General features: G+C 45.0%; 2 protein-coding genes across 14 annotated transcripts; both read right to left on the minus strand.

Moving 5' to 3' along the window:
- Positions 1-19720: 19720 nt before the first annotated feature.
- Positions 19721-50126, minus strand: Zfp777 (zinc finger protein 777). Of its 5 annotated transcripts, XM_063286612.1 has the most exons (7): positions 45448-45582; positions 45094-45148; positions 41321-42178; positions 39472-39598; positions 35288-35401; positions 24076-24327; positions 19721-21323 (listed from the first exon to the last, which is right to left on the minus strand). In XM_063286612.1, exons 3-7 carry the CDS (start codon positions 42161-42163, stop codon positions 20146-20148), a joined length of 2514 nt encoding a protein of 837 aa, XP_063142682.1. In that variant the 5' UTR covers positions 42164-42178; positions 45094-45148; positions 45448-45582; the 3' UTR covers positions 19721-20145. The 5 variants fall into 5 exon arrangements, with proteins under 5 accessions (XP_063142682.1, XP_063142683.1, NP_001102818.2 ...); XM_063286613.1 differs by lacking the exons at positions 45094-45148; positions 45448-45582 and adding an exon at positions 46145-50126; NM_001109348.2 differs by lacking the exon at positions 45094-45148 and having other exon boundaries at positions 45448-45964.
- Positions 50127-58350: 8224 nt separating this feature from the next.
- Positions 58351-82646, minus strand: Zfp746 (zinc finger protein 746). 9 transcript variants are annotated; one of them, XM_006236419.5, is made up of 7 exons: positions 81960-82646; positions 79044-79343; positions 78833-78914; positions 77918-78031; positions 63130-63321; positions 62401-62526; positions 58351-60945 (listed from the first exon to the last, which is right to left on the minus strand). In XM_006236419.5, the coding sequence occupies exons 1-7, from the start codon at positions 81981-81983 to the stop codon at positions 59834-59836; spliced, it is 1950 nt and encodes a 649-aa protein (XP_006236481.1). In that variant the 5' UTR covers positions 81984-82646; the 3' UTR covers positions 58351-59833. The 9 variants fall into 9 exon arrangements, with proteins under 9 accessions (XP_006236481.1, NP_001094322.1, XP_038963475.1 ...); NM_001100852.1 differs by having other exon boundaries at positions 58351-60948; positions 81960-82238; XM_039107547.2 differs by lacking the exon at positions 81960-82646 and adding an exon at positions 81241-81925.
- Between the last annotated feature and the right edge of the window lie 19763 nt (positions 82647-102409).

The raw sequence follows: 102409 nt of genomic DNA on the forward strand, positions 1-102409 counted from the left end.
GTCAGTACTGTCAGGGGATGTGGAGTGTGGAGTACGAACACCTCTGATTCTATACTGTAACCTTTTTCTTTTTCTCTTTTCCTAGGGGCAAAACAGGGGCCAGAAAGGTCCTGACCTCACCCTCCCTGTCTGAGTGCAGGATCGAGCTTCCCAGCTCCTCTGTTGTCCCTCATACCCGGTTGCTCTCCATTCTTCCACACACAGCTTCTGTGAGGGTTTAAGGACTGGGATGTGCCTGTTTCATTGGATTGCCTCCCTTAGTCTTCACATCATGAGAATGGCTGTGCTCCTAACTTACAGCTGAGAGGGATCAAGTCTCACACTAGGACCAAAATCTGTGATTGTACTGTAAAAAGTCTTTCTAAAATACAGTCTGGGGCTCAGAACTTAGCTCATGGTAGGCCTTTCACCTAGCATGCACAAGGTCCTGGGTTTGATACACAGTAGCGGAGGTGGGAGGAGAGAATTCCTGAGTGTAAATCTCTTAATGAATAATTTTTAATATAATGTAATAATATAATGTAAACAGTGAATTAATCAGGCAGCTGAATTCCTTTACCTTATGCAATTCTCCAATAACTGCACAGAAAAATTAAGATTTATTTAAAACTGCACCGTAATAGCTGAGCAGTTAAATGGTCTACCTTTACCTCCTATGCTAATCTGGCTACCCCCCAGCCCCATCCAACGATGCTTGCATATTATTATTGATCTGGTTCTTCAAGCTCATTCTTTATGGCTCCAATTCCTCCAAACATCAAGCTCATCCGAATCTCCCTGTGTCCCTCTCTCCTTGTGTCCCTCTGTCCCTCTCTTACCCTCTCCTCTCTTTCCTGTCTGGTGGACATCCCACCTTATTCTCTATTCTGCCCAGCCATTGGGTGATCAGCATTTATTGATAAGGCAGAGAATAAATTGTAAGAACTATTTAAACAAACTTGAGCCAGGAGATTCTTGGTATAAATTCTGTGTTCAGATTGAAACAAGATTTGAGAGCAGAGAAATCAGCATTCGAATAACTGAAGGCTAAACTTTACACCTTGTACAAAACATTATCCTTACACAAATCCCCTCTGGTTATAAAGAGACCCTCCCTGTTGTCTTGTAGGCAGATAATACTTAACGCCTGGAATCCCAGCTCTTGGGAGGTAGGGGCAGGAGGATTCAAGGTGATCCTCAGCCATCCTGTGAATTCATGACTAGTCTGGGATAAATGACAACAATAAAAACAAATCAAAACAAAAGCCCCATATAGGCTCTTCTCAGTGGGGATAGGGAGAACTGCCAATCAATCTTCTTTCTTTCTCTAAGCAGATTGAGTTCCATTTGAATTAAACACCTTGGTTGCTCACAGATGCACATACCTGGGTCATTTCTGCACACCCTGCACACTGGCTGTCTCACTTTCTCAGGCTGACAATTATCTCTAAGTGCCTAAGGATTACCTTAGGTTCTGAGAGTAGGCCCTAGTTTTATTTCTTTCCTCATGACAAAATACTTGGATAAAACATTAACAGGAAAGGGTTCACTTAGCTTAACATTCCACACTGTGGCCCATCATTTGGAGGAGGTCAGCTTACTTCTCTACTCCTCTACAATTTAGACTCCAAACTGAGGAAATGGCGCCACCCACTTTCAGACTGTGTCTTCCCACACCAATGAACATAATCGAGATAATCCCTCATAGATATACCCCCCCCCCAGGCCAACCTTGATTTAGACAATATCTCATTGTCAGGATGAGAAACTCTCATATCTGTGCTACTAGAGTATCCCATAGTATCTACCCATGTGATACTCGAGTGTGTCAGGTTGACGATTAAAATTAATCACAGGGGCTGGCAAGTCTGCTCAGCAGTTACTGCCAGAGAGCACTTACTGCCCTCACAGAGGGTCTGAGTCCAGTTCTCAGCACCTACGTCAAGAGGCTCACAAACACCTGTAACTCCAATTCCAGGGGATCCAACGCCCTCTGACTTCTGTTGGTACCTGCACACATGTGGTGCACACAAACTCATGCAGGCTCAACTTACATACACATAATAAATAAATCTAAAACAAACAAACAAACACCCAAGAGCATCGGCCATTTAAAATCTAAACGAGAATTGGGAAACATTTCTGCCTTGTAGCTCAGGCAGGTGATGAACTCATGAGGCACTTGCCTTAGGCTCGAAAGGCTGGGATTACAGGTGTGTGGCACATTTGTAAATTTTGAAAATTGTTCGAGGCAATGGGGATTAAACACAGGGGCTGCGTCAGCACACTACTACTGAGCTTAATCCCCAGATTTCTTTGTTCTTTGGGACAGGATCTTGTTGTGGGGTATCCACCAGAGAAGTCTGCTCAGACAGGGGTTTAAGCAAATAGTCTTTTATTAGCTGAGCACCTACAACACCGTGTGTTGGAGATCCCAGTGTAGCACTTTTTCAGGGTGAGCTTTTGAGCATAAAAACCACGTCCTGGGTTGACACACTTCAGTTAACAAGAACAGTTGGCAGAACTACAGGAGCCAACAAGCAAGGTTAGCACAGTTAGGGACTTCCCAGAACTAAGGACTTTGATGGATTAGGCTTTAGTTTTAGTTTTGGCAGGTGGCATTGTCGACATGCTGATTTTACAGCTCAAGTGGCACTTCTATTATGGAGTCAGTTGTGCTAAGGTTTGGCTTGTTATAGTCTCACTAAGTTGCCTAATCAGGGTTTGAACAGTGTAATTAGCCTGAACCACCATGCCCAGCTTTAAACACTTAACATTTTTTAGTATTATCATTTCTGAGTGTGTGATGAAGAGGGATGTGCGACATCATGCATACGTAGGTTATAGGTCAACTGTGGCATTAGCTCTATTCTTCTTCTGCAAGTTCCTGGGCCAAACTCAGTATTATGCTTGTTGCGGCAAGCACTGTACCCACTAAAACATTCTGTTGGCCCCATAACCAACTTTAAATTGTGCCTTTTAAAACATTTATTTTTTTGAGACAGGTCTCATTGTGCTGTTCTGGCTGTCCTGGAACTCCTCGTTCTGTAGATCAGGTTGGCCTCGACTCATAGAGATCTGTCTGCTTCTACCTCCTGAGTGCTGGGATTAAAGGTGTGTGCCACCACGCCCAGCTAAGTTGTATTTTTAAAACATAAACACTGGATTCACAAAGTTCACATTCCAAAGAAACATATCAAGCACTAAAGATTCTCCTCTGGTTGGTTCATAAACCTGGTTTCTGAGCCCACATGTGATGGTTAGTTTAAACTGTTAACTTGCTACGACTTTGGATCACAAGGAAGAGTCTCAATGAGGGACTGTTCACTGGATTGACATATAGGTCTATGGGGGTGTCTTACAAGTTAACTGATGTGAGAAGATCCAGCCCACTGGAGGCGGCGCCAATTCCTAGGCAGTGGTTCTGATCTGTGTAAGAGTAGAGCTGACCACAAACAAACAAGAGACAGAGCAAGCTTTCATTTCTCTGTTCTTGACTGAGAACATGATGTCAGTTGCAGTAAGATTTCTGGAATTTTCGTTTCTTTAAAAAACCCATATATAAGAATATGTTTTCATTTTAACCCCTGGTATGGGGAGATGGGGCTGCCTGGCAGCAGCTGAGTATGCTTTGCCTCATGCTCTAGCAGAGGAGTGATTTCACCAGCTGTAGATAGTTTCTGTAATTGTGCAAGGTTTGGAATTCTGGGAACTTTTCAGGGGGTATATATGAATGCTAGGGCCCCAGAGGTGGTGGGAGGTTGTTTCTGGTTTGTTGGTAGTCGGGTTCAAAGAAGAAATAAGCATAAAGAAATTAGATTCAGAGATCTCTCTTTCTCTCCCCTCTATCATTCTCTCCTATCTAATGATATGGGGTGAAACTGGAGGTGCGAAGGTACAGGGTGGGAAAATGAAGAACCCATAAAGTAGCAAAGGCCAGCCACAGTCAATATGTGTCTTAAGCTCCTCACCATGATGGACTAACTGTAACCTAGAATTATGAGCTTAAATAAAAATTTCAAACCCTTTTGTCCTTTTTGCCCAGGAATGAAGCTAGAACAGCAAGTTAACTTCCTTTGTGTTCTTCCAAAGGTGGGTTATTATCAAACAATCCCCCCTTTTCCATAAGCATGAATGTCAGAACACACACACACACAGACACAGACACACACAGACACACACAGACACAGACACACACACACACACACAAGCACGCACACATGCACAGACTGTACTGCATTTCCTTACTTTCTAATTTAATTTATTATTAATTTAGGTTTTTTTCAAGTGTAGACCTGGCTCTCCTGGAACTCACTCTGTGGACCAGGATGGCCTCAAACTTGGAGATCCAACTGCCTCTGCCTCCTGAGTCCTGGGATTAAAGTTGTGTGCCACCATCCAGCATATCCTATTTAATTTTATCTCAACAGTACTGTATGTGAGCAACCACCCACTCCCCAGATAAGGGATGTAATTCCCAATGCCTTGATGTTATCAAAAGAGAAAGATGTCATCATTTCTCCCGGTTTCAGGAGCTTTGCTGGGAGAGGACATCACTGGAGAACCCAGTAGGGCACAGAAACACCTATGCTAACTAAGGGGGTGGCTACACTTACATTTGAACCATAGATCTTTATGTCTGCCCTCAGATGATCTACTCCTAAACTGCACCTGAAAAGCCACTGCCTGAGCACATCTCACTTTAATAGCTATGTCTAAGATACACGCAGGACTATGCCTATGACTTTTCTTGCTTTGTATGTGTGTGTGTGTGTGTGTGTGTGTGTGTGTGTGTGTGTCTATGTGTGTACACCTTTTTTTTTTTTTTCAGAGCTGGGGACCGAACCCAGGGCCTTGCGCTTGCTAGGCAAGCGCTCTACCACTGAGCTAAATCCCCAACCCCAACAAAAGATATTTTATAGATTTATTTATCCCTGCATGAGTTTATATGTACTGGGTGTGGTAGTGTGTGGAGAGTCTGTGAAGACCAGAGTGGGTCAGAATTGAACAGTTGTGGCATTATCCTGAGGTCAGCTGTCCTTCCTGTTGCTGCTTCACAACCAACTAACGCTTCCTTCTTGTCCGTTTTTGACCAGTGCCTCCCTCTGTGAAGAGGTTGCCTGAGGATCAGAGATGCCACCTAGCCTAGTACCTTGAGAGGGCTCAACAGACAATGGATGTTTAATGTGAAATTTATTGTTTGGTTGGTTTTTGCTGTTTCGAAACAGGGTCTATACAGCACTGGCATCCTGGAGCACACTGTGTGGCCATGCCTGCCTTGAACTGGTCTTTATACCTCAGAGCTAGGATTACAGGCTACACCACGAAACCTGGCTAAACTGAGCTCTTTATTTTATTTTATTTCATTATTTTTTGAGGGCATGTGAGCTAATTTGTCCTTGTATGAACTGTGGTTTCACACAGATGAAAATGGAAAAGGCACGAAATGGCACACAGCAATTTAAGACTCCAATCTGTCACGTAGTCTCCACGTTACCCATTTCTTATACAGCCTAAGCCTTGAACAGGAAGTGCTTCCTTAGCCTCCCAGGGTTTAGTTTATCCTGAGGCTTGTATACAAATAGCTACATAGACTGAGACATAAATGCCCACGCCTCAAATTTCATATAAGATTTATTTATTTTATGTATATGAATACACTATAGCTGTCTTCAGACACACCAGAAGAGGGCATCAGTTCTCATTACAGATGGTTGTGAGCCATGTGGTTGCTGGGAACTGAACTCAGGACCTCTGGAAGAGCAGTCAGTGCTCTTAACTGTTGAGCCATTTCTCCAGCCCCAAACTTAACTTCCCTGACAGGGAATTGAACCCAGGCAGTAGCAGTGAGAGTGCTGAATCCTAACCACTAGACCACCAGGGAAATTTCATACATTGTTAAGGCAAAATAATTTTAGAAATAAATACGAATGAAACTGAAAGTGGTAATTTGCACCTATAATCCCAGCCTTCAGAAGACTGAGGCAGGGAGGATCACCATAAGCTTGAGGCCAGCTATAGTGCAATAATCTGTCTCAAAATTAAACCAGAATCATATCTCTCTAGACTCTCAAGTTAACAGCCATTCGGTGACACTGTTTATGCTAGATCTGACAGGCTGTGCTCGAGATACTTATGAGGCTGCCAAGCGTATGACCACCCCATTGACCCCAGTACTCCTCTAACAATATAGCCAGCTCTTGTCCTTCTGCTATCACAGGTGTTAAAGTACCCTGGAGTGAAGCCGAGCACGCAGACACTCTAAAGCACCGAGTATCTATAAGTAGCTCTTGATTATAAAGCGGCCAGTCAAGCAATCCCCAGCATGCTTGCATGGAAATCATCAACGCTGCAGGACTGATGGATTGCTGGAGTAGTTTGTATGCCTGTAGTCCCAGCACTTGAAATGTGGCAACAGAAGCATCCGGAGTTTAAAGTCATCCCTAACTGCACAGTGAATTTGAGGTCAGCCTGGATTACGTGACAGCCTGTCTCAAACAAAACAAACAAAAAGCAAGCAAGCAAACATACAAACAAACAACCCTGAAAACAAAAGTTAAGAGAACCCAGGTTTAATTCCCAGCACCCATGTGGTGGCTCACAACTGTCTGTGACTCTAGTCCCTTGAAATCTGACACAGGCATGTGGTTCACATACATGTAGGCAGATACCTACATACATATAAAAGAAGTAGGGTTACAGGCATGCCCCCCCCCCACAGAGAGAGAGAGAGAGAGAGAGAGAGAGAGAGAGAGAGAGAGGCACAGAGAAATATAAGACATAGAAGAAAGAGAAAAAAAGAGTATTCATAAACTCTGAAGAGACAATTCCTTTGAGCTCTGTCTGAAAGAGGCTCCAGGTTGCCTGGCACCATGGGGGCAGTGGCGACATTCAAGGATGGGAGATTTGGCTTTTCTGGAGTCTAAGCCTCAGACCCCCAGGAGTGGGGTTTGCCTCTGCTTCTCTCTGCTCTACGTCCATTCCAGCTGCAAGTCCATTCTCCTGAGAGTCACCAGCAAGTGCTGCAGCTTCAGGAGCTGCACAGCCCTCTTCTCCTATGGGGAGCACGAGTCACAGTGGCAGCAGGGACAGTTATACTGTCAGGTTGGTTGCACTGGCATCAGTAATGAGAATGTTGGTTTCCTTGAAGACACAGAAATAATAATGCGTTTTCATTTAAATCCCGGGTGTGGGATATGGGGCTGCTTCAGACTGTCCACAGCAGCTGACTATGATTCGCCTCATACTCTGGCAGAGGCATGATTTTGCTAGCTGCAGATAGTTCCTGCTAGTGTGTGAAGTTTGGAATTCTGGGAACTTGTCAAAGGGTATATAAATGTTAAAACCCTGATAGCTAGGTTGTTGTTGGTTACAGTTTGTTAAGTAGTTGTGCACCAAGAAACAAGAAATTAGACATCCTGATGGCCATAGACTGCAGCCCCTCACCTCGTCTCTGGAGGAGTCCTATGGTGTCACCCCAGCCTTCACCATATGCTTCACCTTCTCCGTCCTTCTAATCACAGACATCTTAATCAACTTATCTCCTGGTTAATTCCCCCATCCCACAGCTGCCACGTTTTAGAAATGTCACTACCTCAGGGAATTCTTGGAACCACTCATTTGAGAGTAATGTCTTGGCCTTGTTCTGGACTCACAGCACCTACCACAGTTATAACTAAGGTGACGTTGAATGACTATGGTGTGTTCACTAGAAGCCTCTCCTCAAGGGTGGGAACCAGGAAGACTGCATGAAGTTTATTGACTCAAACTTGCCCCAAGGAACTCAACGCCCCTAAACAGAAGGAAGTAGTTTAACAATGACATCACCCCCTTCCCCTTCTATCCTTTTTTCTCTCCTATCTAATGTTAGGGGTTTGAAAGGGTGGAAGAAAAGGGGTATAGAAGGGTAGAAGAAAGAAGGACCCACAAAGTAGCAAAAGACTGGTTACAGGCATCTATTCAGGACATCAAGCTCACCTTTTGTCTAAGGTGAAAACCTCAAAGCACAATCAGCACTTAAGAGGATTATGTGAGGCCATTTTGGTCAGGGTGAGAGCTCCAGTTCACATGCACTGCCTCCCCCACCCCCGGGGGATGGTGACAGTCAGATTAGGACCTCCTGATGACAGGGCCAGTACCTCTGAGACCTCCCTGATGAGTGTCTGCAGTGGGCTTCACATCTAAACTCATTACCTCTGTCCTGTCCTATTGAAACAGGCTTCCCATGTCAGCCCTCATGCATCTCAGCCATGTTGAGTTACTGATTCAATAAACCTCATGCAGTCTTCCTGGTTCCCACCCTTGAGGAGAGGCTTCTAGTGGGGAAAGCACAGGTAAATACACCATAGTCATTCGACGTCACCTTAGTTATAACTGTGGTAGGTGTTGTGAGCCCAGAACAAGGCCAAGACATTACTCTCAAATGAGTGGTTCCAAGAATTCCCTGAGGTAGTGACATTTCTAAAATGTGGCAGCTGTGGGATGGGGGAATTAACCAGGAGATAAGTTGATTAAGATGTCTGTGATTGGGGTTGGGGATTTAGCTCAGTGGTAGAGTGCTTGCCTAGCAAGCGCAAGGCCCTGGGTTCAGTCCCCAGCTCCGAAAAAAAAGAAAAGGAAAAAAAAAAAGATGTCTGTGATTAGAAGGATGGAGATGGTGAAGACTGGGGTGACACCATAGGACTCCTCCAGAGATGAGGTGAGGGGCTGCAGTCTGAGGCCATACTGTAAAAGAGGAGCCTTCAATTCACTATGGCTCTTGTCCTTCTAATGAGAGAGAACTGGAGTCAGGAAATAGCCACATGAGGTGAGACAAGCCTGATGTAGAATAGAAAGATAGAAAAAAAAAAAAAATGAAGCAACGTGGGAAGGGGAAGGGGGCCCTGCCGGCCCTGTGGCTGAGTGTGACAAGAATCTCACAGGTGCTGTAATTCTAGCACTTAGAAGGCTGAAGCAGGACCATCACATTTAAGGTTACCCCTACCACCCTGGGTACAAAAAACATTTTAATTACACACACACACACACACACACACACACACACACACACACACACACACACACACGACAGAGTCTTACTGTGTAGTCCTGGAACTCCCCGTGTCACAGCCTGGACCTCACAGAGATTCTCCTTCCTACCTCTGTCTCCACAGTGCTAGGATTAACGGAATGAGCTACACACCTGGTTAAAGAGAACATTTTATAAACAAAGTTATGAGGTGTGTTTATATCCTGACTTCCTTGTGACCCGGGTATGATTTAGAATTCCTTGGGGTGGGAGAGCTCTTGTAGAGGCCTGGAGTCAGTACACAGAGGCTCAGGAGCTGTCTTTAACTCCAGTTCTGGGGGACCTCCCCATCCCTCTGGAAGAGCACCAGATGTGTTTCCAGCCCTGGTTCATGCGGTGCTTGTGGAGACAGGGTCTCATGTTGCCCAGATTCACCTCAAATTAGCTGTGTAGCTGAGGATGAATCTGAATTCCTGGTCCACCAAGTGCTGGAATTACAAGCATGGGGTACACTCCAGTTTCTCTCTCTCCTACTGTTAACATCTGTGTTCAAATTACATTAAACCCTGTTCTTCAAGAACTCTGATCTTACTTCACCCTGACTTGTCCTGAGATTATTTTCCTCTTCTGAGATTCTTTGGTTCTGAGACAGGGTCTCATGAAACACAAGTTGGCCTTCATCTACCTATGCAGATGAGGATGACTTTGAACCCCTGATTCTGGTGCCTCCATATCCCAAGAGCTTGGATTACCGGTTTCACCTCTGGGACCAGCTCTTGACATAAGTCAATGATCTCAGCTCTATCTTACTCTTCAGGCTCCTACAGTAGTGCAGAGGGCAAAGAGTGCTGATCTACACAGACAAGCACAGGAGCCAGGAAAGTTAAACTCTCAGCCCCCTTCATAGGAAAGAGATGTTTAACCTGTCTTCCTCCTGGAATGCTGAGAATGGATGTAGTTTATAGCCTGTTGATCCTTTGCCATCTGGTGAGTCGGGTTCTGCATGTGCGTATCTCCCAGAGTTTATGTTTTACTTCTCCCAGACCCCTTTTCCCTGAAACCTTGAATATTACTTCTAGGCCATAAAACTCACCCTTGTGAGAGATGTCATTTGTACTTTAAAGTGACTTCTATGCTCTCTTAGGGCCAAATTCTGATTTCCACGGGGGTTGTATTCATCTCAGTCATTCTCCTTAGAGAATTCACCCTAGACCCTTACTTTGGGTTTTATCGCTTCCACAAGAACGGATCTTAAGGACGAAGCCACAACTACTTTGTAAAGAGCTTCCTTGAAATATGTCTTAAGCATTGTGGTACTCACCGGGCTGAGTTGATATCTGAAAACTTTCCCCAAAATTGTGCTATGCTTTAGAGCAACATTAAAGGAGCTGATGTCAGACTCCAAGAAGTCTTGACCTACTTGAATCAGGCTAAACTGTGTTTGATTTTTACCATCACTGTGATAATTTCCCTGCCCGCAGTGTCTCCTGGTGAAGCTGGTGAGTCTACAAGCCAAGTAACCATCAGAAGTTAAGAGACAGGCAGAGAGCAGATTCATTGCCAAGGTCTCTGTACCTAAACTGGGTCCTTTTCCCTTCTAGGAATTGTGGAGCCAATATAAAGACTGAGTAGTGAGACGTTTGTTATTATCCAAGAATAGGAGGCGTGGGAGGAAAATCCATAGTCAACTCTTGGTGTCTAGGAAGTTACAAAGTAAAGGAAATGGGGACAGGTGGGCTCATATAAGAGAGCAGGAGCAGACTTTTTGAGAATGGGAAATTTACAGAGAATTCTGACGCCTCTCTCTCTCCCACCTCATCCTTCTCGGTGGTTCTTTCTAGATATAGCTGTGGAAACTGTTAATCGTTATGGCAACAGTGGTGTGTTCTTCAACATGCAAACGGGATTGATGATGAAGTCACAGGGTGTCTAGTGGTCATTCTGTCAAGCATCTTAAATAGTAGGTCCTGATGGCTCACCTAAGGAGAGATTTCTGGCTTACAAGCATCCTGTCTTCAAAGATAAGAATGGGGCACAGTGGAAGCTCAATTGGGCACAGAGGCAGTACTCAGGCTAACACATCCAGGAAGGACCTATCTGTCCCACAGTGAACTTAAACTTTCCTCCATGATTGTGAGAGAATCAGTGAGTGTGGTGATCCAGCACTGGGAAGACTGAGGCAGGAGGATGTTGAAAATGTGAGGTCATCTGCATAGTAAGTTGTAGACCAGCCAGGGCCATATAGTAAGGCCTTCTTCTCAAAAGACAGAGTCTGGAGGATGGCTGACTGGTTAAGAGGACCAGGATTCAGTTCCCAGTCCCCACACCATGTCTCATAAGGTGCGTCCATAACTCCAGCTCCAAGGGACCCCATGCCTTGTTTTGACCTTTGTGGTGAACATGTAAAACACTCATACACATAAAATAAAATAAAAATTCAAAACCAAACTGCAGCTCAGGTCCCAGCACTCACATCAGGCAGCTTCCAACCAACAATGGAGCGGGTGTCTCTGGCCTTGGGAGCTGCACTTATGTGCACACACCCATGCTCAGAGGCACATACACATTAAAAAACAAAAAACCCAAAAACCATAAACCTTAAAGGACCGTAAACTCATTCATTCCTTTCTCCTCACTTTTGGTTTTCTTCTCTGCAATTGCTTTGAGCAGTGGGTTGGGAGTCTCTTATCTATTATCACCTGCAAATCCCTGAGGCCAAGCCTTGGTGTTTGCACAACAATTTGCTTGGAGATTAGGAGAAAGAACCCGCAGCACAAGCCCCAGGGAACAAGGCCATGCTGCCCCGAGGGTGCAGGGCAAAGAGAACGCGAACGGTGAGGAATCGCTGCAATGGAAGGGCACGCCGTGGCAGGCGAGGCTGGGACTGGCCTTTCAGGGGCCAGCCACCCTTGGGCGTGGCGCGGGGGACTCGGCGCGCGGAAACAGTCTGCGCCACCACCACCGAGAGGCCCCCCCTTCCCATTCCTAGAGCGGCCACCAGCAGCCAGGTGGGCGCCGGCCTCCGAGGCCTTTTCGGTGCTGGCCGCCAGGGGGCAGCACAACGGCCAGCGCGGCCCGACGTGGCGGGGCCTGCAGGAACTTATGTAGTGTGCCTGGTCTACAGAGGCCAGGGAGATGCTGGAAGGAAGGATGTTTGGAATTTACACCATTAAAATTGGTTTAAACGTATAAACAAATGTCGATTTATATTTATTGAAAATATAGAACCCTAAAAATTCTGTTTGGGGATTAGAAAATAGGATGGCTTTCTGGAGTCTTGGTTCATTGTCTCTCTGCCACACTTGTGTTCGGGATTTGAGAGGTTTCTATAAAAGAAACCTTGGGGTAGAAGTGATGGGCCCTCCTGGGGGTGGGGTTCTCCGGGACTCTGGAGGGCTTGCCCCCTCTGGAAGGGGTTAGATGAGGGGGATGGAAGATCTCGCCCAGGGTCAGAGCTTCTGTTCGCGCCACAATGGTCAGACAGCTAAATCAGGTTTCTAAAACAAGGGCCCCAGAACCTGGCGTATTTTGGATTCCAACAGTTTATGCCCAGTTAAAAAGGTGGAGTGGGGTCCTTGGGGTATGGAGACACAGCACACCATCTTCCTTGGGTCTTGCTTTCAGCCTGCCTACCTTTGGATTCCTTGTCAGACTCTAATTACCTTTCTCTCACACACCAGGCATATCCATTTGGAGGGTTTAGCAGGGGCCTGGAGACTCTACCTAGTATGTGGGCTAAATATGAGAGGCAATATTAGAGTGAATACATATTAAAAGATAGTTCCATTTAAAAGTTTTAGGTTTTTTTTGTTTTGTTTTTTGTTTTTTTGTTTTTTGTTTACTGAGGCAAAATTTTGCTATAGCCCTGGCTGGCCTCCAATCACCTATACAGTGCATGCCGGCCTCAGCCTCCTGAACACTGACATCACTGTACCACCACACATGGCTCTGAATTGGGATTGTCTATAATTAAGGAAGTATTTCTGACTGGGAAGGTTGTATCGAATGGTGATCTTGAGTACTTAGGAGGAAGAGGCAGGGTTCTGTAAGTTTGAGACTAGCCTAGTCTACATAGCAAGTTCCAGACCAGTCAGGGCTACCTAGTCTCTCTCTCTCTCTCTCTCTCTCTCTCTCTCTCTCTCTCTCTCTCTCTCTCTCTCTCTCTCTGTGTGTGTGTGTGTGTGTGTAGTATATATTCCTGCAAGGTCAAGTTTTTATCATTGTTGACCTGTAGCGTATATATCCATGAGATTGATAAGGCTGGGTGTCAGACTCCAGAGCAAGTGCAAAACAAGTAAAAACTACCCCATTTGTGGGGAAATTAAACACACGATGGCCATGAAGTGCTGCCCCCAGGAAGTACCAGCAATCCCAGGACAGCACAACCCTTCCAGGAGGCTTACAAGTTATGACGCAAGGTCCCTGAATCTTCCCTGGAAAAGGGAAGTGGAAGCATGTGCTGTGATTATAATGTACCCGTTAAGGACATCTGTAATTATAATGTATCCTTTAGGGACATCTGTGCTGTCATTTCCAAAGCCTTCCAGGAATTCCTGGTAAGTTTTGGCTTCTGAGATTTTCCTGGTGAGTTCATAGGGACTTACCATCTCCCGATAAGAATATCTGCCAAGTGTACGAAACCGTAAAGGAAATTGAAGTTAAGAAACTTCGCTCTATCCAAGAGTGAGGTAACCATAGCAAGTGTCACTGAATAAATTAAACATCCGGAGCTTGTTTTGAAACTGGGAAATGTTAAGGAAAGGCACGAGTACTTGGTCAGAACCTTCGGTTTGAAGCAAGCTTCTCCCTTAGTAGTCCCCTCACAGAAGCCCAGGCAGCAGTGGCCAGCAGGAAGGATGCCATGGAAATGAATCTATTTGAACAAGGGAGTTAGAGCTGAAAACAAAAGTTCTGGGATACTGACAGAGTGTGGAAAATTTGAGCTGCAGATTTGCTAATCTTCATGTAGTTGATAAAGCTTTGTGTCTTGAAACTGGTTGTTCCAGCACTTGGAGGACGAGGCAGATGGTTATCCTTCCATGCATAGTTCTTCACCGACCTGTGTCCGTGAGATCCTGTCTTTAAAAGGGACAGGGGCAACAGGCTTTTCCTAGTGACACAGTTCATGCTGACATCACAGGTATGGAATGGCTACAAGTCCTCATGCTAGATGGTAGCTAGTGCACACTTCTTCATGATTAGGGATGAAATTAATTAGCAGAAAACAAGTCGTTTGCTCATTTAAAAGTTTCCTCAGTAAGGAACGCCCACTTGGTCCTGTCACACACAGACACATTGAGCACATCAGAGACCCTTGGACAGTGGCAAAATGAGAACATTTTCTTAGCCTAAGGATCTGGGTCTGACCCCAGCCCTTAGATTTTAGAATTTATAAACATAGTTTATGTGCAGGAAATCAAATCATGGAAGTCTGTAATTTTGAATTGCCTTTCATGGAACAATGTCATAGTTTCAGTTGTGTGTGAGTGTGTGTGTGTGTGTGTGTGTGTGTGTACACCATGGTGGAGGACAGAGGACAGCCCTCTAGAGCAGGGTTTGTTTTGTACTTCGAGTTTGGTTGTCAGTCTTCCTGTTGAGAACTATTCCCACCTGATTCGTTTGCTTTTTTTAAAGTTAGCTTAAATCCAGTCAATTTTAATTCTTTGAGAGCATAGTTTTAGTAGTTATATATCTTGTCAATAAATAACAGGTTGAATGTTGGCCTTAAAATGATTCTGATCCAGGTCTAGTGGCATCTGTAATCCTAGTTACTCTGGAGGCTGTCAGGAATGACATAATTTCAAAGTTTGGTTGTGTTAGTTTAGTATCTGTTCTTATTCATGTTGGGAGGGATGGTAGCACTCTCCTGCAGCAGGCAAGGTGAGTGACCCTGCAGCAGGCAAGGTGAGTGACCCTGCAGCAGGCAAGGTGCCTTTTCCCCTTTTTCCCTACTGCTGATCTGATCACTGCACAAAGGGCTTTTTAGATGACAACCTCAGACAGAACCTCAGGAGGTGGCCTCTCGATCACCTCAGTGCACAGTGTAGCTCACGTCACCACAGCCATTATTTTGTCAAACATGCAAACTGGCACTCTTCTCAGAGTCCTGTTTCAGTGAGTGGGCAGCACCTACTAGATCTTGGTTAGGGAGAAACACACTGACTGTCCCAGTGTTGTGACGGGGTGGACGATGTCCACGTTTACCTGAGGTGTCCATGAGAGGGTCAGAGCTGCAGTTTTGCCTTCTTTAATTAAATACCATCTGAATTGAAATGGGGAGGCATGACAGGAAATTTTTTGGGTCCACTTAGATTAAATTTTGGCCATGTGAGTTTGATGGCTTAACTTCATCTGGTAGAAGGGACAGGGATATCAAATTCATAGCTTGTCATGGGATAAAACAGAAGCCTGCTTTGCACAATACCTGGTAATAGTAAGAGTCAATGAATTACTCATTATTATCATCATCCTTGATAAAACACTGAGTGATAATTTCAGACCAGAAGTTTTTATGTAAGGTCACTATCAGTAATATTAGGTTAAATTCTTTTTCTTTCTCCCTTCCTTCCTTCCTTTTCTTTTTTGATTCTGTGAGCCTGCAACTGTCTCCTTTGTTAGAAAGAGTTAAAATGTATGTGTTTACTACAACATTTCAAGGAATCCAACTAGAAGTGATCAATTCAAGATTGATTTTGAAGAAATTTTAATTTAAAGGCTCCCATCATGAGGAGCAAGATGATTCTGCAGCCAAATCATTTCCCAGAAGGCTGATGCAGAGGCCTGGGACTGACTCAGCGTTGCCCTGGTAACAGGAGGGCCTACAGTGTTTCAGTCCCTGATCCCTTAATCTGAAGAGCTGCCACAGGGCACAGCAAGAAAGGTCTTCCCTGGGCACCTGGCTGTTGAAACCTGCTCTCTGGAAGAAAAGAGAAAAATCGAAGATACGACTTTTTTTTTTTTTTTTTTTTTTTTTTTGACAGCGATACCTGGGTAAAAAGTTCTCCCTGAAGGTCCAGGCTTCTCTGGATCTCAAAGGTTCAGCTTAGAGAAATGAAGCCCAAAATCTGCTCCCAGATTCCAAGTTGGTTTCATTTCCCTATGGAGCCCACAACATAGTAAGTTATATGATGCTGTATATCCAAGAGCCTTAAAGGCCCCAAACCCAAGCCCTGCTGTAAATGCTCCCCCTGCTCCCTACACAGCCTCTCAGATGACTGAAAGAACACCCCCTTGGTTGCTTACTTGATGTCTCTTGCTAGGAAGTGCTGTCTTGCCTCGAGAGTTTTCTGGGTGGATCCGTCCGCAGGACACTCAGCATCCTGATACATGCAGCCTATCCCCCTAATGGATTCCCTTTCCCTCAATTTCATTTTCAGTTAAAAAATATCTGGGGTAACGGGGATAGTTATCTTTCCAACAACCTCTGGATCCCAGGAAAAGAACACAACCAAACATGGGTTTGGGGGCTTAAGACTTGAGTTCATCTGGACTGTAACTAGGCACGGGTGGTTCAGGCTTTAATCCCAGCACCTGGAAGACAGAGGCAGGTGGATATCTACCAGTTCCAGGCCACTCTGGCCTACACACAAAGTTCCAGACCAGACAGAGCTATACAGTGACACTCTGGCAAACAAAAACCAAACCAAACCAAGAAAATACACACACACACACACACACACACACACACACACACACACACACACACACAGAGTCATGAGTTTGTGACAAGCCTGGTTAAGAGTAAGATCCTGTTTCAAAACACTAAAACCAGAAAAATAACCAAAAAATCCTGGAATCCTGGTTCCCCATTTCCTTCTTGTGACTCTGGGCTACAAAAATTCTCTACGCCTCAAATTCTTCATTTGCAGTAGATGTGGGCTGGAGAGACAGCTCAGTGGTTATGAGCATTGTTTGATTTCCACATGCTGGCTTATAACCTTCAGTACTCCAGTCCCAGATGATTCACACTCTCATGTGGTACACAGACATACATGCAGGCAAACAGTCCTGCACTAAAGATAAAGGAAAAAAAACAAGTGGATGTAACATAGCCTGAGAGCCTGAAGTCACAGTGCGGGAGTTTCTCTATCTGGTACCCATCCACATGGGGCAAAAACTCCAGGCAACGTAGAAATCTGAAAGTCTGTCTTGCTAATTACATTAAGGGCATCCCAGGAAATCAGGATGGAAAAAGCTCGCTCTGGGAAACTCAGACAGGTGGGCTTCAGCCCGCAGGAACTAGATGTGGCTGAGAGGCCAGTTTTGACTGTTACTGTCACAACAGGAGCACAAAGCAGCTGCTTGGTTGGACTTAAATGTCCTCTCTTCACAAGTGAAAGTGTTCTGCCTCAGCAAGCGATTTCCCCACAGGCCTTCTTGCCTCAGGAACTGACTTCTCTAAAACTGCCATGACTCTCCTTTCAAAACACAGAATTCCCTTCTCAGTGTGAGACAGCACAGGCCTGATGACCTTTGCTCTTTACCAAGCCAACCTCCGTCTCCCAGCTTTACCAAGTTACAACACCTTTGCTTAAGTTAAGATGAACGAATCAGTAAGCTTTTGAGTTCTTAGTAAGACCACAAAGTCTGCACTAGGTATTTTTCTTTCTTTGTTATTTAAGCCTCAGGACGATGTAACTTGACCTTGACTTAATTTAACAGATAAGGAAATGGATGTTAACTAAGGTGAAAAGCCCTAGGCTTTGACAGGATTTGGTTGAACTCCTTAAAAACAAAACAAAACAAACAAAACCCCCCAAAACTAAGTTTCCTCAGAAGGAAGACTCTTAAACCTCCTTTCTACTTGCTGTATGTTTCAGTAACTTTGTGGTTATGAAAAGAATGCTCTTAACTTGGATTCTACATTGAACTTCATGCACAGTCTACACTTAGATAAATAAAGATCTTAGGTGACTATCAAACACCTCCAAGAGACCTTAGTCTCTCTTTGGAGCTTCAGATAGCCTGGTGTCCAGAGGAACTATTTCCTCTGCTCTCCTTTGACCCCTCACCCACTTCTGCCACTTGTAACCCCTTCCTATGGTACTCAGCTGGCTCTCCCAGCTATCTGACACCCCCTCCCCCATCCAATCTGCTCTGTGTTGTCCGCTGACATCATGTCCCTCACCTGTTCAAGTGGCAATGATTTCTTATACAATGTCTAGTTAAATTCCACGGTCTTAAAGCCTTGGATCAAAGATCTGCTTTGTATTCCTGGTCCACTGCAAGCCAGTGCCTAGACTTTTTTCCTACAAAGCCTTCTCAGGCTTAGTGGACTTCATCACAGGAGACTTCCTGTCACCTGTTAGTTCTTAAGGACAGCCTACTTATAAGTCCTTATAAAGAAATTCTCCCCATTCAACAGATTCAGCTGATTGTGCCACTGGATGGGGAGCCTTTGCTCCAACTCCTGCCGGGCAGTCTACTTTCTGACCCACACTTGGTGTTTGCTGCACACTGATGTAATACCCAGGCCGGTACCTGCCCTAGGTTTCTGCCTGGTTCTAGGGCCTGGCCACTTCCTTTCTTGGGGAGATCTCTGCTATCCTACCATCATTCTGGACATGTGCAAATAAAAGCAAAATTATATCTTTGTGCCTCAGTTTATCTTGTTTTTATTTTTACATATAAAGAGACATGACTTATAGTCACCTTAAAACCCACATTGGGTCACCTTTCCCTCCAAAAGCCCCTTGAAGCTCCCATTAAATAGTTTGTCACTTGCTATGTCTAGCTTCAACAGGCTCTCCTCTTCAGCCAGTATCTTTCTTCCATAAGCCTAGCTTCTAGTAGGCTGAGCTGGACTCAGCCCACTGTCCCTTCTGATGACTAAAATCTTCTCTGGCTACCTCCAGGCCCAAAGTATGTGAACGCAAACAGCTCATGGTCAGTATGATATGCTTGCAGTTCCTTTTGGAGATGGAGCAGAAGTGGGACAGGAAATACACAAATCATTACAACTGCGTCCAATACATCTTCTCAGCACCTTCAAATAGAGAAACGTGTCCTGGACTGGAGCGCTGGCTCTGTACTTAAGAGCTCTGTGGTTACCTTCTTGCAAGAGGAATAGAATTTAATTCTTAGCACCTATTTTGGGTAGTTCACAACTGCCAAAGAGTACCTCTGCCGTCCGTGTACTCGTGTACGTGTACACACACACACACACACACACACACACACACACACACGATTAAAAATAAAGGAAGAGGAGGAGGAAAAGGAAGAGAAGGAAAAGGAAGAGGAAGAGGAGGAAGAAGGGGAGGAGGAGGAGGAAGGGGGGGTTGGAGGAGGCTGTCCTGATGGTGCTATTTGTGGCTATTCCATAGACCATACTAGAGGCTCCCTCACTCTTCTACTCCACTCCTGTCAGAGGCTTTCCAAACTACCAGGAAAGGACAGGCCCCGTGGAATCCCCCAGATTTTGCCATAGGACTATCTTTTCTGATCATTCTCAACTTGACCATCACTTTCTCCCTGATCACTCTGGTCAATTGGGACCTATTACCCACTGAGATACCACAGTCCAGGTAGACTTCCCCAGATTCTCTCCTTCAAGTTGGTCAGCGTCCCTCCTTTAAATTTTATAGTCAGCAGCACCAATTTTCCTCCATCCAGCAGACAATGAGTTTGAGAAAAGATTGGTTGTCTGTCAACTGATATTGGGCACATGTACCTTGGGCCACTTCAGCCCCTCCCCTTACAAACCAAACAAGAACAGCAAACAGGAAACACTCGTCTTTTAAAAATTACTCTATTATTATCAAATAGAACCACAGTATCCAAAAGGTAATTAGAAAGTTCTATTCCCGACTAAATGGCCCTGCATCGCGCCTGCGAGTGGCTGGCAGCCAAATCACTGCCCCCGTGCAGATTGTTTTCATCCATTTTATTGTCAAGGAAATTAACAGCCTGAAGGGGTTCCCCAGGCCCAAGCGCTCCCCCCAGGGGCCCTGGGGAAGCAGGCAACAAGCGACCTGGTTTCACTACCCCGTCCTGGGGAGAAGGGACGGGAGAGGAGAAGGGTTCACAGCAGAAGGGCTTGGGGCGCCCCGCTCCCGCCCACTGAGCTCAGTCTGGGGGCAGCCGAGGTACCTGTCCCAGGGGCCTTAGACCCTTGCACCTGGCTGCGCATCTGGCCGGGGCAGGGGCGGGGCGCATGCTCACTCGCCCGTGTGGGTCCGCAGGTGGTACTTGAGGGACTGTTTGTAGCGGAAGCACTTAGCACAGTGCGTGCAGGGGTAGGGCCGCTCGCCCGTGTGCGCTCGCTGGTGCTCCAGCAGGTGGTGCTTCTGTGTGAAGCGCTTGCCACACTCAGCGCAGTGGTAGGGCCGCTCACCCGTATGGATGCGCCGGTGCTCCAGCAGGTGGTGCTTGCGGATGAAGCTCTTGCCGCACTCAGGGCAGGCGTGCGGCCGTTCGCGCGAGTGCACGCGGCAGTGGTTAGTGAGCTTAGATTTCTCACTGAAGCTCTTCTCACACTCCGGGCACTTGAAGGGCCGTTCACCGGTATGAGTCCGCTGGTGGCGCAGCAGATGCGACGGGCGGCTGAAGCTCTTGCCGCACAGGCTGCAAATGAAGGAGACTTCGTGCTTGCCAGCATGCACGCGCTGGTGGATCACCAGGCTGATATGCAAACGGAAGCTCTTCTTGCATTCTGGGCATGTGTAGGGCCTCTCGCCCGTGTGTGTGATCTGATGCTTGGTCAGGCTTGACTTGTGGCTGAAGCTGCTGTCACACTCTGGGCACTTGTAGGGCTTGGGGCCTCCACCACTGCCTGAGCTAGGCGATTTGGGACGCGGCTTGAGCGAGTGCTTGGGATTGAAGGCTGATCCGCGCTCAGGGGAGGCGTAGCCGCTGCGTACTCGGTGGATGCGCTGGTGCAGCGTGAGTTGCTGCTTGTGGCGGAAGCTGATCTCACACTCGGCACACTCATAGGGCCCCTCCTTAATGTGGTTACGCTGGTGGATGATGAGGTTAATCTTCAGCCGAAAGCTTTTGCCACACTCCATGCAAGTGAAGGGCCGCTCACCACGCCGGTTTCGCTGCTGCTGGCTGGAGTTCCCACGGTTCTCACCCAGATGCCGCTCACCATGCCCATGCCCATGTGTATGCCCATGAATGCTGGGTGCCAGCCTCTTCACTGCTGGGTTGCCTAATTGCAGGGGTGGGGGGCTTTCCTCGCCCTCGGGGGACATCTCCCCAGGGAGGGGAGTCTGGTACATACTGGCCTCGTACCTCCCAGACAGCTGCCCAAGGGATTGCAAGTGCTGTGGCAGCTCATCCTCCTCTTCCTCTTCCTCATCCTCTTCCTGCTCCTCTGTCTTTATCACGATCCCCTCTGCTCCAAGGTTAAAAAGAAAGCATTTAGCTATTGTCTAGAACACCCATATCCTGGATAAGTTCAACATGGCTTCAACCTCACCAACACACTTTGTGCTATACAAGTTCACACACACGTAGACACATGTATTTGTCCACTTTCCTCCTTTCAGGAAATCGAGTTTCCTGTCCCATGATTCCTACCATCAGACAACAACATGAAACCCAGAGCTTCACAGGGTTCTTGGAAAAGAAGAAGGGGTAACGGCTTCTCAGCCTCCTGGCAGTCATAATGGTAAGCTGCTGGAGGACTAGTCTCCAGTGGGGAACCAGCCTCAGGAACTACTACTCCCTGCCTGAGCTTGCCCTTTTCAAGGACTCAGATTTGTGAGCCAGTGAAGCCCTTGGAGCGCCTGGGGCTGAGTACCTGCCAGTGGTTACAGCGTGTACTGCGGACCTGACCTCTTCTCCCTCTGCATGGCTCTGCCTCCTGAGCCCAGCCGGGGTTTTCTCATGGTGCCTTCATTCACCCACCGCTATCATTTCTTCCCTACTACTTCTCAGTCCTTGTCTTCTTTTGTGATCCTGACCTGTGAGTGACATTCAACACCAACTGAGCTTCTCTTTAGGGACATTAGTCTCTGTCTTCTGTGGCGACTTGGAATGTGAGGCAGGTCTCATTGTGCAGCCAGGAACAAGGTGCTTTTAAAACACCAGCCTTAGGCCTGGTGACCTTCAGAGTGCAGTACCTACCACAGATGCATGACTGGTGGATTCCCTTTACCTCCAAGCCCCACTTGTCCCCACGGACCTAAAGAATGCCAAGTTCTACAGGGCCCCTGAGAACCTAAGCAACTTCTAACTCATTTGAATTTCTTCAGGTGATTTTTAGTCAGTCATCTGGAATTTCCTAACCAGTGTTAATTGGAGCTCTTTTGTTTTGTTTTTGAGACAGGGTCTCTGTGTAGCCCTGGCTGACATTGCTGGTCTCTGCCTTGAGTGCTGGGATTAAAGGTATGGGCCACCAAGCTGAGATATTTTTTGGTTTTTGAGAATTAAAACATTCTTCCCTTCCCTTTCCTCTCTCCAAGCTCTCCTTGCTGTCTTTCAAATTAATGGCTTCCTTTGAAGTTGCAATTACATACATATACATGTGTGTCTGTGTGAATATTCCTAAATGTAACCTACTCAGTCTGTAAAATATTACTTGTATATATGTTTTTAGGACTGACCATTTGGTATATCAGATTTTTAAAAATTATCTTTCAATTGTGAATCGTGTGTGGCTCTGTGTGTGTGCATACATATGTATATATACACACACAAATGCAGGAGGCCATGGTGGCCAGAGCTGTCAGATCATCTTGGAGCTGGAGTTACATATGCTGGGAACTAAATTCTGTCCTCTACAAGAATAGTGTGTTCTCTTAACCATCGAGCCACATCTCCAGCCATTTTTTTGATTTCTAATGAGATCTTTTCTAAAGCATTTTAACCTGTCCTCTTAACCTGAGCTGGAAGAGGACAAAGTCAAGCAAGTATGGCCACATTTCACCACTGGGGTATCTAAGCCCAGAAACCAAAGGATGTTTCTAAGTAAAGTAACAGGTCACAGGCCATCTGGTTTGCCTTCACTGACAGGCAAAGTAAAGGAAGCAATGCCTGTGGTATAATGGGGCTCATGTTTTTGTTCAGAGGTGTGTGTGTGTGTGTGTGTGTGTGTGTGTGTGTGTGTGTGTGTGTGTGTGTTTTAGAGACTGAGTTTTTCTGCAGTTCTGGCTGTCCTATGTAGATCAGGCTGGCCTCAAACTCAAGAGAGCCACCTGCCTCTTCCTCCCAAGTGCTGGGATTAAAGGGCTTGGGCCACCATGTCCTGTCTTGTTCAGTGTTTTGCGTTTGTTTTTGGTGACTCCTCTGGCACACGTACTGTAGAACTTCTAAAGCAATGGATCTCCCCTTTGGGAGTCAAACCACCCTTTCACAAAGGTTGCCTAAAATTATCAGAAAACATAGATATTTACATTAGGATACATAACAGTGGCAAATTTACAGTTGTGAAGTAGCCACAAAAATATTTTATGGTCGAAGTCATCACAACCTGAAGAACTGTATTAGAGGGTGCCATATTAGGAAGGTTGAGAAACCTGCTCTAGCGTGTAAACTGCGGTGCTCAGTGGGCAGCACAGGTGTGCTGTGTGAGCCGCAGTCGCACCTGGCCGCTGCGCTCTCATCTGAATGTAAGCATTAGATCCTGATCACTTGACCACGGTTGCCATGAGGTTTTTATTAATTGAAAACATACCGGGGCTGGGGATTTAGCTCAGTGGTAGAGCGCTTGCCTAGCAAGCGCAAGGCCCTGGGTTCGGTCCTCAGCTCCAAAAAAAAAAAAAAAAAAAAAGAAAGAAAGAAACATGCTTTTCTTGCAGGGGGTTAGCACACACTTAATCCCAGCACCCAGGAGGCTAGCTTGGGCTACTTAGGTAGACTTTTTTCTCAAAATCGACACCCCCCCCCCCCCAAACAAAGCAAAACGGAAGTAGCAAACTCCAAACTCATAATGGTGCTGGGATGAATGGCAAGGAAGCTGGAGCTCTGCCACTACCTGTATGACCTTGGACATGTTTCTGACCTCATTTGCTTTGAATTCTTGTTTGAGCCAATCTTGAGCAGAACAACTTCTTTGCTAGGTAGGAGATGCTAATACATTCTCAATTTATTAGGACCACGTCCTAGGAGCCGGCCCTCAGCAGCCCCACCCACCCAGAACTTACCCGTGCAGTTTCTCTGCTGCACCAGCATCTGCTTGAGCTCACTGAACTCACTGGAGCCTTCAGTGGACTCCTCTAGCACGTTCTCTTGGTCCTGCATGTCCAGGTCTGGCTGCTCTCCACAGGGGTCACCCAGCTCTGAGTCCTGAAAGCCGTGTTCCTCCACTTGTCCCATCAGCGGCTCTGGTGTCTCCAGACCTTCTGAGCCCTCATCGTTGGTCTGCACCTCGATCTTAATCACGATGCCATCATGTGCTGAGGGAAGGTGAGGACACACAGAGCAGTCATGGCACATCCCCAGGTTTCTACAGTCCTAGCATTTACATTCCAACTGGTCTTTTTTTAAAAAGAGACCCTAAAAAATACAATAGAGTTAATGGTGAGCAGAAAGAATTTTCTGGACACGTTGTAGTCTTGAATGCTAATACAAATTAGAGTCAAATTACAATAGATTAAAACTTTATTCTCTACAAATTGTTTAGAAAATCATTTTACTTTCCAAGTCAGGCAGCCAAAACCCAGTTTTCCTTGTTGGTCTATTCACATACCAAAGACCATAAAAAGGTGAGCTGTCTCCTCACTCTGGCCTGTTTCTGAGAGGCACACTTGCAGGAGGCCCTTCACCTAGACCACATTATCGTCCAGCACACTGCACGACTGTGAGCGGGGTGTTTAGCTTTTGTCGGTTAGATAGAACACCGTTAGATACACGGCTGTAACATTCGAATTTACTTGTTCCAGTCTATAGACCAACTTCAGATGGGCTTTATAGATACAGCATCATTCTATGCAAACAGCGATATGACACATTTGCTCTTCTGTGCCACCTATTTTCTCTAACAATTAGCTTTCTCCTCTCACTTCTCCTTCAGGCCCATGAAGATAGCTCCAGTATTAACCAAAATTGCATCCATGATTATACAGACAATTCACATCAGCTTATATACATTTATTTTTCCTTGGGTCACTGTTGGGGTAAAATAAAACAGCCTCTTTTCCTCCTCTGTGATCAAACATAGAAATTCCTTTATGCTGATTTCCTATGGTGCTAACCACTCTTTAAAATGATGCAAATGTCACACACTCTGGCTCATGCTATAATTTATTAAATTATTCCCAAATGGAAAAACCTTCGGGGGATTGGGGATTTAGCTCAGTGGTAGAGCGCTTGCCTAGCAAGCAAGCGCAAGGCCCTGGGTTCGGTCCCCAGCTCCAAAAAAAAAAAAAAAAAAAAAAAAAAAAAAGAAAAGAATGAAAAGAAAAACCTTCAGGTTCTTATCTTTTGCTACAGTAAACAATACTACAACATTTGCTTACACCCCCAATAATAAAAGCGTTGCATTTCCATGAGTCGCTTAGCAATGTGACCACAGAATCCAAAAGTTAAGTATTTTTAATTTTGGTGGATGTTACCAGATTGCTTCTCAATGGCTATGACAGCTCATCCTTCCACTAGGGGATCCTTTCCCCACACCCCTGACAACAATGAATGAATATGCTCATTTTTTTCAACGAATATAAAAAGTGGCAACTTATTTAGATTTTGATTCTATTCTTTTGTTTTGTTTTTGTTGTTTAAAACAAGGTATTGTGTAGCCCTGGCTGGCCTGGAATTCAGAGATCTGCCTGCCTCTGCCTCTGCCTCATGGGTGCTAGGATTACAGGCATGTACCAACAGGCTTGGCTAATGCTATTTCTTGGAGAGGGTAGTTTGAATATAATTTCCCTTATCTATTGGTCCTTTAGAAGGATTTTTGTGTAGTGAGTGCCACCTATTTTTTTTTTCCCCTAGAGATAAGCTTGCCCTTGGGACCCATCAAGAGTATAGGTCACCTTTGGCTGCATGTGCTCCTCAGCACTGGGCTGTCTCTCTAACTCCTATTTTTCACTTTTGAGAGAGGCTCCTGTTAAATTTTCCATGCTGTCTTTGAACTCACTCCAATGTAGTCAGGTCTTAAATTTGTGACCTCAGCCTCCCACACTACCAGTCCTGGTGGTCTGGGTACATTTTGAGTATTTTCTAAAGGTTCACATGCCACCTTTAACACCCCCTGAGACAGAGGGGTGTTAAAGACAGCTAGACCGGGGCCATGGCTCTTGTGAAGGCAGAGATGCTGGCTTAGTCATGACTTTTTCTTCCTCTCATCCTCAGGATACATCTGCCACACTATGATGTGGCTGGGGCTTCTAAGAGTAATGAGGTGATGGCCACAGGCTCTTGGAAGGCAGAACTGTAAGCTTCACAGACTTGCTTTCTTGTCTAGCTTCAAGGGCTTACTCTGCAGCTCAGGCTAGGCTGGAACTCAGGGTAAAGCCCAGGCTGACCTCGAACTTTGATTTTCTTTACCTTTATCTCCCAAGTAATGGGAATATAGGGGCATATTACAAATGCACAACTATTTCCTGTATAAATTACTCCTCCAATCCTCCTTCCTTCAACCTATATCCATTCGTGTTGCTTGTTTTTACCCTGCAAGTCCTATGGGTTGTGCCTTCAAGCCTATATTAAATTATTACATCCTCCCAGAAACATGACTTCCCTAATTGAATAAACTCCTGAAAGTATTTTACATATTATTCCCTAAAGCAAAATTTAAAAACTATGGTCTCTCTGGACCTTTGTGAATAAACATTTAGGCAAACTGGTCACCATTGTGACCCTTGGGATGCTGGGACAGAGGGATGTTACTAGTTTGAGACCAGCCTGGGATACAATAAGGTGGCCTAAAAAAGTTACAACAAAATGTGATTTGTGGAGTAAATATTGAGATAGAAATAAGCTATTCCCTCAAAACCTAATGTCACCAATGGAATCTAAGATCCCCAGAAGTTTTAAATCCATCATTAATTGCTTTAAAAGTGCTCAGATACTGGGTTCGGTCCCCAGCTCCGAAAAATAGAAAAGAAAAAAAAAAAAGAAAGAAAAAAAAGTGCTCAGATAATTCCTCTTCGACAGCTGGGCTCGAATCCCTTTCCTCTCCGAGCCTCTGTTCCCAATCCCACTTTACCCACAGATTGCTATCCTAACAGTTATCCTAACATTTTCACCCTTAGAAGCCTTTTGCTGATTACCTCATCAGCCACAAAAATGCCACTATAAATTGAAAGATAATATTGCCTTCATTTCTAATAACCACAAGATTGTGCATGTTCACTTCTTCCTGGCTGAAGTTATCCTCAGTGATGACTATTCAGAATGATAAACAGCCATCTAATATGGAAAACAAGAAACGCTGGAAATGAATCTCTTCTAAGGACAGGTAAGCTCACTTCGTAGAGAATGAACACAAACTCTTACTACAGGACAGATCAGAGTCAGGCCTGCTCTGTCCTTTGCTTTTCACAGATGCAGGCCCTGTGGAACTCCATTTACAGCAGCATGTGGGTAGGCTGGAGTGTGTGCAGTTAGGAAACACCACTTGATTCTTTGAATTTACCCTGAATTACATGCTACAAAAATCATGTGGTTAACATAGTATCACGAATTGTTCTTAATGACCCATTGGCTGACAGCTGAACTATATTCTTTTAATTTTGTTGAAAGCAAAATATTGGAAAAATCCTAACTTGCAATAGGACTGCCATACAGGTCCAAGGTCCTCTGCCAGTCTGGATGATCTAGGTGGTGACCCAGAGGTTTACACCTCAGAGATCTCCCATGTAAGACTGGTAAGACAGGAGGTGCCTTCTCATCTTTTGTGGTCCTTGGGATGGAACCTGGGATCTCATGAAAGTCAGACACGTGTATCACTAAGCTGTGCTCCCAGCCCACGCTTTACTTTTTAATTTTTGAGACATACACCTTATGTGTAAATAATGAAATCTTATTAGTTTTGTACTAGAGAAAAGCCAGGGTGTGTACATTTTACAACTGACTGAGCTGAGGAACAGCTGTCTGCAGACCTTTGAGGCCTCACATACCCTTGTGAGGGGCTGGGTGGTCAGTCACACAAACCATTAAATGTTCTAGGTCCATATCAACTATGAGCTTTTGCTATTAAATTTTTTGCTATGTAGCCCAGGCTGACCACCTTGAACTTCAGGTTCTCTTGCCACAGGATCACAAGTGCTGGGATTACAGGTCTGTGCTGCTATGCCAATATTTTGTTATTTTATCACAGCTGTCCATTTGCATGCTCTTGTGTGGACACAACCTGAGGGACAATTAGCTGAGTCAGGTTTAGAAGGTGGGACATCTGGAAAAGAGACAGGAACTCTGGGAGAGTTAGGCTCAGGGAGATTTGCCACTGAGACTTGGAGGGAGTTAGATGTACGGAACTGAGGAGAGGTAACTAACCAGCCACATGGTATACACAGAACAGTATGAATGGATTAATATAAATTGAAAGCTAGTTGGGGAGCAAGCCTAGCTCAAGATCCTAAGGCCATTCATAAATAAGTAAGCACCACGCCATTACTCAGGAACTGGGATGGGACAGGAAAAGACCAAACAGCTGCATCACTGAATCTGAGGACCCGGGGGACACACACATGTCACTGTACCTATTTGTGACTGCTTCTCAATCTCTGTAGTCACTTTTTATAAAAACTGTTATGAAATGGGAAAACAATCCTTTGGGCTGATTTTTAATATATAAAGGATTACTTGTTAATGGAGCTTATGCAGTGTTATATTTGAAGAAACTTAGTTAAAATATTCTTTGTTTAGTATTTTTTTGTTCCCTAGGGCAAAAACTTTATATTTCAAATATTTTGGGGTGTTTTTGGGGGGAGGTTAGGATTAAGTCTAGAGACTTTTGTGTTTGAGTACTGATCTGTAACCTCAGCCCTCTTTATTTTGAGACAGGATCTCTCTGGAATCCTGGTTATCCTGGAATTCACTATGTAAACCAGGCTGGACTTGAACTCACAGAAATCTGTCTGCCAGCTTTCCAGGCACTGTGATTAAAGGTGTGAACCATGGAACCCTGCTCCTTGTTTTTACTTTTTTAAAAAAAGATTTATTTATTTCACATATAGGAGTACACTGCAGCTGTCTTCAGACACACTGGAAGAGGGCATCAGATCCCATTACAGATGGTTGTGAGCCATCATGTGGTTGCTGGGAATTGAACTCAGGACCTCTGGAAGAGCAGTCAGTGCTCTTAACTGCTGAGTCATCTCTCCAAACCCCTCTTTTTACTTTTGAGATAGCAACTAAGTTGTCTAGTCTGGCCTTGAGCTCCAATTTCCTCATTTTCCTAATTAACTTCTAACAGTTTTTAGTAAGCTCACAGGCCTAAGAACACAGCCTTATGTTCATAGTATTTACTGAGTAAAATGCCTCAATATTTCTGTAGTTGATGTGAAACCCAGATAACATAAAATGACTGATTAATCTCAATTCATTAAAAACTTAAAATAATTATAACACAAGTATTAATACTATATATAAAAGTATTCACAAAATTAAGAAAATCTCTTTTATAGATATGACAGATAAGAGATAATACTTTTGGTTTTGTTTTTCGAGAGAGAGGTCTAATTATGTAGTCCAGCCTAGACCTCACAGAGCTCTGTTTACCTCAGTCTTCCACTGCTGGGATAGGTGTGCACCACCATGCCTAGCATGTCACTAATATTTAAAGAACCGACACACCCAGCACAGCCTTTATAGCTTAGCATAGTAGCAGTCGGGAGAGCTAGAGGAGGTAGGATAAGGAGTTCAAGGTCAGCCTGGGGGCTATAACAGAATAAGACACAAAGGTGAGACTTCATGCATGAGTACTACTCTTCTGTTTATACTTGTGGTTCTTTTTTTTTTTTTTTTTGTTCTTTTTTTTTCGGAGCTGGGGACCGAACCCAGGGCCTTGCGCTTCCTAGGCAAGTGCTCTACCACTGAGCTAAATCCCCAACCCCTATACTGGTGCTTCTTAAGCTGTGGGTCGTGACCTCTTTGGAGTTGAATGACCCTTTCACAGAGGTTGCATATCAGATAGCTATATTACAATTCATAACAGTATCAAAATTACAGTTATGGAGCAGCAAGAAAATAATTTTATGGTTGGAGGTCACCATAACATGAGAAACTGTATTAAAGGGTTGCAGCATTAGGAAGATTGAGAACCACTGGTTCATACCCATAGCTCCTACAAGTTACACAAAGCTAAAAACCAATTATTGGCCAGGGTGTATGGCATTATTTTCACATTTAGATAAAGGTAAATAGACTGGGGTAGTAGTTGAAGGGCATTTGCCAATATCTAAGTAAATGTTTGTATGTGTATATCCTTTGATCTAGAAAATCCATTTCTGAAAGTTTTAGATCATTGCAGGGATCTATCTACTTATAAGGGTCTTTACTGATGCACTAAAATTGTGAGCCCTGAAGAAAGAACATCTTGTGTTTTGTACAGATGCACCACCTATCCCAATTAAAAAGTCTATCGACAAAGGGGTTGGGGATTTAGCTCAGTGGTAGAGTGCTTGACTAGCAAGCACAAGGCCCTGGGTTTGGTCCTCAGCTCCGAGGGGGGCGACGGGGGACAAAAAAGTCTATCGACTATGGCTTAGACAGGAAATAGAAGGTGGGACACACAGGAGGTAGAAAGAGTGAAAGAGTTCTGGGATAGAGCACGTCTCAAGCAATCCACCTAGGAATACGTGAAATGGACGCATGGCACCTGAGCGTAGATAATCAGACACATGGCAGACTGTAGGTTAACATAAATGGAATATTTTAAGCTATATCTAGTCAGAGAAGAGCCTAGCTAGATGGCCAATGTATTTGTAAATATATTTTGAGTCTGCATCTTATTTCTGGGAGCATGGGGCTAGGAGGAAGAACAGGACATAACTTCAACAGAGCCCCCTAAATGTCTATCAACAGGAGAGTGCTTCTGTATTATCTGAGCTTGTTTTATAGTAGAATGCATTCATTGTAATTTACAATGTATATGTAAGCATATTTATAGAAAACTGGAAAAAAATAAAAAGGTTACTCTTAAGATTTTATTATTATCACCCCACCCCAATCTACCTTTTCCTTAAGACAGGGTTTCAGGTAGCCCAGGCTGGCCTCAAACTCACTCTATAGCCAGGGATTCCAAAGCTTCATGTTTCTCAACCTCCCGTCTCCTAAACACACACCTGTATGTGATTAGACAGGCCATCCCCCTCACCAGCCACTAGGTCCTCATGATGCAGAACCATGGAGGACAGTTAACATTGGTAGCTGGCTCTCTCTTTAGATACGATCATCTTTGCCATTGCCTGGCTCACTGTTTTGTTTTGTTTTGGTTTTTTTTTTGGTTCTTTTTTTCGGAGCTGGGGACCGAACCCAGGGCCTTGTGCTTCCTAGGCAAGCGCTCTACCACTGAGCTAAATCCCCAACCCCGCCTGGCTCACTGTTAATGGTCACACATCAGTTCCAAATTCTCCTCAGTTACCACGGCTGTCTAGTTCTATTATTAAAGCACTCACACATGTGGTATTTATTTAGTTTCACCTACTTGTAAAAATTCTAGAACCTTCTGGTGTATCCAGGATGCTTCACAGCTTCCCACTCTGTTTTCAGTTCTCCCGTCTCCTCCTTTCTTTTTTCTTTTGTTTGTTAGGTAGTGGCAGGAGGACCTGAGTTTGAAGCCAGCCTGGTAGACAGTGAGTTCTAGGACAGCCTAGACTACATAAAGAAACCTTATTTCAAACAAAACAAAACAAACAAATAAAAAGGGGGGGTGGTGCTTGTTCTTACAGAGGACTTGGATTCAATTCCCAGCACCCATATGGTGGCTCCAACTGTCACTAACTCCAGTTCCAGTGGATCCAGTGTCCTTTTCTGAACTCCATGGACACCAGGCATGTATGTGCACAAACTTACAGTCAAGCAAAATACGCATACACACAAAATAAAATGTGAGTTTTAAAATTGAGCTGGGGTAGAGAGACCATCTTATTGTTTGTATGAATGTGGTACCTGTTAATAATAAATCTGATGGCCTATTGCTTAGGCAGAAGATAGGGGGTGGGACATCTAGGAGGCAGAAAGGATTCTATGGGAGGCCCAGGCAGGAGATTCACTGGGGGAAGATGTGAAGAGATGGCAACATGGTACAGGTATAACCAGTCACATGATGGAATGGAGATTAGAATAAATGCCATTGTTTAAGTTATGATCTAGTCAGAGAAGAGCCTTGCTATATGGACTACATGTCTGTAAATATATTTTGAGACTGAGGGTTATTTCTGGGCATATGGGGCTAGGAGGAAGAACTAGACTAACTTCTACAGGCCAGGGAGATGGTTAAATGGTTAAAGTGTTTGCTATGTAAGCAACCACTTGGATTCCCAGAACCTGTGCAAATGCTGGTTGGGTATAATGGCCCACGTGTAATCTCAGTGCAAGGAAGGCAGGGACAGGGATATCTAGACTAGGCATATCAGCAAGCTCTGGGTTCAACAGAAAGACCCTGCCTCAATATATAACGTGGAGAACAATTGAGGCGGATTCTTGATGTCACACACAGACATAGGAATTTGCACACACACTACACTCACATACATAAAACCTTAATTAAAATAAAACAAGACTTGGGTTCCTTCTGCTCGACAGATTGCACATCCCCAAATCCTCCAGTTTGCTCTTCACAGACAGTCAGTTCCTCTTTACACCACTAACACTTGACGTCCCAATGACAACCGTCTCTAGTTCAGAGCTCTGCTTGTAAGCTCTGGGCTTTATTCAGCAGCTTCCTCCTTAGTGTCTCGCTGGGATCCCAACCCACATGAGTTCACAGGGCCATTTTTACTCTCCCTCTTCATCTAAGCCTCAAGTCCGTCTTACTTGAGGCTAGGAATCACCCTTCGCTCCCTCCACTCCCTTAACTCACATCCACCAGTCATTAAGTTTTTCTGGTTCAACAGCCAGTCCATATCTCGCAAGTAGCCACTGCTCCCACTGGGCTGTGCCAAGGACTCAAAGTATTGCTGTCTACTAGTTTCCAGTGTCTTCCCTTCAATCAGTTCTTCAAGGATCGAAGAACCTATTTGATATTTAGGTCTCTACTAAAATTTCCATGTTTCAAGATCCATCTTCTTTAATAAATGGTTTTACTCTATTTTTATTCTGTGTATGTGTGTGTGAGCTTTCATGTGTGCAAGCTACCATCATATGCATGTTGAGGCCAGAGGGCATGTTGGTGTTGGCTCTCTCCTCCTATCATGTGCACCCTGGGGACTGAACTCAGCCGCTCATGCTTGGCAGCAAGCACCTTTACCTGTTGTGTCACCTTGCCAGTCTGTATAATGCCCTTTCTGACCCCAAGCTCAGCAGGGTCTTCTGTGCTTTGTCTTGCAATCTGGCTGCTTGTCACAGCTTTATTACAGGAAGTGACTGGTTTTCTGTTTCGTTAAGACTTATTTTGCTTATGTGTACATCTGTGTGCATATAGATGATGTGCACATGTCCTATTCATGAAGATGCTTGGGGAGGTCACACGGCAGTGGATCCTAGAACTGTAATATCAGGTAGTTGTGAACTGCCTGATGTGGGTGCTGGTAAGTCATCTCTCCAGGCCAGTGACTGTTTTCATAGAGTACAGATGTGGTTGCTAACAGTGGTCTTCTCCACTGCAGGAAATAAGCCCTAGTGTGAGCAAGAACCTCTTGGGAAACCAGCTACTGACATAGTGCCTTGATATATAAAGCATCTGATGAATTAAATAATAAAGAAACAAGTAAATCTATGGCATAAAAATCCTTCATAATGTGACATCAGAGGTGACAGAGTACACCATATAATATATACATAGTATGTGTTAAACTATATTTTAGATTCTGTTCAATGTTACAGACTCTGAAAGGACATTATTAGGTCAAATATATTGCTTTAAAATATTTAAAACATATATATGAGAACACACATTTTTGCCATGGCTTCTGGCTTGTGTACACAGGGGAAGGGAACAAATGGATGACAACCACTCTGAGTATTTTCAGTCATGTGTTAATATCTGAATTCTCTTTGGGTCTCTTAGGGATCCAAAGCTCTGAGTGCATTTACTGAGGCGATTCATTAAAACTGTCACTCTTGGCATATGTGGAACTAGGACAGTTCTCAGTTTTCTAGATGCCCTGCTTGGTATTGCACTTCTGGGTCTGGTTCAGGGTCGCCTCTACCACCTTCTTGCTAGGGAAAGACACTGGACAGATTACTCCACTATGTGGAAGGCTGATGCCTACTGTCTAAGGTAGCAGTTGCTTGGCTAAGTACTCCACGGCACAGTAGTCGTCTCATGTTACCTGCCCTCCCGACTGATGTCACCTCCAGGGGCTGGAAGGGATGAGTGCAGCAAGCGACACAGTTCAGCAACATCAGGAAGTTTCTCTGAGGCCACTGCCTCTGCAGAAGCTCAGGCCATGGGCACATATATGCCAGACTAAACCCAGCTCAGCACAAAGTGGGCTTGGCCATTTGCTTTTTACTTTCAACCCTTTCAAGCACAGCCCCTGGACATCAAAACTAGCTGGAGCAGCAGCCATATTTCAGGCTTTTGGCCAATTCTCACCTTAACCCTCCCTGCCTCTGAGTTAAATCATAACATCTGTCTGTTGGGGTCTTCAATTGAGCTCCCCAACAGGATTATCTCCTTTCTGCAATCAACAGGATCCCAAATGATGCACTATTACTCCTGATTATTACATATGCCCACCAAGGACAAAGGCACATTTCCACTCAAAAAGGGGGCAAGTGATGCAAGTCCAAAGGAAAATCCCCAAGTCGAGCCTACAAAACTGATGCACCAAGACAGCACTCACAGTGAATGTATGCAGGCTACTGCTCCAACCACTGTGTGAGGAGGACACTGGCTGTAGCTGTGTTTACTGAACCACTGTGACATGTCAATCTCCATGCCTGTTCTCTCTTCTGCAGGAACATGGCCCTTGTATGGGAAATCTAGGAGCTAAGAGCATAACACAAAAATGCACTCTGAGTTTCTTCCTGCAAAAAGGATGATAAGAATGGATCATGTCAACAAAAACAGAAAGGAAACAAAAAAACTGCAAGACAATGAACTTTATGCATTCTCACTTATCAGCTACCTGGGCTACTGGAGACTGTGGGACACTAACCACCTGCAGGCCTCCTTCCTGCAGGGCTTGATACTGTATCACCCTTTCAGGTCCTCTCTGGACCTCAGCAGTGCTCCATACTGGAGCTGCCTGAATACTGAAAGGCCCAGGATGCAGGGCCCTGGGTCACCCATCTGCTACTCACCAGCACTGGGATCCGTGGGCGTCTCGCCCTCCTCAGAGTCCTCTTGCTCCTGCATGGCTGGCCTCTCGCCACGCTCCATCTGTGACATCAGGTCTGGTTTGGATATTGCATAGTCTGGGCAGAAGGGAAGAAAGAAAATATTCTGTGTCCGAGGGAGCACTGTATGCTGTAAGGTATCACCTGTAGGGACATGGCCCAGAATACCCCCTTTGCTGGGGGACAGGCTATGCTGGCAAAGAAATGGGCAAGTTTTCAACCTCTTTTTCCTGGGCCCTTTAAGTGTGTGTCTCATGCTGCTGGCAGACACTGAAACTTGCACAGGATCATGACAGTTGAAATTATATGAAGTAAAAACTTAACCCTGATAAAGTGTAAACTTTATAAAACAAAATACAGATAAGAGTTCCTTATATTAAAAAGGGTTGCCAAGCATGACGACTCATGCCTGCAATGTCAGCATTTGGGAGGTAGAAAGAGAACTTCTGTGAATCCAGTGCCAATTTGGGCCACAGACTGAGATCCTGTTCCAAAAACCAAGAGTTCAGATGTGGTGGCACACACCCTTATCTCAGCACTGGGGAAGCAGAGGTAGGCAGAGCTCTGTAAGTTCAAGATTAGGTTGGGCTGCTTAGTAACTTTGTGGCTGGCCAAGGCTACAAGTGAGACACTGTCTCAAAATAAAATAAAATAAAATTAAAATTAAAAACAGAAAAAAAAAGAAAAAAGAAACGAGCAGACATGAGGCTTAGTGACAAAGTATGTGTTTAACATGTATGGGACCCTAGGTTCAGGTCCTTATACTCCTCAGAACGTTTATAGTTATTTTGAAATAAAAAGAGGAGGAAGTATTAGAAACACACATACATATGCATCATATATGTAAATGTTAATATTCATAACTATATAAAACAACCCTCATAATTAGTAGAAAATCAGAGCAAAAGATGAGTAGATAATTTGTAGGGACAGACAAATGACTAGTAATTATATAACACAGATGCACAAGTTTATTAATCACCCCAGAAATACACTCGAATAAAGATAGTACCATTTCTTTCATCTATCGAAAGGACAAATATTTGCTTAGATTAAGTACTCAGGGTGTAGAAAGATCAGGAGTTCAAGGTCAGCACATTTGAGGCCAGGCTGGGTTACATGATCTTGTCTCAGAAAAACAAAATAAAACAAACACAAAGATATTAAGACAGAATAAACTGGGCATGGAGGGATGGTATCCGCATGTACAAGCAGACGAGACTGGTTCAGCTGCTTAGGAGACCCCACAGTGTGCATCCTCTATTCCACAACCTACTTGGTATCTGTCGTATCAGACACTAGGTCACTGCACACATACGTAAGGCTGTTTACCACAACATTCTGCAGCGAAAGAGACAGAAGCACTCACGGATCAGCAGCAGTGCAGTCAAAAGCCAGAGTTCAGGGGGTCAAAGAAAGGCCAGGGGTTAAGAACACTTGTTTTTCTGGTACATAACCTGGATTAGGTTCCCAGCATCCACATGATGGCTCACAAATACCTGTAACTCCAGTTCCAGGGGACCCAGCATCTTCTTCTGGTCTCCATGGGCACCAGGCATGCACATGACACACATGTCATACATGGAACATTAAAACAACAAAAACCAAAACGTTTGCCTGGATACTGAACTTTCTTTCCAAGGATTGTGGCCTATAGGTGCTGATAAAGGTCCCCTGGTCTATCATGCGGTACTGTAAGTGAATGGTTGCCTTTGGGTAAACTCCACACTGCATGTATAACAACAGGACATACACCGTGTGTATGTTTATACATGTACAGAACATGAGCGAGGCTCCTGGTGGCTTCCTCTATGGGGTGGCACTCTGTGAGGTATCACGGGTGAGTGCATAGGAGTCGCTCTTTATTATGTTATTATAAATTGCTAGGTTTTCATAATTGCATATGTATTTAAAAAGCATGTATTTCTAAAAAGTAATGCTAGCCCATGGAAAGTTCTATCTAAAATTAATTATTCTTGCCTGAATCAATTATTTTTAAAATATTACGTTTTTAACTTAATTTTTTGGAGATTTTACTTCTACTTTATGTCTAAAGGCATTTAGCCTACATGTCTGTCTGTCCACCACGTGTATGGTGCTTACAGAGGCAAGAACAGTATAACAGATCCTTTAGAACTGAAGTTACAAATGGTTGTGAGCCACCAATGGATGCTGAGAACCAAATATAGGTAGGTCCTCTAGAAGAGCGGCCTGTGCTTTTAAATGTTGAGCTCGCTCTCTTTCTAGTCAGACCCTTACTTATTTTTACCTTACATGCCCAACAGTGCACTCAACATTTAAACCTTTCTCTCTCTCACTTGTGTGTTCGCGGGTTTAGGGAGAGGATGTGCAGGTGTGCTCACCTGTGCACATACATGGAAGGCAGAGGCTTTATCTTTTACTTGCCTCCATATTGTGAGATAGGATCTCTCACTGAGCCTGACGTTGTTTTGACTTGACTGGCTAGACAGTAAAAAGACAGTAAAGCCCCAGGCATCTGCTTGTCTCCACACCCCCGGCACTGCATGCATACACACACACACACACACACACACACACACACACACACACACACACACACACACACACACACACACACACACGGAGGTGTCTGGCTTTTATGTGAGTGGTGGTGAGCTGAACTTAGGTTTCCTGTGCTTGCACAACAAACTTTTTATCTGCTGACTCATCTCACCAGTCCCCTCAGATTTTTCTTTTGTCTATGTAAAAAAATTCTATATGCAAGAGAAAAGGATACCTGAGGGAAGAAAGTCCAACTTCCTAGTTTTCTGTCCTTTCATGTTTTCAATGAAAAGAAGAATTGATAGACACTGGCATAGACAGATTTTGGTGAGACCAGGACTTCCTGATGGGGACCAGGATCCTGGGGCCACAGGCCTAAGTGATAGCGTTCAGTTGTATGAGTAAGAAAGCTAGATCTGTAATCTTGTCATCAGTCCCTCAGTACATGTCACTCCTGGGAAGCATTTCACACCCTCCTGGCACACAATAGATCCTCAGTACATTTGTTTCCTTCTAGTCTTTTCCCGTCTTCAATGACAGTTTGCTAGACAAATGACTGTTTTAAGCAGGGTGCATGGGAAAATGCTGATGGCGAGAGGCCACCACAGTCTAGCCTGCTCTTTCTCTGCTGCCCCAAGCAGTAGTGTGGAGTCTTCATGGACAGACTGTGCCTGCTTGTGCCATACTGACATACAAGGGGACACAAGAGGCTTTTGTCTGTATTTGTGTTAAGTCTTTTTAAAAGAAAAAATTTATTTTAAATTACATGTATATGTATGTTGTGATTCCAGAAGAGATTCAGATCCTCTGGAGCTGAAGTTACAGGTGGTGGTAGGCGACCTGATGTCTATGCTGGGAACTTTTAACCACTGAGCAATCTCTAGCCTGTCTGTGGCATTCTTTAAGATTCTGTCTGTAGGGCTGGGAAGATAGCTCAGATGGTAAAGTGCCTGCCCGGTAAGAATAAGAACAAGGGTTTGATTCCCAGCACTCATGTAAATTTGGATGTAGTGCCAGTTTGTGACCCTAATGCTGAAGGGATGGGGACAGAGAGGGAGGGAGGCAGGCAGGCCCCACAAGCACTCTGACTAGGCAGTCTAATCATCGTAAAAACTAATGAGGAGAGCAAAGGAAGCTGAAGTTTGACACTGACCTCTGGCTTCCACATGCACACATGCATACGCTCCAGTATACATGTACACACAAAACAAGTAAAATTCTGTTTGAAGCCAGGGAGGTAGTGCATGTGTATGATCTCAACATTCAGGACGTGGAGGCAGCAGAATTCTGAATTCAAGGCCAGCCTTACTCAACTGTAAGACCCTGTTAAAACCATCTGCTGGGCAAGATAGTGCATGCTTATAGTCCAGCACTAGGGAGGTAGACACTGGAGGAGACTAGTAAGTTTGAGGCCAGCCTGGTCTACACATCAAGTTCCAGGCCAGTCAGGGCAGTCCTATCTCAAAACAAAATAACACATACACACAAACCCAAACAAGTGCCATACCCCAAACAACCAAATAAAACCAAAGCCAAACAAATATTTGCCTTTCCCCCTGCAAGAGCTTCTGTTCACATTTCCTACACACAGGCCTCGCACCCACGTCACGGTCCTTTGCTCTTACCCATAGAGACCAGAGACTCATAGTTGCCCCTCATTACATTCTTGTAGAGCTCCTTTTGCCACTCAGAGAGATTTCCCCATTCCTGCTCAGAGAAATGGACGGCGACATCATCAAATGTGACAGGAACCTGAAACCAAACAACTGGGTCAGGAAAGACCAAACTGATATCACCGTAGATGGCCAAACCCCACTCCCTCTGTTTAGGACTAGAGAGGGAAACCTTCCTCCCCTGCACTTGCTCAGGGCTGTGTGCTGTACGGAGCTTTAACAACACCCTGCTGAAAACTGGCCACATCCCTGGCCAAGGAGTGGAGGACTCATCTTGCCTGGATCCTTCCACTAACTTTAAAACATAGAGCACCAGGAACACCAGGAAACCTGCTGAAAATGTAGACTCTTGGGCCTCATCCTGGACCTTCAGAGATCAGTAAGCCTTTAGTGAGATCCTAGAGTTCTAATGTACAACAGCTTTCAAGAAGAAATGGCTTACAGACTCAGTCTGTTTGTTACAAAAAGAAAACTGGTCTGCACTCATGTTCCTTTAGAACCTTCTAGAAAATAAGATTAAAGCCTATTTCTTAGCTCCTTAAGGATACTTCCTGAAATCAATTTTACTGAAATTAAGGATTTATAAGTAAACTGACAAAAAGACTAAACAGAACAAAACCTAAGAGTTAAACTATATTTTTCTCCCTGTCCAGCCTGATGGCAAACAATTAAGCACTGCTCATAGATACAATTGTCCCTTAGTACCTGCAAGGAGTTGGTTCCAGAACCCTCAGGATACCAGAGTTGGCAGATGCTGAAGTGTGTGTGTGTGTGTGTGTGTGTGTGTGTGTGTGTGTGTGTATGTATGTGTATATATATATATCTATATATATATATGCACAATATTTGCATAAAACCTATAAAAAGCTCCAGCACTTTAAGACATCCAATGATGCTAAGCAATTCTGCCCAAGGTGAATACTGGGTGTGGTTGAAATCTATATTCAGGGCTAGGAAAAGTGTTCATGTTCAGTGCACATATAATTTTCTTTTTTCCAGTGTTGTGAGAATTTTAGTTTCTTAAAAAAAAAAAAACACAGAAATAGGAGTGTGTTTTCATTTTAATCCTAGGTGTGGGATATGTGGCTGCTTCGGATTGTCCACAGCAGCTGACTATGATTTGCCAGACTGCGTGAAGTCTGAAATTCTGGAAACCTTTCATAGGGTTTGTAAATGCCAGCTCCGAGGGGCGGGGTGGGTTGTTGGTTGCTGTTGGTTTCAGTTTGTTAAAAAATAGTCTTGTAAAGAAGAAACAAGAATTAGCTATCCTGGTAGTGAAGATCAGACTTGCCCCAAGGAGCTCAACAATCCAAATCAGCAGGAAGTAGTCTAACGAGAACATCGCCCTCTCCCTCTATCCTTTTCTCTCGCCTGTCTAGGGTTTGGGTTGAAAGGGTGGAGAAGGGTAGAAGAATAAAGAACCCACAAATGCTGGCCACAATATTAACCAGAGTGGCCAGAAACCACCAGCAGAATCAGTGTGGAGGGCAGACTGACAGGACATGCTCTCTGTCAGCCCTCACAGACCTCTCTCTGCATCCTATCTCAGGCTCTGGGAAGGGCTTTACTCACCCATCTCTGAATGGACTTTTCTACCAGTTTGTGCTTTTACCAACAGGGAAATAATTTGCTTTTAGTGTGCCTCATTCTTGGTGAAGCAATACTGGAAGGCAAGGACACTTGCTCCTTGTTTTTCCTTTTCCAACCATCACTTTCCCTTTCTTTCAACCGAACTAAATCTCTAAGCCATAGTCCCCTGCAGATGGGAAGCCTTGGGAAGCCCCCAATGGAATGGGTGTACCTTGGGAACTTCTCCGTTGCTGCCTGGGGGTAGCCGCAGGATCCAGAAATTTCTGTTTTTTAGCAGATTCTCCATGTTCTCCAGGCGCCGCTGCAGCAGCCCATACTCCTGCAGCAGGGTCCCCAGTACAACCCACTTACTCTCCAGATGATTTGCGAACTCCACAGCTGTTCTCTCACAGTCTGCTATCTTCTTCTCATTTGTCCCTGTCCTGCTCTCCAGAGTCAGTAGTCGCATGGCCTGGGCCTCCAGTTTCCTCTCCACTGCTTGTACTGCAGCCCACACGGCCAAGCGAGTGATCTCTGCGGTGGGCAGTGGCTGTTCCTTCTGGGCTGCAGAAGAGGTATGGAAGGGAGTGTCCTTTTGTAAAGTGGGACTCTGGAGCAAGGGGTCCATGTCGGTCTCGGGAACTGTGGGTGACAGAGTCAGCGAGTCTTTCTCAGGAGCTTCAGGAGAGTGGAGTGGAGCGTCCTGATGGTGGGTGGAGTGGGAGAGGAAGGGGATCCCTTGACCAGCAGCTGAAGGAGGGGAGTGAGTTTCTTCCTGGGAAGCCAGGGATACCTGGTGAGGTGTGTCTTGCTCCGAAGTGGCAGGACACAGGAGTGAAGGTCCTTTCTGGAGAACATGTGACATCTGGCCGGATGTCTCTTGCTTAGGAGGACTGTCAGTCTGGGGCAGGGCAGCTTGCTGGGGAGCAGTGGGAGACAAAGGAGAAATTTCTTTGGGGGGAAGGATGCAAGACGAGAACACAGTTTCTCTAGGGAGCCGGGCAGGGGCCTGATGCACAGACTCTTCGTGTGGAATTCTGGAGAATGACAGAGGTGATGAGCGGTCGTCCTCCATGTCCAGCTGCTGGACCTGTGTTAAGGAGAGAAGGAAAGACAGGATTGAAGGTCACAGTGTCCAGATGGCAAAAGAAACCTAAGAGACAAGCATTCACACTAAAAGGTTCTCAGTGTTTGAAGCAATAAGACACAGTCCAAAAGAGTAGATCTCTTCCAAAAGTGGCACTGATCTAGACATCAATGCTATTAGGAACACCACATAGAAAATGGCTATGCTACCTTCTGTTTTCTACAGAGCCATCTTTCCCCTACATGTTCCAAAAGTGATGAAGAGCATACAGGAAGTGAAGGGTACTGGGAAGAAATGAGAACACTCTGCTGTTGGCTCCGTCAATGCCCACTGCTACCCCATATACTTGAGCCTGCCCATCTGACTATGCCTTCATCTGGGAAAGGCTGCAGAGGCCACATGGACCTGTGGTATTGCAACTGGCTTTTGTTACAAGTGATGGACAGTGAGACATGATGAGGGCTAACGCAGGAGCCCAGGTTTCCTAGGTAGATGGTCCACTGGGGCAGGGGTACACTGCTGGGCTGGGCTCCCATATTGTGGTTCTTGAGGGAGGGAACAGGAAGAAAAGGCCTGTGGTGGCTGAAGCCATGAGACATTAAACTAGTTTTGAGTATGACAAGAACGTTGGGGACTGAAACAGAAGATGCATTTTCTTTTGGCACTCTGGTTCCCATCTCGCCATAACCATGTTAAAATCTTAAACCACCAGGGAGGTGAAGCCCAGTTCAGTTACCTAGCCATTCAATACCTTTACTGGATCTGAGCGGAATTTTTCCATGACAATTTTTGTTCTTTTCTTCATAATATTCCTTCAAGGAATCTGTTCAGTTTCTATGCTCCCTATGAGTGTTCTGTAAGGAAGGTAATTAAAACTTATGTTCTTCACTTGAAAATTAGCATATCCCTTATGTACAGTCTTAGAGTGTGTGCTCAGTAAATGCCTGTTGAATGAGTCAGCCAATAAGTTAAAAAAATTATCAAGAGAGTAATGAGGGTCCTTTTGCCATCTATCAGAGACTTATCTAAATCCACTTCATACCTTCCATAGCTGTCTTTCTTAGTTTGCTCATTGGTTCACATACAGGTGACTCAGTAAAGCAGCATCCTACTTTTAAGCCAAAGACTGGGGATCTTGAGACCTTGTCTACTAAAGATCTTTGAAAAAGCCAAACCTCTGTTATATGGGAGCTCATCAGCAGAATAAATATTTAGGATTTATTATGTGCCATAAACTGTGTTAAGCATTTTAAAAGACTATCTCATTTAAACCTTACAAAATCTGATGAAACAGGTACTACTGGAATTATTATCCACATTTAGCCTACAAAAACACTGAAAATAGGAGAGGCTATATCTACCTTGCCTCAGGTAACACAGACTCCAGAGACTGTAAGTGACCTCTAGGCCTCAATTATAGACAGAGGCAGCTGATAGGTTTGAGTCCTGAGTCAAAGGCTTGGTGATTAAACGGACCTATGAGAGACTTACTATAATAAGCAGTCATGCTGGGATGAGGGCCCTATCCCTTAAAGATATACTGTTTATTGTGGTGTCAAGAACCCCCTAGGAAGCCTAATGCAAGTGATGAGGTCTCAAAATACATAACAGATGAGAGATTCTGCAAACCTTGAAAGAGTTCAAAGACCCCTAACTCTCAACCCTTCTCTGTTAGGTTGGTAGCAGACTAGACAGCTCCCTTAGGTGGAAGCCTCACATCACACAGCTAAAGGAGCCAACACAATAGGCATATTAAGACAGTCTGCCTGAGGGAGGACTAGGGTATTTGCCTGCAATTAGTAGGGAGAGGGGAAAATACCTGGAGGGCAGGTTAGGTGTCAGAGTAACACAGGGCTTTACCTCAAACAAGGAAAAAAGCCAGCAGGGCAAGACATCTTTATTAACCACCTGAACCAGAGCTCAAAAGAAAATGGTATTTTTTTCCCCCTCCATTTAGGGATTTGGAATACGGGAAAGGGGTGAGGGGTCACAATGTATGCTCCCTCCCCACTACCTAAGTCCTGATACAATGTCATCAGTTTCCAGCAAACCTGTGGCTTGATCTTACCCTCAAACAAACATATCTAAATCGAATAAGCTCAAATTCTCAAGCTGCTGCTAGCTGCTAGCAGGAGAGGAACGTTAGAATTCCTCTGCGCCACATTTCACAGCTTCTACCTGTCTTTTTCCTCCCAGCCCTTGTGTGGTTAGTGAATAGGAGCTCCAGGATCCATGCTACCATACTAGAAACATGCATAACGACACACATCTGACTTTTTTTTTTTAACAAAAGCTGTGCCATTTTCTTACATGACCCAGGATGGTTCACTCAGAATTACATGCCATGAAACGATGTTGAAGACTTAAGCCCAGAGGTAGGAATGTTAGAAAAAAAAAAACAACCCCTTCATTTTATTTCCCAGGAGTTTTGTTATAGTTATTTTAAGAACTGTGAGGCTTTTAGAAAGCCATCTATCCCATCTCTTCCAGTATACATGGAAACAGGCTCAAAGGCACGGACTCCCATGCAGCAAACCTGCCTAGCACAGCCAGGGTGCCTCAGAGAGCATGTTTGGTGGAAGGGCATTTAATTATTGAATGGCCCTCGGAAGAGGCACATCAACCTCCTAGCCTCTCACTCGCCAGACCCCATTTAATCGTACCCCAAGTTTGACTCGGGGTGCTCCTGACGCAGAGGCTATGGATCACACCGTTAACCACGCCGGAGTCGCTGGGCTGGGCGCTGCCCGGCCTTCCCCTCCTCCCCCGACGGGCCGTAGCCCGTGCTCGGTCAGCTCAGGCTGCCCACCCCGGTGAAGCCGCCGCCAGCGCCGCCCCTCCCCGTCCAGGCCCGCAGCACGCTGGGCAGGCCTCTATGGGGCTGCGGGCACCCAGCCCGGGCCGACTCGCTACGTGACCTTGGGGCAGGCAGAGCAGGTCGCCGCCGGGTGTCCGTGCCTCAGTGTCTCCGCTCTGCGAAATGGGAGAGCCGCGTCAGCACCGCGCCCAGGCCGGGAGCTGTTCCGCGGGGCCGAGCTCTGCGGAAAACGTGCCGCCGGCCACCCCGACGGACGCAGCGCCGGCTCCGCAGCCAGGGAGCGAGCGCGCCGCCCGCGCCCCACCTCGGGCCGCGTGTCCGGGAGCCGTGCGGCCGCGCAGCCTCGCACGGACGGCCGCCGCTCCCGCCCGCCCCGGCCGGCCTCCCCCCCAGGGGGCGCGCGAGCCCGCCAGGGCGCCCCCTCCCCGCTAACGTCGCCGCGCCCGGCCCTTACCGAGACCCCAGGCCGGGCCGCCGAGCCCGGAGCACGCAGGCAGTCCCCGGGGCCCCGAGGCCGCGCGTCCGTGCGCGCGCGGGCTGCCCTCCCCGGAGCCGGGGCCGCCTCGGCCATGGCCCCGCGCCGCCCGGCCCGCGCCGCGCGAGTCCCCGCCGCCGCCGCCGCCGCCGCCGCGCGCAGCCCCACGCAGGCCCGGCGCCGTGGGCGGGCTGGCAGTGCGGCGCGGCCTGGCCTCACCCGAGCTGCGCGACCGTCGGGCCCCGGCCTGCTCGGGGCTGCGCTCGGCGGGCGGGCGCGGGCGGCGGTGGCGGCGTCGGAGCGCGGCTGTGCGGGCTGCGCCCCGGCGGCGAGCTGGGCCCCAGCGTTCTGAGGTCGCCCCCGGCGCGCTCGCCCGCCCCGAGCGGCCGACGCTGCGACCCCGGCTGCGGCCCGGGTCCCAGCTGCGAGCTGCGCGGCCGTCCCGGCGCCTCTTCAGCAGGGGAGCTACACCGCAGCTGCCATGTTGCTACAAACTGCATCCTGGGAGGCATGTCCCTCTCAGGCGTTTCAAGAGGAGCGCTCAGAGGCTCGTCGGAGGCGGCCGGAACCCAGACAGCTCCATCTACAGCCGGTAGGAGCGAACAGTGAGGCGCGGGCCGCCGCGGCGCCGGACACGCCCTGAGCCCGTCGCGGCTCCCGGTCCCTCGCGGCTCACCTGGCGTCTTGGCGGCCCGGCGCCCTCGGGCCAGGCCGCGGCGGGCGGCGGCGGCGGCGGCGGCGGCGGAGGCGGCGGAGCGGAATCCGGGGCGCGCGGCCCGCGCGGCGCGCTGGGTCTGGAGGCGGGCCGATGGGCTCCGACAGCCTTCCGCCCGCGGCCGCCTGCGCGTCTCAAACCCAGGACCCGGTCGTTGGCTTTCAAAACCTGCGCTCACAAAGGGATCGGAGAGAGCCGTCACACCAGAGAAAGCCGGAGTTCATGTGACCAGCGCAGTGCAGCCCGGGTTCCAGGGACGCGGGCTGTGGATCCAAGGGGAGCGAGGGGTGGGGGTGGGAGTGCTTTGTGAAAAGCCTCAGTGTTGTTTTCGGCCAGAAAGGACAGAATTCCTGGAATCTTTGAGGGCACGCTTTGGAAGGGGCTAGACGGGCTGCTTAGGAGGAAACTGAGGCCGAGCCGGGAGTGGCTTGCTGATCCCAAGTTGCAGTTTCCACCCCCTCGTACACAGTACTCTTTCCAACCATGAGAGATGACCCTCTTTCCTGGACAGGTTCAGTGAAACGCACGTTTACTGAATGTGGAGGAACTGGCAAGATTTGGGAACGTAATGAAAAAAAGAAAAAAAAAAAAAAGTGTGAGCAGGTGCCCTGGTTACAGTTAGGGATGAACGAAGCCCAACTGGATCCTAGAAGAGAAGACAATAATTTTTTCACTCCATGGAACCCGTGGATGTCTAGGTTGGAGTTTGACTTAGAAGGCAACTGGGCAAGATGCAGCTCTCAGTAAAAAGAGAGACCAGGCCAGGGCCATCCCACTTATCCATGAAGTGTCACCCACCCCCATATGTCTATGCTTATCATGTGTGCATACACAGGCAGTGCACACTACTGGCTTCCTTGTTCTTGAAATTTTATGTATATCTGTATTTTTTTTCAGCCCATGTCCTGTTGCAATTTCTTTTGTTTTGTTTTTGTTTTCTTGGTGGATCATGGTTATTTTGAGATACAGTATGTGTCTATCTACCTGGTCTATTCATTTTAACCCCTATATAACATTTCCTTATCCTTTGGGGGAAATGAAAGCAAACGTGCTATACATCACAGACATACATTGTGCTGTTCACCAGCTGTGGAACAGTGGTAGGAGTACCTTCACCTTTCCCAGACTTTCTACTGCTCACTAAAGGTGGTGCCCACAAACCCTTACCACCATGCATGACTTCCTGTTTTCAGGTCCCAGCCACCGTTTCCTGAGAAGGGACTTGGAAAGTTTGTCAGAGAGTTGAATGAGAAATGTGACTCTATGTTAATGTTGCCATCATTAAAGAAGTCGGTTGCTTTTTAAAACTTGCAGCGCTGACTTTAGTTTTCTCACTTGCTCTGTTGGATGGTTTTTCTCCCATTAGTTTATAGTGTTTTATAAAAAATACACTCTGGTTATTAATCCCACCGAACATTTAATGTAACAACTGATTTATTTGATTCAGTTTCAATTATTTATTTATTTAATGCCTTACTGAGACTGGAGATTGAACCAGGGCTTCTCGCAGACCAGCCGTACAGCTCTACCACTGAGCTACATCCGCAGCCCTTATTTCATTTACATTATTTGTTTATTTGTTTATTATTTGTGTGTGGGATGGGGGCGTGGCCATCCATATGCTATGAGTACCTGTAGAGATCAGAGGGCAACTTTAAGGTTCTCCCCTTTCAACATGTGAATTTCTGAGATTAAACTCTTGGTGTATACAGTATGGCATTTCAACATTTCAGTGTCTATACAACATAGAGAAGGAAAACTGGCTTATTCATTAGTTCAAACCTTTACCATTTCTTAGTGTTTGAGTTACCCAAGATCCTCTAGGCTAAGACGTCAAGTGTGCTAGGCAAGCACTTCACTACTGAGCACCCCCAGCCCTCTGCGGACTGTTTTGAAATATCCAGTAAACTACAGCCACAGTTTACTCTGTTTTGCTGTAAGAATTCTAAGAGGATTCTACTTAATCTTCCACCTTATGAACCATTTTCTACCTCTTAAGGATGTTCAAAGATCTTTCTCTCTCATGGTCTGACCATTTAGTAGGGTTCCTCATGTTATGGTGACCACCAACCATAAAATTATTTTTTGTTGCTAAGTCATGACTGTAGTTAGTTTTGCTACTGTTACGGATCATAATGTACATATCTGTTTTCTGTGAAACTTAGGTGACCCCTGTGAAAGGTCATTTAACCTCCAGAGGGGTCAGGACCCACAGGTTGAGAACCGCTGCTAGAAATTCAGCAGCTCTGTGGAACATTTTCTTGATTGATGATTGATGTGGGAGAGCCCAGCCCATTGTGGGTGGTGCCATTTTTAGGCAGGTGGTCCTCGGTTGCATAAGAAAACAAATTGACTCTAGCCTTCTTGCTCCCTCCTCCCCCCCTCTCAACTCTTCCCCCTCTCCATGTTCATGGCTGGCCTCTAGTCCCCCTCCCTCCCTCTGCTTTTCTTTGTCTCTACTAACCTCTCAACTCCCCTCCCTATGCCCTGAATAAACTATTCTATACGAAGGAAGGAAGGAAGGAAGGAAGGAAGGAAGGAAGGAAGGAAGGAAGGAAGAAAAAACAAATTGGGCAAGCAAGTAAGCAGAAGTTTGCTTCAATTCTCACCTCCAGGTTCCTACCTTGAGTTCCTGCCCTGGCTTCCTTTCATTAGGTGCTGTTATGTGGTATAAGCCCAATAAACCCTTTCATTCCCAGGTTTCTTTTGGTCATGGTGTTTATCACAGCAGTAAAAAGCAAACTAGGGCCATCTTGCTATGTAGCCCACACCCTGGTGTCAAACCCAACACCTTTCTCCCCGAGTGCTATGATTTATAGGTATGCCACTGTCACAGCTACCACACACCGACCCAGCTACATTTCCCCCTGCTTCCTCTGGCTTTTGTAATCCTGACTGTCCTGAAACTCACTCTGTAGACCAGGTTGGCCTCCAGCCAGTAGTTCTGCCTGCCTCTGCCTCCCAAGCACTGGACTAAGGGAGTGCACCACATCCAGCAGTATGCCTTTCATTTTAACAGCCTGCTTTGCATTAGTTATTCTACTTCACAGGGGCCAGACAGATGGCTTGGCAGTTAAGGGTACTTCCTGCTCTTGCTGGGGATCTTTAATATATATTTTACATATATATCTGGGGCTATGAAGGAAGATAGCTTAGCGAGTAAAGACATTTGCTCCCAAGTCTGATCCCTGGAACCCATATGGTGGAAGGAGAGATTATCCTTTGACCTTCACATATGCCTTGTGACACCCCTCCTCCCCGCTTCCACAAAATAAATAAATGCAAAAAAGTCTAGAAAACCGTATCTCTACAGAATTTTTTTTGCAGTTATTCCCCAAACAATACTGTATGACAAGTATTTACATATCATTTACATATATTAGGTAAGTGCCTGAGCATCCCTGGGTTTTTGGTATGCATGCATGGGGGTCCTGCTCATCCTAGGTATCGTAGTGCTGTGCTGTCTGGAGCCTCGGGACCCACTAGGGCCTTGGACTGTATTCCATTTCGCATCATGCAGGGATGTACTTTTCTCTGTATTTTGTGTCTTACAATGGTATATTTAATTGTTTCTGTAATTGTATGCATTTTTAGTATTTCTCCTCTTAAGATTACCAACATGAATGTTATATATTCTGTAATCAGTTGTAATTTTGTTATGAACTTCCAATAGAAAACATTGCTCTGGGGCTGGGGATTTAGCTCAGTGGTAGAGCGCTTACCTAGGAAGCGCAAGGCCCTGGGTTCGGTCTCCAGCTCCAAAAAAAAGAACCCCCCCCCCAAAAAAAAGAAAAGAAAACATTGCTCTAGTCTGTGTCCAAACTGCCTTGAGCTGGTCTGATCTCAGAAGCTGAGCTGAGGTTAATACTTGGATGGAAGGATTGCTTCCCCCAAACAATATTAAATATTTTACATTTTGGTCAATAAATGATTATTCTCTTTACAAAATGTTTTGTTTTGTTTTTTTGAGACAGATCTTACTATGTGTCTCTGTCTACACTGGAACTTAATATGTAGAGCATGCTGGCCTTGAACTCAGAGTGCTTCCTGCCTTTGTGAGGATTAAAGGCATTCACCAACGTGCCTGGTTACAAATTTTTTTTATAGGATCAGGATATAACTGGGTGGTAGAATGTTTGCTTAGCATGTGAAAGGCTCCAGGTCAAACTCTCAGTACCATTCCTTCCCACCACCTCCATTATATATAATTTTAGTGCATGGTGATTTTTAAAAGTAGTCTGAACAAAATAGAGTACTTGAAATGTGTTGTGTTTTGCTTTGTAACCCTGCTGGTCCTTTTTATTTTGAGACTGACTTCAAGTAGACTGGCTTCATGTAGATTGGCCTAGAACTTGCTTTGTAGGTAAGGATGATCTTGAAAACACATGATCCTCCTGGTTCCACCTCCCAAGTGCTTCCAGGTGTGCACCACCACATCCGGTCTGATTTTGTAAATGACTAAAAAGAAAGTCTCATGATTAAAAACTAACTATGCCTTTCAAGTTTCTTATAGCCTTATTACTTTATCAGTAATTAAGTATGTGAAAATATTTCATTTTTATTTTTCTCATAGTTCTGTAATTTTTTTGCTTTATATATTTTTGAGGACAAGTTGGATACAGTAAACTTATTTTTCCTTTGATAATGTTGCCTTCTAGAGCCTAGAAATTAGAGCCTCTGGCATTAAAACATGCTTTGTCTGGTAGTGTTAGCACATGTTTGCTGTCTTCTCTCCTCAACCACAGATGATCTTCGAACTGTTTTCCATCCTTAGTTTGTAAGTCATCTGTTTTGCAGACAGTTTTGTGGCAGGATGTTGAGCATCCTTTTGCCCTTATCTAGGGATCAAGGCAAAGGACAAAAGATTTAAGGTACCCCCCTTTTGAATTTCATGTGGCCCCATGAGACAGTCCAGGCTGTCAGGACTGGCTGGTCACTGACCTGTCCCTATCACATGTACAGAGCAGATGTGGAGGCCTAGCATGCACCATGTGATCTCTTAGTCTCTTTAAGAAGTGGGCACACTTAAGACACAGAACCAGGTTTTAGTGCAGAGATTCCAAAGGACAGGTGGCTTCTAGTCCTTCTTGGCTCCTCTTGAGCCCTGGTAATCCACTAACTAGGTAAGAGACAAACGACTTAACCTGCCGCCATCTTGCTGACCCTTCCCTGTTGTCTCACCTTTTTGGGTTACTTTCTCCTTTTCCTTGGATTAATTAGATTTCCTTCCTTCCTGTTTTGGGGGAAGGGTATATGTGTGCAGGGAACTTTATTGATTGTATTCAGAAGAGTAGGACTCCCTAAGCCCTTCTCCTTCTTCTGGGGGTCTGTGGTGGAAAACTGAGGGGACAGGGACTACTCAAGGACTACTCAGCAGCCAAGGGTCTGGCCTCCTCTCTCTTGTCTTTGCTTGGGTGATAGTCTAGGGCTTCTTCTTGGAGACCTTCGAAGGCCATGAGGCCGACCACCCTGTTGCTGTAGCCATATTTATTGTCATACCAGGGGATAAGCTTTAGAGAGTTGTCTTGAGGGCAGCGTCAGCCTCAGCATCAAAGCTGGAAGAAGTGGAGACAACCTGGTCCTCAGTATAGCCTAGGATGCCCCTTAGTGGGCACTCAGATGCCTGCTTCACCACTGTCGTGACGTCATCATACTTGGCAGTTTTCTCTATGTGGCATGTCAGATCCAAGTGGACACTATGGGGGTAGGAACATGGAAGGCCATGCCTGAGATTCCCATTCAGCTCTGGGATGACCTTGTCCACATCCTTGGCTGGACCAATGGATTCAAGGATGATGTTCGGGGCAGTTCCACATACATTATGCCATAGCTTCCCAGAGGTGCCATCTACAGTCTTTTGTGTAGAAGTGGTGGCATGGATTGGTCATGAATCTCTCTCTCTTTTAAAGATTTATTTATTGTATATAAATACACTGTAGCTGTCTTCAGACACACCAGAAGAGGGCATCAGATCTCATTACAGATGGTTGTGAGCCACCATGTGGTTGCTGGGATTTGAACTCAGGACCTCTGGAAGAGCAGTCAGTGCTCTTAAGCGCTGAGCCATCTCACCAGCCCCCAAGTCATGAATCTCTTGACAATGGCAAAGTTGGTGTGGATGACCTTGGCCAGAGGACTAAGCAGTTTTGGTGGTGTAAGAAGCATCACTGACAGTCTTGAATGGGTTATCACACTTCTTGTGGTTCACACCCATTACAACCATGGGGGCATCAGCGGAAGGGGAGGAGATGATGATCCTTTTGTCCCCATTACTTCAAGTGGGCCCTGGTCTTCTCCATGCTGGTGAAGGCACCAGTAGACTCCTCAGTCTGCTCTGTACAGCATCATTCTATGATGTTGGCATAGTCTCACTAGGGAAGACAGGTGGCCTTCCAGTTTGATGACAAAGTTTTCTGTTCTCCACCTTGACTGTACCATTGAATTTACTGTGGGTAGAGCCATACTGCTACATGTAGGCCATGTAGTTGAGGTCAAGGATGGGGTCATTGATAGTAATAATATCAACTTTACCAGAGTTGAAGGCAGCCCTTACAACCAGGTACCCAATATGACCAAATCCATTCACTCCAACCTTCACCATCATCATCTCAGGGATGAGGCTGGCACTACACAAGATGTGGCTGTCTCTGGAGGAGCAGAGAGCATTTTTTCTCTCTCCTTCCTGGCTGTCTTAGAACTAGCTCTGTAGACTAGGCTAGCCTCACAGACATCCGTCTTCCTCTCTCTGCCTTCTAAGTGCCTCCTAAGTGCTGGGATTAGAGGCATGTGCTGTCACTGCCTGGCTTCTCCTTACCTTCCTCCCTCTCCTCCTTTTTTTTTTTTTTCTTTTTTCTTTTTTTCCCCGGGAGCTGGGGACCAAACCCAGGGCCTTGCCCTTGCTAGGCAGGCATTCTACCGCTGAGCTAAATCCCCAACCCCTCCATCTTCCTTCTTCTTCCTCCTTTTTTCTCTCTTCTTTCTTCTTCAAGACAGTGTCTCACTATGTACCTCAGGGTGCCTGGAACTCAAAAGATCCCTCTGCCTCTGTCTCTGGGTGCTGGGATTAAATGAATTCACGACCATGCTCAATGAAGCAAGTTTTCTTCCTATTTGCTCCCTCGGCTAGGAGCCATTCTGATGTTCTTTTAGCGGTGTGAATGAACATTTTAAATTGTATAGCTGACTTCATAAGTCTAAAACCTGCTTCACGGGATGTGCTGGTGGATACCCGGTAACCCCAGCGCTCAGCAGAGACAGAAGCAAGTGGATCATTTGAGGGCAGCCTGGTTTACACAGTGAGCTCCAGGGTGGCCGGTGTTACATAGTGACACCCTGTCTCAAAAATATCTAAGTGAACTGGTACCTTTGTTTTTTTTTTTTTTTAAAGTTTAATTCTATTAGTTTTCGAGATGGAGGCCCAAGTTGCTAAGGCTAGTCTTAAATTTTCTCCATACTAAGAATGGCCTTCCATTTCTGACTTTCTTGCCTCTGCCTTCCTGGAGTTGAGAATACAGGGGATAACCACTATTCCTGACATCGCCTACCCTTGCTTGAAGTCAGAGACTATAAAATGCTTTCATCTAAATCACCTCCATCTCATATTTTATTGTTGTCCATTTTAATTTTGCTTTTTTTTTTACTCATTTACTTATGTGTATATGTGTGTCTTTGTGAGTTTATGTTGCGTGCATATGCATGAAAGTGCTTGCAGAGGCCAGAAGAGAGCATCAGATCTGGACCTGGAGTTATAGATGGAGAGTTACCAACTGCCTGTGCTGGGAACAGAAGTCAGGTCCTTTACAAGAGCACCAGGCACCCTAACCACTGAGCCAGCTCTAGCTTATGTAACATATTTCCACTTACCATTTTTTTTAAAAGATTATCTATTTTACTTATGTGAGTACACTGTAGCTGTCTTCAGACAAACCAGAAGAGGCCATCAGATTCCATTACAGACAGCTGTGAGCTGCCATGTGGGTGACTGGGAATTGAACTCAGGACCTGTAGGAAGAGCAGTCAGTGCTCTTAACCACTGAGCCATCTCTCCAGCCCTCATTTACCATTTCTTTATTCTTCATTCTAGGTTCTTTCTCCATCTATCTTTGATGTAGCTCTCATTATTTGCGGTTTTAGACATATACTCTATAAAAATCGTCAGTATTCCCTAAACAATGTATTATATCAACTATTTGTATTGCATTTATATCATATTAGATGTTAGTAGTAATATTGATATATGATTTAAGTTTTCTGGAAGGGTGTGCAAAGGTTATATACAAATGCTATGGGGGAAGGGCTTTGGAATGAGTCCCTTTCCCCGACACTGATGAATGATCATTTTTTTTTTCAACTGTTGCTGGTGCTGTTGTATGAGCACTTCATTAATGTTTTAAAATTTCTGTCCTGGCTAGCTTTATGTCAGTTTGACACAGATAAAGTCATCTGAAAGGAGGGAACCTCAACTGAGAAAATGCTTCCATATGATTCTGTTGTAGGATATTTTCTTTATGCGTGATTGATGGGGGAGGGTACCACTGTGAGTGGTGCCGTCTCTGGGCTGGTGGTCCTGGGTTCTGGAAGAAAGCAGGCTGAGCAAGCCACAAGCAGCAAGCCAGTAAGCAGCACCCCTCTGTGGCCTCTGCATCAGCTCCTGCCTCCAAATTTCTTCCCCATTTTGAGTTCCTGTCCTGGCTTCCTTCAATGATGGGCTACAATGTGAAAGTATAAGTTAGATAAACCCTTTTCTTCTCAACTTGTTTTTTGGTTATGGTGTTTCAGCATAGCAAAACCCTAACTAAGGCACTATACTTTACTTCTAGAATACCTTATTAATTTATTTATGCAACAGGTTCTCACTATTTAGTCCTGGCTGGACTGTAACTTGTATGTAGACCAGGCTTGCCTCAAGTTCAGAGAGATTTACCTGCCACTGCTTCCCAGTTGCTACAATTGAAGTTGTGGGCTTATCATGCCTGGCTAGAAATACTTTTGTTGTTGTTGTTGTCTTTTTTGTTTTTTTTTTTTTTTGGTTCTTTTTTTGGAGCTGGGGACCGAACCCAGGGCCTTGCGCTTCCTAGGCAAGCGCTCTACCACTGAGCTAAATCCCCAACCCCCTTTTTTGTTTTTTAATGGTACATTGTTTAATACAGTATGTCAGTTTTCTTTTCTTTTTTTAAGGTTTATTTATTTTATGTATATGAGAACACTGTTGCTGTCTTCCAACACACCAGAAGAGGGCATCTGATCTCATTATAGATGGATGCGAGTCACCATGTGGTTGCCGGGGATTGAACTCAGCACCTCTGGAAGAGCAGTCAGTGCTCTTAACCACTGAGCCATCTCTCCAGCTCCCAGTCAGTTTTCTTAAGGTTTGGTGAATACACACACACACACACACACACACACACACACACACTCTTATATATATGTGGGTCTCTGTGTTAATTGCAAAACAATTTAAAAAGAAGCTTCTCTAATGAAGTTTGGGAGATGCACTAATCTATGAATATATATCTATATGCAATTGAGAATTTCACATTGTATTTTGATCATATTCACTCCCAACTAATTTCAAATCCATCCCTAAGTCCATGCTTGCCCAACATTGTATCCCTGATTTAAAAAAAATTCAGCTCATTTAGCATTGGCTGTATCTGTCTGGGTATGTGGCTATCCACTGTAGTGTGCTTAACCTACTAGAGACCATACCTTAAAGAAAACTAACTTTCCATCTCTTGGCAACTATCTACTACCAATAGCAAGTCAGCACAGAGCAGCTTGGGGTCATAAAGTTCACAGTACATCATTTATTACCTACAAATGTTTAGACTTACTTGTGTTTTGCCTGCATGTAAGTGTGTTATGCATGTTTGGTACTTTTAGAGATCAGAAGAGGGTGTGAGATCTCCCAGAATTGGAGTTTCGAATGGGTGTGAGCTACCACAGTATTCTGGGAGTTAAATTTGGGTCCTCTTCAATGCCACGTGCTCCCAGCCACCTCTCCAGTGGCTCCCATTTCCCCATTTTTGAAGTGGCCTAACTGTAGCCCATATGAGCTTGGAAAATGCATTACATGGCCTAGCTTGCCTGGAACTCAACCTTTTGCTTCAGCCTCCTGAACTCTGGAACTAACACTTGTGAGCTACTACATCTAGCATTTCCTCCACCATTTTAAAAATAAATTGAGAGTATATATTAATGTATAAATGGTCTTAATATTTTTACACAGTCATGTGTACATTGTAGGATAATTTGACAATTGCACCCATATTAGGAACTCTGTCTTCTAGTTGTGAAAGAAAAAAGGCCTTATTTTCTAAGTCTTTTGCCTTGTTTTTAAATGGACAACTTTCATAGACATCTACAAGGTAGGAAAGGGTTGGATAAGGTGACAGATGGAGTCCACACAGGAGTCTGGGAGAAAGGCAGGGCTGGTGTCAGTTCCACTTGCAGCGATCTAGGGAGGTGGATGATTCTTTGAGCCAAGACCCAAGGGGAGGTACAATGTGCCAGGTGGACTGGGGACAAAGGGAAGGTGGATATTGTTTGCAGTGGCTGTGGCATGGAGTTAGGGGAGAGCCTAAGTTTGTCTAAGGTGTTCCCAAGTGAAACATAGGAAAGAATAAGGAAGCCCCCCTCCGCCATCCCATGTGAGGGGGTAGAAATACTATGCTGATCTTTAGATTTTAACTAGCAGATAATGGGGAATCCTTTCAGCTAGGGAGCAGTCGTGACCAGGTTTCCCAGGCAGAAGAATCACCATGGAGCAACGTAAGGGATGGCATGGAGCCTCTGTGGTAGTGACAGATGCTGAGGCCCAGAAGACCTTCAGTGAAGTGTTTTGTTTTTAAATCACAGTGGGTTTCAAGATATGGTTTAGCAGTTAAAAGCTTTTGCTGGCCTTGTATAGAACCGAGATTTGATTCCCAGAACCAGTGTGGTGCTCACAACAGCTTGCAACTCCTGGGGACCCAATACGCTTCTGGAATGTCAGAGCTGCTGCACATACATGGTACACATGAACTCACACAAGCAAATGCACATGAAAAGAAGTCACTCCAGTTATGTTTTACAGGGTCTCATAAAAAGCCATGGCTTGCTTGACACTATGTAGACCAGGTTGGCTTTGAATTGCAGTGACCCTTCTGCCCCTGCCTTCCGGTTGCTGGCATGATAGGAAGGTGCCATCTTACCTGGGTTGGGGTTCTTGATGTTACTGCTATGGTTAAAATACAACCCATCTTGCCTTTGGTGATCTGGGAGTGGCTCCTGCCCCAGATGGAGAAATCCTTCATTAGAGAGCCATACTGGGCTCTGCTTCTTAGTCTTCCAATGAGAGGCTGGGGTAGAGCAAGAGCACAGTGAACTGGGTAGGACTCCTTGCTGGCTTTCAAAGACTGGAGACATCTAGTGAGGGAGATGATCAGAAGTGAAGGAAGGTGCCAAGTTGGCAAGAAGTTAGGCACTGCCATGATTTTCCATCATGGGCCTGGTGGAACCTTCCCTTCTGTCTCATTCTTATGTCCTTCATGAAAATAATATGGAATAAATGAAAAGTAAGTTTTAATATGTCTTTATTCTTAATTACGTGTATCTGTGTGGGCGTGCATGTGCCTAAGAGTACAGGTGTATTCAGGGGCCAGGCCCTTAGAGCCCCAGGAGCTAGAATTACAGGTTCACTTGCAGCGTAACAGTGCCAAGAACTGAACTCAGGTCCTCTGCAAGAGCAGCACATGCTCTTCACTGCTGCGCCCTCTCTCCAGCCCCCCAAAATATGTTTTCCTTGCCTTAAAAAATGCTGAGCAAGATGATTAGCCAGGATGGGAGTGTGGCCAGGATGCAGCCAGACAGACTGGGGAAGGGGTAACTCACACCCATGTTCTTGATATTCTGTAGTTTTTCTCTAAGAATTTCCCATTTCCTGAATATCATCTCAAACTAAATTATATAAACCTTGTTTATAGTCTGTTGGCAAAGAGACGGTATGTTTTGATTCTCTTTCCAAAAGCCAGTTTATCTCTAGGAAGTCAGACTTCCCTGCAATCATCCATCCCTTGTTCCCGAGGTGGCCAAGCACTATGGGGGTTAAGAAATGGCTTCCTGGAGGAGGTGTTTAAAAGCAGCAGGAAAAATGATGAATGTCTAAGAATGGAATCCATGAAACAGCCTTGGTGCTGGTTAGATTTTATTTTAACAGGATGTTTTCTGTTCATCTGTTTTTCAAAATATCAGTTATATCAATATTAGAAGTGTAAACAGGTACAAAATATACAGTACATAGAAACAATTTTCTTAACTAGTCTATTTCTAATAAAAGTATGCAGGAAGGAGCTGAATGGGCACCATGGTCTCTGCCCTCTTCAGGGAATCATTACCCATTTGGGCAAGAGGACCAGTGGCTGCTTTAACAAAATGGGAATGGCTATGTGTGATGGGGACAGCACTGTTAAGACAGAAACTTGGACCTAGCTCTAATTCCACTGTGAAGATACTCCAGGCAGGCAGGCCTGAGAGCCATTTACCCAGTTAGCTGGCAATCCAACTGCCTCCTGCATGTCTATGATGTGCAAGCACACACACCGGGGACTGTCCAGCTCGAGCTGCTGAGGCAGGAGTTCTGTCTTGATCTATCTGATCCATGCGTGTGGGACAAATCTTTTAAGAGGGCAAGATCTCAAAACCTTTCCACTATTCTAGGACCCAGTATCACTGCTGCTCACCTTAGCTCCTAGAACACACAGTACTCATGGAGAGGCTCTGTCCCCTCTGAGCCCTTTATTCCTCTTCTGTAGAAAGAACTGCCTGTCTACCTGCTTTGCAAAGTCATGGTTAATGGTGGAATGACATGTGAGGTGGAACCGGTGAGTCCATTTTGAAAATGAACATACTACACAATGGGCAGCCAACTGAAGCATCTATGGGTAATGGAGGTAGCCCAAGATGGGTGGCCCTGGCTTTCTGTGACTTCATGTTCGAAGGCAAAACACCCTTGAGATCAAACACTACTACAGCTCCATATGATTCTTCTTAGCCTGGCCCAGAAGTCACTACTACAGTGGATGTTACCACCTTGGACAGGTATCACAGATGGCTCAAAACAGGAAAAGTCAGGCCTTGGCTTAAAGGGTCTTTTCAGAAGAGAAGGGCTGCTTCTAGTAGGGTCCCTACTGCTGAGTGGAACCTGTCAGTCTAGGCCCCAGCATGCCTGGACAGGACTGGAACTCAACCTGCCCAGGACTGTGTGGTCCACGGCTGGGAGTGCCCTTGCCTGCTTCTCCCACTGACCATCTTTCCAACACTGCTAAGACAAGGTGAGCACACACCTCTCAAAGCCACACCTCAAAAACTGGTCGTTGCTACCATTTTTCCAGCTTTTCCCTCAAGAATTAGAGAAAAAACAAAACAAAAAAAAAAAAAAAAGGGTAATTAAATTACTTAAGATCCATTAAGGTGTTCAGTTTCACAGTCGGAACTCTACGTTCAGGCGGAGGCTGCGTTGATAGTCCTTCTTTCCAGTGATCAGTTCAGCAACATGGGATTTGGTTTTCTGCCATGTCCCCCATTCTGCTTCTGAGCTTTCAGGCCATCCTGCTATCTGCATTCAGGGCTGTACATTCGTGGCTTGCAGGGGCCACAGGAGGGTTGGGGCCCTCACAGGTCTCCACCACCATCATTGGGTCCCAGGACACTTAGGCCACAAGTCCAGTCAGTCACAAGGTCTGTGGATGCCATGGGTCCTTTGGCTGCGGGGCTCTTGAAGGGATCAGGAGGAGCCGGCAGTGGTGGGAGCGGCTGACCGTGTGCAGGTGCCTTAGCCACTGCCGGGTGGTTGCGCTGGTGCTTGCGGAGGTGGTCCTTGCGGATGAAGCTCTTTCCACACACTGTGCAGGTGAAGGGCCGCACGCCTGTGTGCGTTCGGTAGTGGTCGATGAGCTTGGAACGCTCTGTGAAGCGCTTCTCGCACTCGGTGCAGGGGAAGGGCCTCTCACCAGTGTGTAGCATGCGGTGGCGGATGAGGTGTGCAGGGCGTGTGAAGCAGCGGCCACACTCCCCACACCTCAGAGCGCTGCTGTCCCGTGCACTGCTTCCACCTGCGCTGCTGCCTCCGCCCCCGCCCCCACCTCCGCCTCCTGTAGCGGTGGAAGCTGCCCCGGTACCCGCCCCGTCCGACAGTCCGCAGCTGCGCTGGTGAGCACTGAGGCTCACCTGCAGCTGGAAGCTCTTTCCGCAGGTGGCACAGGTGAAGGGCCGGCCTCCGGGTGGTGCTGCTGGGTGCTTCTTCAGCCCCGGTTTGTGGCCAAAGCCTTTTGTCCGGCCGGGGTATTTGCAGGGATCATTGAAGGGTCTTGGGGCCTGACTGGGGTCCAAGATGGCCTCTCCATTGTCTGGAGATGAGAAAGGGAGCCCCTCGGGCACCGTCCTTGGGTTCAGGCTCACTGGAGGTTTACACCGGAAATTCCAGCCCCACCTGACTCCTCCAAAGAGCCAATCCCCGGCAGGAGCCTCCTCCTGTGCTATGGCAGGACTGAGCTCACCAATGTCCCTCTCTGGCCGAGTGGGCTCCCGCAGGCCCAGCACTGGGTCCTGGCTGGGGAAGGAACTGCCTTGACTCTCCCAGGCTCCTTCCTGGACAGGGCTGGGGAAGAATCTTGTGGCTTGGCCTGGTGCAAACAAAGTCCCATGAGCCTCCAGGTCGGTGGGATGCACAGGTGTAGCCACCACCTCCTCTTCTTGGACTTCTGTTTTGATAACAATTTTTACATCTGCTGAGAAAGAGTAGGACAGAGATCATTCTGGGCATTTTTAAAGGACAAAATGGGTCAGACACCTCCATCTGGAAACTCAGCAATTACTCAGCCCCACGGAGCACCACATTGGGACCTCAATACCATAAGTCAAATGAGCATCCCGTCCTGGGTGAGGCTAACCAAAAGCTTCACCTGGCCTGGTGACTTCTTCACAGTAAAAGTAGCCCTCAAATTTGCTCCTCAGATTCTGTTTTCTCTTTCTTTAGCTATTAAAGTAAATTACGAATTTATTCTAAAAAAAGATTTTGAGTGTGGTGATCATGTACTAAAAATAAGGCAGAAGCACAGGCTTGCCCTCTGATGTGTCTGGGACTCTGTATAGCTGTCAGGCACATTCTTAGTCACAGCTTTATTTCATAGGGCTGCAAGATTAGCCAGGATAACACATGGAAAGGTCCCAGGCACACCGTCTGGTACACAGAAAATGCAGCTATCTGATCGAACAAGTGGAGCTGTTTGACTTTATATAAATGTATGAATCTCAACCTCAAGACCTGATAACAGCGTTCTTGGTGTTTTAGTATATTTGGTGGTGGGAGTGGTAAAAGATGACAGAAATTTTTATTAAGGTAACAGGTAATTAGCTTTCAAACAAAAGAATGTGAATGTTGCTCTTCCCAACTCTGGCGTCTGCTGTCTTTGTCTATGGATATCTAGGAAGTGGTTATAGCTCTGTCTGTCTGCATCTGGGCCTGGAAGCCACAGGTTGCCTGGGGGGGGGGGGTTGGGAGGTGGGATGGGGAAAGCTTATCCTCTAGAAATCAGCTTATTTGAATAGATTGGCCAACTCTACCAGGAAAGAATTACAGGGAGAATCTCTTTTAAGCAACACCTGTCAATAATAAAGCCTATGGCCAATGAGCTGAGGGAGGAAATAGGAGGTGGGGCACTGGCAGGAAGAGAGAGGATTCTAGGAAATAGAGAGGGGTGCAGGTCATTCCGGCTGGAACGCTGAGGAGATGGAGTAAACCAGCCATGTAGCTGAACCCAGGTTGGAATAAAGGGAGATTCCCCCTGGATTTGGACCCAGGAAGCTAGGAGAGGAAACTAACCATGTGGAAGGCATAGAACAGTTTGAATGGGTTAAATCAGTTACAAGCTAGTCGGGGAATGAGCCAAAACTTGTGGCTAGACATTTATTAATAAATAATTAGCCTCACAGTTGTCATTCCAGGAGCAAGGCTGGGAGGAAAAATGATTTTTTTTTTTTTTTTTAACAAGGAACTGTCTGTAAGAAACATGGGTATCCTCAAGAAAGGCTGTTCAGAGAGTTCTGAAGGAGATAGAGAGTAGAAGGCACAGAGAGCCGTAAGGGAAGTGCATGCTGGCCGAGAGGATGGGACAATTCACCAGTAAGAACAGAGTCCCCATCCATCCGGCATTCACTCTCCTGTCCTGCCACTCCTGTACCTTCTGTGGATGCTGCTGTGTTGAGCTTCAATGTCCCATCTGAGCATGCTGAAGAGGGGTGGTGGGGAGGGAGGTCTGCTTGCCAGGAAGTGGGTGGGATGGTGGTTGAAAAGTTGGAATGGACACCTGTAAGGAAGAGAAATCGCAGCCTGTGGGTTAGGGAAGGACAAGGACATGTGAGAATAGTGAACAGGAAAGCGGAGGGAGGGAGGGCAGGGCAGTGAATCCTTGAAAGCTCCCAGTGAATGGCCATGTGCCTTGGTCTCTCTGAAGCCAGTGTCTTTTGTTTCCTTCTCTGAAGCACTGGGAAGTCAGATATTATAAACTCGCTCACCTTTCTCCGGTAAGAGTTGAACCTATGCCTCAAGGTAGGTTTGAAGAACTTGTTAGGCCAGATTTTCTTCTTTTTTAAAAAGACTTATTTTTATTTTATATACACAGGTGTTTTGCTTGCAAGTATATCTGTGCAACACTTGCATGCATTGTGTACCCTCAGAGGTCAGAAAAGGGTGTCAAATCCCCTTCTGACAGTTAACTGCTATGTGGGTGCTAGGATTTGAACCTATGTTCTTCAAAGAGTTTCCAGCACTCTTAACTATTGAGCCATCTGTGCAGCCGCCAGGCTGTGTTTTCTGAGAGCGCACAGTTTCTCATATGCTCTTAGCCACTTTTCCAACCCCTACCCTCAGTCCCTAAAACTCAGTCTGCTCTCCTGCCTCAATTACTTACCAGAGGTAGCATCTGTGGAGATGTCTCCTGCTCCAGAGTCCAACTGGCTGAGGCCCCACGGCTCTTCCCCAATATCTGGTTGTCCAGCTGCCCAGGCTTCCACACCCAGAGCCTGCTGCTCCTGTAGTTGGAGCTCCCCCTCTTGCTTGATTTGCATCAGGAGGTCAGGGGCAGGAACTGGTGCTCCAGAACCTAGGGAAAGGAGAGCACGTGAGACCTTTGGGCCCTTGGGGTGACCCTTAGGGTCTAATAGTACAAGAAAGCCATGGCAGTGGGTACCTGGGTTGATGAGAAGGAGAACATGCCAATGTGTTCAGGGTTAGGGATGGACCAAGGGCACTCCCAGCTGCCCTGGGATGCTGCCCTCACCTGTATGTAATATAGGAGCAGCAGCTTGAACTCACCCTATCTTACCCCTTCATTCTTGGTTATTCACATGAGTTTAAAACAAAGAGTCCAGAGGTAAAGGAAAGCAATTCAATGAGCAGACACAGTGAGGAGCCGAGGATGTAATTCAGTTGGGAGAGTGCCCACCAAGCTCAAGGAGCCCTTGGTCTAATCCCCAGCACTGCGTAAAACAGTATGGTGGCATATCCAGGTAATCCCAGCACTTGGGAGGTAGAGGTAGATGGGTCAAAAGTTTAAGATCATCCTTAGCTACACAGAAACTTTGAAGCCAGCCTGGGATGCATCAGACCCTGTCCCCCCTCTCCCCAAAAAAGTGTATGTGTGGGTGGGTGTGGAATCATCAGAATGGATGGTAAAAGACTCAGAGAGTTCTTGACAGATTAATAGCAAAGTTGCTGCAGTCATCTCAATGGATGCTAACAGTGGCATTTGGAGCTTCTGTTTAGGGTGAATGGCAGCTAGACATGGAGAGAACCAGAGAAACTCCCCCTAGTATTAGCATCTAAAATATTGGGGAAAACACAAATGGTTTTTTGTTTTGTTTTGTTTTGTCTTTTGAGACAGGGTCTTCCTGTGTAGCCCTGGCTGTCCTGGAACTCCCTTTGTAGACTAGGTTGGCCTGTAACTCACAGAGATAGATGCACCTGCCTCTGCCTCCTGAGTGCTAGGATTAAAGGTGCCCACAACCTCTGCCAAGCAAAGTATAGCTTTCAAACTAATTAGAAGTAAGATAGTCTGAAGTGGGGGGGAGGCTATAAATAATCCTCAAAGGAAGAGTGGGATAATGCAAAAGAGACAGGAATAAGACTGACATCCAAGAGAGGTGGCCAAAGTCAGCAGCCTATCTGGACCAGTCATAACTACAGGATGGCGCAGTTCACCCATATCTCCAGAAGTGTTCCAGTAGCAAAATTAGAAAAGGGCAAGCAGGTGGAGAGATGGCTCAGCACTTCAGAGCACTGGCTGCTCAGAAGATCTTAGAGCCAGGTTCCATTCCCAGCATCCACATGATAGCTCACAATCACCTGTAATGCTAATCGCAGGGGATCCAACACTCTTCTGGTTTCTGAGGGCACCAGGCATACAAGTAGTAAACAGACGTGCATGCAGAGAGAACATACATACACATAAAATAAAAAGATAACAGAAAGCTAAATAGAAACCAGAAATTCCATGTAGGTATGTAGAAAGGTACATATATATATCCAAGGGCTTAAGGGAAAACTGAAACATGAATTAGAAGATGGTGTCTGGATACTAGAGTTCATGAAGATATCAAAAATGTGTGGGTTGGAGCAACAGTAGCACATACGTGAAATTTTATAGGTTTGCATGTTTATGGTAGAAAAGACAGGATGAAAATTAATGGGCTAATCAGGTAATGCAAGGTATCACAAAAGAAGAAATGCCAGCAAAAGCATTTGTGTATTTGTTTATTTATAGAAAGAGTTTCACTGTGTAGCTGTGGCTATCCTAGAACTCCTGTAGACCAGGCTAGCCTCAAAAACAAAAGTCTTTAGAATAGAAGGAAGTTATACCTGTGCTTATGCCTCAAAGGCAGTGGGAGGGGATCACCACAGCAGATAGTTAAGGTCAGTCTGGGCACCAGTCTGATATCGTGTCTCAAAATAAGAAGTGGGAAAAGAAACCAACCCAAAAGGCTGGGGACATAGGTCAGTGGCAAAGCACTTGCCTAGCATGTGTGAAGTCTGGGTTTAATCACCAATGTGGGGTGTGTGTGTGTGTGTGTGTGTGTGTGTGTGTGTGTGTGTATCGAGACTGGAATTTGTATATTAGTATAAGGGAAAATAATGCAAAGAATAAAGGTTAACTAATTTAATATTAAGCTAGTTCAACGCTAATAAAATCCTAGGAGAAGGGAGAGAGCATCTGTAACCAGCCTGAGAAGGAAACAAAAGAAGTAGACTTGGTTGCAGCTGAGGTTTAAGGAACATACTGTAACAAGTATTGTAAATCTGAAATGTCTGAGGCAATGGACAAATTCCTAAAGTTACACTTCTAAAACCAACTAAAAAAGGAACAGAATACCTAAATAATCTTATAAGTAAAATAAAATAAATCTGTTGTCTAAACCTTCTCATGAAGAAAATCTGAGACCCACATGGCTTCAGTGTTATCTTCTGAACACCCAGAGCAGATCATTCCAACATCAAGCAAACTCTTTGAGCAAATAATATTTAATACTAAAAGCAAGAGAAGGCAGTCTACAAAAGGAAAATTACAGTCTAACTCAAGAATAATGACAGATTTAACAGTTTTAGAACAAACAACATAATCTATAATGTACACAAATGATCATGATACATAAGGCTTATCCCAAGACTGCAAGGTTGGCACAACTTTAGGAAATAATGTAACTTACTGTATCAGTACTCTAAAGAAAACAAACAAAAACTATATCATCTGAACAGATGCCAGAGCCAACAACAAGCCCATTCTATACAACTGTAGTCCCTCCTGCTGGATGTGGTAAACATGTAGAAATTATTTTGTGGAATTCTCAATGTGGAAAGTCCAAAGCAGTTTCTTTGAAATCATGAATAACCAGGGTGCAGACTATCATGGTATATTCCTAGGGTGTCCATTATTCTGCTATATCACTAGGGTTCCTGTTACCGTCTCTGTATCATTAGGGTGCCCCTTTTCTACTGAAGGATTTTTCTGGGATTTCTTAACAGAATAAAACAAGAAAAACAAGCCATTATGGATTTAAAACAAAAACCAGCACATCTTTATTAATTAAGAGTGTGATTAATTTCTCAGAAAACCTGAGAACAATTATTAGAAAAGTTATTAGTATTAATGAGAATTTTAGTAAGGTTTCTAGATAGAAATGTCAACAAATTCTCTTTTAATACACTATTAGTGTTCTGAGGTGCTGATCAACTGCTATTTTTCTTCTGAGTTATGGATCTTAACCCGAGAAACAAAGGAGGAAAGTCAGTGAGGCTAAGTTATTTTCTTGTGTGATGATTCAGGATTTAGCTTTTGTCTGTGGACAAAGACAATTTTTATAATGACCCTAGTGTCAGAGGTTAGCCAGGGCTGGGCTGGAGCCTGTTCCCAGCAGGGAAGTTGAGGACCTATGTCTGGAGGTGCCTAAGGCCCAGACACTATGCTAGTCGAGCTCCTGATCCTTACCTCTTTAGTGTGGTGTGTTACCTCACACTTATCAGAGGCTGGACTGAAAACAGAACCGGCAGGGGTCCTGCTATGTGGGAAGGGTGTTTTCTGCTTCTACTCTCCAGAAATCAGCAATAAACAAAAACTGCCAGTTAAAACAAGATACCATTGAGCACAGTAATTGGAAACAAAAACAGAAGTACAAAGGAACACAGAAATATAAGTAAAAAGTAAAGATTTTTTGGGTATAACATTATGGAACTTCAAAGAGATATTATTCAGAACATTAGATTAGACAGAACAAGGACTGCAGATCATCAAGGATAACATGACCCAATGCCAGTGAAAGTGTCAATACCTTGCAATCTTCAAACCCCATTTATATTTTTCATGGTACTCGATTAGGCAGATAAAGTTTCCCCACAACAGTAAAGGAAAAAAACAAAATGCTAGCTGAAAGTACCATGGTCCCTTCTGCTCAGCATAAAACCTAATTCTGCTGGGTTAAGGACTTGAACATGTGAAAGCTTAACACTTTCATTTCAGTTGGAAATACAAGACTTTATGATCTGGTGACTGGGAAACATTGCTTAATGGAAGACACAAAAAAGTTCACTCACAAAGGGAAAGACTACCGAATCCAAGTGCAGTGGAGGGAGAAGCATCTGTGCTTTTCAATGCAGCACTCAGCACACTGCTCAGTGGTGGAGCACTGCCTATTCTATACCTGACCCTGGAGCTCCATCTCCTACATACACACAGCCACCCACAACTAGAGAAGGTATCAGCACACACAGATTGTATTAAGATATGCAAAGAACTTACAGTAATAAAAAGACAAATGGAACAGCCCACAAACACAGCACACAATGCCTCATCTCACATACAGTTAAAGCCACTTCACTCCTACATGATGGTCACAAGTGAAAAGAATCTTTCAAGAGGCGGGAGAGGAGTCCTAGGTCCTGCTGGTAACCTGTTAAAGTCGAGTCCTGGCCACTGCCAGGTCTGCACTAGAGAAACCATTGCAGATGTCAAAGAATTCTCACAGCAGCATGCCTTTAAAGCACAACCACCAACCCAAAATCCACAACTAACTCCAAATAACCCAACATCTAGAAAAAATGCAAATACTCCCTAGCAGTAAAAGAAATACAATGTGTTTGTCATAAAACTACAGAGTGAAAAATCATGGAAGTGAACAAACTGTCCGGGTTTTTTTTGTTTGTTTTTAATCAACACAGGAGGCTCAAGATGCCAAATGAGAAAAGCAAGCCCAAGAAGGAAATCTGCACTATGGTACCATTCATAAAAAGTTGAAAGCCAGGTAAAACCGAATAATGGTTTTTGGTAATAAACAGGAAAAATAATGTAAAGGAAGGCAGGGAACGAGCCGCTCAGTTTCTGATTTCTATTTGTTTACAAGGAAAGGGCTGGGCCTTGGAAGGTTCTGGTGGTGCTCATTTCTCATGCTGGATGTTGGACATACAAGTGTTCCTGAGTATTCTCTTGCCATTACGTGTGATGCACAGTAACAGAAAACCATACTGTTGAACAAAAGCACCCCTCAATGTTTGATAATAACACTATCTACAGTAAAAACTTCTGGGTAGATGGGATAGAGTGTAACTGGTCTTTGCTTCTTTGTGGGTTCTTCTTTTTCCCACTCTTTCTTTATCCCCCGCCCCCATAGTTTTATCCCATAGGAGAGAAAGAAAGGGGAGAGATAGAGATCCTTGAGTCTAATTTCTTTCTTCTTGTTTCTTCTTTGAGCTCTATTAACAATTGGCAAACAACCCCCTGCCCCCGATGACCAATAACCACCAACCTCACCTCTCAGGGCCCTGGCATTTATATATCCTCTGAGTTCCCAAAATTAAAAAATGTCACACAATTGCACAAAGTGTCTGCAGTTGGCAAAACCACGCCTCTGCTAGAGCACGAGGCAAATCATAGTCAGCTGCTGTGGACAGTCTGAAGCAGCCCTATATTCCCACACTTGGGATTAAGATGAAAACACATTCCCATAATATTTGTGTTTTTAAAGAAACAAAAATTCCAGAATTCTCATAATAGAGTACTTGCCAACCACATGTGTTGTGGATTCCCACACAAAACTGTTGGTTAGATACAAACAGAAGGAAGTGTGTGTATACGTGTGTGCATGGTTGAGGTGGAAACTTCTGATATCTTTGGAAAGTTGGTTATGCTAAATTGATATTTTGCTGGGGCAAACAGGTGAAAGGATGTAAGGGGAGGCACTGATACTAAGATTTGTCAATAAAGAAGGGTGGGAGCCCATTGCTGGGCAGAACTTCCAAGTGGGACTTCTGGGTCCCAGGGGGAAAAGGCAAATGAAAGGAAGGAGGACAGGGTTTTTTCTGCTATGCTTTGGAATGAGAAAAGCAGCAGTCATGTAAGGTCTTGGGCAGCTACATCCTTCAGCCTTCTCTGTGGAGGCGTGCTGGTGGGTAGGTGGGGAGGTTGGCAGGGGGTCTGAGGAGGTTGGCGGGGCTAGCTGATACAGGCCACAAAGCTTAGGACAGGAGGAGAAACACTGATAATAATTGACAAGGGCATGCCTTTCACAAGGCAATTGTGCCTAGCTGGCAAGTTCTAAAAATAAAGCTGTCTTGTTTTGGTGGAGCGGTCGACTCCCAGAGCATAAGGTGGGTAAAGAGAGAAGTTAGGTTAGAGCTGGTGGATAAGCTGCTGGGAGGAGCTGGTAGCTCCAGGGCTAAGTTGGTAGTGTGTTTTTAAAACTACACACAACAAAAGGGTGTTTTGCTAAAATAGAGACATGAAAGAATATTTTCCTGAAACAGACAAGGTGAAACGATGTTTTGCTATAGCAAACACCTGAAAGGACTCTTAAGGAGTATAAATATGATCGCATAAACAGTGGAGCCTTAGTTTGGTTTGCTCTGCCTCGATACTCTTTGCTCACCTTCGCTAATGACACACATGTATTGGTTCTCCTTACATGGCATTTTAGAGCTCAACAGGTGATAACGATGTTGAGAGAAACTCGCCTGCTCATGAGGTTCCTGTGGTAGCTCGCTGCTTCAGTGGCCTCGCCTCAGGCTGGTTGGTGAGCCTGGTGGTTTCTTTAGGATTAAACTGCCCTTGCTGATTCGTGTGGTGACTGCCAAGTGGACTGGACTGCAGCTGCTGATTGATATTTGGTGTTTGCTACTGAACTGAACTGCTGGTATCCTGACAACGAAGACTGGACTCAGCCCCAAAGAACAATTTCTAAACAAGTCTACTTCCTCCATGTCCTAATAACTTTTCTCTTCCACTTCCTCTGGTGGGTGGTGGGCTAGGGGAGGCTGAATGCTTATTAAAATAGGTTGAAAAATTTATACCTACATATGGTACCAAAGGCAGTAGCCAGGACCTGATACATATCAGGCAAGAGCTCTACCAGTGAGTTACATCCCTATCCACCCTTTGTTGTTTGAGACAGGATTTCACTATGGATCCTCAAATTTCTGATCCTCCTGCCTCTGTCTCCTGTGTCATGATTATAGGTATGCATAGCTATGCCATTAAAACTATATTTTAGGGGCTGGGGATTTAGCTCAGTGGTAGAGCGCTTACCTAGGAAGCACAAGGCCCTGGGTTCGGTCCCTAGCTCCGAAAAAAAGAACCAAAAAAAAAAAAAAAAACTATATTTTATTAAGGTTATATACTAAATCACTGATTTAATAGGGCAGCCTAAGAAGCTCTTTTAAAGATTTATTTGGTGTGTGTCTGTGGGTATATACAAGTGAGTATAGGTGCTTGGAGCTGGAGTAACAGATGGTTGTGAGCGGTCTGACATGGGTGCTGGGAACAGAACTTGGGTCCTCTGAAAGAGCAGCAAATGTTCTTAATTGTTGGCTCTCTGGCTCCTTTTGAAGAAATGTTGGCTCCTTTGTTTTTGAGACACGGTCTCACTGGGTAGCCTTGGCTGGCCTGGAACTTGCAATGTAGACCACCAGACTGGCCTCAAACTCAGAGATCTACCTGCCCCTGCCTTCCAAGAGCTGAGATTAAAGGCATGTATGCTTTACCATGCCTCGTCCTTTAGAAAATACTTTAAAAGAAAATCCCTAGCCAGGTTTGGTGGCACACACCTGTGATCAGTAAGCAGGGATTCAGATGTGAAGTAACCAGGAAATGGAAGCTGTTTTCGTGATACTGTGTCTGTGAAATGTTGCTTTGTGGGTGAGCATTTTGAAACTGCAGGAAAGTTATTCCCACTGTATTAAAACTAAGGGGAGGGGATACTTTCCCAATTTGCCACATTTGTGAACTAATAAAAGGGTCTGTATCATCCAAGGACCCAGGCTTCAAAATAGTGTTGATGTTATGATTTTGATTTCTTAAGAGGGTTTTAAAATAAGATCATGGGAAGAAATGCCCTAGAAGGTGCTCCAGTGTACCATGATTTGGGAGGGAAAAAAGTTACCTTTCCCCACAAATATGCTACTTACCTCATATAACCTTTTAAAACACAAGTGCAGGACAGGTTTCAGATACCTCCCCAGGTCAGCTCTATAGAGTGCACTATGTCTCTGCTTCACTCTGCTAAGTAAATCATTGCTTCAACTGAGCCCCTCTGCTGAGTTCTGCCATGTAAGACAAGAACCCAAGCAAGTTCCACCCAGGTAACAGACCCAGCAAGCCTGGGCACAGTGAGATGCTGTCTCAAGATGAAAGTAAATAGATACATTTTAAAGGAGGCTGGGGTCCATACAGCTCAGCAATAGAATGCTAGCCCGACATGAACAAGACCCTGAGTTTGATCTTCAGTGCTGAAAACAAAACAACCAACTTCATCAAATCACAATGCATATGGAAACTCTAGAAGTATATCAGCAGCAAGGATGTCTACTTTACAACACCTCGGTCAAATTGCCAGAGCACAAAAAGTGTTACACAATTTAAAAAAGAATGCATAAGTCCCTGGGTTTTATTCCTACCTTTGCTAAAAGGACTCCCCATGAGTTTGTTTTTTTAAAGGATCAAAAAATCAAAGGGTGTCTGAAGAGATGACTCATCACACCTAAAGAGAGCAGCATTTTTTAAAGCCTGAACTGAAGTCAAAGAACACATATACCTGTTAAAACTACATAAAACGGGGCTGGGGATTTAGCTCAGTGGTAGAGCGCTTACCTAGGAAGCGCAAGGCCCTGGGTTCAGTCCCCAGCTCCGAAAAAAAGAACCAAAAAAAAACCAAAAAAACAAAAAAAAACCACCTACATAAAACACAAATAAGTCTAAAAGAAAATCCTTGATCACCTAAGAAACTATCAACAAACGAATCTTGTGGACAAAAAAGCTCTGAGTTGTAATGATGGCAGGCAGTTCTCTTTAGTTAAACTATAAAGTAAGTGAATGCAGTTCATCCATGCTCCCAACAGGATTACATCAAGAACTTAGAGACTCCATAATGCAGTGAAGAGCAAAGATTCGAGAACAGCTAGAACAGTTTAAGTCGCAAGCAGGGCAGGTTTGATACATGAGGTGTTAGGGCTATGAAAAGAGTAGCCTTGGTAGAGAAGAACAGCTACAAACAGGACAAAGAGCTTGTGAACAGCCTCATGTATATGCAGACATTGGTTCAAGCTGGAGGTGATACTAGAAACCAGCCAAGACAGGAGTCTACTAACATGTTTCCAGCCAGGGTCTCATGTATTTTAAGCTGGTCTCTGGTTAGTTTTTAGACACTTCTTATTATTGTGTATGTGTGTTTTGAGTGCCAGTGCCCAAATGTACACAGGTTGGAGGAAAACTTTCATGAGCTGGTTCTCTCCTACTCCTGTTATTAGTCTTGGTGGTAAGTGCTTTTCCAGAAGAACGTTTAGCCATCCCTCCAACTTGCTTTGTCACCAAGGATGATCTTGAGTTTCTGATTTTTCATGCCTCCAATCCTCAGTGGGTTAGAGGTGTGTGCCACCATGCCCAGTGGAAAAATTTTAAATCTCTTTTGCAGCCTATATAAATATTAATTCTAGAGGATTGAAGACTTAAATGTTTAAAAAGTAAAAACCTTTAAATACATATTTAAAAAATACAGTATGGACTAGTAAGATGGGTGAATGTGTTTCAGGTGCCTTTAAGCTGTCCTCTGACCTCCATGTATGTATGTTTATACAAACACATACATATATACACACATCCCTAAATTTAAAGTGTAATTTTAAAATATTTATATTTAAAAGGGCTGCAGAGATGGCTCAGCTATTAAGAGCACTTGTTGTTTTTGGAGAGGAACCAGGTTCAGTTCCCAGCACCCATATAGTGGCTCCCTACAATCTGTCAATTCTAGTTCTACGGTGTACATGGTGTCTTTTTCTAGCCTCTTTAGGTACTACAAACACATGATGCACCTATATAAATTCAGATAAAACATCTATACATAAAATCTTTTCAAGAAAAAAATATTTAAGAAAATACCTTTCTCTGCTTTCTGTCTGCTCTGAGATGAGCAGACTTTTTTCCTTTTTTTTTAAAGATTTACTTATTTTTATTTATGTGCTTACACTGTTGCTGTCTTCAGAAACACCAGAGGAGGGTGTTGGCTCCCATTACAGATGGTTGTGAGCCACCATGTGGTCCTGAATTGAACTCAGGACCTCCGGAAGAGCAGTCAGTGCTCCTTACCACTAAGCCACCTCTCTAGCTTCTTTCACTCCTTTATATATGATATGATATTCTGTTGGAGAAATAGCAATTAAACTGAGATAACATTTCTTCCCTGCCTCACTGGCAAATGTTTCTTATGAAAAGTGGGAAAAGACATCAGAAACACATTTCCCAATGCTGATGGGAGAAGCTTCTGTTAACTCTGGAGAGTGGGGGTACTGCCAGAGGTGGAGTCCAGCCCAGGGAGGCACCTTGGGTCTGCCCCAGAGAAACATCAGTATGCTGATGCAAAGACATGCTTAAGGATGTTGCTGTCATGCTGTTTGTGGCAGTGAAAAAACAAGACAGTACTAGAAAAAAAAACCTACACCAGTTGTTCTTCCTTTTCCTCCTCCTCTTTGTTGTTACTGTTGCTGATTGTTTTGATAAGGATCTTGCTATGTAGTCCCAGGTGGCTTGAAACTTGCTATGTCATCTAGGTGGCCTTGAACTCATAGCTATTCCATCTGCCTCAGCCTCCAAAACACGGGCATATATTACCACACATGGATTTTTCTTTGATTGTGTTTGAGAGAGAATTTCAGTGTTGTACTCCTGGCTGGTCTCAAGAGTTTCCTGTGTTTCAAATGCAGAGATTACAGGCATGTGTCACACCTGCTATATAGTTGTTTTTCAAATGTCAGTCACCTGTTGAAAGGTCTAGACCAGGAGCACTAGCCCCACCTTTGACCCCAGTACTGAGGCTATGGCAGGAAGGCCTGCACTAAAATAGCAGGTCTGTCTCCCATAGCAGCAACACCCTAATGAGTTAGTAGACAAATGTGAAATATAGAGTAAAATACAATGACATTTATTTTGACTTTGAAAAACACAAGAGTAATGAAGGGCAATCAATCAGTTACTGTGTGAGGAATGGGCCGAGTCTACAGAGGTAGCTAACGGTACCTTAAAGATGGGACTGAGCATACACTCAATACCACTTCCTGAATTCCTACTCTGTTATGAAAGATTCTGCTTCTCAAACCATCCGTGAACAAAACACATACGTTTTTATCCTTTGGAGTTTATAAATGGAAAGACATGTATATAATAAAAAGATAAATGCAAAACTACCGGGCTGGAGAGATGGCTCAGTGGTTAAGAGCACTGACTGCTTTTCCAGAGGTCCTGAGTTCAATTCCCAGCAACCACATGGTGACTCACAACCATCTGCAATGGGATGTTCTCTTCTGAAGTGTCTGAAGACACCTACAGTGTACTCACATATAAATGAAATAAATAAATCAGCCCCAAATGCTAAACAAATAGTTTGGATGGACAGTGGGACCAGAGCAGAAAGACATGAAAATGGGAGGATGGCTGCGCTATGGAGATCAGATGGAAAGTCAGGAAGTATATTTTAAGGGGATCTCTGCTGTGTCAGCAGACTGTAGGAGCTAAGGATAGGACCAAAGATGGCAACCATTTCAGGAAGGGACTGAGATTTGTTAGGAGTCTAGATAACTCAGTGGGAGGACTAGGGAGAGAGAAGGTGTGTGTGTGTGTATGTGTGTGTGTGTGTGTGTGTGTGTGTGTGTGTGTGTGTGTGCGCGCACACACACATGCGCATATAGAAGACTAGAGAACTTGGGTTTTTGGGTTATAGCTAGACAGATGGAGAAGCCAGGAAGATGAGGGAAAAATAGGTTTCAAAGGGTTACCAGATTGCCTTGCCTTGGATGTACTGACCATGGTTATGGGGTGTGGGAAATTCAGGCAGAAGTCAAGGGTGGGGCACACAGACAGGTACTGAGACCTAAGCTGCTTTGAAGGAGAAAGGAACTGTGAGGATAAAAGCACACCGTTTTGGGAACGTCTCATGGGGCAGGAATCCCAGGAGAGGGAGGTGTCCTGTGTATCCAAAGACATAGCTTCAGGAGGCAGTGCTGATTGAGTGTGTCCATGGAATCCCTGTGTTGCAAACTTAATCTCTTGATCTCTGTTACTGGTATTAGAGGCAGAGCCTCTAGAAGCAAAGGATTAGATGAAGTCATGAGTATGGGATCCCCTGTAATAACCTGAGTGGCTTTTTAACCAGGGGAAGGAAGACTTGCTGTTCCCAAATGAAATATCCTTTGGTGAGGTCAGCAAGAAGGAGCTCACCAGGTATGGTCCTGTGACCTGGACTTTCCAGGCTCCGGGTAGGGTATAATGACCCAGCTGTGGTATTCAGTAATAACAGAAAACGGATTAAGTCAGTGAGGATGGTGACAAACTCATGAGAAAGAGGCACCCAGATGAAACGGATGACTTAGAGGATGTCCTTAGACTATAGTAGCTAGGTGAGCAGAGCTACAATTATGACTTCAGAGCAGCTGACCCAGAACAGCCAGAATAGGAGTTGGAGGGCCCTAAACGAATGTTGTTCTGGAACTGCTGTGTAGTCCAGGCTGGCCTTGAACTCACAAAACTCTGCCTGCCTCTGCCTCCCAAGTGTGGGATCAAAGGTATTACCACTGCCGCCTGGCAGATTCATTTTGTCTTCTGTGTGTGAATGTTCAGCTCATATGTATGTATGTGTACCACATGTGTGCCTGATGCCTAAGGTTGTCAGAAGGTGTCAGATCTCTTACAACTGGAGTTACAGATGGTTGCAAAACACCATGCAGGTGCTAAGAGCAGAACCTGGGTTCTTTTTAAGAGCAACACATGTTGTTAACCACTGAGCTGTCTCTCTAGTCCCTGAGAGTACGTTTTTAAAATTAAAAATGGCCTTTTAATACTAAATTGAAATACTTGGTTTGTGAGCCCTATATAAACAGGGCTAGGTTTGGCCTAGGAGTAGTACTTTATCAACCTCTGAGCTAGTGAGGGAACTGAGGTGATCTGGTGATTGCTGGCTGATAAGGAGCTCCCACTAAATGGTCAGGAATACCAGGTGAGTGCTGCAGGTTTATAGGTTTGCCACTGGCAGCTGTCTGAGTGCAGGTGCAGAGCAGACAGTCAATTTTCGGGATTACAGTTTTGTCAAGCAGAGTGAATATAGGGAAAGTGAGAGGAGGATGAGGAGTATGAAGGCTTAGAAGGTCCTATAGACTGAAGACCTGTTGGATCAGAGGTTCAGACTGGAAGAACCAGGAGCAGTAAGTAGCTGTGGAGTCCATACTAGAAATGTGGAAGGAATAAGGAAGCCATAACCGTGCCAAGACAGTGAAGAGGGTAAAGCCACCACATGGATATAGCAATCAGCAAGAGTAGGGAAGAAGAGGATGGCAAGGTGCTCAGAGGTCTAACATTTTAGCTCTCAAGACAAGGTTTCTAGAGAGAGGGAGGAAGGGAGGGAGGGAGGTAGGTAGGTGTGTGTGTGTTTGAGTGTGCTCATGGGTCAGTGATGAGGAGCAAGGACACCTGACTTTTGAAAGCACAATGCCAAAGCACACGGGAAAGGACAAACAGCTGTAGGGCAGCAGCACGTGGGAAGAGTCAAGACTCAGCCTGAGCTGATAGATGGAATACACTGGACCCAGGAGTACTGCTGTGCATGGTAGGTCCTGTAAAGCACCATGGAGATCACAGGAGGTGAAGAGAAGAGTCCCGACAAGGGCATGCACCAACTCAATCACCCCAGATGACTGGACTGGGGAGGGAAGAGCAGACAGGTTCCAATGGACAATGGAGTGAGGGCTAGCAACTAGCCGTTTCTTGGACCTTATTGTTACAAACATTCAGAAATAAAAGCAGGCACCAGTAACCTCTCACCCTTGGCTTTGGAAGTCAAGGCCATGTGTTCCCCATCTCTTTCAGGGAAAGAACTCAACAGGCACCTTTCCACCATCCAGTTGGCACTGTTCCATGTGCTCAGCTCTAGACTTGTTTCTGCCCTTGTCTGACTTACATGAAGTACACATGTACAACACATAGAAGGTAACCACAGGAAGTCGGAGTGATAGGTCAAGGACACAAACCCAAGGACAGGCAAGGGAGGAGGCAGAGGTTGAGTAGAGACAATGTCTCTCACCAAAGGACCCAGCAAGGTCTTCCTTGCAGCATCCTAGCATCCTGTCCTCCCTAAACATGTAGAGGTGCTGACTGGCTGCAGGGAAATCTCAGACACTGTTTAGTATTAACATCAGCTGAATAAACGCCTGATTCCAATTTCACTGGACCACACAGCTTGACAATGGGTTCTGAAACTCCTAGTTATGTTTAAGGTTGGATGACTCAGGGCTGGGGATTTAGCTCAGTGGTAGAGCGCTTACCTAGGAAGCGCAAGGCCCCTAGGTTCGGTCCCCAGCTCCGAAAAAAAGAACCAAAAAAAAAAAAAAGGTTGGATGACTCCTTCAATGGTTCTGAACAAGCTCGTCTTCTACTCTCTCTCCCTCCCTCTTCTCTCATCCTCTAATTCTGTGCCCCTGCTTCTGGCTCTGCTATCAATGTCCAGGAGGGAAATGACTAGTTTCTACAACATAGCTGAGTAATCCGGAGTTATGACTCAACCATGAAAGATTTAGATTTGAAACGTCCTCTCTGTCTCTAGGAAGAGTCACACTATCCTGGACCTTTACTCTTAAGTGTTCATTTGGTCACTTGCTGTGTCCCTGACCTTTTCCCAACCCTTCACCTGGACTTGGGTCCACAGGAACCTCCGGGACCTTGGGGCCAGTGCGACGCCAGGTGCATGGCTCCTTGCCTTGTTCAATCTGGGAGAGGACCTCGGGTTTGGAGATGGCATAGTCTGAGGAAAGACAGGAGGTTAATCTTGCCACATTCTCATCAGAGCTGGGACAGGCAATAGTAAAATCACTAACAGCCTAGAAACTAAATGTCTTGAGTGGTGCAGAAGAACAGTTATCAATGGTAGGCATTCTCCTCAAAGTCTTCGAGCAGTCCTGTGTAGAGTCCAGAGGGTGGGAAAGGTGCTATTGCACATGAATAATGCAAGTGAAAGACCCTACCCCCTAGTCGTCTGTCCACATAGCTGGTGGTGCTGGACAAGGCATGTCTGCAAAGCAGAATCCCACCAAATACTCTTGGCCAGGAAGGAAGACTAAGAAGAGGGTCTTTCAGAACAGTAGCTCCAGGGGTGGGAGGAGCAGGGCTTTGGGGCAGAGAAAGAACGTCTGTCTTGAGAGGCAAGGTCTACTCTATTATCACAGACCCTGTGCTGTGTCACATAAAAGCCATCCAATCCATGTTAAGAGAACAATTCCTTTGCTAAAGTGGAGTTGGTTAAAAATACACTGCAGAGCTGCCAGCACACCTGTACTCCAGTCTCAGCCAAACTGGAGATGTCAATTCTCTGGGCCTAGTGAGAACGGAGGTCACCACTTTCCTCAGTCTGCTACTTCGTCAAGCAGAAGGGAATATCTGACTCTACCTTACAATATGAGGTGGGAAGACAGAAAGGTGGGGGAAAAGGAATCTCCTTGCTCAAATTATCTAGGACTCTGCATATGACTGTCATGAAAACAACCATATCACAAAGGGAGGTCTGGAACTTGTAAAATCATGCTTTCCAGAGGTGTGTTAGGCTTACCCAGGGAAACCAGTGTCTCGTAGTTGCCCCTCATCACATGCTTGTAGAGCTCCTTCTGCCAGTCTTCCAGCTTGCCCCACTCCTGATCAGAGAAACACACAGCCACGTCATCAAAGGTCAGGAGCACCTGAAACCAGTGTCATACTCGCCCACCCTCACACTCTCAGGCATGGACCCTCAGGCTAACCACACCAGGGCTCCCAAAGGCTACCTTGGGGACCTCGCCCTTGCTGCCAGGGGGCAGCCGCAGGATCCAGAAGTTTCGGTTGCGTAGCAGATTCTCCACATTCTCCAGCCGCCGCTGCAGCAGGCCGTACTCCTGCAGCAGGGTTCCCAGCACGGCCCACTTGCCCTCCAGCTGGTTGCTGAACTCCACAGCTGTCTTCTCACAGTCAGCCAGCTTCTTCTCCGCCATCCCAGTTCGACCTTCTAGAGAAAGTAGTCGAGCAGCCTGTGATTCAATTTTCCTTTCCATAGCCTGAATTGTAGCTGCCATTGTCCATGGAGAAATCTTTGAGAAAGAAGAGAAACTAGCATCATTCTTTGCACTGTTGCCCTGAGCCTTCAAGACCCTAGGCATAGGGGAGCCAAGCTGGGATTGGGGAGCCCATGTATATAGGAAGTATCCTATATCATGTAGCAGATCCTGCCTTAGTGACAGCCTCTTTTGGTATAACAGAACTAGCCAGAGTCTGGCAGGTGCTTTGCCTCAGGACCTAGAGCACATTGTGTAGATTCCTATCTTGGTGCTTTCCACCCTATTCAGTCATTTCCTGTATGTCACTACACTGAGAATCTCTTCTGGTGGACACTGTGTCTTTTCACAGCACAGTGCTAAACACATGGTAAACACAGTGCGATTTTGCAAAATAAACAGTGACTTAGCATTGCTGGGGTGTTTTAGTGGAGAAATGATACACTGCAGATTTACTAGGGCCCAGCCTGCACTCCTGTCACAATCGCACAGGAACTGCATGATGATGACCTAGCAAAAACCCCAGCTGCTTCAACTGAGAGGCACAAACAAGGGGGTTGCTCAACTGCTTTTTTAAAAAAGCATCTCATGTCCCCACTTAACAGACAGATAAGTTCAATGGCTAATTCTCCTTCTTCTAGGACAAGCTGATTTGATCCTTTCTTAATTGCCCCACCTCCCTGGGCTAAAATTACCATTATTGCTAATTTTAACCAACCAAAGAACTGAGTATTTTGCTTGTTTTTGTGACGAAGTCTCACATAGCTTTGGCTGACCTAGAGCTTGCTAAGTAGCATAGGATGGCCTTGAACCCTTGATTTTCCTTGCCTTCACCACCCAAGTTCTGGGGTGACAAGTGTTGTTATGTCTCGCACTCTTTACATCACCTGAACTTCCTGTAAGGTAAGAATCATTCTCAGACATGAACTGTCTTGAGATCAGGGATAAACTATAATCTGGTGAGGAAAGCAGATAGACAGTCATACTTTTCACATGTGCAACAACAATCACAAGACTGATGTGTCCCTGTCATTGGGAGTGGCATAGAAGCTTTAGTGACTACCCACTGGGGATCAAGAACACATTTGGGTAGGGAGTGGGAGGAGCTCTTCCATGTACATCTAAGGTGCAACCCACAGGATAGATTGGAGATCCTGGCATAGGCACCATTTCTGGTTAGTGCCTCAAGATGATGTTTCTTATATCCTAGAATATTCTTGAACAAAAAAGGTTGGTGAATATTTGCAAAACACAAGTTCTGGAAACTAGTGTGGACTCCTCTGAGTTGCTGAGAACAGAAAGTGGGAAGACCTGAGAAAATGGGGACAAGAGAGCTTGGCCAGAGGCAGAAGAGCTTGCCTGGGTGGTGCTCAAGAGTTTCTCAAGCTGTACAGGAGGAGGGACACTGGGTCTGACTGGCAGAACTGTTAGAGGGACCAGCCCTGACTCAGGCTACCCCAGACTCTAAGAGTTTATTTCATTCCCTCTGCTGCAGTCCCTGTGTTACACAAAAAGACATCTGCACAAATATCTCTCTTGTTGATGTCATTCTTGTTTAACGTGTTTTTAAAAATTGGATCCATGGGTCTTTGAAGTGTCTAGTTGGAAGTAGGGGCTGTGCTCTGCTGAAGCCTAAACCTTGCTATAGTTAAAGGGAAGATGGGATAGTCAACTGCTGAAAAGCCAGGGAAGCCAAAACTCTGAGCTAGAGAGGAACCGCTGGTCTAAGAGGATGCCAAATTGTTCAACTCTTTCCTACCCACATGCTGAAGTCCAGGCCTTCTCCAACCCCTTCCAACTCTGCAGCCTCATATCCAAAACCTCATCTCCAAGCTTGTGGACCAGTCTTGCACTGTCCTGTGTCTGTACCTTATCTTTCTTTGCCCAAGTCCTAGAAACCCTAGCCAACTCAACTCACAGAAGCACAGATTACCTGGCCAGGCAGGAGGAGCACCAGTCTGCTAAGCACCTGCATTCGAACCTCGTTTCCACCAGGTTGCTATGACCTCTTTCTGTTCGACCATATGGCTACTCGTGTACCTGGATTGCTTTCCTTATTACAGTCATTGAACTGTGAGCACTGTCTTCCCACACTTTTCTTGCTGGGATTCTTGGCAAGTTAACTTCATTGGGCCTTCAGCTTTTCTTTTGTACGAAATAATAACTATAATAGTTACTACCCCACAGGTTTGCAGTGCAGACAAAATCGTGCCTAAACCGGGCTGAGTGCAGCGCCAGTCTGGCTGGACAAATACGAGCAGTACTCGCGTGCCGCCCGGGGAGGGTTGGGCACATAGTGGGTGCTCACTATCTACGGAATCGACGTCGGACACCTCCCAGGTGCCACCAGGCCGCTGGGGGGAGCTGGGGGAGGGAAGCACCGGCCCGGCGCTGAGGAAGGTGCCCGGCCCGGGTACGCGCAGACCGGGAACTTGGCGCGGATCGGCCTCCCGAGCGCGGACGGCCGTTCCCTGAGCTCGGCTCCACCCGGTCCGGTAGGCCCCGGCGGACCTCGCGGCCGCTCGTCACAGCCATAGGACCCGCAGGCCCGGTCTGGCCCGGAAGCCCTCCTGGGGCCTGCGGCACAGTGTGCTGGGCCCCGGCCTTCCGGGGCCCGAGGCCGCGCGGGCCAAGCGCGCGGGCCGCCCTTACCGGAGCCGCGGCCGCCTCGGCCATGGCCCTGCGCTGTCCTGCCGGGAGCGGAGGAAGTCGACGCCGCGGCGCGCGGCCCCACGCAGGCCTGGCCGCCGGGTCCTCTCCGCCGGCAGCGCCGCCCGGGCCTGCCGCTACCTTCCCCGCCGCGCTCCTCGCAGGCCGGCCTGCTGCCGCTCCGCCCGCAGCCGCACCGCCGCCGTCAGCGCCCGGCCGCTCCACACTGCATCCTGGGAGCCGGCGCCGCGGCCAGGCCGACGAAGGCCCGTGAGGCTTCCTGGAGGCAGCGCGGCGGCACAGCTCCACCTGCAGCTCGAGCGGCGAACGGCAGCGCCGGCACCCGCCTGCTGCCGCGTCTGGCCCCGCCCTCCTCACGAGGCCCCGCCTCGGCCCGACCTCCGACCACGCCCCCGCGCGGCGCCACGCCCCCTGCGGCGCCAGTGCTTTCCAGAAGTGTCCACGCAGTCACGGAGCAGTGGCCACCTGGTTTGGCGGTATAAAGCTTGGGCGTACGGCCTCGGCAGGCACCCCTGGCACGGTCACTTCCGCAGCTGGCCAGCTGTAGCACGTCTGTCTTTGCCTTGAAATGGAATGAATACTTCCAACAATAGAAATATGGCTTGATAAGTCACAGTAGGCTCTCTGTAGGATTATCTATGTGTGTTATAATAAACATTTCAATGATACGAAAAATGTGGGATTTTCTATAATTGTAGTATAATAAACATTTACCTGGTGGGTTTTTTGTTTTTGTTTTTGTTTTTGTTTTTTTTTTGAGCCGGGTACCGAACCCAGGCCCTTGCGCTTGCTAGGCAAGCGCTCTACCACTGAGCCCCAAGCCCAATAAACATTTTAATGACATGAAAAATGGGTTAAAATGCCATCGTTTAAAATTGTTTTGAATGGAGCTGGAAGGTATAGCTCAGAGGCTAAAAGCGTTTGCTGTTCTTGTAGAGGGCTGGGTTTTGGTTCCCAGCATTTCACAATAGGCTGTAAAATAGTTTCCGCAGATCCAACGCCCTCTTGTGACATACCTGGGTACCAGGTATGCATGGAAAGATGTTGATATAATGAGAGTAGTCCGGAACTATTCCTTTTTGGCGTTAAAATGTGTGTATAACCGGATGTGTGTTATCATGTTTGTTATTCATGTTCATATAGTGTTCATATAAAAGGTTATGTCTAACAAAGTTTAGGTAGATTTGGAAGCATGTACATTAACATGTTGGTAGCTTTATGTTAACAGACTACAGATCGTTTGGAGGCATCTAATTTTTTCAATTCATATTTTTGTTTTGTAATAACAAGGGAACGAAGAGAAAAGTCAAAATGTAAAATTTCTCCAGAAGCCTGGTGTGGAGCCCCCGTGTGGCAAAGATGTTTTGCCTTTCAGAATTACCTTCCAATGCACCCCAAAGTAGGAACAACCTGTAAGACCTGGACCAGAGCCTGAGATTTTTTTTTTTGTCATTCATAATTTATTTTATGATTTACTTTTATTTTTGATTATGTATATGCATGCATATATGCAAATATGTGTACTCATATGCCGGGGGAGGGGGTCTCAGGTTCTGAGAGTGATCTGGGAACTGAAGTTTTGTTCTCACTTTTAATCACTGACCCTCCTTTCCCAGCTCCCTGACTGTGCTGGCTAATTTTATGTTAACTTAACACAAGCTAAAGTCATTTGAGAGAAGGGAATCTTAATTGAGAAAAAAATGCCTCTGTTGCCTTGACATCAGCATCTGCCCTCAGGTTTCTGCCCTGCTTGAGTTCCTGAACTGCCTTCCTTCAATGGTGAACAGTGCTGTGATAGTGTAAGAAGAATAACCCCTTTCTTCCCCAAGCTTTTCTCATGGTGTATTGTTGCATTGCAGTAAGAGAAACTCTAAGTCACTGACCGAGACTGTAACACTTCCTTTATGCTCGCCTCAGCCTGCGTGGTCCGTAGGGGTGTGAGAAGAGATGGAGCCATTAGAATATATTCTTAGTGTGTAAAAATTGAATAGACCCTGGGGACTGCCCTGGGTGAGCACTTAATTTTAATATTTGAAGAGGCTGGTTCCCCAAACCTAATTTCTTCTCTTCCTGCTAACTCAGCTGTGTTCTGAGATCTCTAAAGTTTTGGGATTGCCTCTCAAAAGAATTACCTGGATCTCCTGACATGGAATCAGTTCTTGGAAGGGTGAAGCCCAGCTCTTACCCTTAGTACAGGGGACAGCTCTGGCATCTGCTCCAGGTCCTTTCCTATTGTTTCTTTTGGCATTTCTTCCAAGGAGGAATTCCTCCCCCTTCCAACACATCCCCTCTGCTGGGGTGAACCCATATGTGGGACCAGTTTTATGATCTGGAGGGAAGTTGGTAAGGAAACACCTGGCAAGAGTACCACTGTAGAGATGGGTGCAAGGGGAGGGGGGTGCTCTGTGGCCTGTGGTTGTTAGCTTTGCCGCAAGCGAAGGCACTTTTCACTGAAGAGGCACGCCCACACACAGTTCTCACTTTCTTCAGCTTTTCTTTGGAGAAGCCCACAGCCACGGTCTCAGGCATTTTGCTTTTTCCTGAGCATCTGTCTTTCTCCTAACCTTTGTGTTTAAGGGGATATTAAATATCTTTATTAACTCCAAGTCTTCTTTATTAAAAAACAAACAAACAAACAAACAAACAAACAAACAAGCAAAGGCCAGGGCTAGAGAGATGGTTCAGGAATTAAGAACACTATCTTCGGGGCTTGGGGATTTAGCTCAGTGGTAGAGCGCTTGCCTAGCAAGCGCAAGGCCCTGGGTTCGGTCCCCAGCTCCGAAAAAAAAAAAAAAAAAACAGAAAAAAAAAACAGAAAAAAAAGAACACTATCTGCACTTTTCCAGGACCTGGGTTTAGTTCCCAGCACCCACATGGTGACTCACAACTGTCTATAACTCCAGTTCCAGGAGACCTGACACCATCTTCCTACCTCCAAAGACACCGGGTGTGCACATTGTACACATACTCCCATGCAGGCAAAACATTCATGCATATGAAATAAATAAATCTGAAGCAACCAAAGTCAGCAAATAGTTTAGAACAAGCCCTGTTAGCCTGAGAGGTAAAGTCCAAGGGTCTCACAGTGCTTATGAGAATGTAAACAAATAACCACATAAAGGGACCAACAACTGGGTCACAGCTTAAACTGTGGGTAGCAAACCTCCATGGGATTGTGTAATTGAATGTGGGGGGTCCAGAAACATTTGTTAACAGTGAACAGTTTCTGAGTGCATGAAGACCAAGAAATTAATTCATGGAGACCCGGGAGCCTGGAAACCTGCAGCTTCTGCTATTAATGGCCAGAGATTCTTGATCAAGTCAGCCAGTCTCCCAGGGGTCTCTTTGTCTCGTGTGTAAGATGGTCACCCTAGAAACTTGCTTACTTGATCTGCCATTTATTTATTTATTTATTTATTTATTTATTTATTTATTTATTTATGAGTCAGAGTCTTCTATGAAGTCCTGGAACTCACAAAAATCCACTTGTATTGTCTCCCTCCAGAGTTCTGGGGGTTAAAGGCTGTGCCACCACACCCAGGAGATACAAACTTGCTTTCATGCTGGGCCCAGTTGAAGCCTAAGTACTTCATTCCTTCTGGTGGCTTAGTTCAGGGCTCCTTAAACTCTTTAAAGTTAAAAGCATTTTTATTTTACATGTATGGGTGCTTTGCCTGCATGTATGTTTGTGCACCACTTGCATGCTTGATGCTTTTGAAGTCCAGGAGAGGGCATTACAGGTCAGTATGTTGGGCTGCACATTTGACTCTGAGTTAGCTTTTTGTCTTCATACCCTCAGGGTCCTTTGGCTGTTGCCACATGTTTGAGAATCTCCCATTTGTAGAGGGTCCATACCTGCTCTTTACGAAGCTGTGGCCCAGTTGCTGGTCACTCTGTATGATTATTTGCTCATAATCTCATGTTCCCTTCCACCCCTAACCCAGTGTAGTACAGCCTGGTCTTGAACTCATGATCTTCTGTCTCCCAAGTGCTAGGATTACAGGCCCAGTATAGCACCGTTCCTGGTAGGCCAGTCCATTTCATTTTGCCTGAAGTAACTATTTATAGTACCTTGGAGAAAGGCCTTGCTTCTTCTTAAGGACAAAGAGGTCTTAGATCCATGGTGTTAGCCCATTGCTTCCTCAATGAATGCCTGCTTCCTCTTTGAGGACACAGCATCCAGATAGGGTGTTGCTTGGGTTTAGGAGACCATTTGTGAGTTCTCCAAAGGAATCGTGGAGGAGGGGATCTGGTTGGGTCAGTTCTTGCCAATCAGTGCAGGGCTGTTGAAAGTAAGGTCCTCAACAGGTGGGAGGCCAGAATAGCAGTCAGGTACTTGGCACAGATTGTCAGTAACTTTATATAGAGAAAATTACCTTAAATTACTTTCTTTTAAAAGGAGCTGTGGGTGTGAGAATCTTTTAACTTTCCCAGACCTCTTCCAATTTGTATCCCATTGTTTTCTCTGTCCTTTTGAGGATGGATGCATTTTAGAAGAACAACAACTTGCTTATCTTTGTATCTTCCAAGACTTGCCAACTGTATAACATACAACCAATAAAGTATGTAAGAGATGTATGTGTTTAACTATGTCTTGGTGCTGGGGAGATGACTCAGTGGTTCAGGGCACTGGCTGCTCTGATGACCTGGGTTTAGTTTCCAGCACCCAAGTGGCAGCTCACAATCATCTGTAACTTAGTTGGAAAGGGTCCAACACCTTCTTTTCACACTATAACACACATGTGGTGCACAGACATATATCCAAGCAAAACACCTACACACATAAAATAAAAATAAAAAATAAACCAATGTTTTGTCATTATCTTCTTAAATGGCAGGTTAAGACTTTATAAAGTAGATAAAATTTGAACTGTATCTTGCAAGATAGGCAGAATTTTAGCAAGAGTTTCAGACCATAGGATGCTAGTAGTGGTGGGAGCTGGTGTCAGCCTAGGAAAAACTCAAAGCAGAAAGATACAAAGTATTTTAGAAAAGGAGAAAAGTCCAGAGTGGCTAAAACTTGAACAATAGAGAATCTAGGCCACTTGATAACTTTCACTATACTCAAATACCTGATATGACAAACTTATACAAAGAAAAGTCTATTATGTGTGCGTTCATGTTTGTATGGATATATACATAAGTATGTATATGTGTACATATACACACATATATCCACACAAATAAAATATTTACATATATCCACACAAACATGTATATATGTATGTGTATCTCCATGTATGTGTGTATATATGTATGTATGTGTACATATGTATATATGTATGCATGTGTGTATTTGTGTATGCACACACCTGCCTGTGGAGGCCAGAAGAGGATGCCAGATTCCGTGTAACCGGACTTACAGGTCCTAGGAATCAAACTCAGGTCCTTTGCAAAAACGATAAGTACTTTTATCAGCTGAGCCATCTCTCTAGCCCTTTGACTTACAGTTTTAGAGTTTCCCTCTATGACTGGGAAGACTTGCTGCTTTAGACAAAATGGAAGTTCACAGAGAAGTAAATCCACTCACCTCATGGCCAGGAAATCAGAGAGAGGAGGGGGCTAGGGTGCTATAATAACTCTTGATCTTAAATTTTCCAACTGGCTAGTTTCTACCTCTTAAAGACGCCACCATTTATCAAAAACACCACTCTGATGCCAAGCCTTTAAGTTCATGGCCTTTAGTGGACATTCAATATCCAAACTAAGTATCTGAGAGGCCAGGGGTGTGATGTCTGTGGCTGTGTACATAGGAAGCATCTATGCCAGTGCATTGGAGAAGTGAGCATATAGAAGCTGGAGGGATGGCTCAGTACTTAAGCACAGTTGTTGGTATTGGAGAGGACCCAGGTTTGACTCCCAGCACATACATGGTGACTCCTAACTGCCTGTATCTCCAGTTCCAGGGTATCTGATGCTGTCTTCTGACTTCCTTCAGCATTACTATACAAATAATACACATACATATATGTAGACAAAACATTTTCACATACAATAAGATGAATAAATATAATGTTAGATAATAGTTGTGTTCCTTTTATATCTGAAAGAAAAGAGCCCTTTAATTGGGCAGAAAGGGCTGTTTGCATTCTGATGTTAATTCTGCTTCCCCAAGAGGGGCTGCCCCAAGGAGGAGTGGATCACATACTCAGGTGATCTCATGTGAACCTTCTTTCCATTTTAACTGGTCAAATGAGGGCTAGAGCCTGTGATTGGGCAGTAGAGGGGAAAGGTGAGGCTGGAGGTTTTAGAGAGAGGGGTGAAAAGAGGAAGGGGAGAGAGAAAGGCAGAGAAGACAGAGGAAGAGGAGGTGGAAAGAAGATGTAGCAGAGCCACGTGGCCTGGAGAAGCCACAAGCAGCAAGGGATCTCACAGGGGAGGAATGGAGTAGTGTAGTGGTGAATCTGCCCTATCTAGGAGGGCAGCTTATAAATATTGTATCTGAGTTATGTAGGGTTTGCACGGACTTACTGGGGTTGGAGATTTACTGCAACAATATAAAACAAATAAAAGTTGCCATATGTCCTGTAGTGGTCCTCAGGACCAGATGTGTTGAGTTGTCACACTGTAACAATCCTTGTAATCTTGCAGTCTCCTATATAAATGTCTATGCTTCTTTGAATTTTAAAAGATTGGAGGGAAGCTCTGGAGAGGCTCAGCAGTTAAGGGCTTTTTCTTCCAGATATCCTGGGTTTGATTCCTAGCATCCATATGGTAGCTCACAACATAAATGATGCTAATTCCAGGTCTCCTGCATTCCTTTCTGGCTTCTATAAACAGCAGTCATCAAGGCACAGACACACATGCAGGCAAAAAACAAGCAAGCAAGCAAACAAACAAAAAACAAAACAAAAAGCCCCCAAAAACCAAAAAACAAAAATAACAAAAAACCCCCAAACCAAGAAAACCAAACCAACTAACTCCCCCAAAATAGTGTAATAAAAATAGCGTAATAAAAATGTAAATTTTAAAAACTTTTGATTCTTTGTGAATGTCACAGCCTGTACCCCATCCCTTAGTAACTGCCCTTTGCCCTTGCAACCTCCAACCCTCAAAGAAAAGAAAATAAGATAGAATAAAAAAAAAAAAAGAATCTCACGGTGGAAGCCGTGGTGTGTCATGGTGTGTTGTGTCATGGTGTGTCCACTCTTATCCACATATGTTCACTTGCAAGTGTTCATTGCAATGACTCCTTGGTCAGGTTCAAGGCCTCTGGCTTCTACGATGATACCATATTGAAACCTCACTGGACTCCTCTCATGTAGTCTGTTGTCGCTCTGTGTCATGGAGATCCTGCAGCTTTGAGATCCTGCAGCTTTGGATCTGCAGGATCCGTCCTTTCATGCACGTCAGCAGTCCATAGATGGGGTAAATGTTGGGTTGGGCCAATCCAAATCCCTGGATCTGGGCCTAGGAGGTAGCTGAGTGGATCAGCTTACCATCTGTCTTGTGCCTGCACCACCAGGGTGAGCTTTTTAGCACTGCCCCAGCTAGCTCACCCAGTGCCACAGCCAGCAAGGGGCAGGGTCAGCCTTGGGGCCAGCTCTCTCATACATTTGCTACTAGGGCTAGCTCTGCTGTGCTGCCTAGGTGAGGTGAAGGAGGGCCTGCCCTCCCAAGTGCTGTAGCTGGTGAGGGTCAGGGCCAACTCTCCTGCCTTCAGGCAGCAAGGCAGGGGAGGGTATCTCTCCCTTGCCCATGCCACCCATGCCAGATCTCTTGTACTCACACTCTTAGGACCGGCTCAGCTGTGCCCCCTTTCCCTCCAGCAGGGGTCAGCTCTACTGTGCTGCCTCTTGGCAATGGGACACAGACCCCAGGTGCAGTAGGACCAGGGACCCAGACGGCCCTTAGTGGCATCCTGGGCCAGGATCTCACTATGGCCTCCTCATATCTGCTTGTTTGTCAGTTTCCAGTTCCACTTTTCTCCACAGTGTATGAACTCCTTGGCTTCACTTTCTTTTTCATTTCTTCACGCATATTCCACCTCTCCCATTTCTCCATCACACATTCATCCATAGTGGCATCTGCAGCAGGTACTTGGGTGTTTTTCTTCTGGCTTCCCCTGGTCAGTGTGGCCCAGGTGGGTGCTTGGGTACAAAATATAATTTTTAAAAGATGGTTTTGGCCTAGAGAGATTCTCAGTGGGTCAGAGCACCTGCCATTAGAGGTCTGACCACTGAGCTTCATTCTCTGAAACCTACATACTAGGAAAAAACCAGTTCTCACATGTTGTCCTCTGACCTGCACATGCTGCTATGGCATGCACACACACATATCCCCAATCAATCATTTAATCAATCAATTGATAAATGAAATAAAAAAATTAAAGGATTATTTTGATTTATTGACTAATGGAAAAAAATCAATGATATACTGCTTCAAGAGCCCTCTCTTGGTCTGGAAAGATGGCTCACTGGTTAAGAGCACTTGTTGCTCTTTCAGAGAGCTCAGGTTTGATTCCTAGGACCCACACGACAGTTAGCAATTGTTTGTAACTCCACTTCTAGGAGATCTGTCACAAGTGTACAGACAGACATACAGGCAAAGCATATATATATATTCATATTCATATATATAAATCAAAAGTCAATCTTAAAAGGAAAAAAGCCCTCTCCTGTTCTTATATCTCTAAATGCTCTGGGTCCCTGTTTTGGAGAGCCTCAGTCTGAGAAACATAGCTCTGAGGTATTTTAAATGATGTGCAATTTCCGTCATGATGATACCACCCTCAGACCACCTGGAAGTAAGACTTTTGTTGTGACTTTGATCCAGGGCTGAAATGGACATACGGCATATGTAGAAGAAAATCTTGATGTCCATGATTGCCTTTCTTTTCTAGAACTCTCTGTAATCAATTATTGTGACAGGTTGATGTCTGAGCTTGAGTACAAGGTGTCAGTAACTGACAGTTGCTTAGGGGGTGGCCCATCCTAGGGTCTCTGAGTTGCCCAGGAATAAAACTCTGAGCATCAGGAATTCAGATAGAGCCCCTGGTAGTCCAGGCTTCCTTTACAGGTCAAAGACTTTAGGCCTGAGCTTTGCAGGACAGAAAAGGGGCCAATTTGCTCCAGCAGAGAGGAAGAATGTCATAAAAGAATAATCATGTGGGTCTGTCTTTAAGTAAAGTTCAAATATGAAAAAAATCCAGACACATGATAGAAGTATCAGTTTGTATTTAGATTTAAAAAAATTCAGTAATTTCTCCATAACAAATGTTTTTTTTTTTTTTTTTTTTTTTTTGGTTCTTTTTTTCGGAGCTGGGGACCAAACCCAGGGCCTTGCGCTTCCTAGGCAAGCGCTCTACCACTGAGCTAAATCCCGAACCCCAACAAATGTTTTTTTAAGCTCCACATTAAAACAATATTTCTTAGAGGAAAGAGATTCACAAGACCCAGGAAGCTAATGAAACTTACAGGACCCAGGAAGCACACAGTCACAAGCCTGACAGGCCCCTTCCTTAAGTCGAGACAAGCAGTAACCGACGTAGGGAAGGGAACACTCTCTGATGAGGCTGACTCTGATGTGTAAGGATCTCCAGGAATGCAGCTTCCCTGAGTCCTCCCCACATTAGTGCAGCTATCTGGTGGTACAGCCATACCTGAGTCCTGTGTATGATCCCAGTAAATCTAGACTGAGGTGGAAGAGTTTCTTTGGTATTCTCTCTGGGGATGGATAGATGCTTGTTCACATCTTCTCAGGAAAAGTCAAGTAATGACTAAGTTCTCCATGCCTTTTGAGAATAATGGTCTGGGTATAAACAGTTGAATTTTTCCACTGTGTACACTACTGTGCAGAGTTCAGTGCGCCCCAGCAATGACATTAGTAATTATAATAGGGACAAGCTTATTACTCAGATCCTGACTCACATTTACAAGAGATTTTGAAGTTTTATAAGGCTTGTCATTGAGTCATCAAGTTTTGATGACCTCATAGTCAATACAATTCTGCTTTATAACTTTCAGAGTGGGAGAAAGATGTCACATCAAAAGCTAGTCAGAAGTAGGACTGCTTTACAGGGACATGGAGTCCTCTCTAGGCTGGGTATAGACAAACTGCTCAGCAGGAATTAGTCAGTTCTTAGTGGGTCCTCTGGCTGGCCTGAAGTATGCAGGGCAGGCATAGAGTCAAGGTGCCTGTATCTTCTAATCCCAAACTCATGGATTCTGATAGTCTAAAGATTTTTTTTATGACATTTACCATTGCTGAGAGAGATTAGGAGATATAGTCTTGGCCCTAATTATAGAAAAATGAAATAATTTTTATATTCATCTGGGCAAAAGACTATCTGAGATTATAATTGACCTAGGAAAACAGGTGTGTGTGGTCACTGGTTCAGCACAAACTGCTCACACTTAAGCAGAATATTGAATATCCTTGCCTTAAGGGTCTCATTGTGTAGCAGTGTGCAAATAAACATTAAGAGGATGTGTGAGGGGGTTGGAGCACCCAGGTGGTGGCTCATAATCATCTGTAGTTCTAGTTCCAGAGGGATCCAATACCTCTTCTGACCTCCACAGAGATAAGGCATGCAAATAGTACACAGATAAACAGTGCAGGCAAAACATACATCCACATAAAGTAGTAAATATTAAGTAAAACCCACCATTGACTTAGAATCCAGGATTCTATGCTTGGAGCTGGGAAGGAAATATGGAACAGACATTTGGCAAGATTACCCTTAGACTTGCACAGACAGTTGCTTTGAAGGAAGGATGGCAGATGTTAATAGGTAAAGACAGAAGGCCAGGTGAGACACACAGAGAGGATGAATTGGAGTCTCCACCTTTCCAGGAAGAGTGGTACTGATAAGGAACCCAACAAAATACCAGAGCAGCAGCAGTAAAAGAATAACACACACCATGTAAACATAATAAAAAGAAAGTAGGCGACACTGTACTTATATTCCACATACAGTAAATCACAGAAGAAGCTTTCTTAGGAATTTCTTAGGGAAATTTCATAACAAGACCAAGGCCAACATGGCAGAAATATAAAGCACATATAAGTTTTATTTTAAATTACATTCATTATGTGTGTGCACACACACATGTGGGTGACATGTGTCCTTTCATTATGTGCATCCCTGGGATTGAGCTCACATCATCAGGCTTGGTGGCAAGTGTGTTTACCTGTTGAGCTATCTTGCTGGTGCCATATTTAAGCGCTAGTGTGCAAACACCATAGCCTCAAAAATTATGAGAACTAAAAGAAAAACATTCAAATAGCTAACCATGATGGATGATTTTAACAACTCCTCCATGTAACTGAGAGGACGAGTACAGGAAAGATTAGCAAAGAGGAAAGACTTGAAAATCAAAATTAATTTTGCTTGACATACAAGTATAAGATGATAGCCAACAGTTGGGAAGATAATCCTATTGCAGTGTCCCGAGACAGGATACTTACCTAAATGGACAAATGGCTGAGCCAGGAAGTCAGCTCCACTAGCTTTCAGAGTATTCTACACTCTTGGTGTAGAATAGACTAGAAGTTAGTAACAAAAACATGAGGAGACTGCATAAAACATTTTGAAAAGGGGCTGGAGAGATGGCTTTGCCAGTTAAGAGGACTTATTGCACAGGACCCAGGTTTAGTACAAGCAGAATAGATTGAAAAACCAGTAATGCAAGAGTAGAAAAAGAACTAAATCAAATCCAGTAAGACAGAGCACAACAGGGCTTGGGGACAGCGAGCGGTCAAGGAGGAATATTATGAATGACTTGAGGCCAATCCAAAAAATATTGTTACAGGATGTTTCAGAGTCTATGTAAAACAGAACAACTGAACTAGGAGGCATGGCGTCTGTGGCACCCTGGAGGCACAGACAGAAGGATCAGAAGTTCAAGGTCATCCTCAGCTTCTTACTGAGTTTAAGGTCAGCCTTAAACTGTGGAAAAGACAAAAACAACGGACCAAGGAAATTTAGAAAAACAAATGCTTTTATATCTGCTAAATATTAGATTCAAGAATTGAAAGCCTCCTGAGAGAGAACATTTGTATCTTAGATGCTTTACCAGTGAACTTTGCCAAACGTGTGTGTGTGTGTGTGTGTGTGTGTGTGTGTGTGTGCCCGCACGCGCACACGAGGGGGACAATATGCACCTTGTACACAATTATAAGAGAATATTATTTAAAAAGGAAATACTTTCCAATGTATCTCGCAAACATTTATTTTACATATCATTGTTATTTAAACCTACTAAAGACAAAAAAGCAAAAAGTAAGCTAGATAAAAATATCCTAAACGAAACATAGTTGAGCCAAATGATATTAAGACTGTAACCACTTATCCCTGCAAACAAGGTTGCTTTAACATCTGAAAACAAGTTTTGGTTATTCATTATTAACAGACTAACAAACATAACCACAGTCATCTTAATAGGTACAAGAAAATCATTTGAACAATTCAGTTAGGGGCTGGAGAAATGGCTGAGCAGTTAAGAGCATGGACTGTTCTTCCAGAGGACTGGAGTTTGGTCCCCTGGCATTGATCTCACAGATATCTGCCTGTCTCTGCCTCCCAAGTGCTGGTATTAAGGGCATATGCCACCATGCCCAACTCAAATTCTTATTACATGGATAAAAGATAGTTCCTTATAGCTCCTTAAGAAATGACCATAGAAACCTGGGCATAGTGGTACACATCTTTTTATCTCAGCACTTGGAGGCAGAGGCAGGTGAGGTAGATTTCTGTGAGTTTGAGGCAAGTCTAGTCTAGGTGGTGGGTTCTAGACATGCATGCCCACATGTCTACACGAACACACACACACACACACACACACACACACACACACACAGACACTCCTAGAAATAATAAATTAAAACAAACCCTAAAGACTTTAAATCTCAATTATCCAAACCCTTTGATTTGCAGAGCATGACTGTCATGGCTTTAAGGCTTCCAGATCATTTCAACCTACATCAGTGTGGTGGTTTGGACATGCTTGGCCCACAGGGAGTGGCACTGTTGGGAGGTGTGTTCTTGGTGGAAGTGTCACACTGGGCTTTGAGATCCTCCTCCTAGCTGCTTGCAAGGTAGTCTTCTCCTGTTTGCCTTTGGACCAAGATGCAGAGCTCTCAGCCCTCCAGCACCATACTTACCTGGATGCTGCTATGCTTATTGCCATGATGATAATGAACTGGACCTGAGAACTGATAAGCCAGCCCCAATTAAATGTTTCCATTTGAAAGAGTTGCCTTGGTCATGGTATCTCTTTACAGCTAACTAAGACAGTCAGTTAGCCTTTTGATGTCTGACATGCATCCTGCATTTGGTGTAGGCTCACCAGCATGGCTGAGTCTCACAAATATAACACTGGGAGAAGGAAGATGTAGGGTCCAACAGTGGGTCCAAATGTCTAAAAAAAGAAAGGGTATTTCTTTATTGTAATCTTATTCTCTGGCTGATCACTACACAGATGTCATGTCCATCAGCAGCAGGATCAGTTTATCCTACCATTGGTGAGGTGAATTTAAGCAGCATCTGACATATTTTTCCATATTCTGTCCCTACGAGTTCTTGTCTAGAAAAGCTAGTATTTATCATGATTCTGATCCCATTCAATGATTAGGACGACCACTATAGAGTAGTGAGTCTGTACTTTGACCACATCTTCTACGTTCATTACCTTTTCAATAAAGAAGCTTCCCTTCATCCACTGTCATTAAAAGGAGTTTATTAACAGGACTTCACAGTTTAATCAGCTATAATAGGTTCTTGTATGTTTTATTCAAATTGCCCCAAATTTAGCTACTGCTGAGCCTTTTCAAGTTGGTTCCCATGTTGTCTTGACATGTCCATTTAATCTTCTGAGCACACTCTTAAGTTCTTGTACAAAATACTCCACATGCTGTAAAGTTTCCAGGTTCCTGAACAACCCAGAAGTCCAGCATTTGCCAAGGGTTCTCAGTTTCCTTCAAGGGCATCTGATGGCCAAGGCATGGCGGCATTTAGGAAGCTTGTGGTGTGTGTGTGTGTGTTTTCTTTCCAACACCACCATACTTTCTTTCCTCCCTCTGTTATTTAAATGCACAGTGTCCCACAAATAGAACCATAGTTTCCCAAATACAGAAATATATTCTTACCTAAACAAAGTCCGTGTGTGCTCTCAGGAGGCTGAGGAAAGGAGTACAGGGTTCATTCTCAGCTATAGAATAACTTTGAGGCTAATCTGGGTGACTTAAGACCCATTTGAAAAAACAAATCAAATACAAACAACAAGAAAAAACTACACTCAAACAACTTCTTCAATAAAGTTCAATATTTCATTGTAGTTCAACATCTTGTTTTCCTTAGTTACCAGTGGTTTGTTCATGTTATTTGTGTAATTATACTATTAGTTTTATTGTTTTGTTATTATTGTTATTGTTATTGTTATTATTATTATTATTATTATTATTATTGAGACAGAGTTCCATGATGTAGCACTGGCTGTCTTGGAATCTACTAAGTAGATCAGGCTAGCCTTGAACTTTAGAGATCCTCCTGCCTCTGTTTTCCAAGTGCCAGAATTAAAAGTGTATATTATCTGGGGAGGGGGGATGGAGGGGAAATTGGGAAGGGGGATAACATTTGAAAAAATAGAAAAGTGTACATTATCATGACCAATGATTTTTGTTTTTTTTTTTTAGGTTTATTGCCTCATAATTGTGGCTTCATTTTCAGAAATGTAAAATATTAAATTGATTAGAAAGTTGAGTCAAACACACACACAAGGTGGAGAGAAGGGGAGGAGAAAGGAGTCATGTAAAAAAGAAATCATTTTTTTTCCTTTTAGCCTCTGCTCCCAGAATGACAATCTGAGTCTAATTATTTATTAATAAATGCCTTGGCCATAAGCTTTGGTTGATTTTCCGGCTACCTTGTAACTTATTTAACCTGTTTAAATTATTTTACATGTTTTACTTTAGTTACTTCTCCTCAGTCCCGGCCTGTAGCCCGAATCTCTCCTTTTTTTTTTTTTTTTTTGGTTCTTTTTTCCGGAGCTGGGGACCGAACCCAGGGCCTTGCGCTTCTTAGGTAAGCGCTCTAACCACTAAGCTAAATCCCCAGCCCCCGAATCTCTCCTTTTATTCTGTCTTGAGTTCATCTGTATGGATGGTTACCTCTGCTCAGCGCCTATGCTTCTGACCTCCTCTATATTCCTTGGCAAATCTTGGCACCTCTCACTATTTCCCAGAATCCTCCCTCTTCTTGCCAATGCTCCACCTCCTATTTCCTGCCTCAGCTCATTGGACATAGGTTTTTTTATTGACAGGTGATGGTTATAAGAGATTCTCTCTACAAGCTCACATGTCACCCCATCTCTTCCAGCTCGTATTCATTACTACTTTGACTCATGTTTTATCTCTTGATTCGGATATGAGGTTATGCATGTATTTTAAAAAAATTATTTATATAGCTGAGTACTGATGGCGTGCAGTCTTTTGTGTATGTTTTATGCTTATATAAAAAAGTCCACAGGAAATCTAGCTGGTGAGATATGACAGTGAAATGAGATCATTGTGTATTATTGAACAAAGGCATTTTTATAGGAATAAGATCTAGGAAAGGTACAGGATGAGTTAGAAGTAACAGTCCAGAAGAGGGAGCTGGGAGATCAAAGAACAGTCACTAGCCTTTCTGTAGTCTGGTGGGCCAGTTAGTTGCATTAGAGGAAGAACCCAGGAAACGACAGACATCCAGCTGCTCTCATGGGAACTTGAAGGGGCTGGAAGAGACTGACGAGAGTTACTTTTGCTTTTCTCCCACTCTGTAGACCCTCAGTCACATGTTTTATGATGGAGGGCTAATGAATAGAAGGAGTCTTCTTTGGCTTATTCCTAACCTGAGTCCACATGGGGAGACCACACTGGGAAAGCTGAAGCGGAAACTTAGGGGTTTTTTGGAAAGTCAGTTGGATGGTGTTTGGGGCAAACACATGAAGGAACATTTTGTTTCAGCCGACACAGGTGTGAAATCTTAAGGCAGACTCATGTTTCACTGAAGCAGACACAGGAGAGAGGATGCTCTGCTAAAGCAAGCACATGAAAGATCACAGGATGAAGGGTTCTTTGCTAATGACATGCATGTATTGGTCTGCCTTACACTGTGTAGTTGAGCTGCATTTGTCAGGACTCCGCAGAGAGAAACGCACCAAAAACCTTCTGGTGCTGTGCTGCAGTTTCTTGCTGCTTCCAAGGACTCAGGCTGATTGGATGCACGTGCTGAGGCAAGTCCCATGGAGGACAGGTGATATTTGGAGGGTATAAATAGGACCCCATGGAGTGATGATACAGAGCTTGGCTTGCTGGTACAGCTAGTTGTGCAACATTTGTTGGTCTCTTGTCTTCGCTAATCTTCGCTTCCCTGAGAGAGGCGCAGCTGAGAACTTCTCCTGGTGTTCCTGTTGGTCCCTCCTGATGATTTAAACTGAGGCTGAGGCCTGGCTGTCTCTGCAAGATTGTGTCACCACTGTTGCTAACCCAACTCTACTGAACTGAACTGCTGGTGTATCCCTGAGGTGTTTGACAGTGGATCCAGCTGCCGCTGCCTGCTGACCTGTGGACTGGACTGCTGATTTCCACACAACAGATGGGAGCTGCTCCAAAGTACCGTTCTAAGCAGGTCCACTCCCCCTATCCTTTCTTTTCCACTACCTCTGGTGGGTGGTGGGTTACAAGGGAGGTTAAAGCATTTAAGGATCATCATTAAGAACAGGATTTGAAAACAATTAAAAGTTACAGAAAGCAGTTTCAGTCATACCAAATTGTCACAGACCCAACTGTTACCTGAGAACTGACGGTGGTCTCTGCAGTGTGAGTAGACAGGAGAAAAGATGAAAGGTGAGGGAGACAGGTGAGGTAGAATTGCTCAGATTCTCTAAGAATTCACTGTACAGGGTTAAGGAAATGGACATCTAAGAAGTGGCCTAGGCTCTGACTTAGACGAAAATTAATGGTTTGTTCCTTGCATTGAGGCTAAGACTCCAGATGGGTCAGACGATGGGCAATGGGCACAGTGGGGGTGGGGGAAGGGCAGTTAGTGTTGCCCATGCGGAGTATGAGGGGCTGATAGGACTTCTGACAGAAACTCACATAGATTGTTCTTTTTGTATGCATATGTGAGGTAGTGTATGGCACACTGTGTGCTGGAGACAACTTACCTACTGTGTGTGTGCTTTCTGGTTTCTATTACTGTGATAAAATATTTGACTTTGGTAGCAAAGTACCAATTTCAACTTACAACACTATCACTGAGGGTAGTCAGGGCAGAAACTTGGAAGCAGGAACTGAAGCCAAATGCATGGAAGAGTACTGCTTATTGGCTTGCTCATCATGGCTTGCTCAGTCTGCTTTCTTGTACAACTCCAGATTATCTGCCCAGTGGTGGCACCACCCACAGTGAACTAGGCCTCCCACATCATTAACCATTGATACATCCCCCATAGACTTGCTTACAGGCTAATCTTATGATGATGTTTTCTCAATTAGGATTTCTTTTTCCCAGATACAGACAAGGTGACACCACATGTGTATTCCCCATGTGCAGAGGTCAGAGGTCAGAGGTCAGAGCTCATGGGTCTTGGTTTTCGCCTTCCGACACGTGGGCCTAGGTGTCTAACTCACATCATCAGTCTTGGCAGTAGGAGCCTTTGTACACTTAGCCATCCTACTGGTCCTCTGCCTATGTATTTTGAGACAGGGTCTCTCACTGAACCTGGAGCTCACCTATTTGGAAAGATGGGCTGGCCAGTGAGTGCTGGTTCTGCCTGTCTCCATTATTCAGTGTGGCTGGAATTACTGGATGCCTGGCTTTTACATGGGTGCTAAGGATCCAAATGCAGGTTGTCACGGAGTGGCAAGCATAGAACCATTTCTACATTTTTAAGGGTTAGATGTCATATGACCAAGATTAAGGCTTATTGTAACTGGATTTTATCATGCAACCTAAAACAATAAAGACATGGAGAATATGTGAAATAATCATTTTCAAGATACTGGACACAAGGCAGTGAAGTACACAGAAATCCATGAATGATGGAGGGCAAACTAGCAAAGCCATATAGGTGCCCAGTTTACTGACAGGAGGGTCTCTGTCCTGTAAATATTGGGGGCCAGGGCTTATGTTTGGTGATTAGAGTATTTTACAGTGGGAAAAGGTTCGATTAATTAAGAAGGAACTAACTAAATGTGCTGGGCCTGGTAGTACACACTTATAGTCTCAGAACGTAACAGGCTGTGATAGGGTGAGAATGGAGAATCCAAGCCCTGTGTGTGTGTGTGTGTGTGTGTGTGTGTGTGTGTGTGTGCATGCATGTGAGTGCACACAGAGAGAGACAGAGAGACAGAGAGACAGAGAGAGAGAGACAGAGAGAGAGAGAGAGTGAGAGAGAGAGAGAGAGAAAGAAAGGGGACAATTTAAATGTGAATGCAGCTAATTACAAAGTTTTAAAACATATAGTAAAGGCCAAGGTAATCATAAAGAAAACTGACAAATTTACAGTAATAGCTGGAGGTTTGAGTACTTTGTTTTCAGTAATTAGTAAACTAAGTAAACAGTAAGGCGGTAGAAGATATAAACTACACAATTAATCGGCTTATCTAAATCATATTAATGTTACAAAACTTACTCCTTCATGCCCCATTCTTTTTAATAGTCATATGAAACATTCATCAACATGGACCACATGCTAGACCACAAAACAACTTTGAATCAATTTAAAAAGAATTCAAACCAGGCAGATCATGTTTATAGATCGCATCTGAATTCCATGCCATAATAATACGGCATATAGATATATCCACAGTTTTATAATCTTTTCATGACATAATATATTTACTGATTAGAGGTTTCACACAATGTGCCCTGATCACATTCACTTCCTCATCCTCCCAGTTCCAACCCCAGATTGTGACTTTCCTACAAGAAAAGAAGAAAATAAAAACAAAAATATCAAGTCCAATTCGTGTTGCCTGTATATCCACTGGAGCATGATCAAACTGGCAGAATCTGGCCCCTTAAAGAAAACCGAGTCCTTCCCCAGGCCAACCCCTGCCAGAAGCCATCGACTGTGAAGAGCTACACTTCAGCACTGCTCTCACGGATTTTAAGAGTTCTCTTCAGTGGCTTCCTGTCTGGTAAGTGTGTAGAGAGAGGTTTCCCAGAGACTTCTATGCCTCTCATTCTCAGCTGTGAGTCTGCAGTCATCAATACCACACCAAGAAAAGCTTCCTTACCCCTTCTAGTCAGCGGCAGTACAGATCATGGATTTCCATATGATTTCTGCAAGGGGATCCATGAGCATCAGCACAGACCATGAACATCAGTACAGCCCTCAGTGGTGACACGAATCATGGACATCCACATGGCTGTCTGTGGCAGTACAGGCTGCTGACTTCAACATGCCTTAGCTGGCTGCACAGGCCATGCACATCACCATGGTGCCCAGCAGCTGCAGCACAGTTTTATAATTAAGCATACTTGTTATTTATGAGTCAAAAGAAGAAACTGTAAAGGAACCTTGGACTTAATGACATAGTTGAAGAAGCACTAAGAAGAAATTGTGTGTGTGTGTGTGTGTGTGTGTGTGTGTGTGTGTGTGTGTGTGATGGTGGATGTGTGTGTATGATACGTGTGTGTATCTGTGTATATGATGTATATTTGTGTATGGTATGTGTATGATGTGTGTGATGGTGTATGTGTGCCACTGTGTGCATGTGGGTGGTCAAAATGTCATTAGGTGTCTTGTATGAGGCAGTTTCTTTGCTGTTTGTTACTTTATAAAACAGACTAGCTGACCCTAAGTCTCCTATCTCCTTCTCTTATCTCCCAAGTCCAATGGTTCTCAACCTTCCCAATGCTGTGGCCCTTTAGTATAGTTCTTCATGTTGTGGAGACCACCAACCATAAAATTATTTTTGTTGCTACTTCATAACTGTAATCCTGCTATTGTTATGAACTGTAAATATCTGATACTCAGCATATGTAACTCCTGTGAAAGTGTTATTTGACCCTCAAAGGGGTCATGATCCACAAGTTGAGTAACACTGCCTTAGGAACATGGGAATTGCAACTATGTGGCATGTAGTCTCTACTACGCCACTTTAAGCTCTGGGTGGACCACTCTACCAACCATACCCAGGTTCCCTTGGATCTGTGGATGAAAGACACACACATACATTAACTTACTTTTTTTTTTTTTTTTTTTGGTTCTTTTTTTCGGAGCTGGGGATCAAACCCAGGGCCTTGCGCTTCCTAGGTAAGCGCTCTACCACTGAGCTAAATCCCCAGCCCCACATTAACTTACTTTTAATATGCTCTTTAGCTCAATGGCTGGGAACATCTAAGCCACCCTTGGCTAACGTGCCCTTATCTTCACTCCCAACTCAACACCTCTAATTCTGCCCTAACTTAGTTGCCTGGTTATCAGTACCCTAAATCTGCCCTC

Source organism: Rattus norvegicus, chromosome 4, assembly GCF_036323735.1.
Source record: "Rattus norvegicus strain BN/NHsdMcwi chromosome 4, GRCr8, whole genome shotgun sequence".
In the NCBI taxonomy this organism is placed as follows: Eukaryota; Metazoa; Chordata; class Mammalia; order Rodentia; family Muridae; genus Rattus; species Rattus norvegicus.

Bases quoted from the DNA above. Each gene is read 5' to 3' on its own strand.
- Zfp777 (NM_001109348.2), bottom strand. From the start codon at position 45,564: ATGGCCGAGGCGGCCCCGGCTCCGGGGAGGGCAGCCCGCGCGCGCACG. The intron at 42,179-45,447 runs GTAAGGGCCGGG...TCCTTAACACAG, and splicing joins CGGCCCGGCCTGGGGTCTCG to GTCCAGCAGCTGGACATGGA. The intron at 35,402-39,471 runs GTAAGAGCAAAG...CCTTCTGCCCAG, and splicing joins TGAGTCTCTGGTCTCTATGG to ACTATGCAATATCCAAACCA.
- Zfp746 (XM_008762887.4), bottom strand. From the start codon at position 81,282: ATGCAGGTGCTTAGCAGACTGGTGCTCCTCCTGCCTGGCCAG. The intron at 78,915-79,043 runs GTAGCCTTTGGG...TTCTCTGATCAG, and splicing joins GCAAGGGCGAGGTCCCCAAG to GAGTGGGGCAAGCTGGAAGA. The intron at 62,527-63,129 runs GTAAGTAATTGA...TCTTCCTTACAG, and splicing joins CTCCACAGATGCTACCTCTG to GTGTCCATTCCAACTTTTCA.